Source organism: Nylanderia fulva, unplaced genomic scaffold (assembly GCF_048542155.1).
Source record: "Nylanderia fulva isolate GAGA-0341 unplaced genomic scaffold, ASM4854215v1 Scaffold67, whole genome shotgun sequence".
Lineage (NCBI taxonomy): Eukaryota > Metazoa > Arthropoda > Insecta > Hymenoptera > Formicidae > Nylanderia > Nylanderia fulva.
In genome coordinates, this window is record NW_028190775.1 from 22,295 (window position 1) to 166,473 (window position 144,179).

At 35.0% G+C, this 144,179-nt stretch overlaps 9 protein-coding genes and 1 long non-coding RNA gene across 12 annotated transcripts in view; 4 read left to right on the forward strand and 6 right to left on the reverse strand.

Annotated features, from left to right (window-relative positions):
- The window catches only part of LOC146720543 (uncharacterized), a gene marked incomplete at its 5' end in the record, with an annotated part of 4,249 nt that extends 3,815 nt beyond the window's left edge, over positions 1-434 (forward strand). Inside the window, one exon of the mRNA XM_085488280.1 lies at positions 1-434. This exon is cut by the window's left edge and continues 3,365 nt beyond it.
- A 9,291-nt stretch (positions 435-9,725) lies between these two features.
- Positions 9,726-51,842, forward strand: crh-BP (corticotropin releasing hormone binding protein). Its single transcript, XM_085488260.1, has 7 exons — positions 9,726-10,052; positions 19,537-19,630; positions 25,650-25,810; positions 31,245-31,464; positions 33,433-33,614; positions 42,415-42,523; positions 45,193-51,842. Exons 1-7 carry the CDS (start codon positions 9,954-9,956, stop codon positions 45,324-45,326), a joined length of 999 nt encoding a protein of 332 aa, XP_085344386.1. The 5' UTR covers positions 9,726-9,953; the 3' UTR covers positions 45,327-51,842.
- Positions 51,843-56,047: 4,205 nt separating this feature from the next.
- Positions 56,048-65,112, reverse strand: LOC114928249 (serine/threonine-protein kinase dyf-5). Of its 3 annotated transcripts, none has more exons than XM_029299335.2 (10): positions 64,996-65,112; positions 61,627-61,911; positions 61,175-61,296; positions 59,869-60,081; positions 59,311-59,658; positions 58,924-59,088; positions 58,607-58,738; positions 58,020-58,262; positions 56,999-57,216; positions 56,048-56,793 (listed from the first exon to the last, which is right to left on the reverse strand). In XM_029299335.2, the coding sequence occupies exons 2-10, from the start codon at positions 61,780-61,782 to the stop codon at positions 56,681-56,683; spliced, it is 1,710 nt and encodes a 569-aa protein (XP_029155168.1). In that variant the 5' UTR covers positions 61,783-61,911; positions 64,996-65,112; the 3' UTR covers positions 56,048-56,680. The 3 variants fall into 3 exon arrangements, with proteins under 3 accessions (XP_029155168.1, XP_029155167.1, XP_029155166.1); XM_029299334.2 differs by having other exon boundaries at positions 56,049-56,793; positions 57,984-58,262; positions 61,627-61,908; XM_029299333.2 differs by having other exon boundaries at positions 56,049-56,793; positions 57,984-58,262.
- A 1,304-nt stretch (positions 65,113-66,416) lies between these two features.
- On the reverse strand, positions 66,417-69,572 carry LOC114928247 (Yip1d-interacting factor 1). Its single transcript, XM_029299332.2, has 4 exons — positions 69,343-69,572; positions 68,992-69,086; positions 67,608-67,943; positions 66,417-67,086 (listed from the first exon to the last, which is right to left on the reverse strand). Exons 1-4 carry the CDS (start codon positions 69,371-69,373, stop codon positions 66,556-66,558), a joined length of 993 nt encoding a protein of 330 aa, XP_029155165.2. The 5' UTR covers positions 69,374-69,572; the 3' UTR covers positions 66,417-66,555.
- An 11,629-nt stretch (positions 69,573-81,201) lies between these two features.
- LOC146720544 (uncharacterized) lies at positions 81,202-82,791 on the reverse strand. The gene is made up of 5 exons (XR_014926030.1): positions 82,633-82,791; positions 82,392-82,555; positions 82,053-82,265; positions 81,618-81,851; positions 81,202-81,495 (listed from the first exon to the last, which is right to left on the reverse strand). It is a non-coding gene; the product is annotated as an uncharacterized LOC146720544 (long non-coding RNA).
- Positions 82,792-100,204: 17,413 nt separating this feature from the next.
- Positions 100,205-105,322, forward strand: LOC114929767 (uncharacterized). Its single transcript, XM_085488281.1, has one exon. It carries the CDS (start codon positions 100,205-100,207, stop codon positions 105,320-105,322), a length of 5,118 nt encoding a protein of 1,705 aa, XP_085344407.1.
- Positions 105,323-110,634: 5,312 nt separating this feature from the next.
- On the reverse strand, positions 110,635-111,232 carry LOC146720545 (uncharacterized). Its single transcript, XM_085488287.1, has one exon. It carries the CDS (start codon positions 111,230-111,232, stop codon positions 110,657-110,659), a length of 576 nt encoding a protein of 191 aa, XP_085344413.1. The 3' UTR covers positions 110,635-110,656.
- Positions 111,233-123,910: 12,678 nt separating this feature from the next.
- On the forward strand, positions 123,911-126,222 carry LOC114929768 (uncharacterized). The gene is made up of 3 exons (XM_085488268.1): positions 123,911-124,099; positions 125,241-125,363; positions 125,797-126,222. The coding sequence occupies exons 1-3, from the start codon at positions 123,925-123,927 to the stop codon at positions 125,814-125,816; spliced, it is 318 nt and encodes a 105-aa protein (XP_085344394.1). The 5' UTR covers positions 123,911-123,924; the 3' UTR covers positions 125,817-126,222.
- An 11,642-nt stretch (positions 126,223-137,864) lies between these two features.
- On the reverse strand, positions 137,865-139,968 carry LOC114942137 (uncharacterized). The gene is made up of 2 exons (XM_029317446.1): positions 139,620-139,968; positions 137,865-138,946 (listed from the first exon to the last, which is right to left on the reverse strand). Exons 1-2 carry the CDS (start codon positions 139,966-139,968, stop codon positions 137,865-137,867), a joined length of 1,431 nt encoding a protein of 476 aa, XP_029173279.1.
- A 328-nt stretch (positions 139,969-140,296) lies between these two features.
- Positions 140,297-140,791, reverse strand: LOC114942138 (uncharacterized). Its single transcript, XM_029317447.1, has one exon. It carries the CDS (start codon positions 140,789-140,791, stop codon positions 140,297-140,299), a length of 495 nt encoding a protein of 164 aa, XP_029173280.1.
- Positions 140,792-144,179: the final 3,388 nt, after the last annotated feature.

Genomic DNA, 144,179 nt, shown 5'->3' on the forward strand with positions numbered 1-144,179 from the left:
TTGTTGCAATATTCACTATAAAAGGTTGTAAGGGTAAGATGGCTAAAAGTGAATAATTTAAAAGATAGTTAACATAATTTTACATAAACTAAAATATTTCATAAAATAAAATATTTGTAATATTTCGAAGTTTATGTAAGATTATGTAGATACATAAAAATTATACCTTTACAACTTTTTATAGTAAATATTGCGAGGAATCGATTTATATGAGAAAAATTAAGGTAATTCTATTTTGAAAATATAAGTGACCTTTAAATAACCTTGAAAATCGCCGTTTAGGAAAAAGTCTGTGTCAACTTTTTCTTTTTCGAAATCCTGCAACTTTTATCTAAATTTAATAGAAAATGTATAAAAAATGCTCGACATTAGTACACACACACACACACACACACACACACACACACACACACACACACACACACACACATATGGGTAAATTTATATAAATAGGGTGCTTTAGGAGGAATGATCAGGATTCTAGGATATGATTGTACACATCATTTTAAGCAAAGAAGTTTAGATAAACATGTTTAATAATTGTTCTATTCCGGTCATAAAAATATACAAAAATGAATGATATAATCTCTAAAAACTCACCTTTAAAAAAAGGTAAAAAAAGGCGACCAGTTAAGGGCACGCCATTAACAAAAATTATCCATTGCAAACCCATGTAGAATCCTATCCTATTGCAAACCCATGTAGAATCCTATGAAAAATTAATCATTGCAAACCCATGTAGAATCCTAGGCAAAATTAACCATTGCAAACCCATGTAGAATCGTACCCATTGCAAACCTATGTAGAATCCTATGAAAAATTAACCATTGCAAACTCATGTAGAATCCTATGAAAAATTAACCATTGCAAACCCATGTAGAATTGTATTAAAAATTATCCATTGCAAACTTATGTAGAATCCTACATTGCAAACCCATGTACAATAGAATTGTATGAAAAATTATCGATTATAAACCCATGTACAATCGTAACAAAAGTAATGAAATAAAAAAAAAATTGCGCCAAGTGAAAGTAGAAACTTGTACCAGTGGAAAATTAAAGTTGCAGACATATATAGAGTCGTATAATGAATCAGTAAAAATTTAAATTTGCAAATGTAGAATCGTACCATAAAAAAACTTATCTTTTAAAAAAAAAGATAAACAAGATGCCAAGTCCATGCGCCATGTGAAAAAGAAATAAAAAAAATTTTAGTTAAAAAAACTGGGAGCGCTGCTAAATAATATTCTAACAATATTAAAATTAAATTGTTACTTTTAAACTCATTACAGTTAAAATATGTTTTGTGTTTAAATTAATTAATGTTACTTTAAGGTGCATTGTAATTTTGAAACTTAGCAGGGCGCCCAGTTTTTTTAACTAAAATTTTTTAATTTCTTTTTCACATGGCGCATGGACTTGGCATCTTGTTTATCTTTTTTTTTAAAAGATAAGTTTTTTTATGGTACGATTCTACATTTGCAAATTTAAATTTTTACTGATTCATTATACGACTCTATATATGTCTGCAACTTTAATTTTCCACTGGTACAAGTTTCTACTTTCACTTGGCGCAATTTTTTTTTATTTCATTACTTTTGTTACGATTGTACATGGGTTTATAATCGATAATTTTTCATACAATTCTATTGTACATGGGTTTGCAATGTAGGATTCTACATAAGTTTGCAATGGATAATTTTTAATACAATTCTACATGGGTTTGCAATGGTTAATTTTTCATAGGATTCTACATGAGTTTGCAATGGTTAATTTTTCATAGGATTCTATATAGGTTTGCAATGGGTACGATTCTACATGGGTTTGCAATGGTTAATTTTGCCTAGGATTCTACATGGGTTTGGAATGATTAATTTTTCATAGGATTCTACATGGGTTTGCAATAGGATAGGATTCTACATGGGTTTGCAATGGATAATTTTTGTTAATGGCGTGCCCTTAACTGGTCGCCTTTTTTTACCTTTTTTTAAAGGTTACATGTATACAGGAAAAAGATAAATAGATGAAGTATCAAAGTATCAAAGTATCAAAAAAATCAATGTTTTATGATAAAAACACCTTTATTTAACTATATTAACAAAATTTTGAAATATTTTTTTTACAGATTTAAAAAAATTGTTCAAAAAATATTTTTTCAAGATATTATTACTTACATATTTTTGTACAAAATATTTTTCGATATCTTCAGCATTTCTCGAGATATAGCGAGAAAAGCAAAAGGTCGCTTTAAATAAGTAGAGGGATGATTTCACTCTCTCCTTAGAATCGTTTCTAGGACTGCAATTCAAAATTTCTAAATCCCTTCTACATTATGATACGCATAAAGCGTCGTTTACAATAGCTTGGCGTAAAAAGTAAGAGAAGGTGTAAGAGAGCTATATCTTTCGGTTAAAAAGAGCTGCATAGGTATTGATTGTGTAATTTTTTCTAAAGTAAAAACGTGAAAAGTGAAAAATTTCCGTCAATCACGCATTGATTTTAAAATGAAATCGATGTGTGCTTGAAAGAAATTTTTTTACTTAATTTTACTTATTCTTTATAAAAATTCTTTATAAAAATTATAATTTGGGTTTGCGATGTTTTCTTTGCGAGTTCAGTTAAAAGATTAGTTTCAGTTTGTTGCATGTGTCGATGAAATCCGCCGCAGCAGAATTGCAAATGGACGTTTGTATTATCGATAGATTCATAAAATGTGTGCTACATTATTTATAGCGGTTATCCGTTCGTTCTGCGATCGTCGTTTTTAATCGTATTTAATTTAAACATGAGAGAACCCGCGCTCGCGAAACATATCGTTTCATATTTTGACAGGTGCGATACGATCTGTCACACGAGAAAAGCGTCGTTTGCGCACATCTGGGAGGAAAATAATCATTTTCAAGGGAACACATATACAGTGTTTGCTATTATCTAAATAAAATTATATAGATGATCATCTAGATGAAATTTTGGTGTCATCTTATCTTTATATACGGAAGGGACAAAAGAGTTCCGGAACAGCAAATTATGTCAGAAAATATCTGTTTGACCTTGAGATAACCTTGAAAAGTTCGATCAAGGTCAACATGAAAATTTTAAATGGAATCCTCTATTTTTTATTGCATATCTCGTAGCTGATGTCGAGATCTTTTCAAAACACTATAATAAAATATTTTTTCATTAAGCGCTTTTTCGAGTTATACGACTTTGAAATTTATCGCATCGCTGATATTAACATTATTCAAGGTGTAGCACGTGGAGGTCTCTCAGTCAGATCTTGTGTGTGGGAGGAGATGTGCGTCTGTGCGGGTGCGTATCGGTGAAAGTATTTGTCACAGCAGAATTTAACGATCTCACAGTTCATCACTTCCGTATTAATATTTGTAGACTCTAAAACTTTTTTGCTGTGTGCGTGAGTGTGTCTGGGGGTAACATTATGTCAAAGAATAAATTGGGTAACGCTATATGATGTCGGCTGCATACAGCTTTCAAGTCTTATAATTCGAAAAATATTTTATTACAGTGGTTTGGAAAGGTCTCGACATCAGCTACAAGAATATGTAATAGGGGTTCCATTTAAAATTTCCATGTTGACCTTGCTTATCAAAGTCATTTCAAGATCAAATAGATAACATCATCAAATAATTTTTTTAAGTTCTACTCTTTTTGTTTGAAACATTTCTTTATTAAATCAATATTTTCTGAAATATTTTGCCGTTCCGGAAATTTTGTCTCTCCTAGTATAAGTAATACAAATAAGTATTAGATATCTATATCTGCATCTTATTGTTAGATGTAACAAAGTATTATCTTTATCTAAATTATCTAGAATAACGTTCAGATAATGTTTGGTTTAGAGTCATGAAAATACATAAAAATACTTGCAATAAGCGATAAAAACTTATAAATAAAAGTATGAATATTTTTATATCTCTTTTATAATTTACATTTTTTATGACGTGTTTACATAAGCGATTTTAAAAATAATATTATTCGAAAGTTATGTAAATAAATCGCTATATAATTTTATCTTTTTATTTAGATATATTTAAATTCAAAATTATTTTCATCTTATCTGATTGTGAGATTAATTTACATATTTTCATTTCATCTTTATCTAAGTAATTTTAAAATCATTTAAGTACAACACTATATATATATATATATATATATATCCAGTGTTGTACTTAAATGATTTTAAAATTACTTAGATAAAGATGTCCCACCCCAAATAAGTTTTTTTATTTTTGATTGTAGAAAAAAATGTTTTAGACAAAAATTGTATGGTTTCGAGGAGGACATAAGATGGTGCCATTAGTTTGACCTTGAATAGTTGCTTGAAGGTCACGTAAAGGTCATCTTGAGGAGATCTTGTCTTATAACTCAAAAAGTACTTGAGATAAAAATGTTTCATTATAGTGTTTTGGAAAGTTCTCGATGTCAGCTACAAGAAAATGTAATGAAAAGCAAGTGGTTCCATTTAAGAAATTAAAGGTGATCTTCACATGACCCTCAAGCAACTATTCAAGGTCAAACTATTGGTACCACCTTATGTCCTCCTCGAAACCATACAACTTTTGTCTGAAACATTTTTTTCTACAATCAAAAATAAAAAAATTTATTTGGGGTGGGACATTAAAGTGGGATACCCTATATATATATATATATATATATATATATATATATATATATATATATATATATCGTCTCCTCTAATTTCCCGTTTCAGTAAATTCGAATAACGCGCGACAAAGTTATGTGTCGGGATGATAAATCGCGATTATTTTATTCAGTCTTGCATTAAGACACGTGTGGCGACACTTCGTGTTCAAGTTCTATATGGGAAAACATATGCATACGCAATGTTTACTATTTACATCTAAATACATCGTCATAAGCTGCTCTTGACGTTTATAGGATACTTTAGCTCCAGTGGATGCAAAAAATCTATATTGAAATATCGATTGCTATTTGTTTTTGTATTTTTATCCCTGTATTTTATCTGTCAAATCATGTAGAGGATAGAGATCCGTAATATAATATATATAAACGTGCGATTTTATTAGTCAACGATCTTTGTAATCAAATTGCTTAGTTTTGTGAATATGTAGAATATATACAGGGTGTCTTACAACGTGATGTCCATATTTCGCTATAACTTTAAAACAATCGAAGTCTTAATACACTTGTGTCTTAAACTTTTTGACTTAGAATGACACCAAGAATCAAAATACACTGTTTCAGTATGGACATCACGTTGCGGAACACTTTGTATATAATATAATGAAGTTTTTTCTTAAAAAGTTTAGTTTAGTTTAGTTTGAGGAATAAACATTTAAATTTTATTGATTTGAAATTCTGTGTAGCGTGTCTCGGATACTGGCGGATTTTGGGAAAAGAAGGGGTTAACCAAACTTTTCTCTTCCAAATTAAAAGAAATAATTAAACTAAGAAAAAATAGGCCAACTAAACAAGCTTATATTTGGATGTTAAATGGTTAAAAACTTACTACTATAATATAGTCTTGGAAAATATCATATTTTCATTAAAAAGTAAACGTTTCGACTCTGTACTCATTGTCAGTCTTTTTCAATACAGTAATTTACAAAAAATATATAAATATTTGTGAATTGTCCTATTATTTATTTGCAAAAATATTTTTATTATCTTACGTATTTTCGCTATTTTATCTGTGTCGATTATTTATGAAAATGAGATATTCAGTTTTCAATGTTATGACGTTTGAAAAAATAAAAGTTTTTTTAATAAACATTTTTTTAAAAAACAAAATTTTTAAATAAAAATCAAGTTTTATCACATCCTTGTCATTGACTCTGGAATAGAAGCTAAACGTAAAATCCAGAAAAGTATCAAATCAAATAAAATTTTGCAGAAATTCCTCCATTATCGACTTCAGGATCCGTTAGTAGCCTAAGATATGGTTAATTATTAATTATTTATTATATTGTTATATCTATTATTAGTCAAAATATATAAATATTTTGATATTTTGTACATTGAATATTTTGATTAAATACTGTTATCGCTATATAATAACATGGAAAATGGTCAATTTACCCCTATGATTTCAATGTCTGTTTTAACATTCTTAACATTCTTCATCATTATCTTAAGAATAAATAGATTTCTCACTTTAAATTATTTAAGGCTGATGTGTGAACATTCAACATTTAATTTAACATTTTTAACATTCTTCTATTATTATTATTTTGAAAGTTAAATAGAGATTTCTCATTTAAAATTATTTAAAACTAATATGTAAACATTCCAGATTTAACATATAAACATATTTAATTTAACACGTAAACATGTTAATGTTTAATTAAACATTCTTAAATCATTCTTCTGTCATCATTATTTTGAAAGTAAATTGAGTTCTTTAAACTATTTGTATATCGAAAATTAAATTCGTAATATAACTTATAAAAAATATAATTATATATATTTTATTTAATTATATAATTATATATTTTTTATTCTCTCGCTTCATATACTCATGTATAAAATTAAAATCTGAATTCGTCAAGAGAAAAAAAAGAAAAATAAATATAATAACGCGCCTGCTTTTCGTGGCACATTTCCAATGCAGGAAATATCATTTGTAAAGCTTATAGGATATCACTTTGAGCTTGAGCCACGGACGACGACTCTTTGTCATTGATCTCAATTAATGCTTGAGATTAATTAAAGCCGGACAAGACGGCGCGATGTCGAGACATTACATATATCAGAGTTGGGTAATAATTAGTTAATTAATTAAAAGTAAAAAAAGAGTTAAAAAGTTAATAACTTTTAACTTAGCATAGTTAATTTAAAATGTATTAATTTTCAACTTCAACTAGTTATTTTTATTTTAACTTTTATTCTAAGTTACATTCTTTTATCTCTGAATATTATTGTATTTTTATAAATTATAAATGTATTATTTTAAAATTAAAGTATTATTAATTTTTATGTTTATTTGTCATTAATTGTAATTACTAAAAAATATATTTCTATATAAAAATAAAAATTTCTTTGTTATTTGTTATTATAAATTTTAAGAATTAACAAACAGTATTTTAATTTAATATAACTAATGTTTTTAAAAATTAACGTTTGATTTAACTTCAGTTCATTTAATCTTAACTTAACTTTAAAGTTATTTTTTGTTCATGCAACTTTTAACTTAACTAAATTAATTTTATAAGCAACTATAAAAAAATATATAATAGTATTTAGTATTTTTAGGTAGTATTTAGTATTTAGTATTTAGTATTTTTAAGTTATATAATAGTATTTAGTATTTTACAATAGTATTATAAAATTAATAGTATTATAAAATTTAAATAGTATTATATAATATAAAATAGAGGTAATTCTAATAAGAGAAAACTACTATTTAAATTTTATAATACTATTAATTTTATAATACTATTTAAAAATACTAAATACTACTTAATAACAGAAAAAATACGTTATTATTAAAATTGAAATGCAGAAGTTGCTATATATGAAACATATCTGTGATGATGATTTTAATATTTTTATTCATTTGAAACATTATTTATTTTTATAATAAGAAAATATATTTTTGTCTTACAGCCTTTTATTTTTTAATATAATATAGTCATGTACAACTTTCGTCTGAAACATTTTCTTCTACAATCAAAAAATAAAAAAAATTATTTAGAGCGGGACATTAAAATGGGACACCCTGTATACAATGAATTTCTCCAGGTTGTGCTAATCGATCGTTTAACGTCCACCGTCCATCTCGCTGATGACAGGATATGACATACGCGAGATTCTGCCGGATCTCTGATCATGTATTCCGATACGCGATGATGAACGTCGCCGTAAGCACAAATATTCGAAGAATATTTAAAATGTCAACCTACATTATTCTTCCTTTCTGCCTGGTGATTCGCAGTGTTTGATGCTGACGCGAAGTGTCGCGATAGCAATTTTCAGTAAGTGCGATAAAATTCTTTATAATAATTGTTGTTCCCTTGACGTTCGCGTAAAACTGAATAAAAATTTATAAATGTATGTTATTGTATATCTTGAATTATTAAATCTTCAATTTTTTGCACAACAGGTAATTGATTAAAGAACGAAATAATTTTATTCTTATTTTAATTCAACGCTTTACAAGAGAGATCCCGAATTGATAAACATAAATATTTAATATATTTTTATTTAAATTAATTTGAATTGAAAAAAGTAGAATCAATATACAGTTTTTTCTTATATAAAAGAAAGAGAAAGTATATAGAATTGATAGATAATAATATTATTATTATTATTATTATTATTATTTTTTTTTGGAGAGAGAGAGAGAGAGAGAGAGAGAGAGAGAGGAGAGAGGGGGGAAGAGATAAGAAAGTAGGATTGATGTATAGTAGTATATTTTCTTATTTCACTTTTTTTCGACATAAGAAAATAGAATGGATATACAGTACCCAGGTAGCAAGCTGACGTCATAAAACGTCAAAATGACGTCATCGACGTCAAAATAACGTCATTTTGACGTCAAATGACGTCAGCTTGCTACCTGGATAGTTTTTTTATAGAGAAGAAAGTAGAATCGATAAATAGTACTATTTTTTAGGGAAGAAAATAGAATTGAGAGGAGATACTATAGCGCTGGAATTTATTGACAACTTATTTCGACCAGATTTGTTAACATACTGCTCTCCTCTTATTGGCGCATAGCAGTGCATCCTCGAACGTTCGTAATTAAGAAGTGTGATATTTTATTTCAGGGATGCGCATATCCCAAGTAGAACAGAAAATCAAAATAATATCATTTTGACGTCATTGATCAAATTTGGAGTTCAAATTTGGTCAAGATGACGTCAAATTGACATTATTTTGATTTTCTGTTCTACTTGGGATCAAACATGTAATATGTTAATAGCAAAAATTATTATTAAAATTTTTTATTTAATATATTTAATATATTTAATATATATATTATATATTATATATAATATATAATATATAAATAGGATTTTTTATTTTTTATAATCAGTTTGGTTGAAATAAAAATAAAAAAATAAAAAATTTTATTAATTTTACACTGACGATTTACTTCTATACTATAATATATAAATGTATATAAATGTAAAATAACATATAAAATATAAATATAATAAATAGTATAAAAAATATAAATATAATATAATATATACAAAATATAATATAATACATAAAAAATAATAACTATTTTTATTATCAACACAGAATAAAATAGTAAATAAAAAATTTAAATAAGCATTTTCGCAATTGAAGAAACGATCTTCTGTTTCAGGAATGCGCGTATCAAAAGTGTAACAGCGGAATGAAATATTTCGCTGTTAGACTTTTGATACGCGCATCCCTGAAACAGAAGATCGTTTTTCGTGATTACGGGCGTCCGCTGCCACGTTGCTATGACGGTAAACGGCAAGACGGGAGCGGTAGGCGTACGTAAAGAAGAAATCTGGCCGAAAGTTACCAATAAATTTCACCACTGTGTAGTGTGTATAAATACATACGTAAAAATGATAACTATGTTATCGGGTGAACTACTTCCCTCTAGATCAAACAATTAAGCGCCCACGCTTTTAAATCGAACGTGTCGAGCTGTTACATCGCGTATAATGTAAGTTTCGGGGATGCGCGCCGGAGCGGAGGGGACGAAGCAAGGAGGCTGCGAACGAGCCGGGTATAAGAGGGAGCGCCGCGCGTCGCGACGCCATCAGAACACCTGACGCGCTCGAGTCAACCCCACGAACTTGCGCGCTCCGATTTCTCTCGTCGGCAATCAGGAAGGAAGACAGAGGGAGATCTATCGCCTCTCGGAGGACGACGGGAGGAAGGGAAATAGAGCTTACAATTAGTCTCGCACGCGTTCGCGTTTTTTCATTGATCCCTTCAGTTTCTCATCCCTGAAACCGGTGTGAAAGATGTCCTCCAGTTTCATTCCCGCGATTGTAATTTTCATCGTCGTCGCCGCCTTTTATCTTGCGAGAGCAGCGATCGCCAACGATCCTCGTCAGCAACAGGTAAATATGCATAGCTCCAGATATGTCTATACGAAAATATTTAAAAAATGCATGTTATTGATTTTCGAAGACGAAAATGCATTTTTCGAGCGAAATAATTATTTTAAAAAATATCGAAGCCATTTATTTTTATCAGAATTCTTTAGAAGAGCAACGTATACACCCAGAACTGCTTTAGAATAATGAGAACTATCAAAAATTGATCGGCGTCTCACCTTAATACTCCAAAAAATGCATTTTCTAAGCGAAATTATTATTTTAAAAAATATCTTAGCAATTTGCTTATCAGAATTTTTTAGAAGAGTAACGTATACACTCAGAACTATACGAGAACTGCTTTAGACTAATCAGAACTATCGAAAATTGATCTCACCTTCAAACTCAAAAAAATACATTTATACATTTTAAAGAAAGTACAATCAATAGGGGAAAGTATGCTAAATTATATTGTTGGTTTAAAAAATCGTATCTTTATTATATTTTTTAAGCATTAAAAAATTTTAATGTTTAAAAAATAGCATTAAAAATTTTATAGTTTATAAATTTATTTTCTGATTTTTATGTAATATTCGGCACCCCGTGCCTAAACTGTGACATTGAGACAGATACGCAATTAAACTTTTTATTAAAGCATTTTTTTCACTTTATGTAACTTTCTGTACATGAAAACGTTGAAAAATCAGTAAAATATTTTCAGGTTATTTTTTTATTCACAAAAACAAAGCAATAAAAGTTCGACAAAACGTACTATCAATTTTTCCTATCGTACTAGTACGATTTACTAAATTAATTTTTTTACGTAGGCATTAATTTTGTTTTCTTTATGTTTTATATTATATTGAGATAATACTTATTTATATTTTTGTTTGATTCAAAAATATTTTTGTTAAATTTTTGAAGAGAATTTATAATTATAAATATGACATTCTTATAGATATGTTTTATGTTGCAGACTGAAAATTTTTGTAGAAACTAAAACTTTATTTTTGTTACAATTTTTTAATTTTATTGTTAAAGATACGATTTAGCAAACCTGTATTGTAATTGTACCAAATACTATAATACCTTTTTAATTTTAAATTTACTATATAATATATGTATTTGTGTTATTATTTTAGCGTACATTGTTGACAAAAGATCATAGTTTTTAAATAAATAAAAAAATTAGAAGATATAATTCAGCACACTTCTCCCTATATAAATAGTTTTTTTTAAAGAAGAAAGTAGAATCGATAGATAGTAATATTTTTTCGGAAAAAAATAGAATCTATAAATAGCAATATTTTTATGAAGAAGAAAGTAGGATTGATATGTAGTAATATTCTTCTAGTGAGAAGAAAGTAGAATAAAAATATAAGTATTTTCTTTTTTAGAAAAGGAAGTCTAGAAATTAAAACTTTGTATTTTATAATATATCGTAAAACACATATACGGCAATTATAATTTGAAAAAATGGATTTTTTGCTGATAAAGATAACAAATATAGAAAAAATGAAGAAAATAATGACCATTAGATTAATATAATGGCATGATAAAAGAAGTCACTACAACATTTTTCAATATTATCATTGTATCCATTTTGATCACCATCATAATTCAAAAAAAATTCTTATTACGTTCTTTCTCGAGGAAATTTCAAAATAATTAATGAAGATAAGAATGGAATAAATGCGATAGATTTACAAAATTCTATTGCTATAAATAAATATGATATTGAAATATTTCTTAATGAGAAAAATTGAGATTATTTTAAAATCGTTAAAAATAATAACTACTTTTTTAATATACGTCACAAGAAGTCATTATAGAGTAATAATTATAATGAAGAAAATATCATGAAATATCTAAAAATTTATATTCAAATAATTATCCTGATTATAAAGTTTAATAAAAATTTTGATACAGCAAAATTATTTGATTATTTTGATATATAAAATCTCTCTTTCTTTTCTCTCTTTGCCTTTCTAAAATTAATATTTTAATAATTTAATAATTTAAATTTCAGATTCTTTAGTCTTTTTTATAGGGAAAATTTCAAAGAAAAATCAACTACGATTTATTATAATAATTCTTATTTAATGTTAAACTTGTATAAAAATTTCTTACAAAAAAGATGTTTTTTTTACATCAACAATAATTATACCAAATAAAATGTTTAATTTTAATTTGCTTTATTGAGTCTTACAGCATTGTTAGAATTAAGGGTTTCTTTATTTTTTTCAGTACTGTCAATCATATTTTTAGCTTTCCTTGTCGTTTTCATCTTATTGAAAGTAACTATAGAATTCATTTAAGAATCGTTTTAACGTAACAAACTCAATGAAGATAAAATTGCCCTTATAGCAGACCGCCATATGACAGAATTATCGTAGTAGCTTCCTTTCGCAACTAATAAGAGAAGCTTCTCTCTTCCACGCTCTAAGAAAATTAATTAATTATCTAATTAGCTTCTTTTGCTACATATTTCGCTAATTTTACTGTACTTATGATAGCAAATAGTTTTGTGGAAATATATATACACACAGCACGCAATCATATTAATTCAATTTTTAATTCAATAAAATAATAAAATATTTATACACTAAAAACATTTTGTTAAATCAAATAAATATTTATTTCATTACTGCTTTATAAAATCAATAGTGTTCCGACCTCAAAGCCTGTATATACCCTTCTTTTTTATTTATATCTTTCTTCTTTGTTTGAAAGCGAATTACTACATTTATAGGCTGATTTTCGTGAAAGAGGTGCCAAAATTTTTCTCATTTCTCAGGGAGTGATCTTACGCGGCTGTTTACAGAGAAATATAGTGTTTTGTCTGTTTGACCGTGAACTTTTACATTGATGGATCGATTTTCGTGAACGAGGTACTAAAATGTTTTTAATATTACGGGGATGAATATTTATTTTTGTTTCTTTTCTCATTTTTTTTCTTAATTTAATTCCAAAGAGACAGAATTGGTTGTTTCTTGATGTTAAATTAAACCAAAAAAGCCACGTAAGATCGCAGAAAATTTTGGTACCTGTTTCACGAAAATCGGTCCATAAATGTGCAAGTAAATCGCGGTTATATAGGAAGGAAATTATATATATATATATATATATATATATATGTACATACAGGATGTATAAAAAGTACCGGGACGGTAAAATATTTCGAAAATTACGCATTTTAGAAAAAAAAATGTTTCAAATAAAAGTTGTAGGGTTCACAAAAAAATCTATTTACTGATGCTATGAGTTTGACCTTGGGTAGTGTCACTAAAGTTAGAACAAGGTCACCTTGAAATTTGTAAATGAGACTCCCTATTTTTTATTGCACATTCTTGTAGCTTACCTGGAGAGCTTTCCAAAAAACTATAATAAAGTATTTTTCTATTAAGTATTTTTTGAGTCATAAGGCTTGCAGTTTACAATTGTATAAAATGTAAAATATCTTGTAAATATGCAATTTTCGGTGCTTCTACTTAATACTTTTATGCACAGAATAATGAGACCAATCAATTGTTGCAAAATTAATATTTTTTTAAAAATTATGTGTTTTCTTCACAACAATTGGTATGCATCAGTAAATATATTTTTTTAAGCCCCACAATTGTTATTTGAAACATTTTTTTTTAAATGCTTAGTTTTCGAGATATTTTACCGTCCTGGTATTTTTTATACATACATCCTGTACATATATACACATACACATATATATTTCAAACTAATAATATTGATTTAATGTAAAAAAAAATTTATTTGATATAAGAAAATCCTTTTTGAAACAGATAAATATTTATATGATTTATAAAGCAGTATTGAAATAAATATTTATTAATTTATTAATTTTTTTCAGTGTAGCAATGAATATGATAATGGTATATAAAGAAATGAAAATAATGTATACATATGTAATTATGTTTTAATTATTATCTTATTATATTATTAAATCTTTTATATTTATACATATTGACACTTATCTTATAATATATGTAAATTATATTTTTATTATTGATTTGATGTCGTTATATTGTTGCAATGTAATTATATTATGTAATCTACATATTCTACATTTATTTTCATTTCTTTATATACACACACACATATATATATATATATATATATATATATATATATATATATATCACTCTTTTATATGGAACTTGACGAAGTTAAGTTCAGAATAAATGTAACGCAAGTGTCAATTATATCAAATATTAAAAAAGCTAAATTCTACTATATGAACGTCATTTAGAAATTTTTAAGTTTTGATTCCTCACTTCTAAACGAGTAATAATTCTTAACATAGGTTTGAATTAGTTTTACACTCCTTTTAATTACTTTTACAAAGAGGTAGAGATAAACAGCATCAATAAGTTATCATCAAAGAGAAAAGTTGAGAGATCTTATGTCTTCTTATAATAAAAATAAGAAAAATATATATATGTACGTATATGTGAAAGAATGTATCAAATCTCTCTTTCTCATTCTTTTTACTGTTTCTTATTATTTTTATAGAAGGTATGTACTTACACAAAAAAGACGCGAAAGAATTCCTTCAGTTACATTAATCTCTGTTATATATCATTTAATATTTAATTCCAATTTAAATATATAATAAGTTATAAATTAAAAGGCCAACTTAACGAGCTGATTAATTAGGTGTTAACAATTTATTCTAAGTCATGAAAATAATACAAATGATAATTAGTAAACGTTTCGACTGTACGACAGTCTTTATCAATACAAATATCGCTTTGCTAACATATCCATAAATCAAATAATTTGGAAAGACCGAACTTATATCATACATGTAAAATATATAGACTTATAATATGAAAAACGCACTAAGCCAACAATTATAACACATTATAATTGTTGGCTTAGATCACGAAAGGAATTATTATAAAAGGTTGATATCGGAAATGATGTACATTAAAGAAGAAAAAAACAGTATCAACTTAAAAAAGGACACCGAGCGACTTGAGCGGTTCTTATTTTGATATTTTAGAAAAATTGTCTATGTCATCTTAGCATGACCGTATATACAGGGTGTCCGGTAACTAACGGACCAACGATCACAAATGGATTCTTTGGTCAATTTGGGAACGATTTTTCCTCAGCGAAAATGTCGAAAAAGATCATCATTTTTTACAACTTTCCAATATTTGTCATTATGTATCTTTATAACTAAGCCTCAAATTAAAATTTTATTATAATAAACTCTACCTGAAATTAACTGAAGAATGTAATTATGTTAGACTTTTAACTCCAAAACGTTTAGTTTTCAAAAAACCCATTTTTTTCAATCGCTTATAACTCGAAAATTATTGACTTCTCAACAATTTTGCTAAGGAAAAATCGTCTCCAAATTGGCCAGAGAATCCGCCCTTAATCATTGGTCCGTTAGTTATCGGACACCCTGTATACAGCGTCCTGACATTGTAATTCACATATATTGAGTGCTTCTTACAAAGTATACATTGTTTAAAATGTTTTTCAACAAGAAATATTTTAAAGAATTTTTATCGTCTCGACATAGATGTAAGTGATCACTATCTATTTAAAAATCAAATATCCAATATTCAGGCTAACACATTAATTATTTCACAGTTCATTACATATTATTATTAGATTATGGATTACAAAATTAGACGTTTATTTAAAAAGAACTACAGAAATCTGATGTGCGGGGTTAGGCTCTTTAACAACTAAATCGAACGATCAGCCGTAATTCAAGCCAACGATTATAATGTGTTATACTGCGTTTTTTATATTATAAGTCTATATATTTTACATGTATGATATAAGTTTGGTCTTTCCAAATTATTTGATTTATGGATATGTTAGCAAAGCGATATTTGTATTGATAAAGACTGCCGTACAGTCGAAACGTTTACTAATTATCATTTGTATTATTTTCATGACTTAGAATAAATTGTTAACACCTAATTAATCAGCTCGTTAAGTTGGCCTTTTAATTTATAACTTATTTTAATTTTACACGAGCCAAATTTTATTTCTCATTTTATATACTTAAATATATAATTTTATTTTTAAATTTACCCACATTATTATGTACAAAAAACATTATTAATGAAATTGCGTTTATTAATATTAGAGCTAGACACGTGGCAATAAAATATTAATAAATGTTATCCTTGATGATCGATTATATCAGTTTTTTTTTTTCATCGATATACGTATATTTCTTCGAAAGTTCAACGAAACTCCGAAGTACCCTATATTGCACCGTATCAGAGCGGTCTTGCCATATATGCTCGTATTAGCGACATGCGATAATTACTTTGCGCACCGAGGCCATCATTATTCAGACGCGAGAGATCCCTCGCGCCAATTATTTTCGAGACAGGTTTATATCTGGCGAGCGGGGAAATATGGTTTTCCGTATAGCGGTTCCGTGTTCGCGTGACAGTCAAGAAATAATGTTAATTGAAATAAAGCGGATATTACCTCCTCATGCGTGCACATGTTTGCCGCGGAGATGCAATTTGCGCGATTTTTGACTCAGCGCGACAAAATGATGGAGCACAAACGACGAGAAAATGCGATAACAAGATTGCGTGCTCGGATTTAAAGCACAAAATATTATATATAATAATGTTATTGTTTCTTTCGGAGTTTCTTAATAATTTGATACCGATTAGAGACGCCTTTGGAAAAATATATACCATATAATTGCCAAGTTGCAAAAATTGCATACTTTTTATTCTTAAAAATTTAATATAAATATAATTATTATTATAAATATAATAATTGATATTAATATAAATATATATTTATATAATATAATTACACAATGTTCTATATAATAATGTTGTTTCTTTCGGAGATTTCTTTGAATAATTTAATACCGATTAGAGACGCCTTTAAAAATAATATATATATATATATATATATATATATATATATATATATACACATATAATTGCCAAGTCGCAACAATTACATCCTAGCTAACTTCACTTGAATGCCACATTGTTTCCTCCTGAAGTGATTAGGTTGATGAGTGATGTTCATAAACTTATTTTGTATGATTTTTATGTAATATTCAGTGTCACGTGATTAATATTACATTTGAGAAAGATATGCAATTAAACTTTTTATTATAAAGCATTATTGAGATAATACTTGTTTACATTTTTGTTTGATTTAGTTGATTTATTGACTTTTCTCTGTACATATTTAATATACAGTAAATAAGTATACAATTTTGAATTTTTTCTTCCTATATTAAATAAAAGTCAACTCATTAGTATTTTTATATAAAATTAATTACTAGTTGCAAGTTGCATACTTACAAACAACTATGTATTTTCTTTACATCGATTGATACGTTATTTTGTGTAAAAGTATTGAGGTAAAATCATCGAATGTTACAAGATTTTATAGTTTGTGCAAAATTTTGTCACATTAAAATATCAAATATTTCTTAGATTATTCATTTTTATCCTTTCTATGTGTATAACATTTTATATCAAATATTGCAATGAATTGATTTATATTAAAAATTAGGACGGTTCCATTTAAAAAAATTAGATTGACTTTCAAATAATTTTGAAAAATGATTTTAATTAAAATTCAAGATTATCAACTATTTTCTAGTTTTTTTAACCGCTTGTATAAAATATTTTCTCGTTACAATTATAATTTTAGCAATATTCAACTACTATATTATTAATTAAAATAAGACACATGGTAATTACAATACTAAGTAAATTGGCGAAACTATGTGCAAAATTAAATAGTACGATTTAATTTAATTTTATAAAGCGTAATGTCTGGGACAGAGTTCTACAATTTAATGTGAGATGCCTGATTAAATTAAGAGAAATAGGATAGTATTGTTTGAATTAAATAAAAACAGAGATTCTCTCTCTCTCTCTCTCTCTCTCTGTAAATAAAAAAAGCTCCGAATAAAAAGAACTAAAATATATATATATATGATTTGTAGTTTGCTTTGGAGATTTTATCTGCCTGTGCTTTGTGCATTTAACAGAACAGAAATTCATTTGACGTCTAAAGCAAATATTACATTACGTACATAGAATCAAAGCGTTTAATATATTTGCAGTGTCCATACAATGATATATCTAGAATGGTTTGATTACGATGGAAATGATCAATCAAACGTGTGCGTTAGCTTCAATGTTACGTGTGTAATATCGAAAATATTCTCTCGAAAGAAATGCTCTAAAATGTTTTTCCATCGATAATAAAGAACTATTGATTGCACAGTCTATGAAAGTATATATAAATAACTGGTTCGAATACTTCGCACGAAAAGAAAAGAACATTTTACATTGGACTTTGCAAACTTCAATCGTTGTATTACGCGAAACTTGCTGCAATATTGACATATCGGAAAAGCGGCAAGTTTGCCCCGATACACATAATAATAAGTCTTTCATTTATATCAGGAGGAAGAAGCAGTTATGATGAAATGCATCTAATTGTATAATAATTTGAAACCGTGCTTTGTTGTGGAAAAGGAAAGAATTATAATAGATTATTTATGTACTTTTTAAAAGAGAGAATGAGAATTAATGTCGTATTATTGCTCGAACGTCCTCTTTGTCACTTCTTTTTACGATTCTATTCATCTTACAGCAGTTTTATTCTCGTCTATCTTTCGTTTGCTCTTTCAATGAATATAATGCAAATATGTACGTCGAAGTCGATTTTGCCTCACGTTGGTTCATCTCTTGTGTTCTCTCTTGCGCACATGTCACGTAATAAATCAGAAATTCCGTATGGATGTATGTACATTGAAATTCTCAGTAATCGTTTACATGCATGCAAGCAAAACGGAATACAAATGAAAATTCATTTTTCATCGAAAACTTCAATTTCCAACTTTTTCGTTTGGTGCTGCTTCACATTATATGACTTGGAGAAATTTATATTAGATAGAATATTTATCTTCGACAAGAGTATACATTCAGTGTTGTTCTGAGATGATTTTTTAAAATTAGTTAGGAAAAAAATGAGATAAAAATATGTAAATTTATCTTAGATAAGATGAAGATGATCTTGTTTTAAATACATCTAGATAAAAGATAAAATTATATGGCGATATAGATGATTATCTATAAAATCATCATAGTTATAAAAAAATGTAAATTATAAAAGGGATATAAAAATATATGTATTTATATTTTTATTTATAAATTTTTATCGCTTACTGCTTAAGTTCTATTATTTAAATATTTTTATGTGCCATGATTCTAAATCAAAATTATCTGAAAATTCTAGATAATTTAGTAAAGATACTTTTTTCATCTAAGATGCAGATATAGATGATATATATTTTTTATTATCTATATTCTATATATATATAAAGATAAGATAATGCCAAAGTTAATTTTATCTAGATGATTATCTATATAATTTTATTTAGATAACAGCACTGGTATAAATATACAAATAATTGTGCCTGGTTTAATGTGATCTAACGTTGATTTTTGTTTTTTTTCAGTTCATAAAGGAAGTTAATCCTAAGATCTTGAATTACGAAGCGGCAGTGAAGGCTTCGTTCGGTATATCTCACGAACATTTTCAACCGATTACAGGTAAGTGGAATATAAATTTTTTTATATAATTAACGCATTATACAGATAAACGTAGAAAAACAGTAATTTACATAATAGTAATTTTAAATAATGATTATTTCAATTGTACTTTATTGTCATTTGACTTGTATATAAGATAATAGATAAAGATAATAGATAATAGATTTAAGTAAAAATGTTTATATTAATTAATTAAAAATTTATAATAATAAATTTATAATAATAAATTTATAATAATAAATTAAAAAATAAATTTCTATAATAATTTTATTGTTATATTATGCATTACTTTTATGATATAAATATAGCCATGATAATTTATAAATTAGGTATAAATATCTTAATTATTTACACGTGTAAGACGTACAAGATTGCTTAATTTTTCGCCCCCGTTTTTCGTTATTTTTCGTAGTCAAGAATGTGCAACTGACAGATTGAAACAAACCTGACAATGAAGTTTTTTATAAAATAAATTATAAAATAAAATATTAAAGAAGAATTATTTTAATATTACTTTGCATTTAAATGAAGCACTGAAAAATAATGTACCGAATAATAAAAAAAATTTACTTGCAATTTAATAATAAATTCAAACGAAAGAATCCTTCAAATGCAATCGAGATTGTATTGTATTTAAAAAATTTAGAATGTACATATTTTATTTGCGTATTTTGTAAGAAATTATAAAAAAATTTAATCCGACAAAATAATCAAGCATGATCAGTTATTGATAAAACCGTCTTGCAATTAATACATTTTATTTACATTAAATATATATTAATGTAGCACACGTGCATCTTACTTACATGTCGATTTATGCTTATTGTATACAGTCCTAAAATAATTAAACCTGGAAATTATGTAATATGGTTAAATTCGAATCAATTTACTTTACTTCGAGTAAAGAGAGTAAAAGGGAAAGAGAGACTTCTATATTTTTATTATTATATATTTATTATTAAATCTATTATTTTGAAAAATATATAGATTTATAATCTTCGATACATAATAGAAGAACTTATATTTTATATTAAGTTTAAACTATAACTATTTCGATATAATCGCACAATTCGTAATCCACATCATATGTGTTCTTAAAATATTTCTCAGTTGATTTTTGATTTGAGGTATTTTTCAAAAATTTTGTATATTTTTTTATAATTCTTATTTATAATGAGAGAGTTATTTTTAATTAGTTACTTAAAATCATTAAAAATGAGCTATTTATATAATCAGCTACTTATTAATTATAAAACACAAAATATATAACTTAGAGATATTATCTATATAATCTTCGTTACGTAATAAAAATTTATATTTAATTATATATTGAAAAAAATTATTAAATTAATAAATATTTATTTCAATACAGCCTAATCAATCATTGATTTGAAATAAATATATATTTATATATTTGTTTTGAAAAGGATTTTCTTATATTAAATAAGTATTTTTCACAACAAATCAATAGTATTAGTTTCAAACAAATGATTTATTAGGCAGTATTAAAATAAATATTTATTCAAATTAAATAAACTTTTTTGCAGTGTACTATTTAATTTAATAATGTGGAGGACACTAGAAAAGGCTAACTTAACGAGCTATAATACAGATGTTATATTATACAACAAACGTTATCATTTTATGCATATAGATCTTCCGACACAGCAAATTGTAGTCAATTTAAAGATATCGTGATAAGTCAAACGTCCCAAAATTAATTATAATCAATATTAGCCCAAAAACGGTAAAATATTTTATGTCAAATTTGAAATAGTGTAATAATAAGTAAAAACATTTTATTTGCTATATATGTTGAAAGTTATAACTTACTTATATAAAGGACTATCGTCTCTTCGATTCCTGAGGTTCGCTGTATCTATGATAACAATGACTAAATATTCTGTGTCAAGTTTATTTATATGGCTGTTTATCAGTTAATTCTTCTAGGACATCAAAATATGCCTCATCGAGAAGCTCTGTATCTTTTTTTAAATTTAAACCGTTTTTCTGCTCTTTTATGTGAATCATTTCTGAGACGATTCTTTTTTTATAATTACTTTCATGATCCAAAATTTTAACTTTATCCCAAGCGACTGAATGCTTCTTATTAACAATATGTTTTAAAAAAATAGAATGTCTTGATAAGTCTAACTTTAGATTAATAATATGTTCTTTGATTCTGGAATTTAATTGCCTTTTTGTTTGTCCCATATAAGTAGCGTCGCAATTATTGCATTTAATTTTGTAAACAACATTAGAATTAACCGCGAATTTAGATTTTCTTATAGAGGAAGCAACTCTGTCCGAGAAAGTGTCTATATAGAGAATAACAAAAACATTCTTATCTTATCAACATCAATAGATATAGTGTTGTTCATTAGTTTATTATTATATATATATATATATATATATATATATAATATCTATATATATATATATATATATATATATATATATATATATATATAATACGGTTATTAAGATTCTTAATGATATGGTTTTTAATTCTACGATTGATGGTATCAAAGATAAAATCTAAAAAATAATTATTGCTGATTAAAATATTAATAATTAATTTTTTTCGTGAAAATCTGGGTGTGATGACAATAAAGTTCTGTGTGTTAAATTGTAAATAACCCTTGTTTTATGACAATGCGGATGACTAGAATAATAAGATAAGATTCTTCCTGAGAAATTTTCTGAGACTAATCTATAAGAATGTTATTATTAATTATGTTAATGGAGATATCTAAAAAATTGATATAATGGTTTTCCTGGTGAACTTAAGTCTTTCATGGTATCCATTAAAAGATTCAAATATCCCATCTATATCCTTTTTTGGAGCTGCCACAATGATATGATCAACATATCTGTAATAAAGTTGTGCATTAACATGTAAAGAATCGAGGATTTTACTCTCCAAATCCTCCTCACTGAATCAGCTATTATTGATCATAATGGGAAACCCATAGGTGTACCGTAGGTTTGTTTATATATTATCCCATTAAAAGTAAAACAAGTAGACGAGAGAATAAATTCTATCCTTCTGATGAAATGTTTCTTGGAAATCTTAGTATGTGTTTTTATTAAATCCCATCTTGTGGTAATACTGTCTAAAGCCAGGCTAATCGGAATATTAGTAAAAAGTGAGACTACGTTAAGTGATATCATCCTGATAGCCCCTGGCAAACGCAACCCATTCAAATTGTTATATAATTCAAAACTGTTATTTACATGACTTTTTGGTGAAGGAACATTATGTAATAGAACTTTGTGAAAATGGTTAGCTAGATTATAGAGTGGTGTTAATCGAAGGCACTATAATTCTGAAAGGGATGTTCTATTTATATATTTTGGGGAGACCGTATGCTTTCGGAAGAATGGAATCACTTGAGTGCAAAAAATATTATTCTTTTTTAGAAATAAAATCATTTTTTAACCAAAGCCTGAAAAAACCATTAAGATCTTTTTCAATTTTTGAGGTCGGATTTCTTTTGATAATAGAATACGTATTTTTATCATTAAGCAACTCAGTAACTTTATTAGTATAAGAAGTTTTATCCATGGCGACCGTGACATTATCCTTGTCTGCTCTCGTGAATAATATGTTGAGACTTTTTGGCAAAATTTAATCGTAGTATCATACATATCTATAATTATCCCTTTTTTTACATTTGTCCCATTATTTCGAAGAAAATGAGTAAACTGGGGTATAGCAATGTTCCTAATTGTTCTGAGATTATGTAAATTATTTCTTTTTGCATTAGCTTCTATATCCTTAATAAATTCGTCTATAGCTGTTTTTTTGTTTGTGGAAATTGGAAGATTAAAATTATTCCCTAATTGTAATAAGTTAAAAACATTCGAAGATATCATTACATTTGTTAAGTTTATAAACCATTTTTTATTCGTGTTAGCCACAGGATCTATAACTGTATTTATAAAACTTTTTGGTTCAGTATGTATGCCTGTGTTTATTTGATTATTTTTTATTTTATAGTTATTATTTGCGAATTTTATGGGAAGAGACGTTTCTTTATTGAGAATGTATTATATTCTATAGATTTGATATTATTTATGTGTTCTTAAATATTTGTTCTTGAGTCATGTACATTTTTTACAATGAACTTTGTGTAGTCTATCTCTACAATTATCAAAAAAGATGTTTATTTAATTTAAACTCTAACTTTCATTAGAAATTTTGATACAATCGCACAATTTGTAATCTACATATGACGTTTTTTATTATCGGGAGAGGGAGGAGTATTTTAGAAACATTTATTACTTATTCTCATTTATAATGAGCTATTTATAATTATACTAATATGTGCTAAAATAAACGCGCGTTTAAAAATATTTATAACCATAAATATTTACACTAACAATAAGTGTTTTGGTTGTAACGGAAGCGCGTTATACGCGCTTGTAAACTTCGCCTATTGAGCCGTTTGATACGGTAACTGCGTTATATTGCACAAATTGTCGACTGCGTTAATGGATGGACGGCGATGTACAGTTTCCGCAACAGTGACCGGGCCAGTGTATTTTTCCATGCATTATGTATTACCCGATAATCATCGGGCATAATAATCGTTCCGCGATCTCATTGAAATCAATTGCAATTAAGATTGCAAATTATAATCGCGCGAAAACTATTCTGTCTTTATAACAAAAGTTAAAATTATATTTAATTTGAAACTTTAATAACAATATTTAAAATAAGCTAAAATGAAACTAGTTTACAGTCAGAAATTATTTTGAATCAGACAAAATATTTTTTATAGATTTTTGGGTTCTAAAAATGATGCTACAAAGCAAATTTCACTAGCACGTCAGATTTAAAAAATAATTGACGTTCAATGTATAAAAAAATGACTTTACGATATTTGAGATTTTTTTTAAAAGAAAGTTAATGTAAGTAATATATCGAAAATAAAATATACATTTTATGAGGGATAAACAATACATTCATGATATCTGATCAGGCTTTCTATATAAGTGTTGATCTTTTTTACAAAAGAATTTAAATATTGCAAAAGAAGCCATTTTTGCATATTAAATCTCAATTATTTCGGAAACCTGACGTATTAGTAAAAATTAGCTTGTGACATTGTTTTCAGCATCCAAAAATCTATAAAAAAACACTTTTTCTTGTTCCAAACAATAAACATTTTTTTTTGTAAACTTGTGTAATATTTAATTTAAAAGCGAAAATTAAAATTGTAAATTTGATGCATCAAATTTAATAACTTCTGCTTAAAAAACGTTTAGCATTTAAGTACACAAGTAATAACTTTTATGAAGTAAACTATTATATACAACTTCTACATTTTATCCTTGATGTTTTTTCGTAGTATCATTTAATCCGCAAATATTTATTATCTTTATCCGTAAATCCTACAATATTACGGCATCAACACATGGAACAGATAAAACTGTAATAAGAGAATTTACCGGCGCATATTTTGTATAGTGATATAAAAAATTGTCAAAAAAATGTTTTTCTCATTTTTTAGTATCTTTTAGTTAATTAAATAACTATTAAGATATAAAAATTCTTCGCTACAAAATATAATTTTGCATGCTTTAAAAAAAATGTTAAACGCATAATTTGAAACTTGAAACTCGTCATTTTAGTTTATAAATCGTATCGTTGTTATATGATAACTTATCAAACATAAGCATTATTTTGCTACGCTTTACATTACTTTAGATAAACTTACTTTAATAAAATCTTACAATACATAAATTGTTAAAAAAATAAAGTAGAGAGATTCAAAGCATACAGAAAAAAGATCCGTTCTATCAAATTACATTTGGTGTAAATAAATAAGTAATAATTTCATCATACATTATTGTGACGAATTTTCCTGTTTAATGTGCAAACTCTCGATTCGGGAGAACAAATTTACATTGTAACACAATTCAATGGTAAATGCATATCGACAAATACACTTGTATTTAGTATGGAACGATGATTAGATGGATTTAAATTATTGATTATGTTCTGTTATAGATTGTATGTTTGTGACGTCGGAAAGTGGACCGTTTTCCTATATTTCGGCGTCCGACAGCGACAACGTTTGTGGAATATATTTATTAACTGATCCAGACCGCAAGATAGAGATACATTTCGACAGCTACGACGTTCCCTGCGATCATGATGGACTCTTGGCGGTATGTAATATATTGTTAATTATTATTATTAATATTTAATTGATCTCTTCTTGAGGTGTTACAAAGGCACTTGTTTGCAAGGAACGTATCTGAACTTTTAACTATATCTTCTTTAATTCCCCTTTAATCTAGCCATAAACGACCTTATTTTTTTTTTTACATCTACATTCTTCTTTTTTCTCTTTCATCTCTCTTTCATCTCTCCTTCCTCATCTTCCTCCTTTCCCCTCTCTTTAACCCCCTTCTCCTCCTTTCATAATCCTTATCGAATAAACCTCTTAGACATATGTATATGGGGTATTTAGGATCGAATCGGATTTGAACCTGGGACCTTTCGCCTATTCAATCCGCGACTCTACGTGAGGCCACTCATGTCATCCCATATCGTCAGTTATTATTTTAAGTGTCAATTTTCAAGCTTGCAAATATTTTATGTGCATATACAGGGTGATCTACATATAACTCTTGACAGCTTGATATCTATTTCGGAAACTATTATATATCATCAATTTTAAATATTAAGATCTTGAATTGTATGGAGGATTTGAATGGATATTAATTTCCAAATCTCGGTTGCGTGAGTGAGATGTATAGATTAACTTCATTTAAAAACATTTCAAATAGGACACCCTATACAAAATTACAATTTTGGATTATGAAAGAAAACAACATATGATAGTTTTAATAGCCGAAAATTTCTTTTGTCAAATGTTTCTATGAAAAAATATGATAGTTTAAAGTTTTGACTATTGACTTTAAGCTAATTGAAGTTCTACGCAATCGCACGAAATCAACATCATTACATCCCAGGCAAGTGTACATAATTTTAACGTTGAATAATGTCATTGGACATCAAAATGACATCATTTTGACGTCTAATGACGTCAATTTACTACTTGGGACGCTATAACTTATTTAATTTATTAAATGTTGGAAATTTTCATCACGGACTTATAAACATATATTATCCAAATTAACAAAGTACTTCTAACATTTGATAGCATTTTGGAAGTCATTAAAGCGCAAGTGTTGCATATGCTTTGTTTAAGTTCATACTGAATATTATGAACATTTAATAAATTAAATAAGTCAGAGTGTAGAAAGAGAGAAAAAGAGAAAGAGGGAGAGAGAGAGAGAGAGAGAGTGTGTGTGTGTGTGTGTGTGTGTGTATATATGTGTGTGTGTGTGTTGTGATTTTTATTTCTGCAATCCCCGAGTGCTTCAAATAGCTATAAAACAAGTAATAGTATATAAAAGTTTATGAATTAGATGAATTGTTTAAAATGTAAAACAAAAACTAAATAAAATATAAATAACAACGATAAAATATGTAAAATATATCTAATCCAATATTTTTCTCCTCTTATAAATTTTTCTTTCATTTCAGTCACCGATTTACGAATTACATAAGCCATAAAATAATAATAATAATAATTTAGCAAATTCAAGATCTTTCCTTTATGACATTTGTAAGAATTTGATGGCTTATAACTTTGAAATAAACAGACTATAAGAGCCGAACGCGAATGTTGTGCGTTGAGACAGCGAACATTAATTCTTACAAATGTCACGAACGAAAGATCTTAAATTTGCTACATTATTATTATTATTTGATTATGCAAGATCTAGAGGAGACAATTTTTAACTACATGGACAAAAAAATTTACATTTTATTATAGATATGTAAACAATATAATATTGACTGCCCCATCTAAAGACATTGACAGAATTGTGAATATGTTCAACGAATATCATGAAAGAATACAATTCACAGTCGAGCAAGAGAGAAATCGTAGCTTGAGTTTTTAGACCTCATAATTAAGATAATTAACAATACATTTTTTATAGACTAGCATAAAAAAAAGAAACGTGTTTGGGTAGAGTTGTTGGGTAGAGTGTGTCATATGTTTTCAGTCATCTCGAGGTTCATAAAATTGGAATAATTTACAATTTAACAGATGGATGTTTATTATTATTACATCCGCAATTTTATAATAAAAATATAGAATTAATAATTAATATATTATTGAGCAATAATTACCTTCTTGATTTTATTTTCAACAGAATTAACCATAGGATAAAATATCTCGTTTCCAATGATATTATGTTAAAAAACATGATAATAAGTTACGAAAAATGTAACATAATAGTAGGGTATCGCTGTTTAAATAAACTTAATAAAATCATAAGAACTCAAAAAGATGTTAACCAGCATTCAAAAAATTCTAATGTCATTTTTAAATCTATTGTAACGATTGCGATGTATCATACGTGGGCCAAACGAAAAGACAGACTAGAATAAATGAACATAAGAATAACATTAGATTAGATAGTAAAAAAACACTCAGTAATATCAGAACATAGAATAAAAGAAAAACATAATTTTAATTGGGAAAAGATTAAAATTTTAGATTGTGAGAACAATTATTATTATTACAAGAGACTGATTTCAGAAATGCTACATTAAAGAACAAAAAAAAACTGGTTAAATTCGAATAAAGATACAGAATTATTTAGTGATTCTTATATACTGATATACTAAAAAAATTAGCAACTTTAAAAAACCAAACAAATAAACATGACATACAGGTTGAGCAATAATAATAACAATCTTGTCATAATCTCTGACATATAAATACGTACATAATAATATGTTCACATTTTATCGTTGGACGCGAGATGGTTACAACAACATAACAGGTTATCGTAGGCTTATTAGGAATAGACACATATGTAAGTAATTTAATATCATTTTATAAATTATGTCATCCATAATATTAAAAGCATCATTTCCATTTAGAGGGTTCTTTTCAATTTCGAGAACTATGACATTTCCACGTTTTCAAACGATGGAATTAAAAAAAGGTTCTCTACATCTAAAAGCTGGGTCCACACTTGTGTCGTATCACTGTACTCGTATCGTGATCATGATACAGATGCACGGGTATGGTGATATGCCAAGGTTTTATTTATTCTGTATCCTGTATCTGCTTTTGTTTTCCATCTAAGACGTCCGTATCTTGACAATATTGACAATGTTTTCAGTGCAGTTAGCTGCTGCCAGCTATATTTTTGTAGACTGTATTTTGAAAAAAAGAAGGAAGACACGACGGCGACGTTGGTGGATGAAAAAAGTTTTCGTGAATCGCGAAATATACAGTGGCATAAGTTTATTGCGCGATGCTGCGACGTCAGATCGTGACAACGCGTCTACGCGTCAGTATCTGTATCATGTATCATTTCTTTGATGTTTCGGCAAAATACCGACTCCAAGTGGATCATGGTCGTATCTGTGTATCACCTTAATACAAAAATACGATACAAAGATCCGATACGGTTCCCGTCCTGCGTCCACACTTGGTCGATCGTGATACGCGATCGTGATCTGATATAGTGATACAACACAAGTGTGGACCCAGATTAAGATCATATTAAAAATTCCTAGAAATAATACGTCTACATAATTCGCAGATACAACTGTCCATTTTAGTTTGACATTTAATAAATTTATATTATTGTTTTAAACATTGAAGAAGACTGCGCGTACAGTCGAAACGTTTGTTTAACTTTGTTAATATCAACTTTGTTTATAATGTTTGAATGTAATTAAATTATTTAAACATTTTTAATTATTGTTTTATTTATGTAAATATCCTTTTAATGCTCGATAGTTGACACGTTAAGATTATTATTATTATTATTTTTATTATTTTATAGCTTATGTAATTCGTGAATCGGTAACTGAAAAGAGAAAAAAATATATAAGAGGAGAAAAATATTGGATTAAATATATTTTACATGTTTTATCATTTTTATTTCGAAGTTATAAGCCATAAAATTCTTACAAATGTTACAAACGAAAGATCTTGAATTTGCTCGGGAAAAGTAGTTTAAATGGAAAAGAAGATAGTGTATATCATCTCAGTGAGAGATGAAGAACTTGTTACTGCTGCTTGCTTCTCGTTTGATATACGCGACAATAGGCAAAATCCTTGAAAGCTATCTAGATGGAACAACGACGCGTATAAACGAATTGTCGAAGCGCATGTGCCAATTTTATGCAAAAATCGAATCACAAAGTTTTCTCACCCCGATTCACGCGCTTGTTCCCCCTTGTCGCTATTAATGGAAAATTCCTGTAGGGTAGTAAACTTGTGTAAATTCTACGGACGCGCAGTGCACGTCACGTGTCGCGCAGAAGTCAATGTTGTTGCGGAGAACAAGTGTCTAACAATACGAGGAGTGAATTTTCTCAACCCGTCCTTTTGTAATTTCTCCACGTGCGATTGCAACTGCAAATAATATATCGTACTTTAAACTTCAATTTTTCTTTTATTTTCGTGTTCAATTTTGCATCTTTTAAATAACACTTATATTTACAAAAAATTTTTTTTTTACTATTTTAAACCAAACAGAGTACTTTGAACCAGACCTGTTTTTTATAGATTTTTGAATGTTGAAAACGATACTGTAAACCAATTTTCACCATGTCAGGTTCCCGAAATAAAATTGAAATTTAATATACAAAAAAATTTTTTGCGATATTTGAGATTTTTTGTAAAAAAACTTTCCAGCATTAATCTTTTCTTACAAAAAAATTTTAAATATTGCAAAATAATCATTTTTTACATATTAAACCTCAATTTTTTTTTAATTTGACATATTAGTAAAATTTCGTTTCCAGCACCCAAAAAATTTTTAAGAAACACTTTGTCCAGTTTAAAATAATTTTTGACTGAAAACTATAGTGTAATTGATGGAATTTATATAATGTATACTTTTCTCTTTCTCTCTCTCTCTCTCTCACTCTTTCATAAAAACATTTTTAATTAAATTTTTATAATCATATACAGAATGTTAAAAAAAGATTTACATATTTTGCGAGCAGGTATTAGTATTGATCAAAATGAGAAAAAAAGGTCTGATGAACATGAGTCCTACAATTAATATCTTCGAAGATACAGGCTTTCTATTTGAGCTTATTATCTTTTTCTTATTGATTGTATCACCTTTCTATTGTAGTAAACAGAAGAGTACTTACTAGTTTTGCTCTATAGTAATATTTTATAATAACATTACTGATGTAAGATGATATAATCAATATAAGAAAAGGGCAATAAGCTCAAACAAATAAATAGCCTGTATCTTCAAAGATATTAATTTGTAGGACCTATGTTTATTAGCATATTAGACATTTTTTTATTGATCAATACTATACCTATTAATATTTTTTCTTATTTGATCAATATATTACCTGATCTCAAAATATGTACTCTTTTTTTAACACCTTGTATATATGAGAAATAAATTTAATAAAGTACATAAGAGAGAGAAAGAGAACACGCGCTTCTACTTGAACAATTAAGCGATAGGAATTTAATATAAAAAACTTTATATAAAATGATTAAACTTTTAATTAACTTTCATTTGACAGGTAGTTGACGGGTGGGAATTAAACGGTGAATTATTTCCAAACGAGTGCGATCATTCGTTACCGATAAAGGACAGGGTGACGGAGTTCTGCGGTAAGAACAGGTGGTATCATAGCAAGAAGATCTTTACGAGTTCGCAGAACGCTGCGCTTATCCAGTATAGAGTACCTCAGCGTGGAAAAGGCTTTGTCGTATCCGTGAGATATCCAAAAAATCCGAGACGTAAGTATCGTGATGAGAATCAGTATCTTAGAAATAAGTTCGAATTTGTTTGCATAAAATTTCTTCGAACTCTCTAATGATTAATTTAAAAAAAGTACTTTTAAATGGACTCGAACCTAACATAACCTGAAGTTCGAACTTTCTGTAAATACTTCGACAAATCAGAGCAATACATTCGAAATATTTTTAAGCATATTCGAACCTATGTTATCAAATATATGTTCAAATCTTTTTGGGCACTTAGGAGAAATTTTATGTAAAGGTATAAGTATAAGTGAATGAATAGTGGAAACTATTTATACAGGGTGTTCTGTAACTCGCGCTCTACCTGTCAGGTGCAGGTAGAATAGGTCAAACTGAGTAAAAAAGTCCTTTATCATTTTGCGATTTTCTCCTCTTCTTCCCACGATTTCTTCTCACTCGCTGCTTAGCGACCACGTTAGGCCGATGGCAGAGAGCTAAACATAAGCACCGTAGCGTAGACGTAAAGTAAGACAGAGAAAAGACGTAACTACGTAATGCACTACGCGCTTATTCGCGACATGACTTACGTAGTTACGTCTTTTCTTTGTCTTACTTTACGTCTACGCTACGGCGCTTACGTTTAGCTCTCTGCCATCGGCCTAACGTGGTCGCTAAGCAGCGAGTGAGAAGAAATCGTGGGAAGAAGAGAAGAAAATCGCAAAATGATAAAGGACTTTTTTACTCAGTTTGACCTATTCTACCTGCACTTGACAGATAGAGCGCGAGTTACAGAACAACCTGTATAAATAGTTTCCACTATTCATTCACTTATACCTTTACATAATTTCTCCTGTGGGCTGTCCCTTCTCCCCGCGTGCTACCATTCGCGTGGATTGGCTAAAATTTATTAATTAATTTCTTCTTTATTATTGAGAAAATCGCAAAACAGTAAAGGACTTTTTTTACTCAGTTTGACCTGTTCTACCTGCACCTGAAGGATGGGGCGCGAGTTACAGAACATCCTGTATAAGTACTCATGTAAAGTACTTATAAGTATTTATATAAGTACTCAAGTATATACTTTACATGAGTACTTATATAAGTATTTTCCACTATTTATTCCACTTATCTCTAAGTACTCATATAAAGAACTTAAGTACTTATAAGTACTCATATGTAAAGCACTTAAGTACTTATAAGTACTCACTACTTTACATGAGTACTTGAAAATACTTATATAAAAATATATGTGTACACTATTTTTATTAATACAAATTTGCATATTTTCTTTTGATTTGCGATTGTTATTCAATTCTATTTATAAATAATCTCGATCTATTTATAAATAATTTTCAATAATCAATGAAATATTTGAATGTGATATTTTAAATCGAAGTAATAAACACGTCGGAAAATCAATCGCTGTTATCTATTTTCTGAATAGAAACGTGAAGTACCTATAATGCGTACATTAACATTGCAAATTCGTGACCATATCAACGTTTTAGCCCTATAATTCGATTATTCAGGCTTCACGCTTCATTTTAATCGAATAACACCTCGACGTAAGTAGAATCAGTTCTATAGATCAGGCTCTCCTGGTGTAGAACCATCTAATCTACGCTAATAAACCAGAGTGAGAGACAGAGAGAAACCTAAATTATAGCATAGATATGTCGGGACAGAAATATAAAAATGATATTAGGAAGTGGAGTAATATATAGAGTCTTTATCCTTTTCAAGTAAATACGAAGATATACACAGGGAAAAAATACCGTATTCGGTAAGCTCTATCTTACCACGGAATCTAATTTCTTTCCGCGAACAAACACTTAGGTGGAGAGACAAATGATCCAAAGTGACGACAATAATACATTGTCGAGGGGGAACGAGTGTCAGGATCCGATAAATAAAGAGGAAAAAAGCTCAAGCTAATTCTAACACTAAAGCGATTTTAGCATTTCACGTTTTTACGTCTCTTATTTTCTTTTTTCCTCTTCGCAGCCTGCAACGTCTTGTCGGTGAGCACAACAGATCCAGTCACGCTCCGCAATTACGGCCGAGGGATTAACTGCACCCTCCTAGCGGTATATCCTGGTACCGTGGAAGTGATTGCGCTCAATGTCGGCAGCACCAGCTCGTCGCATGGCCTTGCTCGTATGACCGAACCCGGCACTCTGCGCAAAGTAAGTTCTAACTTCGTTCCTCAGTGGTATAAGATGTATTGTAATTAGAGCTCCTATGGCCAGGAACGTGTTTTATAATATACGGATACACGTGTAGTCGTTCTACACGTTACACCTGACACGAGTACACGTGCATTCATGTATTTAAATCTATTTGCAATTTAAAAAATTATTATTTTTTATATTTGAAGACCATACTGTTATTATAAAAAGAAACTTCAAATTTTTAAGATTTTTTATGAAACAATGATAAATAACTTTATTATAATTTTGCTTAATTCTATTTTCGTTATTAAATATATCTATGGTGAATGTGATGTCATAAAATTAATGTAAAATTCAAAATTTTTTACTTATTTATTTATTAATTTTATTGTTTTATTTATTGATTTAGTGTTTTAGTAATTTATTTGTTCCTGTTTTCAAAACAGGTGTTTATACACGTAAATACTAATTACACGTGTAATTCATGCACCCCTGTATACGTGAAATCAATATATAAGGGGCTCTAATTGTGATATTTAATATACAAGGGCTATAATAATAAGCCTATATAATAAGGTTAGGTTAGATTAGGTTCAAAATATACAAACTTATTGAGTAGTTTTGTTTTAATAGTTGTTGTGGACAAGTTTGTGTTTATTGTTTGCAACCGTGGAAAAAGAGCAATATCGGTTAGTGATTTGATTCCTTTTTTTTGGATGGGAAGACGTGTAAGGAAATTAAAATATAATTGCATGCCGTTTATAAGGATCATGCACTTTCGATCGTTTACCATAAGATATTATGGTTCAATATCAGTCATCGCCGAAACAGAGGTCTATTTTGCGGAGACAATAAATCATATTTTTTTGAATAGCTTAAAAGAATTGGAATATCGCTGAACTAACAAGTGTATCGAGCAAAAAGAAAAAATATGTGGATAAATAAATAAAATAAATTAAAAAAAAAATGCGTTTCCCTTCTCTAACACGATGAATACTTATCTCATACAGCCTTCGCACTGTATTTATATTTTTGTAAATATATACAGGGTGAGTCTGATAAAAAATTTATCATATTTTTCTTGAAAACGCGATTAAAGATAGGGGAAGTCATCTATTAAAGCGATACTTTGTAATCCCACCCAGAAATGAATGGGTACGTTTTGGTAAGACACCGCTACCGTAGCGCTACAAAAAACTACAATACATATATAATACTTAAAAAGGCTTTTGACAGTATTGATCATGCGGTGTTAATTAATAAACTGCGTACGTTGGGGATAGATGGAACCATTTTGAAATGGATTTCGAGTTTCATCACGATCAGAGTTCAAGTTGTGAAGTTTGAGGGCTGTTTTTCAAGGGCCATAGACGTTGATTCGATATCATTTCTGGCTGGGGTTAGGTTCTCTATCGTTTATCGTTATCGATAGTATAATAACTTAATCTTTTTATTTTATTACAGTAATTAAAATGTTCATCATGTTTAAAAAATGCAGATATCTCCTGTAGTCTCCGAAGTTAGTCGCGGAAAGTTTGTACATTTTAATTTTTGTATATTATTTCGCAAAAGATATTTTTCGCAAGAAAATATGATATAAAAAGATTTAAAATATTTTTGACGAAATAATCTTACAAAAGTTAGAAGCATCCCAAGTAACAAACCAAAGAACACAACGCAGTCAAAATGACATCATTTTGACGTCATAATTACTCTAAAAACTCACCTTTAAAAAAAGGTAAAAAAAGGCGACCAGTTAAGGGCACGCCATTAACAAAAATTATCCATTGCAAACCCATGTAGAATCCTATCCTATTGGAAACCCATGTAGAATCCTATGAAAAATTAATCATTGCAAACCCATGTAGAATCCTAGGCAAAATTAACCATTGCAAACCCATGTAGAATCGTACCCATTGCAAACCTATGTAGAATCCTATGAAAAATTAACCATTGCAAACTCATGTAGAATCCTATGAAAAATTAACCATTGCAAACCCATGTAGAATTGTATTAAAAATTATCCATTGCAAACTTATGTAGAATCCTACATTGCAAACCCATGTACAATAGAATTGTATGAAAAATTATCGATTATAAACCCATGTACAATCGTAACAAAAGTAATGAAATAAAAAAAAAATTGCGCCAAGTGAAAGTAGAAACTTGTACCAGTGGAAAATTAAAGTTGCAGACATATATAGAGTCGTATAATGAATCAGTAAAAATTTAAATTTGCAAATGTAGAATAGTACCATAAAAAAACTTATCTTTTAAAAAAAAAGATAAACAAGATGCCAAGTCCATGCGCCATGTGAAAAAGAAATAAAAAAATTTTAGTTAAAAAAACTGGGCGCGCTGCTAAGTTTCAAAATTACAATGCACCTTAAAGTAACATTAATTAATTTAAACACAAAACATATTTTAACTGTAATGAGTTTAAAAGTAACAATTTAATTTTAATATTGTTAGAATATTATTTAGCAGCGCTCCCAGTTTTTTTAACTAAAATTTTTTATTTCTTTTTCACATGGCGCGTGGACTTGGCATCTTGTTTATCTTTTTTTTAAAAGATAAGTTTTTTTATGGTACGATTCTACATTTGCAAATTTAAATTTTTACTGATTCATTATACGACTCTATATATGTCTGCAACTTTAATTTTCCACTGGTACAAGTTTCTACTTTCACTTGGCGCAATTTTTTTTTATTTCATTACTTTTGTTACGATTGTACATGGGTTTATAATCGATAATTTTTCATACAATTCTATTGTACATGGGTTTGCAATGTAGGATTCTACATAAGTTTGCAATGGATAATTTTTAATACAATTCTACATGGGTTTGCAATGGTTAATTTTTCATAGGATTCTACATGAGTTTGCAATGGTTAATTTTTCATAGGATTCTACATAGGTTTGCAATGGGTACGATTCTACATGGGTTTGCAATGGTTAATTTTGCCTAGGATTCTACATGGGTTTGCAATGATTAATTTTTCATAGGATTCTACATGGGTTTGCAATAGGATAGGATTCTACATGGGTTTGCAATGGATAATTTTTGTTAATGGCGTGCCCTTAACTGGTCGCCTTTTTTACCTTTTTTTAAAGGTGAGTTTTTAGAGATTATATCATTCATTTTTGTATATTTTTATGACCGGAATAGAACAATTATTAAACATGTTTATCTAAACTTCTTTGCTTAAAATGATGTGTACAATCATATCCTAGAATCCTGATCATTCCTCCTAAAGCACCCTATTTATATAAATTTACCCATATGTGTGTGTGTGTGTGTGTATATGTGTGTGTGTGTGTATATATGTGTGTGTGTGTGTGTGTACTAATGTCGAGCATTTTTTATACATTTTCTATTAAATTTAGATAAAAGTTGCAGGATTTCGAAAAAGAAAAAGTTGACACAGACTTTTTCCTAAACGGCGATTTTCAAGGTTATTTAAAGGTCACTTATATTTTCAAAATAGAATTACCTTAATTTTTCTCATATAAATCGATTTAACTCGCAATATTTACTATAAAAAGTTGTAAAGGTATAATTTTTACATAATCTTACATAAACTTCGAAATATTACAAATATTTTATTTTATGAAATATTTTAGTTTATGTAAAATTATGTTAACTATCTTTTAAATTATTCACTTTTAGCCATCTTACCCTTACAACCTTTTATAGTGAATATTGCAACAAATTGGTTTATATATATAATATATATATAACATCAGTTATTATTAATTGATGTTTACATTTATTTTTAGACTTACTAGAGCTCAAATGCTCCACATTTTTTGCAAAAACTGTTTATTCTACAGATTTCAAATATGCTTTTAAATGATGATTGAATATTTCCTTTTTTAATTATTTTTATTATTATTTTTCAATCTTAATCAACTTTTATAACTTTATGCCAGCACGATACAAATACATGTGTCTTTATTTTTTTTATTATTTTCATTATTATTTTTCAATCTCAATCAACTTCTATAACCTTATGCCAGCAGGATACAAATACATGTATGTCTTTATTATTGTATCAACTCTTGTCTTTTCCATGTAACCATGTCTTCATAGTTTGAATTATCCCTTCATCTTCTCAATCTTTCGCAGAGATTTAATTAATTAAATACACTTCACATGAAATAAAGTTTGCTGGAAGATATACAGCAAACGATAACTGTAAAAACATGATTACGTGGAAAGAACAAGAGTTGGTACAGTAAAGGCAAGTAAGTAAGTACATGTAATGTATCGTATTGGCATAACGCTATATCCGCGGAGCAGATAATGTGGCTGTAGAGGTAGTCTGCAGTGCAGCTAATGTGGACGTAGATGTTGATTGAGATAATTGTCTAATATAAAATAGAATTTAAAAATTTAGTTTAAAAAGCTGTTGCATATATAAATAAAGTTTATTTTTTCTAAATTTGGAATATGTTTAATTAATTAATTTTTTAAGTCTATAAAAAGTCTATGTTTAATAAATTTTTTAAGTCTGTATTCAATAATTTTATTCATTTGATAAATACATGTATGTCTTTATTTTGATATGTTTAATATAATTAGAAATTCATTATTAATTAGATATGTAAACTATAAATTCATATATAATATTTGAAAATATATGTGAATATTTAAATTTTTATCTTCTCCTTCCTCTCCTTCAATCTCTTTAATATCAATATGTGTATGTGTGTACACGCGCGCGCATTTGTACGTATTTATTTAATTATTGGATAGTTGAGAGTACTTAATTGATAAAAAATTATGACAATAATAATCCTTGTTTTTTTTCTTATTATTTACTCAGATTTTTTTGTCTATCTTATAAGATAAACACTTTAGAGATTGAATATTTCAAGTAAACTAATTGTAAGTAAATTTCACATTAATGCATATAGATGTTTAATCATGAATGTACTAAATAAGTACACAAGACGAACAGTGAGTGAGTGAGTGAGAATGAGAGAGAGTGTGTGTGTGTGCGTGTGTGTGTGAGAAAGAGAGAGAGAGAGAGAGAGAGAGAGAGAGAGAGAGAGAGAGAGAGAGAGAGAGAGATAGCGGTGCGTAGGGATCGTGCCTCAGCGTGCTCTATGTTCTCTCTTGTCCTCTTTCTCGTTCTGTCTCGTTCTCTTTTCCGCTTTCTCTCTCTTTCTCTCTTTCTCTCTCTCTCTTCCTCTCTCTCTTCTCCTCTCTCTCTCTCTCTCTCTCTTCCTCTCTCTCTCTCTCTCTTCTCTCTCTCCTCTCTCTCCTCTCTCGCCTCTCTCGCTCTCCCTCTCTCTCTCCTCTCTCCTCTCTCTCTCTCTCTCTCGTTCTCTTCTCTCTCTCGTCTGCTCTCTCTGCTTCTCTTTCGCTCTTCTCTTTCTCTTTCTCTTCTCTCTGTTCTCTCTTTCTCTTTCCTCTTTCCTCTTTCTTCTCTTCTCTTCTCTCTTCCTCTCTCTCTCTCTTCTCTCTTCTCTCTCTCCTCTCTCTCTCTCTCTCTCTCTCTCTCCTTCTCTCTCTTTCGCTCTCTCTCTCTCTCTCTCTCTCTCTCTCTCTCTCTCTCTCTCTCCTCTCTCTCTCTCTCTCTCTCGCTCTCTCTCTTCTCTCGCTCGAGATAGAGTTTCGCCCAACATAACCCCCGCACTCTGCCGATATGGCGGAGCGCCACTATCGCCATCTGTTGTAAAACGTGCGAGATGGACAAAATTACCACTACATGCATCTTGCATGTGTTGTGTACGTGTGATATATGTGTGCGCATGTGTTGTATACGTGTGAATACGTGTAGCACGATACTACTATGTATGCGTGGTCGATGATGATAATGATGATAATGATGACGGGGACGTTTCTTAATAGAAATTTTTCATATTTCGACTTTGCATTTATATATCTCTGCTTACAAATCACGTAGAGCAGAAATAAAGACACTTTTATTATATAATTCGAACTCAATCTATCGATTAAGTCTAGTATAAACTCGATTGCTTCAGCCATTATTGAGGATTCGAAATATTATAAAGACTCAAATGTCCGACTCGCGTTAAGATACACGGTGTCTCCGCTACGCCCTTAACTGGTCGCGAGACACTACCGTGTCTCTTGATGTCACGATAGAAAGTCAATATGATGAGTTTTAGTTTCAAAATTTGACTATTTGTTGACGTCAAGAAAACATGAAAAAGACATCCTATTGTAGTAATATAGGAACCAAAGCGGTCTAAGAGCCAGAGTACAGACTTTTGCATAATGCATAAGAGAATCAACTAATTAGAATCCTTCATTTCTATCTTCAGGATTCAGAAAGCTTTTTGTTAATATAGACATGTCCGGATCAACTTGGCGAACAAATCATAAAATCAATTTATTATAAATCATAAAAAATCAATTTAAATAAAATTTTGGAAAAAATTATTTTATTAGAGAGTAAGTGTTCAAAATGTTCGCCAAGTTGATCCGGACATGTCTATATTAACGAAAAGCTTTCCAAGCAGCAAATTGACGGCCAATTTTGACCACAAAGAGACCAATGAGACGTCCTAGTTATATAGGTCCTATGAGACCCGAAAATGACGTCGAATGTCACATCCATGAGACGTCATTTTCTAACGTCTTCTTGACGTCATTTTCTGACGACTTATTGATGTCATTTTGATGTCATTTTGACGTCTTATTAACGACATAATATGACGAATATAAGACTTAAATCGATGAAATTTTTATAATTTTAACAATTAATATACACATCTACACATATACATATATACACAGTATCAGTTATAACCCATAGTAAGAAATCTCATTCAACAAATATAAATATATATTTGATAATATAAAATATAAAAATTTAAAGTATATTTGACAATAGAAGAATGCCTTAATAAATAAATTTACGCACATGTACGTAAATTTATTTGTTAAAAAATCATTCTTCTGTTGCCGAGTACACTTTACATTAGAAGAATATATTTATGATACTATATATATATATAAATTAAGATAATTATATTAATAAATAAATTAAGATAGTTTTATTTTTAAAAAATTAGATTGTCTTTTGAATAACATTGAATTTTAGTTAAAATTTAAGATTATCAATTCGAAAACATGTTTAAATAAAAAATATATAAAAAATATTACGTTTTAGAAAACAATGTTTTTAACAAAGTTGTTCGGTTTTGAGAGGAAAAGAAGTGATAATCTTGAATTTTAACTCTAGTAAGGTTATTTTTCAAGATCACTTAAAGGTCAATCTAGATTTTTAAATGGAACAATTAGAATGACTCTATTTTAAAAATTTTCTATTAAAAAGTTAATTTTTTAAAATATAAATCGATCCAATTCACAATATTTATCATCTTAATATTTGTCATCTTATCCCTATAAAACTTTTTATGATAAATATTGTGAAGAATCGATTTATATGAAAAAATTAACATGGTCTTATTTTAATAAAATTAAGTTGATCTATTTAACCTTGAAAAATAACTTTGTTTAAAATTCAAAATTATCAACCTTTTTTCCCAAAAAATCTTGTAATTTTTACATGAAATGTTTTCTCGTTACAGTCATAATTTCCGAAATATTTGATTATATTGATTAAAATAAGGTATATTAAGGATACGTTTTTTATACTGTATATACTTTTATATATATTATTTTTATACTATTTAATTTATGTAATATACATATTTAACATTATATAATAATATATTTATATTAAATATAAATTAAATATAATAATATTTAAAATATAAAATATTTAATTTATATATAATAAATATATTTAATAAATTAAAAGAAATAAATATTGTAGGCCAACTAAACGAGCAAAATTACATAAGATATAAAGATTTATTAATAATTAAATTCTCATTCCATTAGAGAAACAATATACAACGTAAACGTTTCGACTGCATAGACATTTGTTTACGTTGTATATTGTTTCTCTAATGGAATGAGAATTTAATTATTAATAAATCTTTATATCTTATGTAATTTTGCTCGTTTAGTTGGCCTACAATATTTATTTCTTTTAATTTTGTTAATTTATACGAGCTTTTCATCAATTAATTTTTATATTTAATAAAATATAATATGATTAAAAAAGTTCATACAATCTTTCGGCTCTGCTAAATTTAACCAATATTTAAATCTCAATAAGAGTTAGCTATGAGAGCCAGGGCGCGATTAATAATGTAATTTTTGTGATAATTAAATTTTATTTGTTTAATTTTTAAATATCTGCGCCTTATTAACCGCGTCCTGGTTCTCATAGCTAACTCTTATTGAGATTTAAATATTGGTTAAATATATTTAATATATATAATATATAAATATATATAATATATATAATTTATATATATATATATATATATATATATATATATAAATTAAATTTAATAATATATAATTTATATTTATAAGACGTTCCGTATCTAGCGAATTATTAATATACAGTTAGATTTCCGACGTCATTTAGAGACGATTTTTCCTCGGCGAAAATGTCGAGGGAGGTCATCAATTTTTGCATGGTTCCAATTTTTGCCGTCATGTATCTCTTTGTAACTAAGCCTTCAATTAAAATTCTATTAAAGTGAACTCTATCTAAAATTATCTAAAGAATGTGATTGTTAATATTTGTTTCTACAAGGCTTAGTTTGCGAAAAATCCTTTATTTTTAAATCATTAGTGCCTCAACATTTTTATTGAGGAAAAATCGTCTCCAAATCAAATCAGGGATCTACTATAAATTTTAGTGATTTACTGGGTACGGGACACCCTGTATATTATATTAATTTATATTTTTTCAGTGCAACACGAAAGGTTCTCCGGATGAAGTACAAATCGGAGGCAGCCGTAACTTGGACACAACAAAGCTCGACATAATCGACTCTCTCTGCGGCATTGACTCCAACCCAAGTGAGAAATATTTTATATTTATAACAAGTCGTGATTGAAAAAACATCATCCTCTGGAATAGAATGTAACAATAAGATATCAACAAATTTAACAAATTTAAATAATAAGATATCAAATTCCTAATACATAATTGCACACATTGTCATTTTTGCCATACGTTAATATTTATTTAACATTATTGAGGTATAATATATACAGTGTTTGTTGTTATCTAAATAAAATTATACAGATGATCATCTAGATGAAACTTTGGCTTATCTTTATATCTCTATCTTGGTTGAAAAAAAGTTGCTTTATTAAATTATCTAGAATTTTTAGATAATTTTGATTTAGAATCATAAATTATAGCACATAAAAATACTTAAATAGTAGAATTTAAGCAGTAAATGATAAAAATTTATAAATAAAAATATGAATACATATATTTGTATATTCTTTTTATAATCAATATAGTGGAAGAGGCCAACATAACGAGCATTAAATAGGATGTTAGAATCTGAAATTTATTTAGTATATTCTACAAGCATTGTTAAACCGAAAAAGTATTAATCGAATCGGACAAATCATAAATTTACAGAATCTTACATAAAAGAATTATCTAATACGTAGACGTTTCGACTACACGCAGTCTTCTTCAGTGTTACATAAAATATCAAGTCATATCTTAACCGCTATTACAGAAATTAATATCTTATCGAATTAATAATGTTAGAAATATGTCACGTGTCGCAATGTGTCATGTCTGATGTTTCGTCCATGAATCCTTTTGTGTAGAGATCGCTCTTAAGCTATAAAATGCTTCCCGTGAAGTTTCTTCGTTTTTTTGCGAGAAATGGTTAATAACGGTATGCACTGCGTACAATCAAGTCAATTAATAATCGGTCACAATTTATAAAAACTTACGTAATTGTTCGGTTTACTTTTACATTTCTTTGTACTGATTTCACGTTTTTTAAAAATTTTATAAAAACTTTATAACTGTTAGTTCGGTAAGATATCTGATTTCCAACTGTATCAAATCAACAAGCTAAGAGTGTTTATATACATATATTAAGTTATTATGTAAAAAATGTTGATGTCTTGTTTGTCTTTTTAGTAATCTATCGTCTGTTTGTTAACATGTTTAAAACATGTCAAAATAAGCCTCACTGAGTAGCTCGGTATCATTGTTGGAATTAAGGCCATTTTTTTGCTCTTTAATATGTAACATCTTAGAGACAAGTCTCTTATGATAATTACTTTCCCTGTCTTAAATCTTTATATTATTCCAATCAATATTATGGCGACTATTTAGTGGGCTACAGATATCTTAATAAACTAGACAAAATCATTAAGACACAAAAAGATAAAAATGAACAATCTTTTCATTCAAACGTTGTGTATAAGATCGGCTGCAAAGATTGCAACGCCTCATATGTAGGCCAAACGAAGAGACAATTACATACTCGGTTGAAGGAACATAGGAATAATATTAAATTAGACTCGACAAGGCACTCGGTAATTTTGGAACACATAGTAAAAGAACACCATAATATTGATTGGAATAATGTCAAGATTTTAGACAGGGAAAGTAATTATCATAAGAGACTTGTCTCTGAGATGTTACATATTAAAGAGCAAAAAAATAGCCTTAAATCCAACAATGATACCGAGCTGCTCAGTGAGGCTTATTTTGACATGTTTTAAACATGTTAACAAACAGACGATAGATTACTAAAAAGACAAACAAGATATTAACATTTTTTACATAATAACTTATTATTGTATATAAACACTCTTAGTTTGTTGATTTGATACAGTTGGAAATGAGATACCTTACCGAACTAACAGTTATAAAGTTTTTATAAAATTTTTTAAAAAACGTGAAAATCAGTACAAAAAAATGTAAAAGTAAGCCGAACAATTACGTAAGTTTTTATAAATTGTGACCGATTATTAATTGACTTGATTATACGCAGTGCATATCGTTATTATTAACCATTTCTCGCAAAAAAAACGAAGAAACTTCACGGGAAGCATTTTATAGTTTAAGAGCGATCTCTACACAAAAGGATTCATGGACGAAACATCAGACATGACACATTGCGACACGTGACATATTTTTAACATTATTAATTCGATAGGATATTAATGTAATGTAATAGCGGTTAAGATATGACTTGATATTTTATGTAACACTGAAGAAGACTGCGTGCAGTCGAAACGTCTACGTATTAGATAATACTTTTATGTAAGATTCTGTAAATTTATGGTTTGTCTGATTCAATTAATACTTTTTCGGTTTAACAATGCTTGTAGAATATATTAAATAAATTTCAGATTCTAACATCCTATTTAATGCTCGTTATGTTGGCCTCTTTCACTATATTGATTGTTTAAACAATACACGAGCAAATATTAAATTCATATTAATCCTTTTTATAATTAACTTTTTTATAATTGTGTTTACATAAACAGTCTTAAAAATTATCTAGATGAATCGCCATATAATTTTATCTTTTATCTAGATATAGTATTTAAAATCATCTTCATCTTATCTAAGATGAATTTACATATTTTTATCTTTTCTTTCTAGCTAATTTTAAAATCATCTAAGCACAACATCGAATATATATATATACATAATTTAATTAGATATTTTATTAGATAAAATTGTTCTCTTATTTCAGATATCAAAGCACTTGTGCCGTATGATGTAACAGTCGTGCGACTAATATCGAGCGGTTACTGCGATAATTCGGTGACAGTGGCAATAAGATCGATGATAGATAACGATATCCTGGAGGCTTCTGCTCTTATTTAAAATTACTGCTTCATATAAAAAATTTCGTCTCGTTCCGTCGCATTTACTATGTATTTATTCTTGACGTTTATCTTCGTATAATGATGGAACACAACACTGTAGGAAACTGACGTCGTAAGACATCAAAATGACGTATTCACAGAAAAAAGGAATCCTATATATTTTTAGTATATTTTTATTCTTGAACACTATTTGATTCATTTAAGCATAGAATGCTCTTTGTAATCACAAATCTTTATTTGTCTTCATAATAAATAAGTTTGTGTGAAGTATATTTTATCCTTAAGTTTTATTATAGTCTTGTTTTAAAAATCATGGTTATATGGTAAAAACAAACCTAGTCACATTTGAACTAAGAATTACAATATATACTTGAAAGTACTGCTTATATCCAATGCTCACTTGTCCTTGCAATACTTGATTTTAAATTGAAGTAAATTTCAGTTTCAACCAAGAATATTTTGCATTATTTATATTTGGCGCTATTATAAGGATAAAATATACTTGAATCAAAGCATATTTGCATTTTTTCAAGGATACTGTTTTTTCTGTGTTGCTATTATCTGAATAACATCGGAAAGAGAAGAATGAAGAGGGTTGTTGTGTAGAATGTAACCGTAGTTTTTAGCTTATATCGTAAATTTATGTTGCATGTTAAATAATGGTTGTCGTATGAGAAGAGACGACAGAGAGCGGGGAGAGGGGAGAGGGAGAGAGAAAGGGAGGGGGAGGGGGAGAGAGAGAGAGAGAGAGAGAGAGAGAGAGAGAGAGAGAGAGAGAGAGAGAGAGAGAGAGAGAGAGAGAGAGAGAGTTTCTATTTAGGACAAAATATTTTCTCTCTACTTACATTTTCTTGTATTCTTCGATATAACAATTTTATTTACTTCATAGAACCAAGCTATTGTAAAGTAAAATAGATCATTTTGGATATTTTTCGATTTCGAACGCTAAAGACGCTTTTAAACCTTGGATTTTGTCGGTATTTTTTCTTTAAAATAGAAGTTTCTTTCCTAAAAATTTTCTATATAAGTAACATACACATCGTGCAGAATTTCGAGATATGTTAAAAGCCAAAAAGTGGCTTTCCTGGCAGGGAATAGACGATCAAATAAAAAAAATTTTTTTCTCAAAAATAATACATATCTAGGGTTTTTTGGTTTTGCCGATTCCAATTATGAGCATAAATTTATGAAATTTTGAGACTAAAATAATGACACCATGTTTGAATAAAAATTAAATATATAAAATTGAATGCCAATATAAACGTATACATACGTTTATGCAGAGCTTTTGGACCGACTTTTGGAACAGATGGACTTACGCGGGCATCAGAGTATCAGTCACATATTGCGTAGATTAGATATATACAGCATGTATGTATGTAACTTACACAATGTGTGACTGATATTCCGATACTCGCGCAAGCTCATCTATTCCAAAAATCAGTCCAAAAGCTCTGCATAAGCGTATGTATATGTTTATATAGATATTCAATTGTATGCAGAGCTTTTGGACCGACTTTTGAAACAAATGGGCTTGCGCGGACATCGGAGTATCAGTCACATATTGCGTAGGTTACATACATATATCTGTTTCAAAAGTCGGGCCAGAAGCTCTGCATAAGCGTTTCTATACATTTATATTGATATTCGCAATTTTATAATCAGTTTATATTCAAAGATATGGTATCATTATTTTTAGTTTCAATATTTCATAAATCTGTGCTCATAATTAGAATCAGTGCTATACCAAAAACCTCTAGATACACTTATTTTTGAGAAAAAAATTTTTTTATTTGACCGTCCGCTCTCTGCCGCGAAAGCCACTTTTGTGGCTCTGTACAAATCTCGAAATTCTGCACGATGTATACCTATTACTTATATATATAAATTTTTGGGGAAGAAAAACCTCTATTTTAATGAAAAAATACCGGCAGTCTAAGGATTAAATAATAACATATATTATGAAGATCGTATAATTAATTTTATCATTGAAAATATTATTTCAATTTACTATAATTAATACAATATTTTATTACGTAGACGTTTCAAATAAGAATTATTTTGCATTTATCTTATACATATACAAGGTAGACAAAATAAAGCGTTACGAATTTTTATCTCTAAAAATAATCTTTAAAAAATAATTAATATCAGGCTATAAAGTGCTCGTGTGGCAGAAAGAGCAACTGATCATGAATGAAAATAAAGTAATCAGATCATAGATTCGTAAAGTCGATTTATAAAAAAAAATATTGTGTTCGTATAATTTTTTAAATTATCCTACGTTTCGGTTCTTCTTTTCGCTCATCTTCAGTGTATAACAAACATTACAATATATAAATAAAGCGCGGAAATTAAAAACGTGTTCGCAATACCGAACAAAACGCACAACCGATTAACAGCAGAGGTACAGCAATGGGAGCGGTGCTGATTTTGGGTGAAAAAAAACTAACCGAATTAGTCTGCAGCAACTAAGAATGTTACCACCTCGATTGATAGGCCGGGAGTACAAACGCAGATAACGTCGGTCTTACACAATCAAATTCACAAAGAATTATAATGTAAAATAAAATGTTTACATTATTGTTAACAATAATGTCTCTATTATTTTACATTATGACTCGCTGCGAGTTTGATTGTGTAAGACCGACCGTCAAATTTTTACATCTTAAGGCAACGAACGTTCGACAATTTATCTGCGTTTGTACTCTCGACCGAACAATCGGGGGAAGCGCATTTTTAGTTGCTGCAGTCGAATTCGGGTTTTTCCGCCTAAGATCGGGACCGCTCAAATTGCTGTACTTCTGTTAATATATAATCGGTTACTTTTGTCCGGTGTTACACAAACAAACTTTTAATTTCTGCGCTTTATTATATGTATATTGTAATGTTTGTTATATACACAGGGGCGAATAGTGACTTTTCGAGGCCTGATGCTAATACTATTTTAGGGGCCTTTTTTCCTGGTCTACCGGCGCATAACTCGTAAGTATCAGTTCAGAGTTGTTTGGGGGCCTCCCTCTCATTGGGGGCCCTGATGCTTAAGCATCATAAGCCTTTATATCTATAAATCCATCCTTGTATACATGCTGAAGATGAACCAAAGAAGGACCGAAACGTACGATGATTTATATAAATCGATACAAAAACGATATTCTTTTATAATCGATTAAGCGAATCTATGAACTCTCTCCATAATCAGTTACTTTATTTTCACTCGTGATTTTTTGGGCTCTTTTTGCCAAGCGAGCTCCTCTAATTTAATATAATATATTAATTATTTTTTGAATATTTTTAGAGATAAAAATTTGTAACACTTTAATTTTGTCCACCCTGCATATGTATATGATAAATCCAAAGTAAATATTTTTATTTAAAACACCTTCGTAATGAAGTATTGTATTAATTAAGGTACACGTAATATTGAAATAATATTTTTGATGATAAATTAATACGATCTTCATAATATATGTTATTTAAATAAGTATATATATATATATATATATATATATGTATAAATGTCTTTGTAATTGCTTAATAATTATGATTTTATAAGACATAATCGAAATACTTTATATCTTATATTATCATCTCAAGGAAAATATTTTCAGTTTCCAGATCATAATCTTTCTATATTTTTCGCTCTCTCTCTCTCCATAATCAGGGGCGGATTTATATAGAAGTTTGTGATGCTTAAAATATTTGAGAACAAAATTTTTTTTAAAAGTACAGTTTTGTTTAAATGTATCGCAAATTGCGCTGGTTTACCATAGCCATAACTCGTAAGTGTCGGTTCGGAGTTGTTTGGTGGCTCCCTTCTTATTAAGAGCCTCCAAACTGAAAGTATCAGGGCCACCAATAAGAAGGGGGCTCCCAAACAACTCCGAACCGACACTTACGAGTTATGACTACAGTAGACTAGCGCGATTTGCGACACACTTTTATAATTTTCTGTTCTATCTAGATAATATTGAAATATTAACAGCAGGGTTACAATAACGTCAAAAAATGACAAAACATTACCATTTGTAATTTTCATTTTTGCCCGGAAAAAGAGCCCCTAATTTTATAGCATCAGGCTCCGAAAGGTCACTATCCGCCCCTGTCCATAATTATTATTTTTTGATTGTAAAGATAATAAAAATTGATAAAATCTTACAATAAAATTATATGATTACATAAGTATAATAATGCATCTCTTCAATTTATATTCCAATACGCACAAGTTTATTATAATGTACAATTAATTTATTTTTAATTTATTTTTTTTCATCAATTTAATGATTTAACTAATTAATTTAAAAGAATTTATTTTTACTAATTTAAAGATGCTTTGCAAAGATTCTAGTTACTAATATTCACGCTTATTGTAATATTTGCGATAGTATAACTCTTCATATAATCTTTCCATAATCAGCAATAGATAAGTTTAAATATTTAAATATAATTTAATGGAAAGATTTACAATTTCACTTCAAGTACTTCGTACTTTAATCTAAAGAAGTTCAAAAATATATAATATATATATATATATATATATATATATATATATATATATATATACGCAAGATAATATACGACATTGACAGAGAGAATAAACAGAAAATAAAATCACGGATTCGTTCAAGAAAGAAGCACAGAATTTTAACGCATAAAAAAATGAAATATACATACAATTGAAAAATTTAATTTTCTGCTTGATGGTCTTTTTGAACACTGATCTATGTGAAGATCATAATTTACATGATATAGTCATGAGACATGATTCGCGGACCTTATTGTTAGTGATTGATGTATAATAAACAATAGATATGTGTGAACGATGTTCAAAACATTATCCGAAAGTGTTTTTGGAAGAAACCTGTTTTAATTCAAGTTATTATATTAATAGATTATTTTGCATTGAACTTACGCGATGTCGAAGCGAGAAAGTATTTGCGTATACAGAAATTCCACATTATTATACTTTTAAAAAAGAAAAAATGAATGGTAGAAATGTATCACACTGGATCAAACCAAGTAATTATTATAATTGTATAAGTCGAATGTATTCGGTTAGTTCCACACAAACATAATTATTTCATTTACGTTTACTTTTACTGTACGGTTACTTTCATTTTTACTATAAAAGGAGTTACGAATTTTAACAATTTAAGATAGAACTGTAAATGGAGAAACTTATCAATCATTTTCAGAAACATGTTTAGCTTTGGGCCTAATTGAAGATGATGATGAATAGAAACGAGTTATGAATGAAGCTGTCGGATGGATGATGCCACGACAGTTTTGTAAATTATTTGTATACGCATTTTATTACATTGTCAGCCGTTACATCCTAAAGAACTTTGTAAATATCAATGTCAAAAGACAGCACATTATGCACATTTTTTTTATTTATAAGCTCGAAAAAACTTTTATGACTATAATACTTTTTTATATGTTATTGTTTCATTAGTTGTACATAAATATATACAACTATATACTTTTTGAGGTATGCCCATATTAGAGTCCGACCAAAATCATTTTTTTAGTTTCGGCCGAAACCGCGAAAACGAATATTCGGTTTTCTTTTAGTTTCGGCCGAAATCAAAACCGAAATTTTTGTGAGGAACAAATCTTTACAAAGATTGTATATTAAAAAGTGAAATTCATTACTTTTAAAATTTAATGTAATATCCCAAGGAGAACAAAAAAGTCAAAATGACGTCATATTGACTAAATTTATGTCATCTTTTGGTCAATATTTAGTCAATATGACGTCAAATTGACATCATTTTGACCTTCTATTCTCTTTGGGATAAGATTTTATTAAATATCTTATTAAAATATAAAAATATTCCTCAAATACTTAAACAATACAAAATAATATACGATAAAATATTATTAATGAGTTACAACTTGTGACTTGTACAGTTTCGGTTTCGTGGCCGAAACTCTCCTTCAATTTCAACCGAAATCGAAATCAATCGAAATTTTAATTTTTGGCCAAAATTGGCCATAAATGAAACCGGAATCGTAATTTCGATCGGACTCTAAATTGCCCATAGGTATTTTTTCTCATAACATGATTGTTTGCGCATTTTTCTTTTTCTTCTTTTTTAAAGCTTTATATGCTCTGGATAATATGGATCGAACACGTTACGTGATATAATAAGTAAAGATTTATCATTTGATGGAAAAATTGTCATATTAGGCGGTGATTTCTTTGACGTACCTATATCAGACTGCTGTCACATGTGACCTATTTCAATTGCACGCATTTACACCACATTTCTAATTTCGCGCACTTTTACGTCACTGCGCATGCTCAAATGTATCTACATCATGTTGATATGACAGATTTCCTAACCACGTAACTGTAAATTTAATTGTTAGGTTACGTCCAAACCTTTCTCTTCGAGGAAAATGTTACTTAAAAAATTATAGTGTACGTTACGTGCATTACAAATTTTCAGTAAAATCTTCCTCGAAGACGTTTAATTTGGAACGTAACTTTAATAACTTTTTTCCTAATCGAGAGCGACAATTTTAACTTTCAGATTCATATTTTCACATCAAAATAGACAAAATTGTGAAGTTTCAACAAAATCGGTGCGAGAAAGCCCCTCTTTTTCATAATTACCAATTTTTGCCGTTATGGTTCCTACATATAATAAAGTCGACGAAAATTTTTTTGTACATTATATAGACTGACGAATTATTATATTTACACGTACGTATATTTAACGGTCATAATGAACATTATTAAAGTATCATAATTATCATTATTAAAGTACATAATGAAATTATTAATAATCAACGTATAACCCGCACACGTGGCTTTCAACACAAGTGGAAATTAAACTAGCTTGTGGGCAGGTATTTTGGGCGATAAATACATTATTGCTCCCATGCATTATTCTCCAAACGGCTATAACTTATTCGTCATATTAACGGTGTATGTACATGCATTATGATCTTAAAATAAATATTATATTTAGGTTGTTTTTTCTATGGAGGGAATTATTTATCGGGTAAAACAAACCTGATCACTAGAAAGTGTATAAAATGTCTAATAAACTATTGATAGTTATAACAAAAATATAGTTTTATCGAACCTCTATTTTGTACGTAATTTCGTCAGAAAAAATGGTATTATTTTTAACTTCGTCACTCGCGTGTATGTAATTCCGTCATAGAATATTGTATAGTTTTCAATCGTCACTACGTAATTCCGAGAAAACTAATTTTATCACAAATAATGACTTTTTATTAATAATCAGTCTTGTTTAAATTTGCTTACAAATAACAAAATTGTTTTTCTTATACCTATATATTATCACCATCGTTTCAGTATTATTAATCAACATTTAAGTATAAACCATATAAAATCAATTATTATATGTAAGAGTTAAAAAAGTAAAATAAAATAAAATAAAAATAAAATAAAAATAAAATATAGTAAGATTTTTGAAACAATTTTTTCGTAGACTGAATTTTTTTCTTACATCTATATTATCACCATTTTAAGTATCATTAATTAATGTTTACGAAATAAATACCTCTACTATCAAGAGCATGAATGGCAAAATTTTTAAAATAATTTCTTCTCTTTCGTAGACTAGAATATCATCCTTATCAGGCCATTTCCATCTGTTCTCCATCTTTAGAACTATAAAAATGATATACATAAATAGAAAAATAAATATAGCAATTGAGTTGATTAAATTAATTATAATAAAAATAGTTTAATTATTTGTTATATAAAATAAAATAAAAAGTGCATGGCGAAATAGTCCAGTCTATTTAACACTCAGTATTTATTTTTTCCGAGTAACGAAATAAGGGGCAAGTATCATTTAGGTTGGATATAATATCGTCATTCAATATTATTTCTTTTCCACATAAATAAGGAAGACAAACAATAATTGTTGGTAGTATTTAAGAATAGAATAAATGAACGCTAGAGTGAAATAACGATTGTTTGTTTTTATCTTAGACTTTTATTAATAAAATGTATTTGACGAAGTTATATCTATCCGAGTAAAAACCATTATGTATCTAATTTCGTCATACCAAATTGACATCTCAAAAATTGAAAATTACTTTAATAAACGCAAGATAATTCTATGACGAAATTTAATCTTAGTATTGTAAACTCTATTAGCGTCTTGGAAAAAATTATTTTAAAAAATCGAAAAATTTTTTACACATGTAAAAACTTACAATCACTCCGTAAGCATTCTCACTTAATTTCGTCAATGTGACGAAATAAGAGACACGAGGTAATTTAAGGACACATAATTTCTTCACCCACTTTATTTAAATAAATAATGTGAAAATTGGAATGAAATATTTTCTATACATTATTCAAACTTAATTTATGTAAAATTATGAATACAAAACTGAATTTACTTACCAATCGAAATCTGAAACCTTAAGATACGTCCGCTCGTCATTAAGTCTTGTGCGTGACTGCCACTAGTACGGCGCCGCGGCGACTCCGCGTTAGGATAAACGTTTTTCTATCCTTATTTTTTATACGTCTTTCGGTTCAAAATTTCCATATTGAGACGATGAATAGTGTTCAAATCGTTTCAAATCGGAAAATAAAGTCGATATGCGCGAGATTGCTTAATTTACTTAATTTTAAGAAAACTTGACAAAATTACGCCACTGACAAAGTTATAGCCGTTTACTTTATAGAAATTTATCACTAGTAACGCCAATTTATCACTCATTTCGAGTACTTAATTACTTATTTTGAGTACTTAAATTACTGTATATCAGTATTTTAAGTACTCGAAATAAGTGATTAATTGGCGTTACTAGTGATAAATTTCTACAAGGGCTACCAGATATTTTGATGGTAAAAATATTAAAAATCTCCTAATACATTTGTAATACGTATCGATATGTACTAAAGATGTTTATTTTATAGGAAAGAATTTATGCGCATTTTTTGATACAATAGTTACCAGATCTTCTGGAAGACATGACTCTTTCGCAAAGAAGAGTTATGTATTTTCAGCAAGATGTGACATCATCGCATGCATATCGAGACGTCACGAATTTCTTAAATGAACGATTTCCTGTGGTCGATGAATAGCATAACATGGATCAATTAGATTAGAATTAGATTAGAATTGGCCCGCACGCGGTACGAGAAGCTTTTCATTTAGAATTTTAGAAAAATAAGAAAGAAAGAAAAATGTAAAAAAAAGTGTTTTAATATTTTTCATATTAATTGTTAACAGTTCATCTGATCTAACACCGTTAGATTTTTTCTTTGGGGTCATCTGAAGAAAATTATTTACGAACAAGAGTCTGCTGCACCAGAAAAAATCATTACTAAAATGCAAATAGCTGTCCCAACAATTGATGCACCAATGTTCCGACGCGTGCAAGAAAATTTAATTCTTCGTGCGAAAGCATGTATTGAGGCTGGCGGAGGTCACTTTGAAAATTTAATTTAAAATGTCCTTTCTAAGACTACCAAAACAGCCCTTTTCAGGACTACCTAAATAGACCTCTTCAGAACTACTAATTTTTGAAACGTTAGGAAGCTTCGTAAAAATTAATAAATATTGCTTCCCCATGTTCCTCCATTTAATAAAATATTAAATAGGATTATGAAAAAAGAATGAAAAATATATCTTATAAAGAAATAAATATTTCTCTATTTTTTAATATATTTTTTGAGCATAAAGTTGTTTAAATATTTAATTGTTATACTAAATTCCACTCAAAAACTTTATTACTTCTGTAACTTGATAAAATCACTCGTAAGAAAGATTCAACAAGCGATACGTTTTAAGGAGGAGGGGGTTACACCTACCTCCTTTATAGAAATTTATCATTAGTAACGCTAATTTATCATTTCGAATACTTAAATTACTGTACATCAGTCTTTTAAATACTTGAAATAAGTGATTAATTAGCGTTACTAGTGATAAATTTCTACAAGGGCTGTGAGTCGAAAAAACATATATTTTTAGGAATTTTTTTTAAACTGAAAGATTTTTGAAAATAAATGATTAATCATTCAAATGTGTACATTTTGAATATTTTGTAGTATTTTTTTATTACAAAATATAAAAAACAGAGATATTAGCGATCTCCCCGAAAGCATTTTTTGTAATTTTTTTGCGGTGACCGCTGTAGCTTTTAGCTCGTTCGTCTGACATGAAAAATTCGAGCGAATTTAGTTAGTATATATATTATAGTTTATCTACTGCCCAATCGTTCATTATCTCGAAAAATTAATTTGGGACAAAATGGCAGTTGTTCAAAGTTAAAGTATCGATTTTTGATAAAAAAAATCGTTCATTTTTATCTGTAAAAAACTACGGAACGAAAAACAGCAACGATCGGGCACTAGATAAACTAATAGGTATACTAACTAAATTCACTCGGATTTTTCATTTCAGATGGACGAGCTCAAGTTACAGTGGTCACAGCACAAAATACTTACAAAAAATGCTCTCGAGGAGATCGCTGATATCTTTTTGTTTTTCTTATATTTTGTAATAAAAAAATATTATAGAATCTTCAAAATGTATACATTTAAATGATTAATCATTTATTTAAAAAAATCTTGCAGTTTAAAAAAGATTCCTAAAAATACATGTTTTCTTCGACCTCACAGGTATATATGTATATAAGTATAACCCTTTAAGATTTAAGCATTAATATATAGATTATTAAAAAAAAAACGGATTGTTTAAAAAATAATTTTTGTAAAACATATATAGACCCTCCTTTTTTGTGTTTATCAAAATTTTCTTCTCTCCGTTAAAAATGACTGACCTTCACCCTTTAATATTATTAATATTATTTATTTTTTAATGTTTATATAATATTTTTTATTATATTTTATATTATGTTTCTCATTCTAATAATATAATATTTGCGTACATTCGTATATAAACAAGGTGTCTGGTAATAACTGTATCATATCTTTCGTGTGCAGATAGAACGAGTTAAACCAAATAGGATCTTTACCTAGTTTTGTGATTTGTTTGCAATAATTTTTGAGAAATTAATTTAAATAAATCAGTTATTACCGGACACCCTGTATATAAGTGATAAAATATATATATATATATATATATACCTATATATGTACATGTGTGTTTGTGTAGGATGCGGTTCTATATATTTCGCTCTTGTCTCATCGCTGTTTAATATAAGCGATTTCATTTAATAAAATCGCAACACAGGAAAGGGGACGCATATATTTTGCTTACCCGCGTCCTACCACAATGGAACGACAACGGTCGTTCTATCACAGTTAAAATTCGCTTAGAAAAAAGACCACTATAATAAATTCTCAACATGGAAAGAGGGAAAAAACAAATCTTTCTACAATGATTATTTGAGGTATTTAGCTGCCCAATCCGTTCGGCCATAAGGTCCGCCACTGGCTTTCGTGTTGAAAACATTTCCAAACAAGTTCGGTTGAAACGTAGGCTTATTGGTAGGTTCTATCGAAAAAAATCGATAATGCTTAATATTTTGCTAATTCCAGAGGAGTAAATGCATCTTCTTGTCTCTCAGATATTTGACATTATAGATAACGTGCATTTGTTATCTGGTCTAGGTATGCAAACCTTTGCACTAACATTAATAAGAAAAAGTGCACAACTTCTTGAAGCAAGAGAAGTGCATTAAGTTACTTAAAATACTTACTAATATTTTGAGTACCGTACACGCTGGGATAAGGTAATCTCAAGCTTTGTTCGGCAATATAACGGTTTCGTGCGAGATAATGCTGCCTTGTTTGATTCTCAATACTATTTTTAGATCCCCAAAAGGAGTCTGTAAAGTCCTCATATTTGTTGGATGTTGCCTGACCGATGAATCCATTTAATAGCAGTTTCGATCGGTTGATATCGGAATCTCCATTTCTTGAAAATAAATAATAAAGAAAAGCATTATACTGTAGACAAGCAAGCCGCAACATAAATCATGTGATAAAAACGATATGGATGATTTATTGTCTATTTTGAATTTATACACAATGCATATTACACAAGAATATTCAATATAGCTGAGAAATATATGTTTGTTGTTATTACTCTCATATATGTTTTAGTTAGAAAAAATCGTTCCATTTATTCCTAATATATATCTACTGCCATTTAATGAACGCAACAGGCACAATGTCGAAAATTCGATGATCAGAATGATGATTGTCAAGATATATCGCAACGCGTTGATTGTGTATAATGTGAGCAAAAGTGTTTTGTCCAGCAAATTCATCATTATGAAACGTTTTAGATATTGGTCACAATAAAACAAAATTTGACATGATAGATATAGAAAATGTCTCAATATAATATGGAGAGCCAACAAAAAAATTCGACAAGCCGATCCAACAAACACGGAGAAGCTTAAGAAAACATTTAACGGGAATGAGATTCTTGTCAGCGCATTGGTTAAATATTGCATAGCGATAGTCAAAACTCGATAGTCATAAATCGATTTACAAACGATCGTGTCGCAAGATTGTATTGTTAAAGAATAGTTCTCTTCAAGCGACGCAATTTCAAGTAAATTTATCGAGTATCCACGAAATGTGTTTTGTCTGATGTGCGACCACACCAAGAGACCGATTATCAACACTGTGTACGCGATAAGGACTCTTTCGACCGGTTTTCGGAACATAATATACCTGGATGGCAAATTTGTGCTCTGGCCTGCGACATACCGAGCCACGCTGAGGTAGTGTTGCTTCGCCGAGACTTTACGTGAGTTTTTCATCTGATTGGACTGGTTTGATTGATTCCACATTCTCGACGGCGGTTCGTTCCACGTTGGTAGAGTCCAATTAGCATTGCCATGCTTCAAATTATCGGATTGTTGATAATTGGCATTCCAATTCACACGATTTTCCTTATATACGCGATCGGGGATGAGCATCGCGCTCGAGTTCTCCGGGACAACTTTGCTTCTGATAATGAGATAATCGAGAGATTAAGTCGGTTAATTGCGAAAGATAGTATATAAAGGATCCCGCATCAAATATAGGATTTTAACTTTCGGTAGAATTGGTTGTTTTTTTCATATGTTGTAGCTTATGTCCTGAACAAAAGATGTAATAGCCTTAAAGTTAAATATTGGATACTTACTATATAATAGATGTTTACTGATTTACAGCCAGTCAAATTAGGAAAAATTAAGACTTTGTGAGTTGTTTGACTGGTTGTAACTCGGCAACTATCGAAGTAATTCTATCGAAAGTCAAAATCCTACATATGTGCGGGGTCCTTTACTTAGAAAATTCGTGCAACCTACCCTAAAAGTTCGGCAAAATCGTCCTCATCGCCTTTGGAAGCGTTGCTATCATGCTTGAGACTATTGTGATTATTATGATTTAATAATGGCAAAGCAATCTGCTGCTGCAATTCAACCATTTTTTCGGGTGCTCTATAAATATTAAATTTTAATTTTAATATCTAAAAACTCATGTGAAACTGTTTATCAAAATCTTTTCTTCTTAATTTCAAAGTATAGAATATTTCTTTAAATTGTAATATATGCATTTTAGAGTTACACAATAATCGAATGTACATGAAAATTCTCGTTGATTAAAATATGTCATAGTATCTTACCTGGATTGAACCACGTTGTTAACAAGGTCTTCCTGAGAATAATTGTATTGTTTAGGCGCAGGTGGTGGAAGATTTATTTTGTTCATGGCGAGTTCTCGTTGAGATACGACACCAATTTTTTTACTATTAATGATACGCGGATCGCCGACTTGAAAATATGGATACCTGAAGATATAACAATAGTCACTATATATATTGATAAGAATAAATAACAAATAATAGTTAAAACCTTTTGGGCTACTTAGGACATCATAATTTCGACAACATTATCTGCTTCATAAGTAAATATGTGTTTATATTGATTATTTTACGTTTTTATTCTTCTTTTTAAAAGGCTTATCTTCTCTCTTTTAATTAGTTACAATATTTTATGTAAAACATACATACCTAAGCGATTGCTGCGCTGTTGGTCTCTTTATAGGATTCCATTGTAACATATCTTCCATGAGTATGACTGCTTCTTGACTAGCGTTCGGTATTAATACTCCTAAGGAGGTGCGCGTAAAATTCGGAAATTTAAAATTCATAGCCGCGGCCAATTGGTATCCCTCCGGCCAATCCTCTTTATCAGGTGTCCCGATTACGGAGCATATTTTAAATATTTCATCGATCTCGCTCTTCCCGGGAAACAAGGGTCTAAACGTGTACAACTCGGCCATTATGCAGCCGACCGCCCAAATGTCGATCGGGCTGTTGTAAGTTGTAGAGTGTAGTAATACTTCTGGTGCTCGATACCTGTGTATATATATATTGTTTCATTTTAATCAATTAGCCGAATATTGTGCTAAAACTCGGAGAAATTATTTCATACAAAAATTAAAAGATTTCAAGGATTAAAAAATTGAAAACCTTCAATCTTAACCAAGATCATTTTTCAAGGTTATTTAAAAGTCAATCTAGAATAGTTTTTTTTTAATAGAACCGTACTACTCGTGAAATTATTACCATCTCGTTGATACGTAGTCCGTATACGGAGGTCTCGATCGAATCTCTCTCGCTAGCCCAAAATCAGCAATCTTTACTAATTCGGGTCCCATGCATAATAAATTTTCTGGCTTCATGTCGCGATGAAAGAAACCATGTTTATGCATGAAAGCAAGACCTTGCAATACTTGGTACACCATATTCCTTATTACTGGTTCGGGAAAGAGTTTGTCCCTGTGATACAAATGTTCTGAGTATAAATACGAGACCAAAAATAACATCCTACAACTAGTTACAGTTACAGTTATTTCATTGAAAAAGTAACTAGTTACAGTTACAAGTTACCGATTTTAAAAAATAACTAGTTACAGTTACAGTTACTCAAAAAGTAACGAGTCGTTACTTTTCAGTTACTTTTTAAAAATAATATACATTATTTTAAATATAAGGAGCTTACATTTTATGCACAATCACAGTCAAGTATTTAAAAAAATTCTTTAATGTAATAATTGATCGATTTGCTTGCGACTATGCAATTACCATCAATGTATGAACCCAAGGAGAACAGAAAAATCAAAATGATGTCAATTTGATGTCATATTGACTAAATTTATGTCATTTTTTGGTCAATATTTAGTCAATATGATGTTAAATTGACATAATTTTGATCTTCTGTTCTCCTTGGGGAATGACCTTTATATACAACAATAACAATAGTTAGTAACTTACTAAATGGTAATCGCAAAGTCGCAAGCAAATCGATCAATTATTACATTTAAGAATTTTTTTAAATACTTGACTGTGATTGGTCGATCTTAATTATGTGTTATATTATTTTATGTACACTAAATATATATGAGAATTGTAGGTAAAAGATTAAATCATATGAAGATCATATTTAAACAATATAACGGTTATCATACTTGAACGATACTTTTAGCGTATGTTTCTGAAAAAGTAACTTATAAAGTAACTGTTAAAATAGTTACTAGTTACTAAAAAAATGTAACTAAGTTACAGTTACAGTTACAGATAGAGAAAAGTAACAAAGTTAAGTTATAGTTACCAAAAAAAAGTAACTGTAACTGTAACTTCGTTACAAGTAACTCGTTACTTCCCAACCCTGGAAATTTATCACTAGTAACACCAATTAATCACTTATTTCGAGTACTTAAAATACTGCTATACAGTAATTTAAGTACTTTTATATATATATATATATATATATACATATATATATATACATACCTGTCCTTCATTAATATATACCTATATATATATATATATATATATATATATATATATATATATATATATATATACATACCTGTCTTTCATTAATTGGTAGAGATTTTCCTTCATGTATTCAAATACGAAATATAACACGTCGTTCTCTCGTATAACTTCTTTAAGCTTTACCACGTTTGCATGACTAAGTTTTTTCAATGACTACAATATAAAAAAGAAAGAAGTGAAAAGATCAAAATTATCTGTAATAATTGTTGATTTGATTGAAAAATAAGAGATTGCGAAAAGAAAAAATAAAAGAATTATTTTCCTAATTATGTGGTTAGATTATATTATAATTAACTGTTTTAATTATATGTATATATGTATACATATCTCAGCACATAAATATATTATTGTTTATCATTAACACTATTGAATATTACATACTGTCCTGCACACATCATTTTTGTGATGTGAATATTTATAGAGATTTTTGTTTTTCAAAGTAATAAAAGAGATTTTCCAATTAACTATGTAATTTAAACGTACCTTTACTTCCCGCAGATTCATAGCTTCCTCCCAAGAATAATATTTTCTCTTCATTCTCTTTATAGCTACCTTCTCGCCTGTATCAATGCGTTCTCCGAGAACAACGGAACCGAAGGTTCCATCGCCCAATTGATTCAAGGTTATATATCGATTCATGTTTTCACTTACGTAATGTTTAAAAATTTTTATACCACTCGTGTTCTTACGTTGTGGATCCCAGCATTATAATCGGTACATATTTAAACGCCGCCGTCGAATGACAACGTCGCATGTTCTTCGAATCTACTGTAATCATAAAAACTGAAGATGTTTTTCTGACTTTTAGAAACAAACTGACTTTAGAGAACTTTTTCTGAAGCCTAAATTTAATAAAACATATAAAAACATATAATTTTGTAATCTTTAAAATATATAAAAATTAAATACATAAAAATTATTTTTAACTGACAAAATGTTATTTCTTATAGATTTTTCCAAAATTAATTTTATTTTTAGTCAGTTTGGTCAATTACTTAACAACCTTGTTTTTAATTTAGACTGACAATTTACAATTTATTTTGTTTTTTAATTTTATCTTTATTTGCTCTCTTTTAGATCGTGCAACTTTTGTCTGGAACATTTTTTTGAAAATGCGAATTTATTTAAAAAATGTTAAAAATACAAGGTGGGCAATTAAAATGAGACACCTTAAAGAGAAGAATACTGCGAAGAGAGGAATGCTTGTAGCGTTAAGTGGATCGCAGCCCTAATGTATTGATGAAAATTGTTTTGTGGCGGGAAATCGTTTTCAGCATCCAAAAATTTATAAGAAATATCCTGTCTGGTTTAAAATAATGAAAAAAATTCTTTTGTAAACTATAATTTTAAAAAGAGAAGAAAAGCTCTCTAGTCTCAAATAAATAAAAACTTAAAACTTAAAATCAATATTATTATTAATATATGTATTGAGTTATATAATTTTATTTCATATAAATGTTTTAAAATAAAATTCATCATTGTTTTATTAGGATAGGAAATAGAGACTCAATATGAATGCAAATTTTACGAACGTAGAAAAAAAATCAATAACATAAAATATGCTCATTTGTTATTTGTCTTCTTTAATTAACTCATTAATATGTTAATTTATTTGTCTTCTTTAATTAACTCATTAATATGTTAATTTATTTGCAAAATATTTATGAAATATCTGAAAACTATTCAAAAAGCACGAAAAGTTTTTTGACAGGATTTATACTCTCGCAACAATTTAAATTCTCTTTGGAATATTCTTTTTCCAATTTATTTTAAATTATAATCAAGAAAAGGATTATGTAAATTTAAATTATAAACTGTGCGTATAAATTTGAATGAGTAGTAAAACTACAAAAATTCCAACGCTTATATGTAAGCTCCTATAACCTCAAGCAAAGTATTTAGAGCTTAATTCAAAGGCACACGAACGAGTATTTTACACACATAAATAAAATAAAGGCTTATAATGTCAAATAAAAGTTAGTAAACTTGGCCTATAAATGAATATATACTTAGTGCGAGTTATTCGGAGTATTGACTCTATAGCGGTAAAATGAATATTTGATAATCCGGCATTCTCTGCCATGAGACTCCAAAGACACCGTTGACAAGATGGTAGAGAAACTTTTATACCATTCACGTCAAAAGGAATTTTAATCCAATAATATGTCAAACAACCTAGGTACGATTTTTAATGTATTTTTACGCAATTTCGTGGAATTTACGCGCTTTTTAAGATTGAAAATAAATGAATAATTATTTTAGACAATTGTTTCCTTATGTTGAACTTGCTTATAAAAAATCGCACGACACGACCCTAAACTCGCTCGACACTACTTTTGCACGTGTTATATATATATATACACGATAGCCCAATTCTACGACACTTACGAACAACACCTACAACATGTAGGTATATAGAGCAAAAGAGACATGTAAACGCAATCTAGGACACCACTCTGTATATGTCGCTCTGAGATTAGCATTTTCTTACGGTCGCATGCGAATAATCTTCGTGTGGGCCAGACATGCAAGAATATAGATTTTCTTGGATGACGTTACGCGATCTGATCGCTAACCAACTATAAAACCGTCGTTTTATAATTTTCTATTCTAATTCAAGGACTAAAGGAATTTTGATAAATTTTAATTATTCTGATACTTCGAAAAAACTTATATCTCATCCTAGCGAGAAATGATAGATAAATCGACGTCGATTCGACCGGTACGAAAATATTGTAATAACAATAGTTTTTAAATTATAAATGTTATATATAATCTCCATATTTAGACATAGTAGAATCTTGAGAAAATTAGATTTACTTGCGATAATATTAAACACAATAATTAATATACATTGCTGTAATATATCATAATATGCCTAATTCGAAACATAGATTTTAGGGAAAAAACAGAAAAAACAAAGTTTTGATTTATTAACAGATCCAAAGAATGTTGTAAAAATTAATTTTACAATATTTTTATAAAAAATAATTTAATTAATTTTATAATATTTTAATACTGTTATTACTTTTCTAAAGATTAAAATTATTTATAATACACACATATATATATATATATATATATATATATATATATACAGGGTGTCCGGTAACTAACAGACCAATGATTAAGGGCAGATCTCTGGCCAATTTGGAGACGATTTTTTCTTAGCAAAAATGTTGGGAAGTCAATTATTTTCGAGTTATAAGCGATTGAAAAAAAATAGGTTTTTTTAAAACTAAACGTTTTGGAGTTAAAAGTCTAACATAATTACATTCTTCAGTTAATTTCAGGTAGAGTTTACTATAATAAAATTTTAATTTGAGGCTTAGTTATAAAGATACATAATGACAAATATTGGAAAGTTGTAAAACATGATGATCTTTTTCGACATTTTCGCTGAGGAAAAATCGTTCCCAAATTGACCAAAGAATCCATTTGTAATCGTTGGTCCGTTAGTTACCGGATACCCTTTATATATATATGTATATATATGAAAAATAAAAAATAATTATATACAAAAAATTGTATTTTTTATAACAATTTTCTACTCTATTATTTTTTAAATTCACTTTTCTTGTGAATCCGTTTTCTTCACAATAAGTAGCACAAAATTTATTTAGCATTAGATGCACGATTAGAATCATTGCAAAATGGATCTATAAGAAATTATATGTATCCTGATTTAACGCATGAAATGTTAGCCATCAGTTTCCAAGTGACACTGGAATATTACGCGATCGCGACAAAATCGAACCAAGATGATGACATTAGAAAATTAATAATGTGTTTCGTTTTCTGACGATGTTTTGTTATCATTAATCGTGCGAAAAGAATCGGAACTGTACTCACAGAGCAAAATGCGTAGATTCCTGAGCTTTCATGTACTTGATTATCTTCTTGCGTAGCTGTCATTCGCAACAAACTCTTAATCGAGCGGCCATATTTCGCGGTCGCTATGGCTACGAATGCTAAGTCAAACTGCCGCGCCGCGTTAGTCGCGTCATCAATAGCTGCGTTCGGAAATTACACTCCGACACGTCGGAGTATCATCCTATCTTTGTTTAACTTTCCGCATGTAACAAAGATAGAATGACACTCCGACGTAACGAATGTGATTCCCGAACGCAGCCAATCAACGCCAGTAGTCTTGCGCAGAATAGGGAAAATACGAATTAGGATAAGAATATAGGAATTAGAAATTGAGATTAAATGAATAAAATATGAATATATAAGAATTGTGTCATATGTAGCCATAACGTAAGCAAATATATAAAAAAAATATATATATATATTTTTATTATAATAAAAACTATAGTTACGAGAATTATATATATAAAGCAAAGAAAAAGTAGCTATATTACAATCAATTATTTTTATTAGATTAACTTTTTTGCTACAAGGCATCCTAACAGGGAATTTAAATATTAAACTGATTATTCAAAAATCGAACGAATAAATAAAGAAAATAAAGAATGAGAAATATTCTGTAATATTTTATAAATGTTATATAATATTATATATTAACATTGCGGAAAATATATCAGCAAAAATTATTCCACAATTTAGGAGCGGACGTAGCGGACATATCTATATTATTGCAAATTTACGAATAAAATATAAAACGATAAAAAAATGGTATTTTGTCCGTTTATTCTTAAACGTTCTCACGTCATCTATCAAAAAATCTGATATTTGTTCTTTATTATCTTTTAAATTATAGATTCAGTGGTATAAGATTGAACATCTACATTATATTTTCTTCCTTTCATGAAATATTTTTCTTGTATTTCTGATCATTCAAATTGAGACAACTTATAGCCGATCTTCTGTTCCAGACTATTATTTACACCTCTTCAACTTTGTGAAAAAACTTAAAAATGATGCAGATCTCTTTTTCGTTATACTAGAATGACATCAGAAATATATAATACATAAAAATCTTTTAGAAAAATTTTTTCAATTTCTAATTTAAAATAGTTCGAAAACCTCTATTGATCCAATAAGAAAATGTATTTTATTGGCTACTTTCACTCGTCTCTGAGTAAACTACGCATGCGCAATAAAGTTACGTTTACACTACCTATTTAGATACATTTATACATGACCATTAAATAAGAAAAATTAAAGCTATAATTAATTAATTCGTTACATAATACGATGTATTTTTTTAATTTTACGCGTATTTAATCTATTTTATATATAAAACTAGATAAATATCTTACTCTCAAACTCACTTTTTTCCTCCAGAATTTTGTAATAACACAGTGGTATACTAATATCGAATTTTATTACAAAAATTGTACAGATGATGTTAGTAATCAAATAATAAATATACACATTTTCTCCTCTCCCTCATTGCATATGTTTGTTTTAATAAATTTCTTACACATGGGTATGTATGTATACCATTTAAATTAAATGATACGACAGCCACCACATCAGAATGGGTTGTATACCAGCTAGAAACAGTATAAAGTAAAGTCGCCTCTTATTTCCAGAGGCCGTATATGAACTGTGGCCTTGCGGAATGACTCTTAATTTTAACGATCGCATAAGAAAGACAGCTAGAGAAACGCTAAAGTATAATAGCATTGCGTAATAACCAAATTTTCGAAATAGCAACGATAATAGTAGGGCTGCATTAATACCGACATATTTATAACCGCAATACGCCAACAAGTCTAACGTTGTTAGACTCGTTTGAAGATTCATCACATACAGGCTCACGGTATGTACGAGCAATTCAATCACACCCCAAGCATGGGCAGAACTAGCAAGGATACCTAATTGCTCGTAAGTGAAACGTTCGTGCATACCTAAAACTAATCCCGCTGTAGCAACATATGTAAAAAACGCCATTGTAGGAATATACATATCTGGCGCGTTTTTCTCATATCGCGGTTGCAATGGTACGTCCTGTTCGTATTTTACAGACCAGTCCTGTAAGAATTATTGAGTTAGTTTAATACATTTAGTTGACATTTTAACACTTTGTTTGCAAACATGCAAATTTTATGTAAATATATTTTGTAACAGACAAAAATAATAAAATACAGATAAAATGCAATGTTCTCTCAATTCCACACGTAGAGATGTAAAAAAACGATTTCTTTTTCCTAAAAGTTTAAAAAATCATGTTTTTTATGATAAAAAAATTTTATCTTTTTTATTATTTTCTATATTTCATACATTTTTTAAAATTAATTTTTTCGAAAGTAATTTTAATGAATTAATGAGACTTTTGCAGCAAATTACAAACTTTGAATAATTGTCATCTATTATTCAAATATATCATTTAAAAAGTTAAAAATAATGAAAAATTAATTTGCAGTAATTAGAATATAAAAATATTACATATTTTAAAAATAACAAAATTAAAAAAAAACGAGGCTTGTTTATTTACATCTCTATTGCACACAATATTTGTTGTCTCTTCCAGTAAATATTATAAAAAAATTTACCTTATGTGTAAATGGGAAGAACAACAGCATTAACTTTGCGAAGACATAATCTGTATTTACAGCAAAGTAGTATTTTAATGCTGTAACTGGCACATATTTCTCAAGATGTTGTTTCCCAGTACCAACTAATGCATTTCCATATTGTACTGCCATGTTTGTGACCACAGGTTGAGCCAATAATTGCGTCGCAAATTGTGGGCTTGCAAATTCCCCACCTTGACTATCATTGAGTGGATAGTTGGACATCTGTGGATTAAACCCATACTGAGGTGGCGCCTGAACTCCTCCAGGAACATTAAAACCATATTCTGGCATCGCACCATTATTTGCAGGCACCTAATTAAAATTACCACAAATTAGGATGGAAGTTCAATATATAAATATATATATACACACAGAGTGTCCTGCAATGTGATGTCCATACTGAAACTGTATTCTTGGTGTCATTCTAAGTCAAAAAGTCTTAACAGACATATGCCCTAAAGTTGATTGTTTTAAAGTTATAGTGAAAAAAATGCAAAAGTAGTTATTTACTTATTTATATTTATAATTATTAATTATTATTTACTTATTTATCTATTATTTATTTTTTTACTGACAATGCAGGCAATTGTTTTTTGTAATGCCAGTCACAAAAGTTCGATTTTCGATTGTTGTTTGAACTGCGGAAAATAACTTATTTCTCAACAATTCAATGTATGCCTTACTTTACCACATTCGTGCAAGAACACCTTTATCATGTCATTTTGAACAATTTATAAAATAGTTAATTATTGTTTAATATTATCGTTCAATAAATAATATTATCTTCAAAAATTAATGTTTGTTCTTATTTTATGCAATTTTGTCGTTATAATTTTAAAACAATCAATTTTAGGGCATATGTGTATTAAGACTTTTCAACTTAGAATGACACTAATAACACAGTTTCAGTATGGACATTACATTGCGGGACATCTTGTATACAGGGTCGTCCTGAAAGTTGGTCAAAATCAGGGATTCGTTTGTGCTCGTCATAAGAATGAAAAAAGTTTTCATAAACATTAGTCCACAAAATGCATTTTGAAATATTGCCTCCGTGTTCGAACAATAATAATAGATTTCAATTGTGACAACAGATTACTCGATTGAGCTACTCATTGAACTCATTAATTAAAAAAGCACAACTTATAGTAAGTACAATCAAAACTTTAAACGTATTTATTCTTCAAAATTAAATGAGTAATTAAATGAATCGTAACTCCTTAAAGATATATTTTGGACTAACGTTTATGGGAACTTTTTCATTCTTATGACGAGCCCAATCCCTGATTTTGACCATTTCAGGACCACTTTGTATACACAATATGTGAAATGAGCAACACATGCAGTCCATGAAATTTACCTGTTGGTTATATACAGGCATATATGGATTCTGCGGCATTGGAGGAGTTGGTGCAGATAAACCAGCCGATGGATCTAATAATCTCTTCGGCTTTCCTGTCAAATCATAATTAATATATAAAATGTGTATAAGGATAATGATAAAGTAATGAGAAATAAAATTATCTTTATATCCAATATTTAAATTAATGAAGTCCATAGTTTTCTTGCTATATTCGTATAATTGTGTAAGAATACCATTACACGATACGAGAAGTACACATTCCAACAAAAGTAAAATTATCGATAAGCATAAAAATCTACTGATAGATCCAATAAAAGTTTACATCTGTCATTCATAGGTTACCCTCACCTCGACGTGCATTTGAGTGATTGTAATTCATGTTTCAGCGGCTTTTTTTATTTTATGTTCCAAGTGCTCTCCTAATAGTTCTGCGAGACAAGATACAAGTTCCCTCGCACCCACTCGATTCTATTTATTCATAAAGAATGAGATTAAGAACAATTTGTACTACAATACCATGTCGCCATGTTCTGCTCTTTGTGGTTCGTTGTTCGTTCATTCTGATAGAACCTTCTACTACAGATTTCTTACTGATTTCAGCGCCATACCGTAGTAGTGGCCAATGCAGTAACTATAAACTAGTTTTCAAGATAAAGCAGACATGATTCAGACCACAGATTAAGGGTCGACAGGTCGGTCGGCCAAACTCCGAATTGATGTTGGAGACCTCGCGCGGTGACAACGCGAAACTCCGATTTCAGTGTTGCCAACGCCGAGAAACCAATTCTCGGGTTTTATGTAGTGGTGCATGTCTGTACACGTACATACACCATTGCATTGCTCACGCGGATGCACCGTAGACAGACAAGGACCGATAATCACGTGTTCTCCTTGTTCCTCTACCGTGCCGGTATACGCGAGATGCCGCCTGAAAATGCTTTCTGGCCTTCCGTAGCAGAAGGCAGTAGCGTAGCAAGGCTAATAAGTACCTACTTTTTATAAATTTTATATATCCTTATGCACATATGTGCGTATATATATATATATATATATATATTATATAAGGGATATGTTGATTATTCTTGATTTCTTTTTGATTATTGATGCTATTGTATAATTTGCTCCAATAACTTATAACGTGAAAGAACGTACCGTTGAGTAATATATAATCAATGCAAGGATGTTCAGTATATCATCCAGTAAATTAGAGTTCAAATATATCAATATCAATTTTTTTATAATACAATATATATATATATATATATATATATATTGGAATATAGAAAAATGATAAAATATATTTCGGCGATTTAAAAATTTTTTAATATATTGAAAATATTTTTACTATATATATATAAGTGTAAAATAATTCAGAAAATAAATTTAATAAAAATCTACATACCAGCTGTGTGCATGTGTGCAATTGATTTATTGAAATTAATTTACGGAAGTATTTTGCATTTATATATTTATAGTGTGTGTAGTTGTAAAATGATTAAAATATTTTCAATATCAAATTTTTAAGTTTATCGCCTATATAAAAAATATATTTCTATGATTTTCTATATTCTAATATATTATAAAAAAATTGATATTGATATATTTGAACTCAAGTTTTTTACGTGATTAAATATTCTTGCATTGAGCCATCATACGTTACTCGTAAGTTCTTTCATATCTGTATATATATATATATATATATATATATATATATATATATATATATACACTTATATATATATATTATATATATATAATATTTCATTTATTTATAAAATACATTTTTAATTCATATTCAACCTGAATGATATTTTCTATATGTTTATGCTATCCTCCGATCTATCCCTAACAAATTAGGAGGTGTAATTGCATTATTATCATCAATTATTATCTTATATTTTTTACCTCTAATTTCTATAAAATTTAATTCATTATCATTTTATCCTTTAAATCAATATTTATTTTGAATTTTCATTAATATTTTTATTCTATTAACATGAGCAGGAGCTCAACCTTTTATCATTATTAGACAAATTTTATCATTATGTTACTTTCTTTATTTTATCTTATTACCTTTCCTAATAAAAATTTGAGATTTAATTATTTTTAAATAAATATTTTAAAATTTATTATTATAAATAAATTTAAAATATTAAAAATAATTATATTTAATATTTAAATTTTTTATAAATTACTATTAAATTAAGTTAATAATCTTGAATTTAAGTTTATGTTTTGAAAACATATTAAAGAAATTTTAATTTTCTATTAACTTTTAAACATTTAATTTTTTTTACTAAATTATTATTAATAATATAAATTTAAATCCAAAAATTAATAAAATATAAACCAAAATTATTGGTAAAATAATTTTCCAACATAAATATATTAATTTATCATATTGTATTCGAGGAAGTATTCCATGTATAAAAATTACTATTCTACATAAAATATTAATTAAAATAAAAGTTAAAATTATTGAATATTTTAATAAATTCCTAAATATATAAATTCTAATTAATCTAAAAAAATAATTATTCCATATTCAGATAAAAAAATTAATGTAAACCCACCCCTAAAATATTCAATATTAAATCATCTGACTCACTTTCGATAAAATCTATAGGACTTCGATTTAATTCAGCTAAAATCCTAATAAACACTATAATAAACAAAGGATATAAAACTACTATATATCATAAATAAAATTGATAATTAATAAAATCAAAAAAAGAATATCTCTCTCTTATTAATATAATAACTAAAATAATTAAAATAAATCTTACTTCATATGATAATATTTGTGAAACTGATCGTATTGCTCCTATTATTGAATAAATCGAATTAGCTGATCATCCCATAAAAATTATAACATACCCTCTAATAGTTATAAAAACAATTATTAATAAAATAGAATAATTTAAAAAATAAATATTAGTAATGTAAGGAAATACTAATCATATTATTATTAAAACAAATCTAATTATAGGACATAAATAAAAAAAATTATAATTAGATTTATATACATAAAATAATTCTTTATTAAGTAATTTAATAGCATCACTAAAAGATTGAAATAATCCTATAAATCCCACCTTATTAGGTTCTTTACGAATTTGTACATATCTTAAAATTTTTCGTTCCAATAAAGTTAAAAAAGCTACCCCAACTAATATAATTAATAACAAAATTAACAATCTTAATATATTTAACGCACTATAAAAATATAATCTTAAATTTTGACAAATTATTACTTGTATAACTTTTTTCTATTATACATCATTAAAATTCTAAATTTAATACACTTAAATTTTGCCAAAGTAATTTTATTTATTTACATATATTTGATCAATTAAATTTATTCATTAAAAAAAATATAATTTAAAAAAAAGTCCTTTTGTACAAAATTTTCTTAATTTTATTATAGATAGAAACCGATCTGGCTTACACCGATCTGAACTCAAATCATGTAAAATTTTATTAGTCGAACAGACTAAAATATTAAACTTCTTTATTTAATTTTTATTTTAATTCAACATCGAGGTCGCAATCATTTTTATTAATATGATCTTTCTAAAAATATTACGCTATTATCCCTAAGGTAATTAATTTTTATAATTATTATAAAAAAAAAAATTTTTCTTAATTTAATAATCAATCCTTTATAAAAATTTCATTAATTAATGTTAAAATTATCTTTAAATTAAAGTTCATTTTATTTAATTATCCTCCCAATAAAATATAATCATTAAAATAAAATTTATTTCCTTAAATAAAAAAATTATATTAATTTAATAGGGTCTTCTCGTCCCATAATTTCTTTTAAGAATTTTAACTTAAAATTTAAATTTTAAATCTACAAATTAAAACAGCTTTAATCAATTCCTTCATTCCAGTTTTCATTTAAAAAACAATTGATTATGCTATCTTTGCACCGTCAATATACTGCGGCTATTTAAAAATCACTGAGCAGAAATAATTTTAAATTATTATCAAAAAACCATGTTTTTGTTAAACAAGTAAATTAATGAAAATTAATGTGTATATGCATTACAATATATTCAATACAATATTCTCTTAATTTGAACGAAAATTATAAATAACTTATGCGTAACATATATTTTTGGACTCCTAAATAAAAAATATATTATATTATTTGCAAAAAATAAGATGAAATATTTTTTATTCGAATAGTCTCAACTGCTCTTTTAGCTGAATGTTTAGAAGCAATGAAAAAAATCGAGGATCTACGAAAAATTTAAGTACATTTCTAAGATTTTTTTATATGATATAAAAAAAATATATGGTATATAAATTAATTTTTTAATTTTTTTATTAATTTTTAATTACACACACACACACACACACAAATAGATTCTTATTATTTAAAATAGTTTTTATTTTTGTTCTTTATTTACATATGCATACATATACAAAAAAATAAAAATAATATGATAGCCTTTTTGCTGACATTATCTCTCAATATTTGCATCCGTGTGCTCACGTATTAGTTTTTGTACCTACATGGACGCTACTACATATGCGATGTAAGAGAGACAAAGATGGAATGATGCTCTCTCCTTGTCAAGCAGTCAGCATGTTACCACAGAAATTTCCCCTGCTCCTTATGAATCTAGTGAGAATCTTATCGTCCAGATATTTCATAAAATAAGTGACATAACTTCGTGAATTTTTTTTTAATATATTCTTTATATAATAAAGCAGTCCTCTAAAAGGCCGGATTTTACATTTTCGCTCTTAAAAATTTATAATAAATAAAATACGGACTCGCGGCTAACCCAACCTTACCCGTTCCTAGCTGTGCATTCCCCCAAGTTTATTAAAAATTTTTATTTTTATCTTTTTTTCATAAAATAGCTCTTTAGAGGACTACAAATGAGCTTACTGATTAAGAATATCCTAAATTTAATAAGATTAATTCAATATTTTCGCTAATATCTGGAAAATAAGAATCCGTAATTCCCGGCCGGCCGATAGGCGTCTCCACCATGTCGCCTGTCGACCCTTAAGTACTTTGGAGAAGCAGTATCAAATTTGGGACGTGCTTCACAGGGATCGGCGGGGAGGGGCCGTTCTCACCTCTAATTTATTTGTTTTCTGTTTCAGGTAAAGCCTTGTGTCCACGATCCAAGAATTCGGTCCGAGAAGTTTGTAGCCAATAAAATAGCCGCTTTTCTGTAAAAGCTGCAAATTGATTGGTTACAAACTTCTCGGTCCGAGAACTCGGACCAAATTCTCGGATCGTGGACACAAGGCTTAAGATATGGAGGGGCAAATTTTTTGGTTGTGCCTCACAGGAAAAGGCGGGGATGGGGCCTTTTCCCCAAAAACAAAATAATAATAGGAAAAATTAATAAACCTGAAAAATAGGCCAGATAACGAGCAAAAAATTTTTTTAGATGTAGAAATAATTGAAACTTATTTATTTGTATTATAAAAGTATGATGAAGTTCAATTATTTCTACATCTAAAAAAATTTTTTGCTCGTTATCTGGCCTATTTTTCAGGTTTATTAATTTTAAATTATACACGAGCGTTTTGTTATTTTTATGGTTTTTTTATAATAATAGGACTTAAATAAGATCGAGTACACTGAAAAAAAAATTTTGTTAGATTAACAAAAATTCTTTTCGAAAATGGACGAAACGGAATTCTGGTTGAATCTACCAGAATTCCTTTTAATACAACAAATATCTTATTTGCACCAATAAACTGATTTGTTGTACAAACAAGATGCTTGTTGCATTAAAAGGAATTCTGGTAGATGCTTGTTGCATTAAAAGGAATTCTGATAGATGCTTGTTGCATTAAAAGGAATTCTGGTAGATTCAACCAGTAATTCCGTTTCGTCCATTTTCGAACAGAATTTTTGTTAATCCAACAAAATTTTTTTTCCAGTGTAGGATTTTCTTGTTACAAGTAGTTTCAGCGGTAATAGTTTAATTTATAATTTAATTAAAATAAATGTACTTTGCGTTTATAATTGATATATTAGTTATTAAACATGTATTGTACATATATTATATATATAATTTTTTTTATACATATACATTATTACATCATTGTAACATATAAAATACGCATATATATATTTATAACTTTTTAAAAAATTATATGTATTTTTTATATGAGATAAATAAATAATTGTTTTTTAATTATAAAATTGATTTTACTGTTTTTTTTAATTATAAAATAATAATAAAAAGAAAAGGGGAAGAAGAGGAGAAAGCGTGTACGAAAATCCTTTTTTGTACTGGAACTGTACTGATGTTGTACTGGTATCGTACTGATACCATACTAGTATTATAAGAGTACAGCGTATGATAAAATTTTATTTCAATATACAGTGGTGATACAGTGGCGCTACAGTAGCCGTATCGCGTACTAATACGGTGTATTGGTAATGTACTCCTACGGTACGCACGTACGTGGTAGGTACCGTACTGATACATAAAATACGACGTACGCTCTCCGTACTGGTACCGTGGAAGTATTTTGTTATCTGGGAATATTTGCTTGTATAAAAGTTTCACAATTTATACGTACAAAATAAGACAGGTTCCTACAAAAGATTGCATAAAGGAATATTAGTGAGCTTGCAGAAATAAGTTTAGAAGTCTAATAAAAAAGATCTTGGTGCAGAAATATTTCATTCACATCCCAGATAACCAAGCGTGCGATTCCTGCACAAAATACCGCTACTGTACTATTACTGTGCCGCCACGAGATGGCAGCATACGGAGTAACCGTATGGTAACAGTACAAAACCAATACGTGATATTGTAGTACAGCGTATCATCATTGTACCTGTACTACGTATTAGTGCATATTATCGGTACATATCGTACAATACAGTTCGTACGAACCGTACCTTACCAATATGGCGTATACAAATATTATTTTTTATAAAATTTAAAAAAAGGTAAATATTGTAGGCCAACTAAACAAGCAATTAAATAAGATCTAAAGATTTATTAATAATTAAATAATTAAATTCTCATTCCGTTAGAGAAACAATATACAGCGTAAACGTTTCGACTGCACTACAGTCTTTTTCAATACATAAAAATCAAATATTAAAATACAAAAGTTAAATATTAAAATACAAAGTTAGTTAAATATTAAAATACAATGTTAAACGATTCTTCGCTGATGACCAATGGATGAGTAAAACGATTGGTCTGAGATTTCAAGTTTTGCGACATTTAATCATGCTGTGGATATTTTACGCAAATTAAATTAATATCAGAGAAAATGAAAAAATCTTTCAACTTACATTATCGTTTTAACAAGTTCTTCTTCTCGACATTTCAAGTGTGTGTTGCAAAGTCTAAATTGGTCATCAGCGAAGAATCGTTTAACTTTGTATTTTAATATTTAACTAACTTTGTATTTTAATATTTATAACTTTGTATTATAATATTTGATTTTTATGTATTGAAAAAGACTGTAGTACAGTCGAAACGTTTATGCTGTATATTGTTTCTCTAACGGAATGAGAATTTAATTATTTAATTATTAATAAATCTTTAGATCTTATTTAATTGCTCGTTTAGTTGGCCTACAATATTTACCTTTTTTAAATTTTGTTAATTTATACGAGCCTTTCATTAATTAATTTTATTTTTTATATTTTTTATATTATATTTTGACAGCATTAAAATTATTTCCCTATTTGAATATTAATTTAGCAATGATAATATTTTTTTAAAATATATAATATTATAGGAGTGTCTGAATTGTATCAAAGCTCCATTTTTACGCGCGCAACCAACGCAAGCACGGTTGGACAATATATGCTACCAATCCACATTGCCAATTGGCTAGTTTTGGACTAGGATCTTCTGATTGGTTAACTACGCTGGCGCCTTAAGTCGCGCATGATGTGTGCAGTGACTTAACGAGATCCTCCTAGCGCGGCGATTTTGTTTTTTCGCTCTTTCTCTGCGATAACGTGAGCCCATACGGACGTGTATTTTGTGCCTCCGATATTTGCGAAGTTATCTCGAGGAATTCCATACTTTCTACATCATTATTTTGATTTATCAAATATCCGCAGTGAGTACCTAACAGCATGTAACAATTAAATTGATAATTTCTTTTTTATTTTATGATGATTAGAAATCATTCGAGAGAAAGAGATTCGCGGTATTTTATTTTCAAGTTTCTATATATTTTATTAATATTATATGTTATATTTCTTATCGCAATATATTTGTCGCGTTCTTTTGGTATTATACAATAATTAAATAATTTGTTAAATAATATAGAAAGATGGGAATTGTTGCATTTGGCTCGATTTTCGTAACTTAGCAACGAGACGTCGGCGCGACTAACTAAAGGCCTGCGCACAAAGGCGCGCCAACTCGTTGTTAAATTCTATACTTTTTACATATTATTTTAATTTATCAAATATCTGCAGTGAATATCTAACATCGTGTATCAATTAAATTGATAATTTCTTTTTTATTTAATGATGATTAGAAATCATTCGAGAGAAAGAGATCGCGGTTTTTTTTCAATTTTCTATATATTTTATTAATCTTATATGTTATATTTCTTGTCGCAATATATTTGTCGCGTTCTTTTGGCATTATACAATAATTAAATAATTTGTTAAATAATATAGAAAGATGGGAATTGTTGCATTTGGCTCGATTTTCGTAACTTAGTAACGAGACGTCGGCGCGACTAATTAAAAGTCTGCACAGAAAGGCGCGCCAACTTGTTGCTAAATTAAAAAAATGGAGCCAAAATATGTAACAATTCCCATTTCTATATTATTTAACAAATCACTCAATGTTATTATTTAATAAGAAAATGATAACATATTCTTTTATATGTTAACAATTTACAAGTCAAGAATTATTGCGATTTTTGTCAAGCCCTTATAATTCTTAATATATAAAGTGTCTTTTCGATTTTTTTTAGGATCTATAATATTAAAAATACATGTCCACTTTTATACAAAAAATTTTTTAATGATATTTGAAATATATTTTTAATATATTTTTTTCCCTATCGTCATTGATCACACTATTTTCGAGTGTACGTTTCTTATGTTAGAGCGGTATATTCTAAATATAGCAAATGTTTCGAAATCTTTTGTTAAGGGATTAGACTGTACTGACCGGTCGAAAAAATAAATAATTTTAAAGCATGAGTTACTAAAAAATAAAAAAAAGCTATAAACTTGTAATTTAGTACTTTATTTAAGTATGTGAGGAGTATAAAAGCATGTAAAAAGAAAACGTAAATAATATTTTTAATATCATTTATTAAATGTTAAAAAAAACTAATTTTTTTCACTAGTGTCGAAGATTTTTCGGTATGTACTCATTGGATCGACTTAAAGTTTTTTTTTTTTTATTAACCTTTCTCTAAACATTGACATAGGATTTTTTCAATATCATTGTTAGTTTGCAAAATATTAACAAATTAATTAACAATTTTTATGCTAAAAATCAAACCAAAATTTCAACAAATTTTTTTATCGTGTACTTAAATAAAGTACTAAATTACAAGTTTATAGTTTTTTTATATTTCTTCGTAATCCATGCTTAAAAATTATCTATTTTTCCGGTCGGTCACAGTAGTCTTTAAGGGGGATCAACGCTGTGATGGCTAAAAAAAGTAGCTCTTTTTTGCGAATTTTTTGGGATGCCTATAAAGCAGGTAGTTAAATAAATGTTTTTGCATTGAATTTATTGTTCTTTGAACTATTAAAAAATATTTTTTTATTTAGTTAAATACATTTTTATTTTAATATAAAATGTATTTGTAGTAGACTCTGTATTATCTATCGGCCTTGCACGTGGAGTCCTTAAAAGTCATCTAAAATTTAAAAAGTCAAAATTTTTTTGAAATATATAAATATATTAGTTTCAGTTAAGCGTACAGAAATTTTAATGTCTTCATTATTCGTAAAATGGTGCATTTTTAAATAAAATTTTAAAATTTTTCAAAAAAAGAAAACCGTTTTTTATCGTACAAATTATAAAAATAGGAAATTTTAATTGTAAAAAGAAATCTGTACGCTAAACTGAAACTACATTTATATACTTCAAAAAAATCTTGGGTTTTTTAATTTCAAATGACTTTTAAGGATCCCAGGTGCAATAAAACCGATAAATAATGCAGAGTCTACTACAGACACATTTTATATTAAAATAAAAATGTATTTAATCAAATAAAAAATATTTTTTAATAATTCAAAGAATAACAATTCAATGCAAAAACATTATTTATCTATCTGCTTTATGGATGTTACAAAAAATTCGCAAAAAGGATTACTTTTTTAAGCCGTTACAGTATTGATCCCCTTTAAACAATTAACATATTTAAACTAGGTTTTATACTATTTCTATATAAAACTTCTATTAAAAATTTACAGTATATAACTTCATTATGTCATGAAATTGTTTGTTTTCTTGAATTTTTTTTGTGTATTTTTGAAATTTTTTTCTTCAGCAATTACATTCCTACATAATTTTATCATATGTCATAGGTTCATAATTATATGTATAAACATTTGTATTATTTGTACATGTTTAAATGATGTTTTTATTTGTTTTGGAATAAATATACACCCTAGTTTTTTAAAAAGTATTAAAATTTACCGGAGCACATCACAAAAGTTATGGATCTAATTTTAATACTACTGTTATATAATTTTTCGCAAATAGTACACTGTAAAAAAAATAGTCAATCTAACAGATAATTTAGTTCAATACGCACAACAAAATATTTATTTAAATAAAGCAAAAATATATTTGAATTGATAAAGTACCTACTTAATTGTAGATAGCATATTTTATTGATTTAAATATATTTTTACTTCATTTAAATAAATATTTTGTTAGGCGTATTGAACAACATTATCTGTTAGATTAACTTTTTTTTTACAGTGTAACAATTTGTTTAAAGTTTCGGCAGATGCCTTTAAAGTTTGTGCAAATTCCTTCATTTAATCTGAATAATATTGATGATATTTTGAAGTATTGTTATTGTTAAATTCATTTGTAATTCCAAATCAAAATCCGAAAACTTTTTCAGCAAAATATTTTTTGAGCTATCTGTGCATGTTCCTTTTTCTTTCAGATATTTTAATAACCCAGAAATCTTTTTTATTTATAATGACACACACACACACACACATATATATATATATATATATATATATATATTCACAAATTAAAAATTTCCTGACAATATATATGATTTTTAATTAAAAAATATATTCATGTAAAAAATTAATTATTCACCCTTACTCCGTATTGTTATTTTTGGCACCTATAGACACCGTACAGGTGGGTCAATTATTTTTGATGCATCTTATTAATTAGTGAAAGTGTTTAAAAAAATTTTTTTAAATTCATACACCTTCTTTGATCTTTCTAAATAGACTAGAATAATAAATTTGAAAAATAATTTACTTAAATATATTGTTCTTGCAAATATGTGAAGTAGAAATATAATACTTTTAGAAATTACACGGACATAAATCGCCCACCAATACGGATTAAGGGTTAATTGCATTTTAATTTTGTGGCATTTGTGAGCATTTCTGATATTAGCTATTATATATTTAACATATTAAATAAATTAAATTAAAATATATTATGTATTTAAGTAATATATTAATTATTATAATTATTAATTGCATTTAATTGTAGAAATGGAAGATGATAAATCATTGCTTAGAAATAATAGTACAAATAATGCTCTGAAAAAAAAGATAATAGTGAAAAGAATGTCTTCGAGGAAAGCTTTTGCTTGCCTGCTGAGCTAAATAAAAATTTAGATTTGGCTGATGTAGAGAACAAACCACCTGCGAGAATAGCATCACTGGCTAAGTACGTGTAAATATTTTGGGTGATAAATTAAAATGAATCACCCTGTGTATATATATATATATATATATATATATATATGTAGCATTCATCATCCACACCTTTCATTTACACTCTACACTTTTATTACACCTTACACTTTTCACTGCACTTTTACACTTTTTACATCTTTATACATTTGTAATAACTTCAATTCATTAATATACATAATGTTTTTAAGAAAAATCAATATTTCCATAACAACACATTCATTCATTTATTTGTTACATATTAATTCTTTTTGTTCTTTCGCTTTATACTTTCAATGAATAAACATTACTTTTTCAAAGATCTGGTGAATTTATTCATAAGTCGCTACATTTTTGGTGACCCCGACGTGATATTAAAGCCGACGTGATATTAAAGCCGACGTGATATTAAAGCCGACGTGATATTAAAGCCGACGCATTTTAAAGGCTGATGCGGAATAAGTGCCAAGTGATCGTCGTATTTGAAGTCTGCGAAATATTATCATCGCTTGGAAGAATTGCTGGATATTCTGATTTTAAGAGATTCATTCTCCGGATCTTTGAAACATCAGAGGCGGATTAGTCCTTCACGGAAATTCTCAAATCATTTTATCGGATTCCTGGAACAAGAGGAAAATGCCAATCGATAGATCACCAGTTAGACCCTGTTCGGATACACAGATTGATATGGATTTGGCGAGCGGATCAAATCAGGTTGGATCAAATAATATTAATATTTTACCTTCTCAAACTGGACATCAGGTGAGTGATCCTATGTTACAAATTCACTCAAATGAGTTTCGTTTATTAAAACTACCGACTTTCTGGCATAAACAACCTAAACTCTGGTTTGCTTCTATTGAAAGTGAGTTTACGGTTTATCGAATTCGATCAGATGATATTAAATATAGTTCTGTCATTCGTCATCTTGATGAACAAGCCTTAGTAAACATATCTGAAGTCATTGAAAATCCACCTGAAACAGATAAATATAATTATTTAAAGAAAATATTAATAAATCGCTTTACGGATTCAGAGGAAAAACGTTTGAGACAAATATTAGCTGGAATTGAACTTAACGATAAAAAGCCTTCGGAATTACTTCGAGAAATTCGTCATTTGTCTGGAGGATCTTTAGCAGATAGTGTTTTGCAAATGATTTGGCTTCAACGCTTACCACATAGAATTCAAACGACTTTAGCCGTAGTAGAGGATGTTCCTCTTGTTAAACTTGCGGAATTAGCCGATAAAATTGCTGATCGGGACGGCGGTTTGCAAGTCGCGGAAGTTTCCAATAATGCAAGTAATAAATCTTCGGATTTCGCGGATTTGTTACGAAGAATCGAAGCTCTAGAAGTTTCTCGTCGTCGAGATCGTTCCAAAAGCCGGTCTAGAGAGAATAGAAGATTTAGATCGTTATCGCGTAACAAAGACAAATCAAATAAAGATATTAAAGATACATCAATTTGTTTTTACCATAAGAAGTTTGGTGATAAGGCTAAACGATGTACTTTACCTTGTTCTATGTCCAAAACATTCTTGGCTTCACAGGAAAACTAAAAACGCCGCTTAAGACTGAGGCTGCTTACGACGGTGTTTCTAACAATCGCCTCATTATTTTCGACACACATTCAAATTTGAATTTTCTTGTCGATACGGGCGCTGATATATCGTTGTTACCTAAAAAGGTTTTATTGAAGCCGTGGCATACTAATTTAAAACTTTTTGCCGCAAATGGTACTCAAATTAATACTTACGGTTCTAAAACTTTAATTTTGAACCTCGATTTAAGGAGAGAATTCAAATGGAAATTTTGTGTCGCGGATATTCAACGTCCTATTTTAGGCGCCGATTTCCTTTGTCATTTTAATCTCCTAATTGACATTAAAAACAAGAAATTGATTGATAATGTTACCGGTCTTATGAATAATCTCTAAAAACTCACCTTTAAAAAAAGGTAAAAAAAGGCGACCAATTAAGGGCACGCCATTAACAAAAATTATCCATTGCAAACCCATGTAGAATCCTATCCTATTGCAAACCCATGTAGAATCCTATGAAAAATTAATCATTGCAAACCCATGTAGAATCCTAGGCAAAATTAACCATTGCAAACCCATGTAGAATCGTACCCATTGCAAACCTATGTAGAATCCTATGAAAAATTAACCATTGCAAACTCATGTAGAATCCTATGAAAAATTAACCATTGCAAACCCATGTAGAATTGTATTAAAAATTATCCATTGCAAACTTATGTAGAATCCTACATTGCAAACCCATGTACAATAGAATTGTATGAAAAATTATCGATTATAAACCCATGTACAATCGTAACAAAAGTAATGAAATAAAAAAAAAATTGCGCCAAGTGAAAGTAGAAACTTGTACCAGTGGAAAATTAAAGTTGCAGACATATATAGAGTCGTATAATGAATCAGTAAAAATTTAAATTTGCAAATGTAGAATCGTACCATAAAAAAACTTATCTTTTAAAAAAAAAGATAAACAAGATGCCAAGTCCATGCGTCATGTGAAAAAGAAATAAAAAAATTTTAGTTAAAAAAACTGGGCGCGCTGCTAAGTTTCAAAATTACAATGCACCTTAAAGTAACATTAATTAATTTAAACACAAAACATATTTTAACTGTAATGAGTTTAAAAGTAACAATTTAATTTTAATATTGTTAGAATATTATTTAGCAGCGCTCCCAGTTTTTTTAACTAAAATTTTTTTATTTCTTTTTCACATGGCGCATGGACTTGGCATCTTGTTTATCTTTCTTTTTATAAGATAAGTTTTTTTTATGGTACGATTCTACATTTGCAAATTTAAATTTTTACTGATTCATTATACGACTCTATATATGTCTGCAACTTTAATTTTCCACTGGTACAAGTTTCTACTTTCACTTGGCGCAATTTTTTTTTATTTCATTACTTTTGTTACGATTGTACATGGGTTTATAATCGATAATTTTTCATACAATTCTATTGTACATGGGTTTGCAATGTAGGATTCTACATAAGTTTGCAATGGATAATTTTTAATACAATTCTACATGAGTTTGCAATGGTTAATTTTTCATAGGATTCTACATGAGTTTGCAATGGTTAATTTTTCATAGGATTCTACATAGGTTTGCAATGGGTACGATTCTACATGGGTTTGCAATGGTTAATTTTGCCTAGGATTCTACATGGGTTTGCAATGATTAATTTTTCATAGGATTCTACATGGGTTTGCAATAGGATAGGATTCTACATGGGTTTGCAATGGATAATTTTTGTTAATGGCGTGCCCTTAACTGGTCGCCTTTTTTTACCTTTTTTTAAAGGTGAGTTTTTAGAGATTATATCATTCATTTTTGTATATTTTTATGACCGGAATAGAACAATTATTAAACATGTTTATCTAAACTTCTTTGCTTAAAATGATGTGTACAATCATATCCTAGAATCCTGATCATTCCTCCTAAAGCACCCTATTTATATAAATTTACCCATATGTGTGAGTGTGTGTGTGTGTATATGTGTGTGTGTGTGTATATATGTGTGTGTGTGTGTGTGTACTAATGTCGAGCATTTTTTATACATTTTCTATTAAATTTAGATAAAAGTTGCAGGATTTCGAAAAAGAAAAAGTTGACACAGACTTTTTCCTAAACGGCGATTTTCAAGGTTATTTAAAGGTCACTTATATTTTCAAAATAGAATTACCTTAATTTTTCTCATATAAATCGATTTAACTCGCAATATTTACTATAAAAAGTTGTAAAGGTATAATTTTTACATAATCTTACATAAACTTCGAAATATTACAAATATTTTATTTTATGAAATATTTCAGTTTATGTAAAATTATGTTAACTATCTTTTAAATTATTCACTTTTAGCCATCTTACCCTTACAACCTTTTATAGTAAATATTGCAACAAATTGGTTTATATATATGTAACGGGGCTCCTTTCCCGACGCCACGGATCGGCTCGTCGGTGCCAGGATTCGGGAAGAGGGGGGGGGGGGAGACTCAGGTTCGCAATAACCACGCCAATCGTTCTGGTAAAAACAGAGTTTATTGAAGCCGCCCTGCAAGAGTGGGCTTATTATCTAGTCTACGCGTACAGAGGAGAATCGCAGGAAGTGCGGACCGCGACCAACTTATACGGACGCGGACACGATTTATAACTAAGGAATACAAGTAATGCAACGGACGAAACGCGACCAAATCATACGGACGCGGGCACGACTTATAACTAAGGTTTACAAATAATAACGCGACGGACGAAACGCGACCAAATCATACGGACGCGGGCACGACTTATAACTAAAGGTTTACAAATAATAACGCGACGCGACCAAATCATACGGACGCGGACACGACTTATATAACTAAGGTTTACAAATGATAACGCGGCGGACGAAATTTACCCAACGCGGCGTGGATACGAGCGCCCTGAAAAGGGCGAGCTCCGTAAACCGCCTTGGATTCGGGCGCCCTGAGAAGGGCGAGCTCCGCAAGGTGTCGGTGGCTCTCGGAGGATCCGGCGACCGAGGAAACTCGGCCTTCCCGACGAGAACGCTCGTCGGCCGGGGTGATGTTCGGAGAGGATCCGGTGACCGAGGACGCTCGGCCTGCCCGACGAGAACGCTCGTCGACCGGGGTGATGTTCGGAGAGGATCCGGAGACCGAGAATGCTCGGCCTGCCCGACGAGAACGCTCGTCGACCGGGGTGCTGTTCGGAGAGGACCCGGTGACCGAGGACGCTCGGCCTACCCGACGAGAACGCTCGTCGGCCGGGGTGATGTTCGGCGAGGATCCGGTGACCGAGGACGCTCGGCCTGCCCGACGAGAACGCTCGTCGACCGGGGTGATGTTCGGAGAGGATCCGGAGACCGAGAATGCTCGGCCTGCCCGACGAGAACGCTCGTCGACCGGGGTGCTGTTCGGAGAGGATCCGGTGACCGAGGACGCTTGGCCTACCCGACGAGAACGCTCGTCGGCCGGGGTGATGTTCGGAGAGGATCCGGTGACCGAGGACGCTCGGCCTACCCGACGAGAACGCTCGTCGGCCGGGGTGATGTTCGGAGAGGATCCGGTGACCGAGGACGCTCGGCCTGCCCGACGAGAACGCTCGTCGGCCGGGGTGATGTTCGGCGAGGATCCGGAGACCGAGAATGCTCGGCCTGCCCGACGAGAACGCTCGTCGACCGGGGTGCTGTTCGGAGAGGATCCGGTGACCGAGGACGCTCGGCTTACGCGACGAGAACGCTCGTCGCCCGGGATGGTTAGGAGGTGAGGAGTGGTCCTTGAGTACGCTCAAGAGACCAGGACGGGACTGGTCTCGAAGTCTCGGCTGCGCCGCTTTATATACCCGTCGGTCAGCCCCCTCCAACTAGCTTGGGGTGGGGCGGTCCGGTCGGGTGGGGCGAAAAGGCAAATTCCCACGTGTTCGATGTGTGGTGGCCCCGACAGGGGCCGTTTATATGAGCGCGGGCGGACGGTCGGCCTCGTGCTTGCGTGGCTTCTAGTGACGACAAAACGGGTCGTCACATATATAATATATATATAACATCAGTTATTATTAATTGATGTTTACATTTATTTTTAGACTTACTAGAGCTCAAATGCTCCACATTTTTTGCAAAAACTGTTTATTCTACAGATTTCAAATATGCTTTTAAATGATGATTGAATATTTCCTTTTTTTAATTATTTTTATTATTATTTTTCAATCTCAATTAACTTTTATAACTTTATGCCAGCACGATACAAATACATGTGTCTTTATTTTTTTTATTATTTTCATTATTATTTTTCAATCTCAATCAACTTCTATAACCTTATGCCAGCAGGATACAAATACATGTATGTCTTTATTATTGTATCAACTCTTGTCTTTTCCATGTAACCATGTCTTCATAGTTTGAATTATCCCTTCATCTTCTCAATCTTTCGCAGAGATTTAATTAATTAAATACACTTCACACGAAATAAAGTTTGCTGGAAGTGTAACGGGGCTCCTTTCCCGACGCCACGGATCGGCTCGTCGGTGCCAGGATTCGGGAAGAGGGGGAGACTCAGGTTCGCAATAACCACGCCAATCGTTCTGGTAAAAACAGAGTTTATTGAAGCCGCCCTTCAAGAGTTGGCTTATTATCTAGTCTACGCGTACAGAGGGGAATCGCAGGAAGTGCGGACCGCGACTAACTTATACGGACGCGGACACGATTTATAACTAAGGAATACAAATAACGCGACGGACGAAAACGCGACCAAATCATACGGACGCGGGCACGACTTATAACCAAGGTTTACAAATAATAACGCGACGGGTGAAACGCGACCAAATCATACGGACGCGGACACGACTTATAACCAAGGTTTACAAATAATAACGCGACGGGCGAAAACGCGACCAAATCATACGGACGCGGGCACGACTTATAACCAAGGTTTACAAATAATAACGCGACGGGTGAAACGCGACCAAATCATACGGACGCGGACACGACTTATAACTAAGATAGTAGCGCGGCGGACGAAATTTACCCAACGCGGCGTGGATACGAGCGCCCTGAAAAGGGCGAGCTCCGTAAACCGCCTTGGATTCGGGCGCCCTGAGAAGGGCGAGCTCCGCAAAATGTCGGTGGCTCTCGGAGGATCCGGTGACCGAGGAAACTCGGCCTTCCCGACGAGAACGCTCGTCGGCCGGGGTGATGTTTGGAGTGGATCCGGTACCCGAGGACGCTCGGCCTGCCCGACGAGGACGCTCGTCGACCGGGGTGATGTTCGGAGAGGATCCGGAGACCGAGAATGCTCGGCCTACCCGACGAGAACGCTCGTCGACCGGGGTGATGTTCGGAGAGGATCCGGAGACCGAGAATGCTCGGCCTGCCCGACGAGAACGCTCGTCGACCGGGGTGCTGTTCGGAGAGGATCCGGAGACCGAGAATGCTCGGCCTGCCCGACGAGAACGCTCGTCGACCGGGGTGCTGTTCGGAGAGGACCCGGTGACCGAGGACGCTCGGCCTACTCGACGAGAACGCTCGTCGACCGGGGTGATGTTCGGAGAGAATCCGGAGACCGAGAATGCTCGGCCTGCCCGACGAGAACGCTCGTCGACCGGGGTGATGTTCGGAGAGGATCCGGTGACCGAGGACGCTCGGCCTGCCCGACGAGAACGCTCGTCGACCGGGGTGATGTTCGGAGAGGATCCGGTGACCGAGGACGCTCGGCCTGCCCGACGAGAACGCTCGTCGACCGGGGTGATGTTCGGAGAGGATCCGGTGACCGAGGACGCTCGGCCTGCCCGACGAGAACGCTCGTCGCCCGGGATGGTTAGGAGGTGAGGAGTGGTCCTTGAGTACGCTCAAGAGACCAGGACGGGACTGGTCCCGAAGTCTCGGCTGCGCCGCTTTATATACCCGTCGGTCAGCCCTCTCCAACTAGCTTGGAGTGGGGCGGTTCGGTCGGGTGGGGCGAAAAGGCAAATTCCCACGTGTTCGACGTGTGGTGGCCCCGACAGGGGCCGTTTATATGAGCGCGGGCGGACGGTCGGCCTCGCGCTTGCGCGGCTTCTAGTGACGACCAAAACGGGTCGTCACATCACCCTCCCTTTTTACGGGGGGTGAGGCAGTTGGCGGATCATCCGTGGCTGACCACGCCGATTGAATCGGATGATCCAGCGGCCGTCCGGGGTGCGCACTTTATATCGCCGCGAGATGGTGGCGGCGTAGAACGGAACGTCGACCGTTCGTCCGTTCCCCAGGGTAACCTGCACGGGGTGCGGTTGGCCCACCGCTGTAGGGGGCGCCGGTCGTTGCGCGATGGTCGGCGGCACGGCGGTGGAGGGTGCCGGTGGACGCGTGGTCGATCGGCACGCGGCGTCTGATCGTCTGCCGTCACCGTGCGAGGACGGTGAGATCGTCGTTGACTCGACTGTCGGGTTATCCGCTTCGCGCGCGTCTGATGGCGCCGACCGAGGTGTGCCGGTCGGGGGTTGGCGCGACTTTGTAGCTGGTCGCCCGGCGGTGCTCAATGCTGGCTGGCCTCCCGCTCCAGGAGGCATCGGTCGCCGCACGGTGGCCGTTAACCCGGCCGTGGAGGGCGCCGGTTGGCGCGCGGTGGCATGATGCGTTGATCGATGTGTCGGTCGTGATGGTGGTCGGGCTGGGCGGCGTGCGTCGGTCGGTGTCGTTGTAGGCTTGGTGGCGGCGGCGATGGTGATGACGGCGGAGGCTGGCGAGTCCGATAGGACCGGTGGTCGTCGGCGGTGGCTCGGGGGTGGCGGGGGTGTTGCGAGAAACGCCATTTTCCGGCTCCGTTGTTCCACGTCGGACCGTTGGATGTAGGTCCCCACCCGAGGCACCGGCCGGTCGGTTCGTCCGGAGACGGACGGGTTGTTTCGTCCGGAAACGGACGGATTGTCTCGCCCGGAATCGGACGGTTGGTCTCCTTGACACTGGTCAGCTTTTGTGCTTCCCATAGTGGCGAGGATAGACTCTGGGCTGAGAGCGCCCGTCTTTTATACCTCTCCGGAGTATAGCGCGGACCGTGGAGAGTGCCGCTCTCGGTGTTCGGCCGGACAGCCACATGAAAAAAAGCGCGGACCATGAAGAGTGCCGCTCTCGGTGCTCGGTCGGGAAATCGCAAACGTGTAGCGAAAAAGCGCGGACCCTGACGAGTGCCGCTCTCGGTGTTCGGTCGGGAGCTCGCGAACGTGTAGCGAAAAAGCGCGGACCCTGACGAGTGCCGCCCTTGGTGTTCGGCCGGACGGCCACACGAAAAGAAAGCGCGGACCCTGAAGAGTGCCGCTCTCGGTGCTCGGTCGGGGAATCGCGAACGTGTAGCGGAAGAGCGCGGGCCATGAAGAGTGCCCTCCTACGGTTCGTCCGCGGGCGGCGGTTCTGAGGCTGGCTTCAAATCTCGGACGTGGACATGTCGGTGCCACCGACCTCGGTCGTCCTTCAGGTCCATGATGACGGGGGAGATGATGCGGCCAACCGTCATCGGGCCACCAAATCTTGGTGCCAGCTTGGCATTAAAGCCCCGCTCTTTGTTCGATAGCGGGTGTTCCTTCTTCCACACCCGGTCCCCAATTTTTGGACGTCAGTCACGCCTGCGCAAGTCGTAATTTCGCTGCTGGTGTTGGAACGCGCGAGCCAGGTTGATCCTGACGATTTCGTAGGCGTCTTCGAGGCGGCGTCGGACTGCTCCGGGGGCGGCGTTGGCGGTTGCCGGACGTCGGTCGTCAGGGTACGGCGACTGTAGCTCCCGGCCGTATATCAGGAAGGCCGGGGTATATCCCGTGGATTCTTGCCGCGCGGTATTGAAAGCAAACTGGAGCTGGGGGATGTGCTCATCCCAGCGGCGGTGCCGGCCCTCCACGTATTGCGCCACCATAGTTTTTATGGTGCGGTTGGCTCTCTCGACCGGGTTGCACTGTGGGGCGTAGGCGGGAGCGGTCTGGTGATTGATCCCGAAGGATCTTAACAACCCTTCGAGCTGGAGCGATCGCAACTGAGTCCCGTTATCAGAGATGATGGTGTCCGGGCAACCATGGCGATATATTATGCGCCCGGCGACTTCTCGTGTGACGTTGGCGGCGGTGGCCTGGCGGAGTGGTGTCATCTCCACCCACTTTGAGAACCGATCCTGCATGGTTAGCAGCCAGGTATGCCCACTGGTCGACCGTGGCAATGGTCCGACCAGGTCAATCGAGACTTGTTGCCACGGATGCGTGACGTTGGTGGCCCGAAGTTTCCCGGCTGGCAGGGTTTGTGCGGCTTTATGGGTGGCGCAGTTCCGGCAGTCACGGACGTATCGAGTGACGTCGCGGAACATTCCTGGCCAATAATATAAGCGGGCCACCCGTGCGATGGTCTTTGTGATTCCGAAGTGTCCGGCGGTCGGGTCGTCATGTAGCCGGCGTAGTATTTCCGCGCGTTGGGGCCTCGGGACGCATTGCTTCCATTGCTCCTCACTGGGCGAGTCGTGAAAGTTGAGATCGTGCAGCAAGTGCCGAAATAGCCGGCGGTTCTGTATCCGGTAGTCCGCATGGTCGGCCGGGTGTTGTTGCACCTCGCGATACATGCGACGGTACCACCGACAATCTGGGGCGGTCTGGAGGACACAGGCCTCGGGTTGACGGGAGAGAGCGTCGGCTACGATGTTCAGTTTTCCTTTTCTATATTGAATCTCGTAATCGTACTGCTGGAGCTCGAACACCCATCTCCCTAGGCGGCCGGTGGGAGCCTCCAAACGTTGCAACCATCGGAGCGACTGGTGATCGGTGACGACCGTGAAGTGATAGCCCTCTAGATAGTCGCGCATTCGGCGAATTCCCCAAACCACCGCCAGGCACTCCAATTCTGTAGCGCTGTAGTTTCTTTCGGCGTTATTTAGGGTGCGACTGGCGTAGGCAATGACGCGTTCGCCTTCGGGCAGTTCTTGGGTGAGTACAGCCCCGAGCCCGCAAGCGCTGGCGTCGGTCTGGAGGGTAAACGGTCGGCTGAAGTCGGGACAGGCCAGAACCGGCGCGGTGGTGAGTGCCCGCTTCAGCTCGTCGAACGCCTTCTCTTCCTCCGGCCCCCAAGTAAAGCGTGCCCTTTTATGGGTCAGGCGTGTCAATGGTGCGGCGGTGGCGGAAATGTCTGGTACAAAGCGACGGTACCAGGAGGCGACTCCAAGGAATTGGCGCACTTGACGGACAGTGGTAGGTGCTGTCCAGGCGGCCACTGCACTGACCTTATCTGGGTCAGTTCGAATGCCGTCTTTGTCCACTATATGCCCCAAGTATTTGAGGCGACTGCAACAGAAGTGGCACTTCTGTGGGTTGAGGCGGAGGCGCGCTTGTCGTAGCCGTCTGAAGACTTCGGCCAGGTGTTCCATATGAGCCTCTAATGAAGGACTGACTACGATGATGTCGTCGAGATAGACCAATACATTGGGCTCCAATTCTGGGCCGAGGACGCTGTCCAGCAACCGCTGGAACGTGGCCGGTGCTGAGTGCAACCCAAAGAGCATGACTCTAAATTGATAGAGTCCTCGCCCGGGAATCGTAAAGGCGGTGGCGGGGCGGCTGGCCGAGTCTAGTGGCACCTGCCAATATCCGTCTTTCAAGTCCAATGTAGATAGATACTGGGCCCCACGGAGCTTGTCGAGCGTAGCGAGGATGTGCGGCAGTGGGTAGGCGTCCTTATCAGAAGCTTGGTTCAGTTTGCGATAATCAACGCAGAACCGGTGGCCCCCATCTTTCTTTTTTACGAGGACCACGGGGGAACTCCAGGCACTGCCGGAGGGCTCGATCACCCCGGCGTCTAGCATCTTGTTAACCTCGCTATCGATGACGGCTTGCATGGCTGGATTACGCGGTCGGTACCGCTGTTTTATCGGGGCCCCGGGTCGTAGTCTGATCCGGTGTTCGGCGCGGTCGGTGGGTCCCCGCACGGATTCGAATAACCGAAGCTCGGTGTCCAGAAACTGCCGGAAGCGCTGGTCCTCTTCGGGCGAACGTGGAGAGATCCCGGCTGATAATCGGCCGTGGATAGTTGCCAAATAGATTGGGGCCGTCTTTTTCGGCCGATCGGGTGGCGGAGGCGGCAGGGTGAGGCGTAATCGAGCCCACAGGTCGACCCCGATGAGGACCTCGCTGCTAAGGTTATCCAAGACCTGGAAACGGTGGCGGACAGAGCGAGGGCCGATCCGGAGGGCGAGTCAGACTGAGCCGGAGGTGGATGCCCTGGAGCCGTCGGCCAGGTTGACCGGTTCTTCGGATGGCTGGGTCTGGAGGCCGTGTTCGGACAGGCGGTCGGCCATGGTGGCGTTTATGAAGGACACCTCCGATCCGGAATCGAGAAGCGCCCAGGCGGTGAGTCGGCGGATCCGGACTAATAGGTGCGGCCGTGGCGTGTACTCTAACTGGACGCGGGTCGGGCGGTGGCCTCCTCGGTTCCGACCCGCTGGCCGTTTCCCGCCGGAGGATGGCAGTCCCGTGTTAGAACGCCATCCTTCCCGCACTGTGAACAGAACTTTCGTGCTGGGCGGCGGCAATCGAGTCGGGTGTGTCCTCGCTGCTTGCACCGCCAGCAGCAGTTCGAGCGGTCATATGTGGCTGCAGCGAGATTTGCCTCGGTAGATCTGGAGACCTCGCGACGTTGTTCCTGACGGCGCCGGTGGATCTCCTCCCACTCAGCGGCGCGGCTACATAGTTCGGAGACGGTGTGCAGCTCGTCTAGCCGAATGTATAGCTGGAGCTCTGGGTCAGCGTTTTCGTACAGCTGTTCGAGCTGGTCCCTGCGGGTGTAACCGCCGGCCCGACGCATCATGGTTTGCACGGCGGTGGCGTATCGAGTAAAAGCCTCCCCTGGCTTTTGTCGCCGGCCTTGTATTTCTCGCCGCAATTGTCGCTTATACCCGGGCGACAGGTATTGAGCGAGGAAATCTTTTCGGAATTCGGTCCAGGTGGACCACTGTTCTCTGGTGTTCCTCCACCACAGGAGGGCCTCGCCTTTTAGCAGCTCGGCTAGCCCGATTAAGAGATGGTGGTCTTCCAGACCATAGGCCACGCTGAGTTCCTCTAGATGCTCGAGGAACGCGAGGGGGTCTTTACCCTCGAAATGGCAGCCCCACTTGCGTATCTGGTTAAGGGCCTTCGCCGGGTCGGCTTCGGGTGGTTCGGGGGTTCCTCGTGCACTCCGGTAACGGTCTTCGCGGCTGGGTACTTGGAGTGTTACGGACGCTCCGGTGTCGGCGTGGGTAGCCATCACGTGGTTTCTGATGCGGCGGCGGAGGTCGACTAATCTCCCTTCCGGGTCGAGGTCGCGGTCGGCAAGATAACGGGCGGCTTTCTCTTTGTCTAGGTGGTAAATCCACCCAAGCATATGGATTGCGAACCGGAGTCTCAGACGGTCGAGTCAGGTCCCTGTTCGGGCGCCATGTAACGGGGCTCCTTTCCCGACGCCACGGATCGGCTCGTCGGTGCCAGGATTCGGGAAGAGGCGGAGACTCAGGTTCGCAATAACCACGCCAATCGTTCTGGTAAAAACAGAGTTTATTGAAGCCGCCCTTCAAGAGTTGGCTTATTATCTAGTCTACGCGTACAGAGGGGAATCGCAGGAAGTGCGGACCGCGACTAACTTATACGGACGCGGACACGATTTATAACTAAGGAATACAAATAACGCGACGGACGAAAACGCGACCAAATCATACGGACGCGGGCACGACTTATAACCAAGGTTTACAAATAATAACGCGACGGGTGAAACGCGACCAAATCATACGGACGCGGACACGACTTATAACCAAGGTTTACAAATAATAACGCAACGGGCGAAAACGCGACCAAATCATACGGACGCGGGCACGACTTATAACCAAGGTTTACAAATAATAACGCGACGGGTGAAACGCGACCAAATCATACGGACGCGGACACGACTTATAACTAAGATAGTAGCGCGGCGGACGAAATTTACCCAACGCGGCGTGGATACGAGCGCCCTGAAAAGGGCGAGCTCCGTAAACCGCCTTGGATTCGGGCGCCCTGAGAAGGGCGAGCTCCGCAAAATGTCGGTGGCTCTCGGAGGATCCGGTGACCGAGGAAACTCGGCCTTCCCGACGAGAACGCTCGTCGGCCGGGGTGATGTTTGGAGTGGATCCGGTACCCGAGGACGCTCGGCCTGCCCGACGAGGACGCTCGTCGACCGGGGTGATGTTCGGAGAGGATCCGGAGACCGAGAATGCTCGGCCTACCCGACGAGAACGCTCGTCGACCGGGGTGATGTTCGGAGAGGATCCGGAGACCGAGAATGCTCGGCCTGCCCGACGAGAACGCTCGTCGACCGGGGTGCTGTTCGGAGAGGATCCGGTGACCGAGGACGCTCGGCCTGCCCGACGAGAACGCTCGTCGACCGGGGTGATGTTCGGAGAGGATCCGGAGACCGAGAATGCTCGGCCTACTCGACGAGAACGCTCGTCGACCGGGGTGATGTTCGGAGAGAATCCGGAGACCGAGAATGCTCGGCCTGCCCGACGAGAACGCTCGTCGACCGGGGTGATGTTCGGAGAGGATCCGGTGACCGAGGACGCTCGGCCTGCCCGACGAGAACGCTCGTCGACCGGGGTGATGTTCGGAGAGGATCCGGTGACCGAGGACGCTCGGCCTGCCCGACGAGAACGCTCGTCGACCGGGGTGATGTTCGGAGAGGATCCGGTGACCGAGGACGCTCGGCCTGCCCGACGAGAACGCTCGTTGCCCGGGATGGTTAGGAGGTGAGGAGTGGTCCTTGAGTACGCTCAAGAGACCAGGACGGGACTGGTCCCGAAGTCTCGGCTGCGCCGCTTTATATACCCGTCGGTCAGCCCCCTCCAACTAGCTTGGAGTGGGGCGGTTCGGTCGGGTGGGGCGAAAAGGCAAATTCCCACGTGTTCGACGTGTGGTGGCCCCGACAGGGGCCGTTTATATGAGCGCGGGCGGACGGTCGGCCTCGCGCTTGCGCGGCTTCTAGTGACGACCAAAACGGGTCGTCACAGAAGATATACAGCAAACGATAACTGTAAAAACATGATTACGTGGAAAGAACAAGAGTTGGTACAGTAAAGGCAAGTAAGTAAGTACATGTAATGTATCGTATTGGCATAACGCTATATCCGCGGAGCAGATAATGTGGCTGTAGAGGTAGTCTGCAGTGCAGCTAATGTGGACGTAGATGTTGATTGAGATAATTGTCTAATATAAAATAGAATTTAAAAATTTAGTTTAAAAAGCTGTTGCATATATAAATAAAGTTTATTTTTTCTAAATTTGGAATATGTTTAATTAATTAATTTTTTAAGTCTATGTTTAATAAATTTTTTAAGTCTGTATTCAATAATTTTATTCATTTGATAAATACATGTATGTCTTTATTTTGATATGTTTAATATAATTAGAAATTCATTATTAATTAGATATGTAAACTATAAATTCATATATAATATTTGAAAATATATGTGAATATTTAAATTTTTATCTTCTCCTTCCTCTCCTTCAATCTCTTTAATATCAATATGTGTATGTGTGTACACGCGCGCACATTTGTACGTATTTATTTAATTATTGGATAGTTGAGAGTACTTAATTGATAAAAAATTATGACAATAATAATCCTTGTTTTTTTTTCTTATTATTTACTCAGATTTTTTTGTCTATCTTATAAGATAAACACTTTAGAGATTGAATATTTCAAGTAAACTAATTGTAAGTAAATTTCACATTAATGCATATAGATGTTTAATCATGAATGTACTAAATGAGTACACAAGACGAACAGTGAGTGAGTGAGTGAGAATGAGAGAGTGTGTGTGTGTGCGTGTGTGTGTGAGAAGAGAGAGAGAGAGAGAGAGAGAGAGAGAGAGAGAGAGAGAGAGAGAGAGAGAGAGAGAGAGAGAGAGAGAGAGAGAGAGAGAGAGTTAGCCAACATAACCCCGCACGCTGCCGATCATGAATGTACTAAATAAGTACACAAGACGAACAGTGAGTGAGTGAGTGAGAATGAGAGAGTGTGTGTGTGTGAGAAAGAGAGAGAGAGAGAGAGAGAGAGAGAGAGAGAGAGAGAGAGAGAGAGAGAGAGAGAGAGAGAGAGAGAGAGAGAGAGAGAGAGAGAGAGAGAGAGTTAGCCAACATAACCCCGCACGCTGCCGATATGGCGGAGCGCCACTATCGCCATCTGTTGTAAAACGTGCGAGATGGACAAAATTACCACTACATGCATCTTGCATGTGTTGTGTACGTGTGATATATGTGTGCGCATGTGTTGTATACGTGTGAATACGTGTAGCACGATACTACTATGTATGCGTGGTCGATGATGATAATGATGATATTGATGACGGGGACGTTTCTTAATAGAAATTTTTCATATTTCGACTTTGCATTTATATATCTCTGCTTACAAATCACGTAGAGCAGAAATAAAGACACTTTTATTATATAATTCGAACTCAATCTATCGATTAAGTCTAGTATAAACTCGATTGCTTCAGCCATTATTGAGGATTCGAAATATTATAAAGACTCAAATGTCCGACTCGCGTTAAGATACACGGTGTCTCCGCTACGCCCTTAACTGGTCGCGAGACACTACCGTGTCTCTTGATACTGGAAAAATTCAAGAAATTGCGCATTTGTCAATTTTTACCACATCTCCTGATTCTGTGTACCACAAATTTTTAACCGAATTTCCAGGACTCACCCGTTTTTCTCCAATTTCCTCTGTAAAAACACATGGTGTTGAACATCATATCGTTACGGAAGGTTCTCCTAAATTTTCGACTCCCAGAAAACTTACTCCTGAGAAACTTAAATGTGCCAAGGAAGAATTCAAGTCTATGATGGAGCAAGGAATTTGCAGACCTTCAAGCAGCTCCTGGGCAGCCCCTCTACATATGGTACCTAAAAAGGAACAAAATTCTTGGAGACTGTGTGGTGATTATCGTGCACTCAATTCAGTGACTATCCCGGATCGTTATCCCTTACCTCATATTCAAGATTTTTGTTCTTCACTTTTTGGTAAGAATATCTTTTCTAAAATCGACTTAGTTAAAGCGTACTATCAAGTACCCGTCGCTAAAGAAGATATTCACAAAACAGCTGTCACTACTCCATTTGGACTTTTTGAATTTGTCGTAATGCCTTTCGGTTTACGAAACGCAGCCCAAACTTTTCAACGGCTCATGAACTCTTTACTTAATGATTTGAGTTTTGCCTTTTGTTATCTTGATGACATTCTTATTGCTTCTAAAGATGAGAAAGAACATATTGCTCACTTACGCATTATTTTTGATCATCTTCAACAAGCTGGAATGACAATCAATGTCGCTAAATGTCTTTTCGGTCAAAGCGAGATTTCTTTTCTTGGTTACTTAGTTTCTAACCAAGGAGTTAAACCTACATCCGAAAAAGTGAAATCAATTATTGATTATCCTAAACCTAAGACACTTCATGAATTACGCAGATTCTTAGGAATTATCAATTATTATCGTCGCTGTCTCAAGGATGCTGCAAATCATCAAGCTCTGTTAACAGAATATTTAAAGGACAGTCGCAAGAGGGATAGAAGAATTATTTCTTGGACTAAAGAAGCGGAATTAGGTTTCGAGTCATGTAAAGAAGAACTTTTACAAGTTACTATCCTTTCTCATCCTGCTCCTCATGCTCCTCTTATTTTAACTTGTGATGCTTCTGACTTTGCTGTTGGTGCATCACTTGAACAGTCTATTGACGACGATATCAAACCAATAGCATTTTTCTCAAAGAAACTAGACAAAGCTCAAAGAAATTATAGCACTTATGATAGAGAACTTCTTAGCATTTATTTGGCTATTAAACATTTTAGGCATTTTGTTGAAGGAAGACAATTGATTATCAGAACTGATCATAAACCTTTGATTTTTGCTTTCCGTCAGAAATTGGATAAAGCGTCACCAAGACAGATCAGACAATTGGACTTTATTGCTCAATTCTCTACAAATATTACCTATATTTCTGGAAAAATGAATTCAGTTGCTGATGCTCTGTCAAGAATTGAATCTATTTCAATGCCTATTATAGTTTCTTTAGAAGAACTTGCTAATTATCAGAAAGAAGATGAAGAACTTCAAGTTTTACTTTCTTCAAATTCTTCACTTCTGTTGAAGAAACTTATTCTTTCAGGATCAACCATACCTATTTATTGTGATTGCTCTTCGGAATTAATTCGTCCATATGTTCCTAAACTCTTACGCAAGAGAATTTTTGATGTTGTTCATGGACTCGCTCACCCCAGCGGCAGATTGACATCTAAACAATTACTACTGAAATTCATTTGGCCTTCTTTGAAGAAAGATGTGAAGGAATGGACTCGAACTTGTCTTCCATGTCAACGTGCGAAGATTTCAAGACACACCAAGAATTCTCCAATTAAGATTGCAATTCCTGATCAACGCTTTCAGCATGTGCATTTAGACATTGTTGGACCACTTCCTATTTGTCAAAATTACCGTTATTGTCTTACTATGATTGATCGTTTTTCCAGATGGCCTGAAGCTGTTCCTATTTCTGAGATTTCTGCTGAAACTATTTCTACAACATTTTATTTACATTGGGTAGCGCGTTTTGGTTCTCCTATCAGCATTACAACAGATCAAGGTCCTCAGTTTGAAGCAGCTTTATTCAAAGCTTTAACAAACCTAATTGGATGCCAAAGGATTAGAACTTCTGCTTATCATCCTGCTTCAAATGGAATTCTGGAAAGATGGCATAGGACTTTGAAAGCAGCGATTATGTGCCACGAAACAACCAACTGGGTAGAATCTTTACCTTCAGTTCTTTTGGGATTACGTTCGTGTTTCAAAGAAGATTTAAAAGCTTTACCTGCAGAACTTCTTTATGGATCCACTCTTCGTATTCCTGGAGAATTTTTCATTGAAGAAGATTTTCCTGCAGATCCTGAAATCTTTCTTGAAAAACACAGGATTCATATGAGGAATATCAGATCATCTCTTACAAGTCATCATTGCAAAAGATCACCTTTTGTTTACAAGAATCTTTTTGATTGTTGTTTGAGATGCAAAATAATTCTTATCGCCAGTTAAATTATTTCGGCAGTAAAATGTAATTAGGATTTTCATATATCATACGTTTTCAGTCAAGACAAGGTTCGATCTCGAAAATAGTTATTGTTAAATTCTAGAATCTTCGATCGGCAATAATAAAGTCACATTTGTTTGTAATGGAATAAAAAAGAGTCGTAAATTGACAGCTGTCATATAAAAAAACGCTCAAATACACAAACAAGTAACGGTGTCGCAACCGTTCCGCCGAATAATTATATGCTATTGAGCATGCGCCACTTTAAAATCACGCAAAATTATTGGCGCTTCACGCGAGGGTGGGCTCCTCTCCGAAAATGATAAAAGAGGAGCTCACACCCGGTTTGCGGTCTTATCGCTTTCCGCCGTGTACGCATAAGAGTAAACCGCTTAGAAAAACCGCAGAACATTAAATCGACGACCACCGCCTTTTCTTTTGATTTCGAATTGTCCGCTGAAACTGATTAGATTTTGTGTTAATTTTTTGTGCGTTTAATTGTTAAGTATTGTACATTATATTTCCGTAAAGATTCGTAGATTAAAAGTTTCTTTTATACTAAAAGTGACTCATCCTTTTTTTTTGGTGTTGTTCGATTCCTCTCACGCAGCGCGTTCGCGAACATATTTTTGGTCCTTCGAGCCGGATCTTCTCGCCGGCACCCGCAAGTTTGTGAACGTGTCTTCGTGTAGTTCGTGAGTGCTCGTAGTTCACCATGGATGTGAACACGTTGATCGATTGCCAACGTGAGATCCAGGTCCGTATTTCGCGCTCCGTGGAATACCTGAAGAAGCTGGGCACGACCAACATCACCGCCAGTGCCGTATCTACACGCACCAGAATCTTAGATCAGCTGTGGACGAAATTCGAGGCACAGCATGATCTCATTCGCGCAGCTCTGAAAGAAAAATATTGTGAGAGCGAATACTACAAGTCGGAGTTGCATGGAAATACGGAAAATCTGTACGTTGCACAACGCAGTACCTTGGATAGTTATGCCGAACATTTCCGGAAGCCGAACGTATCTCCAGCCGTCGACGTCGCATCGAAGTCTTCGCTGCCGCGCATCAAGTTGCCGCCGTTCTCTGGCGCCTACGCCGATTGGCCATCCTTTCGCGATCTTTTTCTGTCCATTGTGAGCAGCAATTCGATCTCGAACATTGAGCGGCTCCACCACCTCCGCTCGTGTCTGACAGGTCCGGCTGAAAGGTTGATAAAGTCACTACCTGTCACGAGTGACAATTACGATCGCGCTTGGGCAATCTTGGACAAGCACTACAATAACAAAAGAGAATTAATCCGCTCCAACTTTGCCACGTTTACCGCCGTGCCAAAGATGAAGGGAGATACCGCCGAGGAGCTGAGCCGCATCCACAACGCTGTCACCGCCGCAGTCAACGCACAGGAGAGCATCGGACGTCCTATCAACTCGCATGGGATGGACCTGTTCAACCACCTGGTCGTCGAACTGTTCGACGCACGCACTCGTCTCGAATGGGAGTCAACCACTTCAGACTCCACCGAACCACCACAGAACGAGGCACTTCTCGACTTTATTAGTCGACGAGTATTGACGCTCAACGCCGCACGAGCGAGGAGTGTCACAAAGGGACCTGGAGAAACATCACGATTCGCCAAAGCGCACGTCACGAAGCACCAAGGTGCGGATTCACCTCACTGTGCACTGTGCCGTGAAAACCATACCTTGATGACGTGCAAAAGCTTCAAGGCCAAGACTGCGGTTGAGCGGAAAACGTTCGTGGAAACCAACCGACTGTGCTTCAACTGCCTAGGCAATCATTTCTTAGCACGGTGTCAGTCAAAAAAGAATTGCCTCACCTGCAACGCACGACACCACACCATGCTGCACGGGGCATCCACATCAACACCATCCGCTGAGGCCACTTCACTTGCCACCACACTGGTCACTGCACGGCAAGCTAAGACGCACAAGGCCGCCCTTCTCGCAACCGCTCGCGTCAAGGTCGCTGATCGATACGGATCACCACACGAGGTTAGAGTCTTGATAGATCAGTGCTCCGAGGTGTCCATCATCTCTGAGGCTCTGGCTCAGCGTCTTCGGCTGCCTCGAGCTTCAACGGATCTGTCCATCTTCGGCATCGGAGGGACTCGCTCTGGATCAGCGCGTGGCAAGGTCACGATAGACATCACATCTGACGTGACCAATGCCGAGCTTCGCGTGGTGGCCTTTGTGCTGCCGCGCATCTCATTGCAACAAGGCACCGCTCAACGTGAAGATCGTAGCTGGCCTCACATCCACGGACTTCGATTGGCCGACCCGCGCTTCCTGGATGACGATCCTGCGGAGTTACTTTTGGGAGCAGAAGTCTACTCGCTGATCCTCGAGGAAGGCCTTCGCAAGGGCGGATCACGGATGCCGATCGCCCAGCAGACGAGCTTAGGATGGATCTTGTCCGGAGGCTACGACGCCGCAGCACCCGAAGGCCATCGCCGCACGTTCCAGTGCACCACAGACCACGACCTCGCTAACATGGTTCGACGCTTCTGGGAGCAGGAACGCGAGCCAGTAGCTGGGACACCGCTCACCGCCGACGAAGCCAGGTGCGAAGACTTCTACGTGCGCACGGTCACTCGCACGTCCAGTGGCAGGTACATGGTGAGGCTGCCATGTACTTCACCGCCGCCGACATCGCTCAGCGAGACTCGTCGACCCGCAGAGCGCCTCCTGGAAGCCATGGAGCGGAAGGGAGCACGAGATCTTCGCTTCGGTGACCTCTATCGAGATTTCATGGAGGAATACGAGAACCTGCAACATATGGAGGTCAGCACAACTTCAACAACCTGCAGCCCTAGGTGCTACTTACCGCATCACGGGGTCCTCAAGGAGTCAAGCACGACCACGAAGCTCAGGGTCGTGTTCAACGGCTCCCAGCGCACACGGTCCGGAGAGTCGCTGAACGCACACCTCCTCACTGGAGCCAATCTCTTGCCAACACTCGCTGATGTCCTACTTCGCTGGCGTTGGCATCGGTACGTTCTCGTCACGGATATCGAGAAGATGTACCGACAAATTCTTGTACATCCGGAGGATCGTCGCCTGCAAACCATCTTGTGGCGCCACACCAGCTCTGATGACGTCCACGAGTACGAGCTGAGGACCGTGACCTACGGGCTAGCGTGTGCACCCTTTCTCGCCATCAGGACTCTTCATCAACTCGCAGCAGACGAAGAGGCACGATATCCACGCGGAGTCAAGGCACTGCGACACGACTGCTACGTCGACGACGTGGTCACCGGCGCTGATAGCTTGGAGGACGCTATCGACCTTCAGCAGGAACTACGGAGTCTTTGCATGGCGGGCGGATTTCCTTTGAGGAAGTGGGCTGCCAACGATCAGCAGGTGCTCACCGGAGTTCCACCGGAACATCGGCATCAACGCAAACCGCACTCATGGGAGGGAGAGAGTCACGCTACCTTGGGCCTCCGATGGCATCCGCAAGGTGACTGGTTCTCCTTCACCATACGTCCGCGTGCAATCACCGACTTCACGAAGCGACGAGTTTTGGCCGAGACGGCTCGACTCTTTGACCCGATGGGGTGGCTCGCACCTGTCGTCATCAGAGCCAAAATTCTGATTCAGACGACGTGGCTTCAACGGCTGGACTGGGACTCCCCGCTGCCTGATCAGGACGCACACCGCTGGAGGCAGTTGTTGAATCAGCTTCCTCTTCTAGATGACATCCGCATAACTCGCTGGCTCAACACTGGGACCGACCATTCACAACTGCAGCTCCATGGGTTTGCCGACGCATCAGAGCGAGGGTACGCCGCCGTGGTGTACATCCGCAACGCTGCAACAGAGAAAACATCAATCAACCTGTTGATGGCAAAATCCAAGGTCGCACCTGTCAAGCAGGTGTCGTTACCTCGCTTGGAACTCTGTGCAGCAGCTCTACTTACCACGCTCATGCTCCACGTGCGCTCTACTCTCGGTTTGACAACGACGCCAGTGCATCTGTGGTCAGATTCAAAGGTCACGCTCCACTGGATTCAAGGACACAGCACCCGCTGGAAAACCTTTGTCGCCAATCGAGTGTCTCAGATCCAGACCCTGCTGCCAGACGCTCAATGGAGACACATCGCTGGACGAGAGAATCCTGCAGATTGTGCATCACGCGGTGTTACTCCTGACGAACTCATTAAACATAAACTGTGGTGGACAGGACCTACCTGGCTGTCAGGAGACGAGACTGCATGGCCTTGTTCCGTCATCGAAGCCGCAGAGGATGACCTCCCGGAGCAGCGAGCCACCAGTTTGGTGGTCAAGGCACCGATCACGGCCGAACCTGACCTCCTCCTCCGGTTCCCGACGCTACAAAGGCTGCTGCGAGTTACTGCATGGTGTCGGCGATGGCTCAATCCGGCGAGACGCGACGTCATACTTGGCCGCACTTTGCATCCGGACGAGCTGGACGTCGCCTTATTTCGATGGCTGCGAGTGGTGCAGGCGCTCCACTTTCCTACGGACGTAGCTGCGGCCTCTGCTGGACGCACTAGTCCACCGCGAAGCCACCTAGCGAGGTTGAGTCCGGTCCTCGATGATCAAGGCGTGCTGCGCGTCGGAGGACGTCTCAAGCATGCTCAGCTACCACTCGACGAAAGACATCCAATGATCATCCCGGCGGCATCATGGTTGACTCGGCTGGTGATTGATTCCTGCCACCGACGGACACTGCACGGAGGTGTGCAACTGACTCTCGGCTTGCTCCGCCTGCGTTTCTGGGTGCCCCGAGGAAGGACCACCGTCAAACAGCAGCTACACCGATGCGTGACCTGCACTCGATGGCGCGCCGCAACACCACAGCCTCCGATGGGTAACCTTCCTCGGGACCGAGTAACGCCAACTCGACCGTTCCTCAGCACCGGTTTGGACTACGCGGGACCAATCCTCCTCCGGACCAGCAAGGGGCGTGGACACCGTGCGCACAAGGGATACATCGCCGTCTTCGTCTGCTTCTGGTCGAAGGCCATTCACTTAGAAGTTGTCTCGGACTACACCTCGGAGGCCTTCATCGCCGCGCTGCGCCGCTTCATCTCCCGCCGGGGTTTGTGCGCTGAGATTTACAGCGACTGCGGCACGACTTTCATCGGGGCAGATCGGACGCTGCGAGGTCTCTTTAACGCAGCGACAGCCGAAGGTCAAAGTGTCATCCTTGCCGCCACCGCTCAAGGAATCCGCTGGCACTTCAACCCGCCAGCGGCCCCGCACTTTGGTGGTTTGTGGGAGGCCGCCGTAAAGTCGACCAAGTTTCACCTCCGTCGGGTGATCGGCGAGACCACCCTCACGTTCGAGGAGTTGAGCACACTCCTCGCCCAGATCGAAGCTTGTCTGAATTCACGTCCGTTACAGGCACTCTCAGATGATCCAGAGGACGTCTCGGCGCTGACCCCCGGTCACTTCCTCGTTGGGGCACCGCTCCTCGCCTTGCCGGAACCGTCATTGACAGAGCAGACGGTGTCCACCTTGTCACGTTGGCGTCACCTGCAGCGGATGAGGGATCACTTCTGGCAGCGATGGTCATCCGAATACGTGCACGGACTCGCCCCACGCACCAAGTGGCTCAAGGATGCACCTGCACCCCACGTCGGCGATCTCTGTCTCGTGCGCTCCGAGATCACCCCTCCGAGCCGATGGCCTCTCGCTCGCATATTGCGTTTGCACCCCGGAGACGACGGAATTACACGCGTCGTGACCATCCGAACGGCCACGTCCGAGCTCGTGCGCCCACTCGTCAAGCTCGTGTTTCTTCCGGGCGTGAACGACGCGCCTACACCGCACATTGACACATAGCATCACTCACTACACAATCATCACATCATGCACCATATCAATTGTCACACATCACTTGTTTCGCTCACCACCGCACGAAAACTTGTCTCATTTTCACCGCTCACTGCATCTCACACTCGCCGTTCACATCTGCCACATGTTTTCGCCGTTCCAGCTGATCGATTCACATCACGCGATCACCACGTGTTTTCGTCGACTCAGCTGATCGATTCGCAACACGCGATCATCACGTGAATTTCGCCGCGCCGACGCGAGCCCGCCCCACCATCAATCACCATCGGAATGTGATCCGCGCCGAAATCATCATCAACCATTTGTCACGTTGCGACAAGGCGGGCGGGATGTTTGAGATGCAAAATAATTCTTATCGCCAGTTAAATTATTTCGGCAGTAAAATGTAATTAGGATTTTCATATATTATACGTTTTCAGTCAAGACAAGGTTCGATCTCGAAAATAGTTATTGTTAAATTCTAGAATCTTCGATCGGCAATAATAAAGTCACATTTGTTTGTAATGGAATAAAAAAGAGTCGTAAATTGACAGCTGTCATATAAAAAAACGCTCAAATACACAAACAAGTAACGGTGTCGCAACCGTTCCGCCGAATAATTATATGCTATTGAGCATGCGCCACTTTAAAATCACGCAAAATTATTGGCGCTTCACGCGAGGGTGGGCTCCTCTCCGAAAATGATAAAAGAGGAGCTCACACCCGGTTTGCGGTCTTATCGCTTTCCGCCGTGTACGCATAAGAGTAAACCGCTTAGAAAAACCGCAGAACATTAAATCGACGACCACCGCCTTTTCTTTTGATTTCGAATTGTCCGCTGAAACTGATTAGATTTTGTGTTAATTTTTTTGTGCGTTTAATTGTTAAGTATTGTACATTATATTTCCGTAAAGATTCGTAGATTAAAAGTTTCTTTTATACTAAAAGTGACTCATCCTTTTTTTTGGTGTCGTTCGATTCCTCTCACGCAGCGCGTTCGCGAACAATTGTACTCATGTTTGGATTCGAGAAGATACTGTTAGGAAGTCACTACAACCTCCTTATTCTGGCCCTTTTCCTATTGAGAAACGTATCTCTGATCATTTATTTGCAGTTAATGTTTCAGGAAGAGTTGTCAATATTTCGACAGAACGTCTCAAGCCAGCCTTCATTCCTAGAACTTCAGATTCTACTGAACTTTCTACCAGATCTTCAGCTCCTGTTCCTGCTATTTCAACTCCTGTTCCTGCTATTTCAACTCCTGTTCCTGCTACTTCAGCTCCTGTTCCTGCTACTTCAGCTCCTGTTTCTGCTACTTCAAATCCTTCTTCTTCTTCTACTGTTGGAAAAGCTTTACGCACCTACCCACCAAAGAAGAGGAAAGTCCATTTCGCAACAAATATCGTCACTTGGGGGGGAGTACTGTAGCATTCATCATCCACACCTTTCATTTACACTCTACACTTTTATTACACCTTACACTTTTCACTGCACTTTTACACTTTTTACATCTTTATACATTTGTAATAACTTCAATTCATTAATATACATAATGTTTTTAAGAAAAATCAATATTTCCATAACAACACATTCATTCATTTATTTGTTACATATTAATTCTTTTTGTTCTTTCGCTTTATACTTTCAATGAATAAACATTACTTTTTCAAAGATCTGGTGAATTTATTTATAAGTCGCTACAACGTCATTCCACCGAGCGAGGCATGTCCAAATTCAATTTATGTCTTTGATGACGTGGCATGCGACAAGCAAGATACGATAAGAGAGTACTTCTCAATGGGGCGCCACTCGAACATCGACTGCTTTTATCTCTGTCAGACATACGCGAGAATACCGAAACATCTTATACGCGACAACGCGAACCTGCTAATCCTATTTAAATAGGACGCCACCAATTTGAAGCACGTGTACAACGATCACGTGAATACCGACATGTCGTATGAGGATTTCAGTGAGTTATGTCGTACATGTTGGCAACAAAAGTATGGATTTCTAGTGATAGACAAGGACAGCTCGCTTTCGAACGGGCGATACAGAAAAGGATTTAACGAGTTCGCGATACCGCAGAGCCATTAGTCGTCGCCAACAATCCTCCCGGTCGAGAGAAACTCTAGAGAGAGTGCTGCCGACATGGTTGATAATATTCGCGAGCGTGAAAAGGTTGCCAAGAAGATTGCGAAGACGGCCGAATCGATCCGCAAGAAACACCGCGCTCTGAAGACCGGAAAGATCGATGATGATATCGCCGTCAAGACTCACTTTAAACCTATTATCGAGCCGCTACAAAAGATTGTCGACAACGCGACGATTTCGGTGAAAAACGAGCCTAACACCGACGACGACGACGGTGTGAAGATCGAGACACGGTATGAGGGGGAAACACCGAAAAAGAGAAAACATAAAACCATCAAGCGATATAAAGAGGAGGAGACATTGAAAAAAAGAAAATATGATATTTCGAAGCCATTGGACGCTTCATTGCCGACAACATCTACACCTAAAAACGCACAACCTGTGATACCCAAAACACTCGTAGACGAAAATGTTTTCGAAACCACGCGTAACCCGCCCGAAATATCCCTTCGACACTGGTTAAGATCGTTGGAAGGTCGACAAATGATGCGAAACGATTAAGGGCCATTAGGACAAAAGTACATGGACGCTCTCCTCGGTGCTGATGAGAAGAAAGAAATTGATAATGTATACGGAGTCTATTTCGACGAGAATGAAATGCGCATCGGAAACAAGCGATTCGCGATTGACAAAGATGACAATATAATCATAGGCGACACGCGGTACATTGGAACGCCCGGATTGTACGAGTTGATCTTCAAGAAAAGACCTGATTACCAGGAGGATGATTTGCAAAAATACAAACATATATTATTGGCGACAAATGCGCACAAACGCAACTTTGATGTGCAAGGCCGTGTGAAGAGTAGCAAGGGGGACAAGTACAAATATATAATCGCACCGTTGACGCGGGTGGAATCGGACGACCCAAAATCTGGCATGGGAATGCCTCGCGCTATGACGCTAACCAACAATAAGATTGATTACGTGCACTGGGACGACCCCAACGAGCTAGTGGATTGCCTACGATTGCTCGATGCTTCGCACCAAGCTGGCAACAACGCGCATGACAACGAGATCTTGTCGATTATCGAGGAACTGCGGGAAGCGGGCATTATTATAAATTAAACAAGGTTCCCGACAATCTATTTAGTTCATCGTGTGACACTTTACAAAGCATTGAAAAAATGTCTATCAATAAATTTGGATTATTCGAGAGGAGAAATGATGCAACCCCTGGCACAAACGATCAATGGTATAGATTGATTAGAAAATGCGTGCGCAAAAACGCTCTGCATCGCGTCGCTACAGATTATGACGCGAGATCGCGCAAGATTCGCCGTGTAGCGCAACCTGAGGCGGATACCGATGTCGTCAACAAATTGTACCTGGAAGAGTGCTTTAAAACATTGATGATCCAACAGAAAGAGTCAGATGAGAAGCTGGCTGCGTTAGAAAAGGATGTACGAGCGTTGGAAACTGTGATAAAAGAGCTTCTGCGTGCGCCAAACACTACCTCAGACACAGGCATCTAATGAGCGGTTGGCTCAGAAACGTCTATCAAACAGTTGTGAAACGTCTAGAAAGGATTCTCGAGTGGTTGCAAACAATTGTTGAACAGCTACGAAGGATTATCAGCGTGCTACCAAACAACAATGAGTGGCATCAGTGACCGACCTGGAAGCAGCAGTGAACGACCCGGAAGCAGCAGTGAACGACCTGGAAACGGTGGTGAACGCGACCGCTACGATCGAGGTTACGATCATGTCAAACAGGGTAACGAACGAGGCTACGAACAAGTCCTTAAAGGTTACATAAAAGGCTATCAACAACTCAGTAAGGGTTGCGAACAGGTCAGGGACGGCTGCGAACGGGCCAAGGCGGGCTACGAACGTATCAGAAACGACTTGAGACGAGGCTGTGATCGAGTCAGGAACGATTTTCGAATGGGCCAAGGACGTGAGTGAACGAACGTGAAAGAACCCGAAACAACGTGGTACGAACGTGAAAGAACACCGAAACAACGAGAATTTAACCCGAAACAACGAGGCACGAACGCAAAAGAACCCGAAAGAACCTGAAACAACGAGGCACGAACCCGAAAGAACGAGAATCTAACCTGAAACAACGAGGCACGAACCCGAAAAAACCCGAAACAACAAACCCGAAAGAATCCGAAACAACAAGGCACGAACCCGAAAGAACGAGAATTTAACCTGAAACAACGAGGCACGAACCCGAAAAAACCCGAAAGAACGAGAATCTAACCCGAAACAACGAGGCACGAACCCGAAAGAACGAAAATTTAACCCGAAAGAACCCGAAAGAACCCAAAAGAACGAGGCACGAACGCAAAAAGAACCCGAAAGAACGCAAAAGAACCCGAAAAAACCCGAAAGAACAAGGCACGAACGCAAAAGAACCCGAAAGAACCCGAAAGAACGAGGCACGAACTCGAAAGAACCCGAAAGAACGAGAATGAATAGTGAAAATAACAACGAGCAACATAGTTTGGAGAGACGGCAGTTGGTAAACGAGTTGCACGCGTCAGCGAGAAAAAATTTCCCTCGAAGACATGTCATAGTGCGAGGATACGATGATTTGTGGCAAGCCGACATTGTCGAGATGCGTCCATACTCCCGTTTCAACAGAGGTTACCACTACATACTCACCATCATCGATGTGTTGAGCAAGTATGCGTGGGCTGTACCACTCAAGAGTAAAGGAGGAAGCGAGACAGCTGACGCAATCGCCAAGATAATTCGGGATAGCAAGAGATGCCCGAAAAACATGCAAACCGATAACGGAAAGAAATTTTACAACGCCGATGCGCAACGACTTATGCGAAGACATGACATTAATCACTATTCTACATATTCGATATTGAAGGCGTCGGTCGTCGAGCGATTCAATCGCACACTAAAGAACGATATGTGGAAGATGTTTACGCTGAATGGTACTTACAAGTGGTTCGACATGCTGCCACGTCTCGTATCAGATTACAACGGACGCAAGCATCGAACGATTGGTATGCGACCCGCCGACGTTACCCCCGCGACGAGGTTTATGTGAAATGGCTGGGATTCGACAGTTTGCACAACTCTTGGATACATAAAAACAATGTTATTTAATGTATTTTATTCAATCATTGTATAACATAATATATATTGTATAACATATATGAAATATATGAAATATATAACAAAATATATATAATTCTTATTAATACGTCCTTACAATATAATTTATTTACAATGGTATTCGATAATGTCCCCACGGCAAGGTGTCGGTCGAATCAGGTACGACATACCGCTTGTCGTCGTAGGGACTTAGAGCAATTTTCGTCTCGCTGATGGTATACACTTTATGCAATTTCGATCTTATACATGACTGTTGATGCGTCATTTCAATCTCGTCATTAAGACAGCGTGTATAATCGTCGAATGTTATATTACGCGCTACGACGTTACTTTTGACACCTTTTGCCTTTTTAGTGTCCTTTTTACCATCCACCCGCAAAGCATACATTTTTGCTCTAAGCCCGACGAATTCGGTCATTATCGCGCCGTTATTCTCATCTTTCATCAGACCCGGCACCTTTTTATTCGCGAGCGGTATACCGTACGCATTATTCGCAGCGTAATCGCTGGTATCGAATCGAGCGATGTCGCGTTTCAAATTTTCATAGACATCCTGACATTTAATTTGATATATTAAACTATCCGTGTCGGTGTACATTACTCTACAATTGTCACGATAAAGCGGTGACATGTATTCGTGGTGAAATTCATAAAGACATACTTTTGATACGTCGAGTATGCACATGCCAACGTAGATTGGTTTGTAGAATTTAACTTCGAGTTTGCGTAATTCTATGGCAACTAATTTTTCCGAAAATATGCTTCTACTATGAAAATTTGGTTTAGCGATCATTGCCTCCGCACCGTACCGTCCGTCCCATTTTGTTAATAATTTTACATCCACATGATTGCGCACATTTTCCATCGTCTTGCCAAATACCGCATTATTCATCAATTTATATAAATTTTTTTCAAAATCGTTTTTCGCTCGTGTTCTAAACTGTGTGTTGAGTTCGATGTATTTTTGAAGCCACGCTGACTGCGTGAATTGTAGTATGCGATATATTTTTGTTATGCGTAGCCCGTGGCGCGTGCACTGCTGCAGATTACGATAGTGTATTACGTAGCGCTTCTTATCGTAAAGCGTTGCTAGGAGTTTATACTCCCGCTTGCCGGGCGGCTTATCGCGCGTCGGGCAAAACGGTAGGTCAATGTGCGCGTCATGAAGATGCTGCGGATACTCTAAATCTACTTCGAGAACATAGCCTATAGGTGAATCGAACGCGATAGATGATACGTCAAAATTCGATATATCGTCGACCCACCGAAACTCGGCATATGGCAATGGTTGACACATTGCCCATCCGTACAAATTATTTACATCAAAATACATGAGGTACGATGAGGGTTTCGATGGATCGTATGATTGCATGTACTTGTTATTTGCCTGTGCGTATCGACTTGAACATTGACTAAGGCCGCCGCGTATACCTCGTTCGACAAACATTACCATGTCAATGTCTGTTAATAATTCAAATTTTATATTTGTATGTTTTAACATGGCGTCCCATGTATATCCGGGGAGAGTATAATAATACGCGGGATCGAGTCCATAACTTTTTATACAACTGTCGCGAAAATTTTCAAATATGTCTGCCAATAACAAGACATCAATTTTTAAATATAAATCGCTATATTCGCCTAGCGTTCGATGGGAAAATCGGCTCCAGACGGTTTCGGCATGCGCGTAATCATTCTCGGATACTGTGTCGCCGGTCAGGGAACTGTAAAATAAGTCGCGCGGCGGTAAACGTGTGTCTTGTAATCTGTCCACGCAGTCAATGTATTCGTACGGAAAGACACCCTTTCGTGTCAATAAATTGAATTTTTCACTAGTTAAATTTTGATATTCCGAATGTAAAATTTTTAGTTTTTCTTTATCCAAAAATGACGCTAATTTGTCAAGACTAGCACTGAGAAACTTATACGAATCGATAAAGCGTAATTTGATATAATTTTTTGCATTTTTGTCTTGTGTCAATCTAACAGTCTTCGAGAATGATATATATTTTTCCTTTGTTGTCGGCAATAATTCGATTTCCCCTTCGAACGCTGTGGCTATGTCCTCGATAATGAAATGCGCGTCGTAGCCGGACAGATTGTGAAAGACTATAGGAATACAAAATGATTCTTTGTAATTTAAGTTACAATTTGAGTGCGCGGGGCCTCTGTACCGCCCGGTGAGGTGGCAATGATCGCGAACGCGTGTATCGTCTTCGTCAAACGGTTTTTCGCATATATGACTGTTGGACATTACCCGAATAATATATCGTGTATATGGTGACATCTCACTGAAAATGCTCGAGAATCATGCACGTGATAGACACATGATAAATACATGCACGCGTGTTCGGTCACAGGATGAGCAGCCGATATACAAGACTCACTCTCTCGTCAGACGTGTATAAGTTAACGTGCCTGCGGACTTTTGTATAAATCAGAATATATATCTATAAAATAATATCTAGTAGCCATTGCAGTTATACCATTCAAGTGTGCTATATCGTCGCGGAATGTGTTCGTGATTAACATTTAATTAAATCATAACTGGATTCTCAACAGGTTATGGGCCCAGGATCAAATTAACGTGCTCAGTAATAGCATAATTAAGTGTGAAAAACAATGGCGGAAACAACACGCATTTCCATCGCGAAACTTGATAACGATAATTACCAATTGTGGAAATACAAAGTTGAACTACTGCTAATAAAGGAAGACCTATGGGATGTTGTAAATGAAACGCCACCGGAAATTATCACTCCGATATGGACAAGAAGGGACAATCGAGCGCGCGCGACAATTTGTCTACTAGTAGAGGACAATTAGTTACAACACGTAAGGGAAGCAACAACTGCAAAAATAGCATGGGACGCTTTAAAAGCGTACCACGAGAAATCGACACTTTCCAGTAAAGTATTCCTTCTAAAAAGCATCGTTAATCGAAAGCTGGATGAAGACGGAGATATGGAGGAGCATATTAACGGGACGCTCTTGCTTGTCGACAAGTTAGCGGCTTTGGGTGAGAAAATTGTAGAAAGTTTGCAAATTGCAATTCTTCTTGGAAGCCTGCCGGATTCATATGGTACGCTCGTAACGGCTCTTGAAAGCCGTCCTGACGATCAATTGACCTTGACGCTCGTGAAAGGAAAGCTCATCGATGAATACAAACGTCGAAAAATAAACAAGGTCGGAGAAGTCGACAAGGAGAATGCTTTAAAGGTATCGAGTGCTAGCAGTGTAACTTGTTATTTCTGTCGAAAATCGGGGCATATCAAAAGAAATTGTCCCCGTTTCAAACGTTGGAAGAATAACAAAGAGAGTGCGGGAAACGTTATTGACGTTGAGAGTGAAGACACGGAAGATTCGGTGCACATGTGCTTCATGGTTGGAGCAAGCAAGCCGAAGGAAACAGACACTGAGTGGACAATAGACTCTGGTGCGTCAAAACACATGTCAGCTAATATAAACGTATTTACGAAATTCAGTGCCGTGAAAGGTAGTGTTATGCTTGCGGACGGTAGAATGGCACGAATCGAAGGAAGCGGAACCGTGATGTTACGATGCGTGGGACGTAAAGGACAGCACACATCGGTGAAGTTGACAGATGTCCTGTACGTGCCGACGCTGAAAGGGAGTCTGCTGTCAGTTCGACGGATAACTCGCAATGACTTTAAGGTACTATTTAGCGGGTCGAATTGCAGCATTACTCGCGAAGGAAAATTAGTCGCGACAGGGACTTTGCGAGGTGGTTTATATTACTTGCATCTCGTAGAAAGTGCACTCGCAGCAAAACCTGCCCACACTATAGAATGTCAGCATACATGGCACAAGAAGCTCGGACATCGAGATCCCATTGCGGTGAAGCAGCTGGTAGATAAAAAACTGGCAACGGGAATTAAGTTAAAAGATTGTGGAATTAGATGCGCATGCGAATGCTGTATTAAGGGAAAAATGACGAAAAAACCATTTCCCAAGGTGTCGCTGACAAAAACAAATAACACGCTAGAATTGTTACATACTGATCTCTGTGGACCTATGAGGACAGCTACGCAAGGTGGTAAGAAATATATACTTACTATAATTGATGATTATAGCCGTTATACCTGCGTGAGTCTGTTGAAGGAAAAATCGGATACGGCGCAAGCTGTAACGGAGTATTTTGAAGCGGTATTTACGAAGTTTCAGCGGAAACCTAAGGCAATACGTTCCGATCGAGGGCGAGGGTTTATTACAGAGGATCTGCAGCAATACTTAAGGAAATCTGGCACACAAATACAATTAACAGCACCGTACTCCCCACAGCAGAATGGAGTAGCGGAACGGAAGAATCGCTATCTAGTTGAAATGGTAAGGTGTTTACTGTATGATGCGAATCTGGCCGAAAAATATTGGGGAGAAGCAATAAATACAGCTAATTATTTACAAAATCGCCTACCGACAAGAGCAACGGAAAAGACGCCTTTTGAACTGTGGGAAGGAAGGCTGCCGGACATGACAAATTTACACGTGTTCGGCTGTACCGCGTATGTGCACATCCCTAAGATGTTTCGAGGAAAACTAAGTCCTAAAGCGCAAAAGTTAATTTTTGTCGGATACGCAGATGGCTCCAAGGCATATCGACTTCTGGACAAGCAGACAGGAAAAATCACAATAAGCAGAAATGTGACCTTTGTCGGTGAGGAAGTTTTTGAAAATACATCAAATGTAGAAACGAGCCTTGATCAATCAAGAAAAGAAAACTCCATTGAGCAGGATCCGGATGAGAAAACTGTATCATTTCAGCAAGAGCAGGATCAAAATGTATCACCAACAGACAAAACTATCGTCATCACTAGTGACGAAGAAAGCTATAAGGATGCTGAAGAAGACGAAGACGAGGACCAAGAAGAAGAAGACGATGGACCAAGAAGATCATCGCGCAGAAACAAAGGCAAGCCGCCTGACAGGTTTACAATCCCGGATCACGCAAACATGGTTGGCGCCTTCACAATGGAGCCAAGGACTGTCACGGAAGCGCTAACGGGTCCCGATAAAGAAAAATGGAGTTCGGCCATGAAGGAGGAGATAAAGGCCCTGATGATAAATAATACATGGGACCTAGTCGACTTGCCGGAAGGACATAAAGCCATAGGAAGTAAGTGGGTTTTTAAAATTAAAACTGACACTGACGGAAAAATTTGCAGATATAAGGCCCGCCTAGTAGCTCAAGGTTTTTCGCAGAAGTATGGCAGGGATTATGACGAAGTATTCGCTCCGGTGGTTGGACAAACAACAGTACGTATTTTCTTCACGTTAGCAGGAAAAAGGGGACTCATCGTTAAGCAGTTTGACGCCAAGACTGCTTTTCTCAATGGCGACCTGAAGGAAACCGTATATATGACCCAACCGGAGGGATTTATAAAGCAAGGAGGAGAAAACAAAGTATGTAGACTGCAAAAAAGTTTGTACGGTCTAAAGCAGGCCGCGAAGACATGGCACGACACACTAAAAAACGTTTTAAACAAACACGGATATCAACAGGGCAAATCAGACAAATGCCTATTTAAAAGAAGTTCACGAGCAACAACAACATATCTAATCGTTTACGTGGATGATATTTTGATTGCGAGCACTGCTCAGAGAATCATCGATAAAACGGTAAAAGCGCTAAGAGCGACGTTTGATATCGTAGATCTTGGAGAACCGAGAAGTTTTCTCGGGTTTCGAGTACAAAAGGACGCACGAGGGGTTTTTCACCTAGACCAGGAGACCTACATAGAAAAAATAATCAACCGCAACGGAATGAGAGACGCGAAAACGTCGCACATACCTATGGATCCAGGAAGCATAAAGTACAGATACCAATCAAATATGCTGGAATCAAATAAGAGTTATCAAGAACGCATCGGAGAACTCCTGTACATAGGAGTCAACGCAAGGCCGGACATTCTCGTGTCAGTATGCATTCTGAGCCAACACACGACCAATCCAACAATTGCCGATTGGATGGAAACAAAGCGGATTCTGAAGTATTTAAAGGGAACAAAACATCTTCAGCTCAAGCTAGGAAACATCGAGGAGAACAATAATGGACTCATTGCCTATTCGGATGCGGATTGGGCTCAGGACCGAAGCGATCGAAAATCCATCAGCGGATTTCTAATACAATTGCATGGATCAACGATCGCATGGGGCAGCAGGAAGCAGACATGCGTTGCGCTTTCCACGACTGAGGCGGAATACATCGCACTCGTGGAGACTTGCAAGGAACTGCTTTGGATCCACCAGATACTAGACGATTTTGATGAAAATATTACTAAACCTATGACGATTTTAGAGGATAACCAAAGCTGCCTCGCGCTACTAAATAATCCAAGGGCAATGAACAACAGAACCAAGCATATGGATACGAGGTTTCAATTCGCACGTGACCTAGCAGGAAAGGGACTAGTCAATTTTAAATACTGTCCCAGCGAAATAATGATAGCGGATCTGCTTACGAAGCCGCTTGGAAGAATCAGACTTGCCATTTTGAGAGAGAAGATAGGATTGAAGCAACATATCCAGAATGATGAATGAGCACCATTGGGCGGATTCAGATGTCAAGAAGGAGTGTTGGACATTACCCGAATAATATATCGTGTATATGGTGACATCTCACTGAAAATGCTCGAGAATCATGCACGTGATAGACACATGATAAATACATGCACGCGTGTTCGGTCACAGGATGAGCAGCCGATATACAAGACTCACTCTCTCGTCAGACGTGTATAAGTTAACGTGCCTGCGGACTTTTGTATAAATCAGAATATATATCTATAAAATAATATCTAGTAGCCATTGCAGTTATACCATTCAAGTGTGCTATATCGTCGCGGAATGTGTTCGTGATTAACATTTAATTAAATCATAACTGGATTCTCAACAATGACAATGTGTTGCGCTGCGAAATTTTGCCCACTCGTCAGGCGTTAAATTTATCATGGGGACATTGGTCGTTAAAATATTTTTTACGCGGATTGCTAAATTTTTAAGCTGTTCGGCGAACCACGCGACGCAATCGACACTACGGCGGGAATTGTATGTGGACAACGAACTGTCGTACGAACACTGTACGTAATATGCGATGCTGAACACTTGATGATGTTGATAATTTTTGGCATCTTCGGTCTTTGCCAAAACACACTCGAGGTCGGCGTACACTACAAACGGCAGCCGCTCCTTCCTCGTGTAATTGTCGAAGCTGAGCCACTTGTCCTTATCGCTCGGCAACCGGATAGCACAGTCGTTCAATTTCCCGCAATCTTCCGTATGCGCTTGCAATTTATCCACCGCTCCGAAATAATGTAGGCATCTGTAAAAAATAAAAAATTTAATGAAAATATTAAAATATAATTTATGTGTAATAAATATATACTTACCGATCGCATATAAATTTTTTACATTTCTTTTTGCTCAGTTGTGAGCTCACGAGGCGAGACAGATTTTTTATCAAAACAAAATGCCCGACGCTGTTTTCGTCTTCCACGTACAACAGATTGACGTGTCTGTCCTTCTTTTTTTCCGAAAGACGTAGCGGGACGATGTTCTCGTTGTCGATGATGTACACGTTTACGGAGATGTCGTTTGCAAGTTCGAATTTTTTAATTTGATTCACAGTCACTGGAAACTCAATGTTTTGGAGATTCAGCACTGTGGTGTAATGCGGATAGGAGGATTCCCGATCCACATGTATATCAGCGGGGTACAGAGCGGCCACCACTGACCATGCGAAACACGCATTGTCCGCTGATCGCACATTAACAACCGCTCTCTTTGTTACAATTTTTTGCGGTAATGTGATACGACATCCCGCGCGCATAGGATTATACTTGTTGATATTTACTGTCAAATCTATTATCCGCGACAGTGCCCAGCCGCTATCGCGTTCCTGGAACTCTTCTAACAATGCTAGCGTGGGCTCGATTACGCGGCGCTCGTACCACTCGCGTACATCGGACGTGCGAAAGAGTTCAAAGTTTCTCGTATTAATACTTTTATTGGCACGCTTGTCACCGGACACAAATTCGCCGTTGAAAACAGTGTTCACTTTTACACTGGCGTGTCTTTGTAGCACATTCTCCACGTTCTCGACTACAATGTCTTTGGCATTTTCCAAAAATTGACGCGGTTTGATATAGTCTGCGTTAATTACCGCACCGGTAAGTATACGGCTATCGAACGCCGTATCGATCTCGCGCCAAACGAGTCTTTGCGCGTTATTGCCGCCGCCACTAAATCCGCCGCCGCTGCCACTAGGTATGGATCCACCACTAAACATGGATTCACCGACATACTGTCTCTGCAAGCGCACCTTCGCACCCTCGAGTCGCGCTATTCTCGCCACGAGAGATTGCCTATGTCCAATCGAGAGACGCGGACGCTTGGCACGGCTGCGTTCTTCCAGCTCTTCGATAAACCGTTCGCACTCTTGCAGCCATCCGAAATATTCGCTCAAGGTGCCGACTTGGTGGGAACGCTCCAACAGGTCGCGCTCAATATGTTCTGCGTTCTCCATTTTTGTAAAAAATTTACTTGTACTGCACAGAAATAACTACTTCAATTGCACACTAAACTTTTTTCTCACAGCTATTTTTCCTTGAGGAAAGCATGCGCTCGCCAGTGGTACTATGGCCCGGCAGCGGCATCGGTCCTCATTATATATCCCCGATCAACCCTTTGTTCGTCAACGTATGAACGAGAAAAATTTAGATGACGTAAATTTTCGGCGCTTGTTTTGTTTATAAATTCCTGCAGCCGCTGGTTATCGGCGCTGGTATTTCTTCCTACGATAAACAATAAAGAACCGACGCGTATTGGGGAGGTACCGCGAGGGTGATATACAATCCCATGCAAAAACATGTCGCAGGCCGCAAGCGATGACACGTTCGCCCTGAAACTTTACCCGCTGATATTTCTTAGAAATATATGTATAGATCATGTATCAACCCCTTTGATTGTCGGCGTATGCCAAGCGGTGACCCTTCTTAAAATTTGATTATCTTAGATTTTCAGAGAACTGATTGTCGGCGCTCGGATCCAAGCGGCCCTTCTTAGAATTTGATTATATTTCTTAGAAATATACAGATAACGTATAAGGAGAAGAAACGCAACCCCCCCCTTCCCCTGATTGTCGGCAGCCCTTTTGTAATAGATATTGTTTATCTTTTGTTTATAAACATAAACGTATGAGGAGAAGAAACGCAACTCCCCCCCCCTGATTGTCGGCAGCCCTTTGTAATAGATATTGTTTATCTTTTGTTTATAAACATAAACGTATGAGGAGAAGAAACGCAACCCCCCCCCCCCCCCGATTGTCGGCAGCCCTTTTGTAATAGATATTGTTTATCTTTTGTTTATAAACATAGATAAGCTTATCTGCTGATAAGACCCCCCCGCCCGCGTGACGTCATACCCCCGCCCCGCACCCCCCTCAGAGGACCTGGTCTAGAACCCCCCTAGTATACCTACTCATGTACATATGCGCGACGTAAGGTTCGAGAGAGATAAAAAGACTAAAAAGAGTCAAGTGACATCGAGGTCTCGTCGTATTCCAAATGTCGAGACCTCCTAACTCGCGTAAAATCAGACAATGGCTTTAAGTCACATATGCACAAGATTTTTCGTAGAGGACTATCTCCCATTGCCTAAATCCTACCTTTTTACGACCGCGATTTCCTTTTCCTTTGCTTTTTACCTTTTCACGAATTAAGTAAATAAAACCAGCTCTCGTCTCCTTCGCGAATAAAATTCCTATTTTGTATTATTGTCCCCAAAATAAATATTTTGTTAGTTCAGGTCTCAATTAATTCTCTTCTACCACCCTATATATTTCGAATTTTATCTTTTAATCCCCAAAAACTCTCAAGACGAAAAGGAACGTCTCTGTGGAAATAAATACATGGTGCGTTCACAAAGTTTCAAGACTGATTTTTTCCTGAGTAAGGGAAGGCGCGCAGACCGGTTCCACCGACAGGGTAAAGTAGTTGGGGGTGTCAGCTCACCGACCGTTCAGCGGCAATTGCCTCCGAGACGCTGGAGTGAGCAGATCGCTAGTAGCGTGAGTGCGTGTCAGTGACCCCTGTCGAAAACTCGGTCAGTAACATCCAGAAAATTCACAGGACCGTTGACTTCAGCCTCATGCGTGAACATTAGGCGTTCGTGGTAACTATTAAAAATCGTTAATATCTCATCGATTTTAATTTTTGGTGCTATTGCAATGTGGCATCGATTTTGTTTATACTATCCCGAAAAAATTAAATAGGTTAATTAGGAGAGGAAAAGATAGGCTCAACCCGGATCAACCATATGAAAAAGACTGACGTTGTGTATTTAATAGAATGTAACGATTGCAACGCAACATATACAGGACAAACAAAAAGACAATTAGCTACACGCGTAAACGAACATTTTAAAAATATTAAACAACACCATAGCAATTATAACGTAATTAGCAAACATCGAACAAAATATGACCATGAATTTAAATGGATGAAACCTAAGATTTTGCATTGCGAGAAACACAGAAAGAAGAGAGAATTAGCGGAGATGTTTTTTATTAAAAAATATAAGAATAACATCAATTTACAAAGAGACACAGAAAATCTAAATCCTATTTATGATAAGTTGATCCACAGTATATGATTGTCTATTTATTTATTTATTTATTTATGTCGTGTATTGTCGAACTTTGTTTTTATTGTGTTTTTAAACGTTTGACTTAAATTGATTTACTTGTCTCCGTTAACATTAGTAATTTTACTGCTGTCGAATTAACATCTAGATAGGTACATTACATTATTGTATATTATTTTTAATTTTCTTTGTTAACAACATTGTAATTTATTGTTTCATATCTTAATCATTGTATATTTTATTGTGCACACAGAAAAAAGGTATCTTTAAAAGAATGCAAATATGCCTTGATTCAAGTATATTTTATACTTAAAATAGCACCAAGAAGAAATCATCTTGCATAAAGGATAAATTATCCTTAAAACAATAGTGCAAAATATTCTTAATTGAAACTGAAATTTATTTCAGTTTAAAGATAAAGTTGCGGTCGTTTAACGCTAAATATGCTTATAACAATATAATTTTTTCTTCAATGAAGTTTTTATTTATTTACTTTAAAGAAATTAAGGTTTATTCTAATGCGGTATTTTTTTTTATATTAAGACTAATATATTATTACATTTAACCGATTAGAATAATTAAATAATTCATATTTTCAATAAAATTATATTATTAAATAATTTAATAACAAATACAATTACAATTAATAAAATACAATTACAATTAATAAAATACAATTACAATAAAATTTATATAATTGCAATTTACTATTAATTATATAATTAACACAATAATTATATATATATATATATATATATATATATATATGATTAGTACAATTATTATATAATTAATACAATTATTATATTAAAAATTAAATAATAAAATTATGTGTTTACAATTTATGTCGAAAAGTTATATACGAAAGTCCGTTTGGACCTGTTCGGATATGAGTTGGTAAATGACTCTGAAGAGCTTTTTGTTGTATGAAAAACCATTCTTCAGAAAAAACAATTTCATATGCTTGATACAAAGAAGAAAATGATAAAGTTTCAAAACCTTTCAAAATAAAAGAAACAGTTCTGGAATCGATTTCAAATAAAATAAATTTAATTTGTCCAAATATAGGATACTCTTCAGTAAAACCAGCTAATAAAACCATTCCAGTTTATAACAAGTACCTGAGACATTAGCCCATTTTAACACATGAATTGTATCTACAAATTTATTGGGTAGAAGCTGAATAAAATTATCAATATTTTGAACTAAATTAGTACGAATAACTGTTCCAGTTGGAACTGTAATTTTAGGTTCCAAACCCTTTTGAGCAAGAAGATTCTTGTTTCAGCAAGCATGTTTAGATTAATAGTTTCCTTTTTCTTAACTGAAGTTGGATAATCTGTGTTAACTTCATTCTGTCTTTTTTTTGTTTGAACTTTATTTAAATTTTGGGCATCGAGTGATCTTGAATTTGATAATTCCATATCCTAATAAAATCAAAGAAAATAATATAATATAATATAATATAAAGAATAATATAAAGAATAATATAATATAAAGAAATATAATATAAAATAATATAAATAATATAATTTATAAAGAATTATAAATGAAATAAACTAACAATAAGCTTTTTTAAACTAAAAAAATTAGAAAAATGTATATATGTTTATCCACTTTAATACTTTCATTAGTATAATAATATCTTGTTTCATTTCAAATATGTCAACACTATAGAATATTCAACATTACATTTCAAAAATAAGCATGATCTAATTTATATAAAAGTTGTGACTTTGATTAGTGTGGGTAAGGGAGTCACTTATGTGCTCTGCTTCCTTCCTGACAATGGTCACCGTCGGGGAGACGCTCCGACGACCGGACAGTGGGAATAGGGAGGAGATTAACATTTAATTTGTTTTGCGGATTGTATGTATATGAGGTTTATATTTTTTTAATTGTAACGACTATCTTTGATTGCTGGAATTTTTTGTATGTTGTAGCTACTGAAGAAGACCCGAAGTGGGTCGAAACGTTTAGAATTTAATAAATGAGCTTTATTTGAGATCTCATTTCAATTTATTAATTTTGTGCATGACATCCGCACAGGCTCCGATTGCCGTCGATATTTCATTTTTATTATTATTTGAAGTAATCAAAATCGATTATTTAATTGATTAATAATTATTATTTAAAATAAACATAAAATATGTTTGTTTCAAATAACATTATTTGGGTTGATCAAAACAGATTATCAACTGATTACTAAAACTATTAATTGAAATAAATTTTAAATATACATTGATTTAAATAAGAAAATGATTTGTCCAATTAATCTATTATTTGGAGTGATTAAAACTAATTTCTACAAGTAAACTAAGGACTTCCATTGACATAACCAATGTGTTCGTCCTCTCTGTTATATAGAAAAGTAATTAAAAATAGAAATTATAGAAATAATATATGTATTGCAATCTATAAATATCAACAAAAATGTAGTATTTGAATAAATAATAATTTTTGCCAGTCAAGTTGACTAAAATAAGTGAAAATTAAATAAAAATACTGCTCGTTTCATATAATTAAAAACCAATTAAAAAATATTTTTAATGTATTATTAAATATTTGATGAAAATAATTTGATAAATTTTAATTTCTTGTGAATAAAATTAATATTGTTAAGATTTTCAAAATTTTGTTTGACTGGGGGCACATAATGCTAGAGCCGGCCTTGAAATCGTTTTCTTAGCACATGAGCCTAGCCTGCTTTAGGCATTGCGGATGCGGGATGTTCCACTGTTTTTTACTTTGACTGTTTCAATGCACGTAGCCACAGTTTCGGCCACGATCCGCAATTATTTTGTCTGTGTGTTTCGGCAGAGAAAGATGTGTCCTAAGAGTGTTCCATCATTTCTGGAAGCTTGCGATTTGGCACATTTATCTTCAACATTTGCTGGTAAGTACTCTAGGAAAAATAATTACGGTTATAATCCACTTTTGGACCTACGTTCACGTTATTCGTAATCTTAAAAAATTGTTTGGAAAACTCGAAATTACTTCTTATAATCGACATTTACATTTGTTCAACCCAAAGACTGACTTAAACAAATGTGAATGTTAGTTATAAGAAGTCATTTCGAGTTTTCTAAATAGTTTTTTAAGGTTACGAATAATCGTGCACGTGGGTCCAAAAGTGAGTTATGACCGTAATTATTTTTCCCAGAATATTTCATAATTATGTATGTATGTATTTTTTGTTAATATTGTTATAAAAATATGATCACCAAATTTATTATAATATTGTAATATTATCAATATTACCATTTACGCATCTATAAAGTGGTAATTGGCTCTGCTTCTCATATTTTGTTATAATAATATTTTGTTATCTTAAAATCATATATATACTATATATACTATATTTTTATATATAACATTAGACTCTTTATTATAAAATCAAACATTCATAAGAGGCAAATAAAAGTCAGCGCGGTAATTAGAGCGCAAATATTTTTTATTGTATGTGAACCTAGCAATAAATGAGTATATCAATCATTATAATACAATAATACTGTGAACGTTTCAGGCAGATATCTGAATTACCTATCGCAACATCCTCTTTGTCAAAAGAGAGGAACAGCGATGGGCTTATTAGATAAAGCCTTCATACTATCACATTCACAGTTCCATAGGAAAAATATTGAATTGGCAATACAAATTTTATTAAATAATTCATTCCCAGTTGAATTCATATTTAAAACTATCAAAGATCGTCTTAAATCAACTCTTATTTGCCTCTTATGAATGTTTGGTTTTATATTTTTTATGTTTTGTTTGTAATTATTATTAACACTGATCTACGATTAACACTGATGCTTTTAATTTGAATTGATTATTTAAAATCAAAAGCTTGCGTTGTTTTTTTATTATTATTTTTTATATTACATAAATAAGGTTTTTTGTGTGGCGTTACTGAAATAATTTATATTCTCAATAAATATATATTTAGATATATATTAAATATATTATTAAGAATTAGTCATAATTTAACAAACATCTTTGATTTTTATATCTCTTTGTATTTTTATTTATTTCAGAACAAAAAATAGATGACATAGCTCTTTTAGAATTAATAACGGAAGAGGAACTTAAGGAATTAATTCCTTTTTTAGAAGATAGAAAAAAATTCAAGATAGCTTTACAAAAACATTTTTCCAAAAGTATAACTTTACCTTTAATATTGCCGTCTCAAAGTATAGTAGTATATATTTTTTTTATTATATTTTATATTAATGCTAAAAATATTTTTTAATTGTTAAAATCAAAAAATAATTCAGATTGTTTTTATAAATTTAAGTATATTATTAAAAAATATTTATCTAACTTAAAAAATATTTTTACATAAAACATTTTCTTATACTTTTCAACTTTTACAATAACTTTAAAAGCTGAAACTATAATAGAATAATTCTATTATAAATTAAATTTTTATTTTACTTTAATATATTTTATTCTAATATTATTTTTTTCTATTTCGCTTTTAAATGTAAAATAACTTGTAATATTTTAATCTTTTATTTAATGAAAAATTCTGTCATTTTAATACTTTAAAATAAGTTTCCAAATATACTTATTTTATAATTGTATTTCTAGATACCTTCGGAAAATATTGAACATATTGATAATATTGAAATAATTGAACTGCAACAAATAGAGCCTCCGGCAAAAAAACCAAAACTTGTATCTCTAACAAAACCTTCTACATCACAGACACTATCTTGTAATGAAAAAAAGACTTTAGATACAGTTGAAAATAAAGCAAAAGAAAGTAATATGACTGATATTATATTAAAAACACATGATGTTATAAATTTTGATGTAAAATCTCTCTTAAATAATAATATTATTGGAAGGGTTATTTTATTAAAGAATGAAAAAACAAAATGTATTCACAATAAAGATCGCAATCATTTGTGCGATATTATAATATGTCATTTATTAAATAAAAAAAAAAGATAAAATAATGGAACAATAAGCATTTTAGCTGATAAAATAGTTGAAATCTTTCAAGGAAAAAAAAGATCAACATATTATGTTAGCCCTATTGGAAAAAAACAATCACGTCACAATAAACCAGAAGTAGCTAAAGGAAAATTAATTGATAAGCATAGAAACAAATTAACTATGTTAAGAAAAACTTTAAGCGTCTCTGAGGTATCAGTGGTCGAGAAAAAACAAGGTAAATTATATCAAATTTATTTTTATATATATATTTTAATACTCCTGGACCTAATCATGGAGCATGGCCGAAACATAAGTTTTTTTCGTATAATTTCCACAAGGTTCGGCAACTATTACACGACTCTCTTGAAATCTTGGATTAAGACAAAGAAGAGGATCATTACTTGCAATCAACAACTAATATTTTTGTTACGGTGTAGAACTTACGATATTTTACCATCACACATCGACAATTTGAGAAACGCAATTAGTTGGTACAATGTCAATATGCGTCGAACGTTCAAGCGTAATACTAAACATTACAAACTTAGATTATTGAGACTTGAAATAAAATATATTAATGTCAACCTTAAATACTTACATAAGATGATAGCAAACATAGAACGTACACTTTTTGACTATTTACCTCATGAGCTAGTAAGGAATTTTTTGGAACTTAATAGGGACAGATTTTTGACTTTTAAACATATAACAAAAAAACAAATTAATCAACAAATTTAACAGATTGTTACGTAAACATAATGTAATTGTTAATCCTTTTGTTAACATGGATAATTCTAAATAGATCATTAACCTCAGTAACAAAGTAATACCGGACAATGTACGCGACTTATTGAGTCTTGGCGATAGTTTTGGTTTACCAATACAACAAGACTGCAAGGTGGACCGTATTGATACTGCACTTGAGATAGTAAAAAATCTAGAAGTGTGTATTAATCGTATTTCTGCGAATCTACATGAAACAACTCGTATCTCGGTAGCAAATTCTGTCCACAATTTTTTAAGTACAAAAAAGCACATTAATCATATAGATAAATATATTCTTAGATGTTTCGGGGAAGCAAAAAATTTTTTAAAAGTTAACGATGACATTATTGTGACAAAAGCTGACAAAGGACAAACGACTGTCATTCTTGAAAAAATGGACTACATAAGAAAAATGGAAGGGTTACTTAATGATGAATCTACTTATAGAAAAATAGACAAAAATCCGGTTAAAAAATTAACTAATAAAATGCATGTTCTTATTAAATCATGGCTTGATAATAAACTCATAGACATAAATACTTATAATTTTTTAAACATAACTAACGGTAATTTACCAGGTTATGGGTTACCGAAAATTCACAAAGTTGACTTTCCATTGCGTATCATAGTGTCATCTTTATGTAGTCCATTATACGAGTATAACTTGTCGACTTACATACATGATATACTGAGTAAATCTATTAAGAAACCAAGATCGTATGTTAAGGATAGTTGGTCCTTTGTGAAGAGTATTAAAAACATGTCAATTAAAAACGAGGAATTATTGATATCGTTAGATGTTGCTTCCTTGTTTACGAATATCCCTAAGGATTTAGTAATCAAGAGAGTAAAAAAGAGATGGAATGACATCATGATCTAAACGACTTTCAACCTCTCTCAAATTTTATATGCAATCGAGTCTATCATGGATTCGACTAGTTTTGTTTTTAACGGTCAATATTATGAACAAATTTATGGCAGTCCTGTAGGGTCTCCGCTTTCACCAATATTAGCTGATATGGTGATGGATGATCTAGAGACTGAGTGTCTGGAAATGTTGAGTTTCGAAACTATGCTGTTTTTTAGATACGTGGATGACATTTTCACAATTATCCCTCAGAGGTGTGTTGATGAAATTTTGTCAACTTTTAATAATTATCATCCAAGATTAAAGTTCACGCATGAGATTGAAAATAATAACACGATTAATTTCTTAAACACTACAGTAATTAGAAAGAATGGCAATTTATTAACTAATTGGTTTTTGAAGCCCACAAGTTCAGGCAGATATATTAATTATTATTCCAATCACCGGTTTAAATATAAAAAGAATACTATTTTCAGTTTAGTTGATCATGCGGTGATGCTATCTAATAAATATTTTCATCAAGCGAACATCCTCAAAGTAAAAACGATATTGATGATCAATGGTTTTCCTTCGGACATTGTCAATAAGTTTGTAAAAAACAGATTAAAATTACTTAGTACACGAAACAACGATGATTATATTAAAAATAATAATAATTTAGGTTGTACGAAATTTGATCATGTTATAATATTACCTTATGTAAAAGAACTTAGCGATTATTTGGCGAAATTATTACAAACTACGCGTATGCAAAGCGTTTACAGTATATCGAAGAAATTGACTTCATTAATTAAACGTGTAAAAGACCCTATACCTTTATAAGAAAAAACAGAAGTAGTGTATAGAATTAATTGCAAAAATTGTTTTGCATCATATATAGGTCAAACGGGACTTCCGTTTCCGGTTGCGTGGTAGAAGGTTGAAGGATTGTTGGTGTGTAATTCTAAGTGAAGTATTAGAGTGAGGGAGAGAAAGGGGGAGAGAGAGTGAGAGAGTGAGAGGCTGGAGATAGGGAATGCAAAGGGAGTGCAAGCAGGTGGGGTGAGAAGGGAATAGAGCAGTGAGAAGGAAGAGAAGTGAGGCAGGAAGAGTGAGTCAGCGTTTAGGAAGATAGGTAAGGGGAACGAGGGGATAAGAAGGAACTAGGAAGGGGGAGAGCAGGTGTAGAAGGAGTGGAGAGAAAGGGGACAGGTGTAGGTCCGGAGAAAGTCACTAGTAGCAGAGGAACGAATCGTTGGTATAGGGGAAATTATTAGGCATAGAGTATAGGAGATATAGAAGAGAGATGGAAAGAAAATAAATGGAGGAGATAGAAAGAATAAAGAAGGCGGAAAAATGGGAGAGAAGAGGGAGCACAGGGACGGCAGAGGAGGTGTTGAAAAGGAAAAGGGAGGAATTAGAAGAAATAGGATTAAGAAAGGAGAGACAGGAAATAGGGGATTTAGAGTGGGCGTTTAGGAGAAGCAAAAAGGTGATAAGATCGCTAGAGGTAGAAAGGAGAGAGGAGGCAGGAGGGATAGGGGAGACGATAAAAGAGATGGGGAGGGAATGGAAGGAAGAGATAATACAGGAAATGAGGGAGATAAGAAGAGAGATTAGAGAAGAGATTAAGGAGGGAATAAGAGGACAGGAAGAAATAAGAGAAGAGGTAAGAGGGTTAAAGAAGGAAATGGAGGAGAGGGAGAAGAGATGGGGGAGGGAAAGAGAGGAGTTTATGGAAAGGATTAAGGAGATGGGGGAAAAATGAAAGAATTAGAGATGGGAAAAAAGGAGGGGAGAGGAAAAGAAGAGAAGGGAGAGGAGATTAAGGGGATGAAAGATAGGATTAATAAGATGGAATGGAAATGGGAGAGAAAAGAAAGGGAAGAAAAGAAAAAGAATATAAGAGTTTTAACAAGGCTCTGTAATATAAATATAAATTTAACGTATAAGACGGGCAACAAGAGCCAAATCGCGGAAGACAATGCGTTATCCTAACGAAACTAAATAATTTTTTCGTTAGAATTAAATACCGGCGCACAAGGCACCAAATTTTACTTGGACACGGCCAAGATTTTAAATATGAAATAATCTTATATTTGAGATTTTAGTTTCAATACCCCTTTTAACCCCCCTACGGAAAATAAATAAATGAATGCAAGAGAAAAATATAGATCCGAAAATCGCTGAATCGGGAAACGAACTCGAGACCTTTCGCTTGCCGGGCGACTGCTCTTCCAGCTGAGCTATTCAGATCCTTTCGATTCTATACTTTTCTCTGTTATATATATTAATGTTGGTAAACAAACGCATTTTTTAAGCCAGCGTGTATCAATATAAGAGTTTTAACAAGGCTCTGTAATATAAATATAAATTTAACGTATAAGATGGGCAACAAGAGCCAAATCGCGGAAGACAATGCGTTATCCTAACGAAACTAAATAATTTTTTCGTTAGAATTAAATACCGGTGCACAAGGTACCAAATTTTACTTGGACACGGCCAAGATTTTAAATATGAAATAATCTCATATTTGAGATTTTAATTTCAATACCCCTTTTAACAACCCCCCTTCTCTCTTGCATTTTATACCCTTTTTCTCTTGCATTCATTTATTTATTTTCCGTAGGGGGGTTAAAAGGGGTATTGAAATTAAAATCTCAAATATGAGATTATTTCATATTTAAAATCTTGGCCGTGTCCAAATAAAATTTGGTGCCTTGTGAACCGGTATTTAATTCTAACGAAAAAATTATTTAGTTTCGTTAGGATAACGCATTGTCTTCCGCGATTTGGCTCTTGTTGCCCGTCTTATACGTTAAAGAAAAAGAATGTTATAATTAAAGGAGTTAAGGTAGGAGAAGGGGGGATGAAAGGGGAGGTAGAGAGTTTACTAAAGGAGATAGGGGTAGGGGGGCAAGTAGAGGAAATGAAGAGAATAGGGGAAGAAAGAAGGGACGGGACAAGTACAGTATTAGTAAGGGTGGGCGATATGGGAGTTAAAAGGGAAATAATGGAAAAAAAAAGAAGATTGAGAGGAAGGGGGAGAGGATTGAGGAGGATCTAACGTGAAAGGAAAGAAGGATGATGTGGAGATTAGGAGAGATGGCAAGAGGGGAAGAGAGAGAGGGAAGGAGAGCATGGGTAAGATATGGGAGAATTTGGATGAAGGGTAAATGGTGGAGGTGGGACGAGATAAAAGAATAAAATATCGACGGCAATCGGAGCCTATGCGGATGACATGCACAAAATTAATAAATTAAAATGAGATCTCAAATCAAACTCATTTATTAAGTTCTAAACGTTTCGACCCACTTCGGGTCTTCTTCAGTAGCTACAAAATACAAAGAAACAAAAATAGAAGATAATCGGTACAATCAGAAAATTATAAAACTCATATACATACAATCCGCAAATAAATTAAATATAATTCTCCTCCCTATTCAAACCGTCCGGCCGTCGGAGTGTCTCCCTAACGGTGACCATCGTCAGGAAGGAAGCAGAGCCGTGACTCCCTTACCAACACTAATCAACATGGTATAAATTAAACGTAGAACAATTCACAAGAATTAAAAATTAAAAACCGGGAAGAACACTCACCCCGACAGTAAAAACAGAGAGAAGACGATGCTACACGTGACACATCACTCTAACGACTGTGCGGTATTCTACCTCGACACAGTCGATACATATATACGCAAAAACAAATATAAAAATAAAATATGAAAATAAAAATAAAAATAAAAACAACTAAACTAATCGGCACTCATGTCAAAAGTCTAACAAAAAAACCCGGCTATGTAAAATCACAAAGCTAGATTTTGGTAAATTTTTCTATTAACAAATCAAGATTCTCATTTAATTTATCAGTGTCGCTATGTAAATTTAAACTATTCTTCTGACGTTTTATGTGGATCATTTCGGATATCAAACGTTTACCTAAAAAAGGCTCCTCGTCTAAGACTTTTACATCCTCCCAATTAAATTCATGGTTCAATAATCTATGTTCCGATATGACTGATAATTGTGACGCGTTTCTTTTTATGTTGTTGCGATGTTCTTTCATCCTAGTTTTCAACAATCTACCTGTCTGCCCTACGTACGACGCATCACAATCCATACAATCAATTTTATAAACTACATTATTATGGAGTTCCCTTGGTAACTTATTCTTGTGTACTTTAATGAATTTACGGAGACTGTTAATTGCTGTATATGATGGAGATAAAAGAAGAAATAGAGGAAGAGGGAGCAGGGGATGAGAGGAGGGAAGAGACCAGAGGGGGAAAAATAAAAGGAAAGGAGATGGAGACAACACAGGAGACGGGAAAGGGGGGGAAGGAAAGAATGGGAAAGGAAGGGTGAAAAAGAGAAAGGGAGAGAGGAGAGAAGGGAGAGGTAAAGAGATAGAAAGAGGCGGGAAAGAAGGAAAAGAGGAAGGAGGAGGGGGGGAAGGATGGAAGGTGGCATATTGGAATGTAGCGGGTCTAAAAAATAAGGACGCGGATTTCTGGGAAACAATAGGGGAATGGGATGTAATGTTTTTTCTAGAGACATGGATGAAAAAGGATGGGAAAAATTAAAAGGGAGGATGCCGGGGGGGTTTAAGTGGGAGGTGCAATATGTGAAGAGAAGGAGTAGGAAAGGAAGGGCAATGAGTGGAATTATAACGGGGGTGAGAAAAGGGATAAGAATAGAAGGAAAGGGTAGAACGGATAAAGGGGGAATGCTGGAGGTGATGATAGAAAGAGAGGGGGAGAGATGGAGGTTGGTGGGAGTGTACATTAACGGAGATTTGGAGGAGAAACTAGAGGAGATGAACGAGTGGATGGAGGAAGAGGGAGACAGGGTCAGAACGATAATAGGGGGGGATTTTTATGCAAGAACGGGAAATTTAGGGGGAGGAATAGTGATGGGGGAGGATGAAGGAGAAGAGGGAAAGGGGAGAAAATCAAAAGATACAAAGGTAAATAGGGAAGGGAGAAGATTGGTGAAAAAGTTGGAGGAGAGGAGGTGGGCGATAATGAATGGAGGAGTAACAGGAGATGAGGAAGGGGGGTGGACGTATATGGGGCCGAAGGGGAGATCGGTAATTGATTACGTGATAGGGAATGAGGAAGTTAGAGAGGAAATTACGAAGTTAGAATTAGGAGACAGGGTGGACTCGGACCACATGCCGGTGGTAATATGGATCAGAGGGAAAGGAGGAGGAGGGGAAGGAAAAGGGATAAAGAGGAAAAGAAGATGGAGCTGGACGAAGGAGGGGAAGGAGAAATTTAGGGAGAGGATAGGGGAAATATGGGAGAAGCAGAGGGACGAACAAGAAGAGGAAGGGGTGGAAGAAGAGTGGGAAGAGAAGAAAAGGAAGATACAGAAAGTGCTAGACAAGGGGAAAGAGGGGGAAGGAAAGGAGAAAAGAGAGAAAAAGAGGGGGTGGTTTGACAGGGAGTGTAAAAGAGAAAAGGGGGAGGTGGCAAAGAAATTGAAAAGGTGGAAGAGGATAGGGGGGAAAGGGGAAGAATACAGAAAAAGAAAAAAAGAGTACAAGAGATTAGGTAGGAAGAAAAAAGAAGAGGATAATGTGGAGTGGACGAGGAAGGCAATGGAAGCGAGGACGGAGGGACAGGTATGGGAGGTGGTTAGGAGGGAAAGGGGGAAAGGCAAAGGAGGAATGGGAGGAGGGATTGAGATAGAAGAGTGGAACAGATATTTTAGGGAGCTATTAGGGGGGGTAGAATCGAGAGTAGTAATGAGAGGAAATAGGATGGAGAAGGGGAGGGAAGAAGACCAAATAGAAAAGGGAGAAATTAGGAGGGCGATAGGCAGGTTAAAGGAAAGAAAGGCGGTGGGGATACCGGTGGATGGGATACCGGGAGAAGTGTGGAAATATGGAGGGGAGGGAATAGAGAAGTGGGTATGGGAGATATGCAATAGGATATGGAAGAGGGAAGGGTGGATTGGGGAGTGGAGTGAGGGGCTGGTGGTGCCAATTTTGAAGAGGGGAGAGAAAAGGGAGGTTTCAGAGTATAGGGGGGTAACGTTGACACCGTCATTATACAAAGTGTATGCGTCGGTGTTAGCGGAGAGATTGATGGGGGAGGTGGAGGAAGGAGGGATGTTACCACCGAATCAAACTGGGTTCAGGAAAGGGATGGGAACGGTAGATAATATCTATGTTCTGAATTATTTGATAAACAGGCAAATAAGCAGGAAAGGAAGACAAATGGTGCTATTCTTTGTGGACCTGAGAGCGGCGTTTGATTCGGTGGACAGGGTGAAACTGATGACAGCGTTAAGAGGGAGGGGGGGTGAAGGAAGAGACGGTAAGGAGATGTGAGGAAGTGTTAGGAAAAATAAGATTCAGGGTTAGAATAGGGGAAGAGGTGGGGGAGAAGTTTTGGACGGGGAGGGGGGTGAGACAAGGATGCCCTCTGAGTCCTCTTTTCTTTAATATGTTGATGGCGGACATGAAGGAGGAGATGAGGAAAGGGAGATGGGGAGGGCAAGGTCTACACGTTAGCGTACGCGGATGACGTGGTATTGATGGCAGAGGATGAGGGGGGGGATGAGGTGCATGATGGAAAGGTTAGGGAGATATCTGGAGGAAAAGGGACTGGAATTGAATGAGAGGAATTCGAAGATGATGAGGTGCAGGAAAGGTGGAGGGAGGTTAAAAAAGGCTAGCTGGGTCTGGAAAGGTAAAAAATTAGAGAAGGTTAAGGAGTATAAGTATTTAGGGTATATAATACAAAGGAATGGGAGGCAAGAAGGACAGGTAAAGGACAGGATAAAGAGAGGGGCAGTAGCTATGGGACAAGTATGGGGGATAGGTAAGAGGAGATTTGGTAGTAATTGGGGGAGGAGGATATGGCTATTTGATGCATTAGTATGGACGGTTTTAGGATATGGGGTGGAGATATGGGGATGGGAAGAGAGAGAGGGGATGGAAAGGATACAAGAAAGGTATTTGAGATGGATGTTAGGAGTAGATTAGGGAACGCCTGGTTATATGGTAAGGGAGGAGCTGCAGAAGGAAAAGATAAGGACAAGGATGGGAAGAAGGGCGTGGGGGTATGAGAAGAGACTAGAGGAGGGTAAGGGAGGGTGGCTGGCGAAAGTATGTTTGGGGGAGATCAAAGAAAGGGCAAAAAAAGGAGAGGTATTGTCAGATTGGGAGAGAGGAAGGAGGGATTTCTTTGAGGGTAAGAGGATGGAAATAAGGGAGATAGAGGAAAGAAGAGAAAAAGGGGAGTTTAGATGGGCAGAAGTTGAGGACTGGGAAAGGAAGGAGCAGAGGGAAGAGAGGATAGAAAAAATAGAAAAGTCGGAATACAATAAATGGTACAAGCAGGTCAAAGGGGAGGGAATACCGGGCTATCTAAAGAAAAGGTGGACGGAAGACAGGTGGAGGAGAATAGCAAGGTATAGATTGGGGAATGGGATGAGGGGAAATAGATACTGGGAAAAAAAGGAGGAGAGGAAGTGCAGAATGTGTGGGAGAGGGTTGGAAACGTGGGAGCATGTGTGGGAGGAATGCATGGAATGGGGAAGGGAAGAGAGTTGGCAGGAAATGGTGAAGGAGGTGTTAGGAGAGGAGGGAGAAGGGGAAACGTGGCTAAAAAGGTTAGAGAAAGCAAGAGGGGAGGGGGAAGGGGAGAATGGAAAGGATGGGAAAGGAGGAGAGGGGGAAGAGAGAGGGTAAGAGATGAGGGAAGAGAGAGAGAGAGAGAGGGTGTGTGTGAGAGAAGGGAGAGAGGAAGAGAGAGAGAAAGGGAGAGAGAGAGAGAGAGGGAGAGAGAGGGAAGAGTGAAAGAAGTGAGAAAGGGTAACAGTAACCGGAAGCGGAGGTCCCACTTAGGTTAAGGAGTAAATAAGATGGCGAAAATAGTATATAAGAAAACGTAGGATAAGAAAAACTAGGATAAAAGGGTCGGGTGTGTGTAAGAGCAGGCAGGAAGTAGGTAGAATGGAAAGGCGAGGAAAGGCATGGTAGACGGCGAAGCGAGCGGCGTGGCGATTGTTTTTTGTTATGACTATATATATGACTGTATATATGATTATATAGATTAAATTAATTAGATTTAAGTTGTAAGATTAAGGTATAAGTTAAGGTGGAATGTAAATGGAGGTATAAAGGTTTAGGACCGCTCCTTTAAACGAGAAAAAAAAGCGCCTTGTAATCTCTAATTGGAGCAACAATAAACATATCTATCTATCTATCTATCTATCTATATATAGGTCAAACTAAACGACAATTAGGCACACGTGTAAAGGAACATTTTAATAACATCAAGGTACACAGTAGTAATTTTTCGGTCATTACTAATCATAAAATTGATATGTGACATGATTTCAATTGGTCTTCGCCCGAAATTTTACATCATGAAAAAAACGTCAGAAAACGAAAATAGCGGAGATGTTTTTCATCAAGAAATTTGACAATAATATTAACTTACAAAAAAATACTGACAATCTAAACAATGTCTACGAAAAATTAATAAAGGTCGTTTAGTCTGATATAGTATATAAATAGTTCCGTATTGACATATTAATATAGTTAGTTCGTAACACATTATTATGACATTACATCACGTCATGACCTAAGATCAAAAAAGTAGTGTTGTTATAATAATGCGGTATTAAGTAGGTTAGTATATTAATATTTAAGCACCTAATTCGTATAAATCTGTAATATTATTAATTTAATTATATATTAATTGTATATAGCACTTGATAAGGGCCGAAACCCATGGCCAAAACGTCGTAAAGTTTAATAAATATTATTTATAGCCAGATATGGTTGACGAAATTATTACCATTTTTAATTATCGACTGGTGACTTCTTAGTTTTTATATATATATATTATATCAAATTATTAATTTGTGTTGTAGAAAATTATTTATCAATTTACAAATTTACAATACCTTAATTCTTTGTAATTCCAGATATATCAAGAGAAATGCAAGATTGTCAGATATGGCTTAAGCATAACCGTGAACCAAAGCATGAAGTTATGAACCATTAAAAATTTTCTTTTCCTATTAAAAATATTACACATTTATCTCTTGATGAATTCTTTGAGCAGTGGCCTATTTTAAGAACACAAGATGCAATCGATTTAGTAAGATAATACTGTACGAAAAAATGATCTCGTATGCGTGATGCGAGTATTGATATACGAAATGTTCCTAATCGTATTGTCTCGCCAAACCGTGATGTGACGGGGAAATCCACGTAACATATGCAATCAAATTTAGTTCTTAGAATCGAGATTTAATGTAGCGGTGCCGAGTAGATCGATGTACAGTATTCGTGCGTTCGCTCGCCGGTTGTTGTGAATGTCTTATTTGTTATTAGCGCGACAGTTAGAATAGAAGTGTTTTTACGAAAATATCGATGGAGATCATCGAGACTCATTTCCCCACTCGTCCGTATTTTCGGAATACGCCGAATTTCGCCGAAATGAGACAAGAAAGAAAGCAGTGAGATCACCGCGATCGGTGTCCGGCGCAAGTCACATCGGTCATGTATTGAACATCCCGCTCCCCTTGAAGGGCATGCCTTCAACACGTGAATTATTATTCGCGATCCAAATAGAAACATGTAATATCCTAAATTGAAATATAAATAAAGGGTAAATAGTAACATAAATAGAACTTGAAAATGACATTATCGCACATCACAATTTACAATAAAAATTGTTTCGTCAAATTGTCCCAATAAATTATTACATTCATTAGCTCGCGATCGATCTACTCAAGGTCAAAATTGATCAAATAAATCATAATTTAAATTTTACAATGTGTAAAACGCGTTTTAATCGGCAGGTGCCTCGTCTATCGGAAGGATAGCTAGTTTCGTTAACGGCCTTGTTAATTGACCCTTCGCGGTCCTTAGTGTGGCCGTCCTTGCAATACCGTCAGGGCCCGGATGAAGTTGTTGCACCCTGCCTATTGACCACTGCAGCGGCCCCAAGCCTGGTTGCTGCATCATGGCGAGCTCACCGATCTTCAAATGCTGGCCCCTGCTAGCCCTCCATTTTTGTCGCTCGATTAAAGTATGTAAATATTCGGCGCTCCAACGCTTCCAAAAGTGTTGCCAAAGCTACTCTACGCGTTGCCATCGCAGCAGTCGGCCCGGATTCTCCTTCGTAAGATCTGCAACTCGGAAACTGTTTAGCGCTGCACCAATCAAGAAATGTCCCGGCGTAATACAATGCAGATCGTTTGGATCTTCGCTTAACGGGGTCAACGGTCGCAAATTTAAAACCGCTTCTATCTCGCATAACACGGTTTGCATCTCTTTATATGTGAGATTCGCATTACCTACTATTCGATTAATATGAAATTTCACCGACTTCACGGCCGCCTCCCACAGGCCCCCGACATGCGGAGCGTGGGGCGGTATAAAATGCCAATTGATTTCATTATCTCGCATAAAACGCTGTATCGCAAGCTGCGTGTCGTCGTCGTTGATCAAGTCATACAGCTCCTTTATTTGTTTACGCGTGCCGACAAACGTAGTGCCGTTATCTGAATATACACACGCCGGCCTGCCTCTACGCGATATAAAGCGTTTAAAGGCGCCAAGGAACGCTTCCGATGTTAAATCGGTTACAATCTCGAGGTGTACGGCCCTGGTCGAGAAACAAACGAACACCGACATATACGCCTTGTGTAATTTGGCATTGCGTCTCTTGCCCTTTTTTAAGAGTATGGGTCCGGCATAATCTACACCGCTATGGGTGAACGGTCTCGAAGCCGTCACGCGTTGCGCGGGCAAATCTGCCATTAATGCTTGCGATACAGCCGGCTTACACCTGAAGCAGGTTACGCAATTGTGAATTGTTTTTCGGACAGCCGAACGCGCCGCTAGAGGCCAAAATCGTCGACGCACCGCATGCATTGTGGCCTGTAGGCCTGAATGCAAATTTTTTACATGCTCTCGTTGTATGATTAAGATTGTCAATCGGTGACTCTTTGGCAATAGCACGGGATGTCGCGCGTCATATGGCAATGTTGCATTGTTTATTCGGCCCCCCACTCTATTGATCTCGTGTTCATCCATAAACGGAGTCAATGACAGAATCCGACTTCCGCCGTCAACGCTACGACCCTCGGTCAACTGTTTATGTTCCCCTGGAAAGGCATGTCTCTGTACGCACCTCACCGCGACTCGCAGAGCGGCTGTTATTTCGTCATGCGAAATAAACGTTGTCTGAAATTTGATCGTACGCGCACGCGCTGCTCTTAGGCAATAAGCAATGATTCGCAATGTCTTATCTAAATTGGAATGTTTGTCCAACAAATTTAGTACGATCAATTGTTGTATGGATATCACCGCTGCGCGGTTACCCTTTTCTGTTTCGGTAACTCGCCCGACAAGTCGATACACAATTTGGCCGGCCAATGTTTCTCAGTTAACTACAGGAATGCAGGTCCGTTCCACCAAATTGTCGATTGCATTAAGCCCGCCAGATCGACGCCGCGCGACGATATGTCCGCGGGATTGTGAGCGGACGGCACGTGCCGCCAGCTTGATCCCCCGGTAAGGCGTTGTATTTCGCCGACGCGATTGGCCACGAAAGCGTTCTATTTGCGCGACGGCGACGATATCCATTGTATCGTGATTGTGGAATCCGTCCATAAAATCATCTCTGAGTTCGATAAGTCAACCGATGCGCGAACTTTCTCGATTAAATGGGATAGCAATAACGCGGCACTCAATTCTAGCCGCGGTAACGAAACTGCTCTAATTGGTGCTACTCGCGATTTAAAAATTAAAAGCTCCACCCGGTATCCGTCGGAATCGCGCGTTCTCATGTATACGCACGCGCCGTACGCGCGCCGCTCGCCTCACAAAAGCCGTGTACATGTGATTCGCGCGCGTCTGCCCAAAATCCGACAAAACGCGGCACACGCAATTCGTGAAGGCGCTTCAATTGTTGTTTTATGTCTAGCCATCGCTGATGTAAATCTTGCGGCAAGGACTCGTCCCACCCGACGTGAGACTGCCACGTATCTTGCATGATCATTTTTGCCACGACCGTCAGTAGCCCTAATAATCCCAAAGGATCAAAGAGACTCGCGATCTCCGACAAGATCGTCCGCTTCGTTATGCTACCCGTCGGCGCGCCGCAATTATCCAAAGCGAAATCCGTCGCTGGACGGATCCCATGCGACTCCCAATATTTTCGAGCCCGCTTCATCGCCTAATGACACCTCCGCACTTGTTGTGTCACTAATGCCCTGTAACAATTCTCGGCAATTCGATGACCATTTGCCGAGCTTAAATTGTCCGCGCCTTAATAAGGTTATCACTTCGTCGCGAATGCGCCTTACTTCGGGCAACGTATTGGCGCCGGCGAGCAAGTCATCCACATAGAAATCTCGAAGAACGCATTGTGCCCCCGCGGGCTAGTCGAGGGCATGTTTTTGTGCCAACTGCTGAAGACATCTCGTCGCGAGAAATGGCGCCGAGCTAGTGCCGTAAGTGACGGTAAGCAACTCATAAGTACCGACCGGCGAATTCGAGTTTTAGCGCCACAATATTCGTTGCAGATGTAGTTGTGACTCATGAATTAGTACCTGTCGATACATTTTAACTATGTCTGCAGTAAAGACGTACGCGAACGTGCGGAAGCGAGTGAGAATTGATATCAAATCCTGCTGAACCGTAGGACCTATCATCAAGGCGTCATTCAAAGAAATTCCCGACGTGGTTTTGCACGATGCGTCAAAAACCACACGTAACTTCGCATTCCGGCCGATCCCCTTAAACACCCCATGATGAGACAGATAAACGGATTCCTTATCGACCGTATGTGCGGGTACGAGTCGCATGTGTCCCAAGGCCAAATACTCGCGCAAAAATTGAACGTATGAAGTCCTCATACTTGAGTCGCGATGAAGTCGCTTCTCAAGGCCGAGGAATCGCTTTATTGCTATTTCGCGCGAGTCTCCCAGTTGTTGCAAAACATCGTTTTTGATGGGCAACGTCACGATGTATCTGCCCTTGTTATTGGTTGACATGCTGTTTATGAAATGGGTTTCACATGCGCGTTCGTCCTTTGTGTAATGATTCGAATCGCCTAACTCCTCGATCCGCCAAAATCGTTCGATTTGCTCGTGAAGTTTTAAATTGCTAATTGATACGTGAAACGAGTGCAGCCCAGTCTCCGGTCGTGATGCACCGACGCGTGAGCGTCCGCCCACAATACACCCAAACGTGTTTTTTGAAAGATTGGATATCCGGAAGTCGCCTGGATCTGCCCCACGCACAACAACCGTCAAAATAGATCGGCGCCTATTAACAAGTCGACGTCGGACGACACATTAAATCGCGGATCCGCCAACTCGACGCCGGAAAGCAGTCTGAATGTTTCACGTTTAATAGTGTTTAACGGAAGCTTGTCCTTTATGATTCGCTCCGCCACGATACACTCGATCTCAGCCGTGAATGAATTGAATCGCGATTGCAGTTTGATGTCTACGGTTTCGTTTAAAATGGATGAGTCGCCGTATATGCCCGAAACCGAGAAATTTACGAATTGCGGTTTTAAACCCAACGATCCTACATATTTGGTTGTCACGAAATTCACCTGTGACCCTGAATCTAACAGGGCACGGCATGTCTTGCGAGTACTGTTCGCATCGTATATGTAAACGATCGCCGTTGAGAGCAACACCTCCGTATCGCCTCGCTCAACCGCGCTATGAGTCGCGACGGCCGATCACCCGTCCGCGACCGGCGACGAGTCGGTCGGCGTCGACGGCGCGCTCGCGTTACTTATCTCTTTCTCATTCTTGGATATATGCAATAACGTGTTATGTTTTAAGTTGCACGTTCTGCAACTGCCAGAAGAGCATTTGGTTGCGACGTGATTCTGGCTGCGTAAGCAGTTGAGGCACATTCTCCTGCTACGCATTTCCGCGATTCGCTGGCTGATCGGCAGTTTTAGGAATTCCCTACAAAAGTAGATCAAATGCTCGCCGGCGCAATAGTTGCACTTGCCCCTCTCGATAGTCGTGTGCAATGTTTGACGTCCAACGTTAGAACGCGATTGTGACCGAGAGTCGGAGCGAACGGACGAGATTGAACCCCTTCTCGCGGATTCCTCCAGAATCTGACTGCGATGCGAAAGAAAGGTAATTAGCTCTTTAAATGTGGGCAATTCAGAGCCCTGCAACGAAGCATGCCACTCACGCGACGTGATTGTGTCTAATTTAGACGTTATAATATGTATAAGTAAGGCATCCCATTTATCGGCATTACAATTTAATGCCGTTAGCGCGCGAATATGCATCGATGCCCCGTCAGCTAATTGCCGAAGGTCACTCGCGTTTTCCTTTGTTAGAACTGGCAATTCGAATATTGCCCGCACATGAGTCTGTACAATCACGCGTTTATTATCGTAACGCTCCTTTAAGAGGCTCCACGCAAGGTCATAATTGTTTCCAGAAATCTCTAACGGTTTCACAATGTCAAGTGCTTTGTCCGTTAACGCTGCCCGTAAATATTGAAACCGTTGAACATCGCTCAACGACGTGTTATTGTGAATTATTGTTATGAAGGTATCTCGAAACGGAAACCAATCTTCGTACTTTCCCGAAAAAGTTGGCAAATTAATTTTTGGCAAGCGTACATGAGATATAGCCTCGCTCTCAACTCTTGTTGAACTCTGCGTGGAACCTCTCCGCGCGCTCGACTGATTGTCGCATTGTAAAAGTTGGCGAAATCTCGCGCATAATGCATAAAATAATTCTTCGAACGTGATTCTATCGTTTGCCTCCTTCGCGTCGATCATTTCAATTTGTGTTTCTATTTTACAATAATCTTCCAGGAACGATTCTAGACGGGCTTGTCGGATCTCTACCTGCGCTCGAGTATCGTCGGTTAGTGCGACTATATTGTTTAAAAAAGTCTCCATGCGCGTGCATGAGCCCTTAACAATTCCGCGTCGTCGTTTATAATCGGCTAAATTGGATGATGCACGAAGTGTCTCTGCGCTGGACGAGCCCGCCGCTGGGCTATAATTGAGAGGCATAATTTCGAAATTGCGTGACCCAAACTTGAAGACGTTAACGATTGATTGGTGCAGATAAACAGACTTACCAGCCACGTCGTCACTTTACTTGTGCCAATGTGCCACGTTACTGCTCGGGATGCTGCTCCGAATCCGGATTCGTCCTCAGCGATCCGCGACTATGTACCGCACTGCAACCCGACGCCCGGCAGCATGCGCCTTATTCACTTCCTTCCGAATGGCCAAATTGTCTGCCTTGTAGACGAACGAACGTCCTCATGCTCGCTGCTGCTTCGCTTTGACCTTATGACTCCTCACTTGGGTACACCGCTTCTCCGGAGTAGAAAATCCGGCTCGAAGGACCAACGTTTGTACGAAAAAATGATCTCGTATGCGTGATGCGAGTATTGATATACGGAATGTTCCTAATCGTATTGTCTCGCCAAACCGTGATGCGACGGGGAAATCCACGTAACATATGCAATCAAATTTAGTTCTCAGGATCGAGATTTATTGTTGCGGTGCCGAGTAGATCGATGTACAGTATTCGTGCATTCGCTCGCCGGTTGTTGTGAATGTCTTATTTGTTATTAGCGTGACAGTTGGAAGAGAAGTGTTTTCACGAAAATATCAATGAAGATCATCGAGACTCATTTCCCCACTCGTCCGTGTTTTCGGAATACGTCGAATTTCGCCGAAATGAGACGAGAAAGAAAGCAGTGATATCACCGCGATCGGTGTCCGGCGCAAGTCACATCGGTCGTGTATCGAACAAATACAATATTGTCATTTAAATTATAAATTTTGGTTTCTTGGTTGATCAGATTTTTATAACATTTGTGTTATTTTTAAGTTTTTTTATATCTTCTTATTTATGATAAGCTTAAAGAACATCTCAAACCATCTGATGAATCTCTATATGATTTGCTCGAAGATCAAATAACAACAGGTAAAAATCTAATATTATCATATACATGTCTCTTTTTTAAAATTTTTCTTTTATTTTATTCATAATTCACAGTATAACTATAATATAGACATTTTAATTATTTAAAATTGATCTACTTATTTGATTTCTAATCATACGTTTTATTTCTAAATATTTGGCTTAAATCACACGATTTTTAATTCAATATAATATTGAAAAAAATTTTGAATTTAAATATTTAATTTATTTAAATGTATATATATAATAATTGTAATTTTAAGTATGTAGAATTAATTTTCTATTACATATGCTTTGTTTTCAATTTTGATTTCTGAAAATGTAAACAGATTTTTCTTTATAAACTTTTTATACAAGCATATATATACATAAATATAATAAATATTTTCGAAGATATATTATTGTATATTGTTTATTTATTGGCCCATTATTTCACAATCTATATAGG

Excerpts from the sequence above, each read along its gene's own strand:
- crh-BP (XM_085488260.1), top strand. The coding sequence starts at position 9,954 with ATGTCCTCCAGTTTCATTCCCGCGATTGTAATTTTCATCGTCGTCGCC. Across the intron at positions 25,811-31,244 it reads ATCATGATGGACTCTTGGCG|GTAGTTGACGGGTGGGAATT; the intron begins GTATGTAATATA and ends TTCATTTGACAG. Across the intron at positions 33,615-42,414 it reads AACCCGGCACTCTGCGCAAA|TGCAACACGAAAGGTTCTCC; the intron begins GTAAGTTCTAAC and ends ATATTTTTTCAG.
- LOC114928249 (XM_029299334.2), bottom strand. The coding sequence starts at position 61,782 with ATGAATCGATATATAACCTTGAATCAATTGGGCGATGGAACCTTCGGT. Across the intron at positions 59,659-59,868 it reads GACTACGTATCAACGAGATG|GTATCGAGCACCAGAAGTAT; the intron begins GTAATAATTTCA and ends ATATATACACAG. Across the intron at positions 57,217-57,983 it reads AGCACAAATTTGCCATCCAG|AAATGGAGATTCCGATATCA; the intron begins GTATATTATGTT and ends TTTATTTTCAAG.
- LOC114928247 (XM_029299332.2), bottom strand. The coding sequence starts at position 69,373 with ATGAATTACAATCACTCAAATGCACGTCGAG. Across the intron at positions 67,944-68,991 it reads TGCCTGTATATAACCAACAG|GTGCCTGCAAATAATGGTGC; the intron begins GTAAATTTCATG and ends AATTTTAATTAG. Across the intron at positions 67,087-67,607 it reads TCTTCCCATTTACACATAAG|GACTGGTCTGTAAAATACGA; the intron begins GTAAATTTTTTT and ends TAATTCTTACAG.
- LOC114929767 (XM_085488281.1), top strand. The coding sequence starts at position 100,205 with ATGGATGTGAACACGTTGATCGATTGCCAACGTGAGATCCAGGTCCGT.
- LOC146720545 (XM_085488287.1), bottom strand. The coding sequence starts at position 111,232 with ATGTGCATACTCGACGTATCAAAAGTATGTCTTTATGAATTTCACCAC.
- LOC114929768 (XM_085488268.1), top strand. The coding sequence starts at position 123,925 with ATGCGGGATGTTCCACTGTTTTTTACTTTGACTGTTTCAATGCACGTA. Across the intron at positions 124,100-125,240 it reads TTTATCTTCAACATTTGCTG|AACAAAAAATAGATGACATA; the intron begins GTAAGTACTCTA and ends TATTTATTTCAG. Across the intron at positions 125,364-125,796 it reads ACAAAAACATTTTTCCAAAA|ATACCTTCGGAAAATATTGA; the intron begins GTATAACTTTAC and ends TTGTATTTCTAG.
- LOC114942137 (XM_029317446.1), bottom strand. The coding sequence starts at position 139,968 with ATGAAGCGGGCTCGAAAATATTGGGAGTCGCATGGGATCCGTCCAGCG. Across the intron at positions 138,947-139,619 it reads ATCACATGTACACGGCTTTT|CCGCTCTGCGAGTCGCGGTG; the intron begins GTGAGGCGAGCG and ends ACGAAATAACAG.
- LOC114942138 (XM_029317447.1), bottom strand. The coding sequence starts at position 140,791 with ATGTCAACCAATAACAAGGGCAGATACATCGTGACGTTGCCCATCAAA.